This window comes from Chlamydotis macqueenii, chromosome 14 (assembly GCF_036417535.1).
Source record: "Chlamydotis macqueenii isolate bChlMac1 chromosome 14, bChlMac1.mat, whole genome shotgun sequence".
In the NCBI taxonomy this organism is placed as follows: domain Eukaryota; kingdom Metazoa; phylum Chordata; class Aves; order Otidiformes; family Otididae; genus Chlamydotis; species Chlamydotis macqueenii.
Genome location: NC_141569.1, coordinates 3,224,505 through 3,357,825, shown reverse-complemented (window position 1 = coordinate 3,357,825; position 133,321 = coordinate 3,224,505). Strand labels below are relative to the sequence as shown.

General features: G+C 56.7%; 13 protein-coding genes across 16 annotated transcripts; 7 read left to right on the top strand and 6 right to left on the bottom strand.

Moving 5' to 3' along the window:
- Positions 1-1,172: 1,172 nt before the first annotated feature.
- On the bottom strand, positions 1,173-30,747 carry UBE2D2 (ubiquitin conjugating enzyme E2 D2). Of its 2 annotated transcripts, XM_086758531.1 has the most exons (7): positions 30,235-30,747; positions 20,817-20,880; positions 15,945-15,976; positions 15,776-15,853; positions 15,582-15,687; positions 3,895-3,988; positions 1,173-2,049 (listed from the first exon to the last, which is right to left on the bottom strand). In XM_086758531.1, the coding sequence occupies exons 1-7, from the start codon at positions 30,256-30,258 to the stop codon at positions 2,004-2,006; spliced, it is 444 nt and encodes a 147-aa protein (XP_086614657.1). In that variant the 5' UTR covers positions 30,259-30,747; the 3' UTR covers positions 1,173-2,003. The 2 variants fall into 2 exon arrangements, with proteins under 2 accessions (XP_086614657.1, XP_086614658.1); XM_086758532.1 differs by lacking the exon at positions 15,945-15,976 and having other exon boundaries at positions 30,235-30,374.
- Positions 30,748-53,210: 22,463 nt separating this feature from the next.
- Positions 53,211-58,920, top strand: STING1 (stimulator of interferon response cGAMP interactor 1). The gene is made up of 7 exons (XM_086759002.1): positions 53,211-53,368; positions 53,702-53,946; positions 54,545-54,725; positions 55,633-55,741; positions 55,899-56,137; positions 57,752-57,938; positions 58,466-58,920. The coding sequence occupies exons 2-7, from the start codon at positions 53,702-53,704 to the stop codon at positions 58,651-58,653; spliced, it is 1,149 nt and encodes a 382-aa protein (XP_086615128.1). The 5' UTR covers positions 53,211-53,368; the 3' UTR covers positions 58,654-58,920.
- A 7,171-nt stretch (positions 58,921-66,091) lies between these two features.
- LOC147598960 (SLC35A4 upstream open reading frame protein) lies at positions 66,092-67,236 on the top strand. Its single transcript, XM_086759185.1, has 3 exons — positions 66,092-66,149; positions 66,261-66,359; positions 66,545-67,236. The coding sequence occupies exons 1-3, from the start codon at positions 66,135-66,137 to the stop codon at positions 66,740-66,742; spliced, it is 312 nt and encodes a 103-aa protein (XP_086615311.1). The 5' UTR covers positions 66,092-66,134; the 3' UTR covers positions 66,743-67,236.
- Positions 67,237-67,306: 70 nt separating this feature from the next.
- Positions 67,307-68,794, top strand: SLC35A4 (solute carrier family 35 member A4). Its single transcript, XM_010117318.2, has one exon. It carries the CDS (start codon positions 67,309-67,311, stop codon positions 68,254-68,256), a length of 948 nt encoding a protein of 315 aa, XP_010115620.2. The 5' UTR covers positions 67,307-67,308; the 3' UTR covers positions 68,257-68,794.
- A 6,555-nt stretch (positions 68,795-75,349) lies between these two features.
- Positions 75,350-78,712, bottom strand: CD14 (CD14 molecule). 2 transcript variants are annotated; one of them, XM_010119930.2, is made up of 2 exons: positions 78,548-78,712; positions 75,350-77,494 (listed from the first exon to the last, which is right to left on the bottom strand). In XM_010119930.2, the coding sequence occupies exon 2, from the start codon at positions 77,482-77,484 to the stop codon at positions 76,129-76,131; it is 1,356 nt and encodes a 451-aa protein (XP_010118232.2). In that variant the 5' UTR covers positions 77,485-77,494; positions 78,548-78,712; the 3' UTR covers positions 75,350-76,128. The 2 variants fall into 2 exon arrangements, with proteins under 2 accessions (XP_010118232.2, XP_086615115.1); XM_086758989.1 differs by lacking the exon at positions 78,548-78,712 and adding an exon at positions 78,422-78,522.
- A 1,623-nt stretch (positions 78,713-80,335) lies between these two features.
- TMCO6 (transmembrane and coiled-coil domains 6) lies at positions 80,336-86,316 on the top strand. Of its 2 annotated transcripts, none has more exons than XM_086758809.1 (12): positions 80,336-80,460; positions 80,987-81,111; positions 81,365-81,474; positions 81,581-81,764; positions 82,402-82,506; positions 83,167-83,252; positions 83,819-83,935; positions 84,491-84,602; positions 84,689-84,863; positions 85,009-85,103; positions 85,643-85,810; positions 85,916-86,316. In XM_086758809.1, the coding sequence occupies exons 1-12, from the start codon at positions 80,373-80,375 to the stop codon at positions 86,078-86,080; spliced, it is 1,530 nt and encodes a 509-aa protein (XP_086614935.1). In that variant the 5' UTR covers positions 80,336-80,372; the 3' UTR covers positions 86,081-86,316. The 2 variants fall into 2 exon arrangements, with proteins under 2 accessions (XP_086614935.1, XP_086614934.1); XM_086758808.1 differs by having other exon boundaries at positions 81,578-81,764.
- Positions 86,317-86,405: 89 nt separating this feature from the next.
- On the bottom strand, positions 86,406-87,729 carry NDUFA2 (NADH:ubiquinone oxidoreductase subunit A2). The gene is made up of 3 exons (XM_086758988.1): positions 87,579-87,729; positions 87,371-87,477; positions 86,406-86,603 (listed from the first exon to the last, which is right to left on the bottom strand). Exons 1-3 carry the CDS (start codon positions 87,683-87,685, stop codon positions 86,512-86,514), a joined length of 306 nt encoding a protein of 101 aa, XP_086615114.1. The 5' UTR covers positions 87,686-87,729; the 3' UTR covers positions 86,406-86,511.
- Positions 87,730-87,809: 80 nt separating this feature from the next.
- Positions 87,810-96,869, top strand: IK (IK cytokine). The gene is made up of 20 exons (XM_086758974.1): positions 87,810-87,873; positions 88,459-88,525; positions 88,752-88,844; positions 89,301-89,360; positions 90,639-90,806; positions 90,891-91,005; positions 91,211-91,281; positions 91,390-91,436; positions 91,691-91,854; positions 91,975-92,083; positions 92,494-92,533; positions 92,942-93,161; positions 93,514-93,532; positions 93,969-94,047; positions 94,328-94,408; positions 94,763-94,820; positions 95,244-95,332; positions 95,570-95,678; positions 96,311-96,345; positions 96,643-96,869. Exons 1-20 carry the CDS (start codon positions 87,858-87,860, stop codon positions 96,668-96,670), a joined length of 1,668 nt encoding a protein of 555 aa, XP_086615100.1. The 5' UTR covers positions 87,810-87,857; the 3' UTR covers positions 96,671-96,869.
- A 455-nt stretch (positions 96,870-97,324) lies between these two features.
- WDR55 (WD repeat domain 55) lies at positions 97,325-99,481 on the top strand. Its single transcript, XM_086758977.1, has 8 exons — positions 97,325-97,364; positions 97,666-97,808; positions 97,890-97,990; positions 98,060-98,147; positions 98,292-98,471; positions 98,579-98,678; positions 98,751-98,920; positions 99,010-99,481. Exons 1-8 carry the CDS (start codon positions 97,347-97,349, stop codon positions 99,323-99,325), a joined length of 1,116 nt encoding a protein of 371 aa, XP_086615103.1. The 5' UTR covers positions 97,325-97,346; the 3' UTR covers positions 99,326-99,481.
- Positions 99,482-101,098: 1,617 nt separating this feature from the next.
- Positions 101,099-103,880, bottom strand: DND1 (DND microRNA-mediated repression inhibitor 1). Its single transcript, XM_086759228.1, has 4 exons — positions 103,451-103,880; positions 102,902-103,363; positions 101,825-102,223; positions 101,099-101,605 (listed from the first exon to the last, which is right to left on the bottom strand). The coding sequence occupies exons 1-4, from the start codon at positions 103,878-103,880 to the stop codon at positions 101,586-101,588; spliced, it is 1,311 nt and encodes a 436-aa protein (XP_086615354.1). The 3' UTR covers positions 101,099-101,585.
- Positions 103,881-105,086: 1,206 nt separating this feature from the next.
- LOC104487496 (histidine--tRNA ligase, cytoplasmic) lies at positions 105,087-118,593 on the bottom strand. Its single transcript, XM_086758855.1, has 13 exons — positions 118,483-118,593; positions 117,564-117,653; positions 115,709-115,828; positions 115,433-115,528; positions 114,764-114,889; positions 112,583-112,690; positions 110,982-111,080; positions 108,902-108,995; positions 108,647-108,774; positions 108,299-108,541; positions 106,991-107,107; positions 106,533-106,679; positions 105,087-105,599 (listed from the first exon to the last, which is right to left on the bottom strand). Exons 1-13 carry the CDS (start codon positions 118,558-118,560, stop codon positions 105,540-105,542), a joined length of 1,506 nt encoding a protein of 501 aa, XP_086614981.1. The 5' UTR covers positions 118,561-118,593; the 3' UTR covers positions 105,087-105,539.
- A 270-nt stretch (positions 118,594-118,863) lies between these two features.
- On the bottom strand, positions 118,864-123,482 carry LOC104482858 (histidine--tRNA ligase, cytoplasmic-like). Its single transcript, XM_086759227.1, has 12 exons — positions 123,285-123,482; positions 123,074-123,193; positions 122,617-122,712; positions 122,354-122,479; positions 122,101-122,208; positions 121,868-121,966; positions 121,478-121,571; positions 121,223-121,350; positions 120,875-121,117; positions 120,033-120,149; positions 119,606-119,752; positions 118,864-119,359 (listed from the first exon to the last, which is right to left on the bottom strand). Exons 1-12 carry the CDS (start codon positions 123,480-123,482, stop codon positions 119,303-119,305), a joined length of 1,533 nt encoding a protein of 510 aa, XP_086615353.1. The 3' UTR covers positions 118,864-119,302.
- A 44-nt stretch (positions 123,483-123,526) lies between these two features.
- ZMAT2 (zinc finger matrin-type 2) lies at positions 123,527-132,751 on the top strand. The gene is made up of 6 exons (XM_086759074.1): positions 123,527-123,663; positions 126,435-126,528; positions 126,998-127,121; positions 128,200-128,273; positions 130,250-130,395; positions 131,917-132,751. Exons 1-6 carry the CDS (start codon positions 123,646-123,648, stop codon positions 132,058-132,060), a joined length of 600 nt encoding a protein of 199 aa, XP_086615200.1. The 5' UTR covers positions 123,527-123,645; the 3' UTR covers positions 132,061-132,751.
- The last annotated feature ends 570 nt before the right edge of the window (positions 132,752-133,321 follow it).

Genomic DNA, 133,321 nt, shown 5'->3' with positions numbered 1-133,321 from the left:
GCGATGCTGAAGCGAAAGGCCACCTACAGCTTTCTTGACCAGTAAAGACACCAGCACCTTGTGCCATAACGAGCGCCAGGAGTCCGAAATGACCCAACAGCCAGCTCACATTCCTGCACAGGGCCTCTCTCCCCCTCCCCGGCAGCTGTCACCCCTACACTCTCACTCAGCCAGGAAACACGGCCACTTGCTCTGCTTTTTCCAGTGAAGCTCTGCTCCACTGCTGTGGAGCCGCTTCCTCCGCACACAGCGGCGTCGCAGCGCTAGAGCGGCCATCTTCACGCCTGCCGCGGTGTGCACATATCCCGCGTTCTCCTACAGCTTGCTGTAAAGACTCCAAGAAACGCTGCTAACACTCCCATCCAGCGCTGCACACACGAGGACATGGAGAGAGGAGACAAGCGGAACAGATTTAGACCAAAAGCAGTGGACATTTATTCCTCATTTGTGCAAGAGTGTAAAGACGCATTTGAAAATGGACAGGACAGACCCCTGTGGCTGGAGAGCTGGAGGCTACAGCCTCTCCTTCCGTCGATGGCTTGGTTTACAATTCTACTAGGACGAGATAAACTGGCAGACTCACCTATTTCACACCAACGATGCTGGCAATACACTTGTATACAAAGGAAAGTTTCAAACTACATTTGTCACTAGATTCAAGTGAAGACTTTGTTCAAAAAAAGACACATACAAGTACAATTTAAAACTGTATGAACATTTGCAAATGTTTAGTGCAAAGTAATTATGTAAAAGCTACATTTTATGAAAGTTTGTGCTGATGTGTTTGGTAGGTTGATGTTTTTTTACCCTTTTACATCCATTATTTTAGTTACATAAGGTTTCACTTACCTACAGTACATATGCATTGTGTTAGGTCCCATGCAGGTGGGAATAATACCATCAGGCTCCGTACAACGTCACTCATTCTCGTTCAGTAAACTGCTTATTTGGTTTAACAGTCAAGTTCCCGGCACGCTCCACATCCTGATTTCGTGGAAGTGCTTATGCTTACGTCTGTCTTGTTCAGGTGCGCAGCCTGGTGTGATGCAAACCAAACAGCTTCACGACTTCCAAACGCAACCAGTTGTGAATGCAAAAGTTTTGGAGAATTCCACCGTTAGTTTTAGCCTGTAACAAACTGCTCTTAGAAGTAAAAGCCTATTCACACAAAGTTATATGTAATGACTGTAGTAATCAGTTTATTACACAGATTAATCATTCTTGAACGTACAAGCTCCAGGGGAGCAGTTGGGTCTTTAAATATACACAAGTTTTCTGTCAAATGGATTTTTACCCTTACATCCAGAAAGACCTAAGCAGTTAAAAAACCTAAGAAAAATAAGAGCTATTAGCTATGTATTAACTGAGAAACCACATACAAACCAAAAAAAGTATGAAGGAGGGGAGAGAGTTGAAACAAATCAACATCACTTGATGCACTAATAGCTCCAATCCATTTAAATGTCGACCGGTTAAACTCAGACCTTAAACACAGGATGTGGGTACAGTTTCTCCCATTGGTCAGAACATTTACCTAAGGTGTAGGTCCTTCAGAATAAAATGAATACAGAAACAGCTTCAAGTTCTTCACCTTGCTTTTCATAACTGTTATGAGTTTAAAAGGATTCCACTTAAAATCCTTCACGGATCGGCAACACTGCCCCTAGAAATACGAAATCCACCCTAAGGCTCCCATTCATGTTTTAGTACCCAATTTAAATCAACAAGGAATGCTTTTAGGCTCACAAAGTTATGACTGAAGAACCAGCTTTTCACACACACACTTCTCTGCTAGGAGTCAATGTTGGTACGGGGAAATACAGTATTTCTATTTTGTTGTTCCAAGTATGTACAACACGCAGCACTGCTGTATCAGGTAAACATGTGCACAGGGGAAGATGAGGCGTGGGCTCATAGAAAGCAGTCAAATGGAAATCAAAAGGACTTTCTCTTTCAGAGTTCCCCTATCTTTATTTGTAGAGGTTATCCAATAATTTCTTTAATTACATCGCATACTTCTGAGTCCATTCCCGAGCTATTCTGTTGTACCTGTATGTACAAAAAGAGGATTTACTCAACACAACATCCAAACAGTACTTCAGCTCCAGCAGTCTAGACTACACATGGCATGAACTTACATTCTCTATGAATTTGTAGCAAACAAGTGTTGGGAAGAGAGGGAAACAAGAAACCTCTCGGTACTTCATGGGAAAGAAATAACCAGCCATATTTGTAACAGGGATACAAGGGCTTTGCCACTCACGCCACAGAACAGAGCTAGCGCGGTCTGAGTATTTCCAGGAAGTCTTTACCTGCGCCTCCCCCAGCCCCCAACTGCTGCATCCCTGGGGAAACTATTACTGCAGGTTTAAAACTGGGCATTCTTGAAAAGACAGATTAATGTTTCCCTCCCACCTCATTATTCATCTTCCCTTCCAAAGCGGAGTCCCGTACCTGGTATCTACCAGGCTGCCAAACACTGACAGGCTTGTTTCATGCTACACATGGCATTTGGCTATTTCAACGGCTATCAGGACACAACAATTCGTCCACCAGAATTGTTCTGAAGGCACAATATGCTCCTTTTCCCAAGCAACTGTAGCTTCTGCACCCAAACCCCCTCTATAGCCAGAGCCACTGCTAGAGGAAGCTCAGGATACTTATGTAAAACAACGCAGTCTGTGGTAACAGTACTGATAAAAGCTCATTTCTGACAACAGAAGGCAAGTTGTTCTACAGAATTTCCAGAAAACTTGTAGCAAGAAGCTTCCTAGTTATGTACATCAGCTAGGCTCTTGCACTGGAATTCAGTCTGTAGACAACGCTCTTCAGCTTAAAGCATCTGACAATCCACTCGGGAAGGCGAGAGCATTTGTAACTTCACTGCTCTGAGACTACTCAAGAAGCAAGGGCAGTGATGTTTAAGCACAAAGTTTATTTCCCCATTTTTGGAAAAAATAGGAGAGAGTCTTGCATACGTTAAGAGCAGTCAGTCCCTGTTAGCTGCGTCTTGCAAGCCGTACTGCTGCTCTTGCAGCTCTCACTAAAAACAGGACGCATAAACTCCTCTAACACTGCTTCTCAAGTATGCAGTAGAGCAAGCAAGTTTGTGGATCATTTCCCTTCCTATCTTATTCTCATCAGATGACCATGTAGCTTCAGAAATTAACAGTACTGATCAGATCTGGAAGGGAACAGTGAGGTAGAAAAGTGTTTACAATGGTCGTTAAGCTGCTGCTTTTCAAGTGCTCATCAGTGACAGAGTTCTCTCCATTCTTGCTGTTCACTTCACAGAAGCTTAGAGTCCTCCCACCCCACCTCTACACCACTTGTCCTTCCCTTGTGTTGTCAAATTAAGGTGAAACAGGGTGGGTTTGTTATTTCTTTGCTTGCATGATTCCATCAGCAACAACTAGCCTGGAAATGTTCTCTCATTAGAGTAACTTGCTCTCCCTCTGGTGGTTATGGAGAATTAAAGCAGGCAGTGAAGGCTCTTAAAAGCCGGTCACATTCAACTTAAGAGCTCCACAGGAAACAGATTTGCACTGTTCACTTCACATTTTCATTAAATCAAGCAAATTTGTAATTAACAGCTCCACCACTAATGAAAAACCATTGTGTGGAATGAAAATGCAGTAATAAAACCAAAGCACAGGGCCTCTACACCCTCCACTTCGACTGGCACATACACCTTCTCCCACAGCAGCACAGTGCTGGCGAGAGCCGTCCTACAGAGCCCAGGGAAAGCAGCTAACAAGACCACAGTTAAGGTGAAAAATGCAAATCAAAGTTCACACTCTTCTCCAGGAAGCAGGTCCTTTCAGTTCCCCTTTACTAGATTTACTGGATTCTGCTCTGCGAGAATGTCACATGGGTTTTGGCTTCCATACTCACTTTTCTCTATCTGTTTTGTAGATCCGTGCAATCTCAGGCACTAAAGGATCATCTGGATTGGGATCACACAACAGAGAACAGATGGACAAAAGTACTAGGGAGAGAAAAAGAGATATTGAATTAGAGTAAGTGCAGCTGAAGGCACCTGCAGAAGTCAGCCCTCCCACTTTCCTCCCCTCCAGCCATTAGTGTTAGCATCATTTTTAAAAAATGCCAAGGAGCAGTAATCCCACACACTTCAGTCAAGTTATTTCAAACAAAAATGGAAAAAAACCTCACCACTACTGTGCAACTTTGCATGAACACAAGGTTTTAAATATCCCCTCCACAACTGGGAGCCTCCTGGAACAGGTGTAACTGATAGCAGCCTTAAAACACAAGGCAGGAACTGAAGCCATACCTGGAAGCCTTCTCAGAAAGCATGCCTGCCCCTGCACTCGAAACACAGCTTTACGCTACACCTGACAGCCTCACTGGTAATGACTTGACTAAATGAGAAGTCAAATGGCAAAGAGATCCAACTGAGATGGAGGAAGCACAGGCTGCTCACAGATCCTTAAGAAGTGTTATCCAATTATTTTCTGAGCATAAGGCAGGTTGAGATGGATTAGTCGTAGAACAGTATTCAAAATGAATCATGAAAGCATAGCTTACTGCACTCATACCAGCCACAAAGCCCTAACCTTAAAGTTTCGGTATAAATAAATACTGTATACATCCAGAAGCCACGTCCCGCTCAGCGTAGCGGCACTTTCATCCGTAGGAGGAGTCAGGACACTGCCTGCAAACCTACAAACAGCACGTGCACATTCCTGCATTCACACCAGAGTGGAAGAGACGAGAAGGCAGCAAGTTTAAGTGAAGCATATTGGGACAACACTACATGAGGCGTGTCAGGGACACCTTACCCACCCCCCCCCCCGCCTCCAAAGAAACACCAAACATCCCTTTGCCTTGCTCTCTCTCAGCCTGTTTTAATCAAACACTGCCACTGCGTACGTCCCCTCACCAACAGCAGCACAGCGGAGTTGTCACAGCGCATCCTCCAAGCAAGTTAGAGCTGACAGCAGTCAGAAGTTTGAAGGCACTGAACACAGATCTGTTCGAACCTCCGGTGGTTGCTACTTTGTTGTGGAGCAGGAGGCAGAGCTACCGTGCTGAAAGACATCAGCTGAAAAGTGACAGGGAACAGCCTGCACTTCACCACTCTGTTTGAAGGGTGCGGGGCAGAGGGGGGTGTTTTTTTAAGACAGTTTAAAACAGAGATCACAAAACAAAGAACAGTTAGATACAGCCAGAGAAAAAGGGGAGAACAGGTCTGATACTCAGAGAATCACAGAATCATTTCTGTTGGAAAGGACCCTTGAGACCACAGAGTCCAAGCATTAACCTAACGCTGCCAGGTCCACCACTAAACCACGTCCCTAAGCACCACATCCATGCGTCTTTTCAGTACCTCCAGGGATGGTGACTCCACCACTGCCCTGGGCAGCCTGTTCCAGTGCTTGACAACCCCTGCAGTGAAGAAGTTTTTTCTAATATCTAATCTAAATCTCCCCTGGTGCAACTTGAGGTCATTTCCTGCCATCCTATTGCTTGTTACTTGTGAGAAGAGATCAACACCCGCCTCACTACACGCTCCTTTCATTGTAGAGAGCAGTAAGGGGTCTTCTCAGCCTCCTCTTCTCCAGACTGAACAACCCCAGTTCCCTCAGCCACTCTTCACAGGACTCATGCTCCAGATCCTTCACCAGCTTCGTTGCCCAAAACTGAACACAGTATTTAGGGTGCAGCCTTAGCAGTACAGGGGGACAGTCACTTCCCTTGTCCTGCTGGCCATAGTATTTGTGACACAAGCCAGGATGCTGCTGGCCTTCTTGGCCAATATTCATGTAAACTGGAGAAGATTTTCAAAGCAGGACAGAAGTGAAAGCTTCGCTAGGTCTGAACTGAGCTACTTGCTCAGTGATGAGGACACCAAGAGCCCAGAAACCCAGTGAGTCCAGTTTTCCTACATAGTTCTGGAGATCACTAATGAATTACTCATTTCAAAAGTCAAAAGCTTCCAGAATAAGTTTAGTAATAAACTGCTCCTGATTTAGGTGAACCTATTTCTTGTTCTAGAATAAAGAATAACCTCTTCCTCTTTTGCTGATTTCCTACTGTACGCTTGTAAAAGAAATACAAGCTTAATTATTGCCCACCATCAACTGACACTCAGACCATTTATTCAGCTCCCTCTCAGAACACAGCTTCAGAGTGTGAAGGCTTTACTTTTGTGCTGGAGGTGCGCAGAAGCCACTAGTCCTGAACTGCTGTCCTTCGCAAGGGACACAGCGTGTTTAGTACACGTAGCACGTCCCATCAGCTTCAGCACTTTGGGTTTTTTCCCCCCACATACACTCAGTAAAACTCACATCAGAGTTCAGAAACAGGAATTCCTCCACCACCTTACACCCAGGTGCTGCAGGTCGGCTGAGACCCAAACCAGTCATTTTACCTGGTTATTTCCCTGTAGCTCACTTCTTTGTATTTGCCAGACTCCACTGCTCTGGTCACTGGCGTTCCTTCAGCCGGCAGGACGAGTACAACAGCTAACATCTGTCCCCTCCCTTTAACAGAAGCCACAGGAAATGCAATCAAAGTCTTCTGGTCAACTCTGGTAACTACTCCCTCAAGTTTTATCTTACCGCAGCCCTTTAACAACCAAGCACTCTCCTGAACAAGATGGTTCACCCTTCATCAGCAGAACCAAGCCGCAGGTCTCCCCAGTTGTCTCCAAACGCTTCGCCCAACCACTATAACGCCCCTTTCCCCAACACACATGGTCCTGGGTGCGAGTTCCTCCTTGCGCACCCATCAGCCTTGCATGCCCCCCATCACCACCTGCTCTAAGCACCAAAGGTGACCTTCAGCTGTTGCTCAGCACCCACACGGGAATAACCTGGGTGTTGCTGTGTATCCTTCAAAGCAACAGCAGTCTGACAGGCTGACGCTGCCCACAGCCAGTTTTGTCTAGCAAGATGCTACTCTGCCTTGAAGAGCACCTCCTTTCCTGAAAGGAAAGGCAGAGTTAACCCCTGTCTCAACCTAGGAGTTCCAGCTCCTGGTTTCCAGGCTATCAACACGAGCGTGTCATTGCTCCTGGCTGATCACTGAAGAAGTCCCACACCACTAACACTCTTCACTAAAATGGGCTGTGGTTTGTTAGAACTCAATCAGTAGCCAAGTGCTTCCTGCGATGAATTCCGGCAGTCTAGTCGCTTCAAAAAAGCACTTCTAGATTTTGTTCCTTAGCAGTTCACTTGTTTTATAAGCATCATCACTCCAAAAACCTTGAATAAAAACTAACACAATTATTTGGCTTCAAGCTGCACTGCCACATTCAGTTGCTTTATTTTTCCAAGTCTCCATTAATCAAAACCATTCTCCATTATGCTTACTCCTGCTGGTAGCTTCACGTCTTCCCCTTTTATCTGTACAACCTCAGCAAGGAAAACATTTTTAACTGAGTTATCTAAACTGGTTTGACTTTAACAGCCTGCTGCACCCCAGCTATCTGTCCAGTCACATGTTTTAGACCAGTCAGTGCAAGCAGCCTCCAGAGCACTGAGAAAAACCCCTTGGGAAAAGGAACCTGCTCAGAAAGTTTAAGGAGCCAAGTACAAGAGAAAAAGGAAGTAATCCTTAAAAGTATTAGTTTGGTACAGGAGTTCTTTGACACCAGAGTAACTAATTAGACCAACACTGTGGAAGAGAGAATCACCAGAGCACCTTCTTCTGCAACTAAGTAGTATTGCAATGAATTCCACAGCAAAGCCTTGACATTTACTAGTCAAACGGCTACAGGATTAGTAGGGGACAACTAAAAGATAGGTCACAAAAATCAAGTTTTGTAACCACAGAATCAGGTTGAGTAAGTACATGAGACAGGGAAATGGTGTTTTACACCTTGCCCTATGCATCCGGCCTGGCCACAGGCGAAACTGCTCAAGCGGCATCAGACAGCATCCCTTCGAGTCTTTCATGGAGAGAGATGCAGCAGTAGATGTGTGTACTCTTCAGAATTTAAGTTTGGATTTTTGTCAACAATAGCAAAATAGACAAGTTTTACTTTTACTTGATTCAAGTGATTCAAGTACAGAGTTATTTCTTATCTCTTCACTCTTAACTGCCAAAGCAGTCCAGTCTGAAGCAAAACATTAAGCAACTTAAAGCACTGCCAGTTAAAAGCTCTCTTTCATTCAAGAATGGGTTTTGCTTCAGCTTTGCTTTATTTCACCAACCATGCAGCCTAGCTAACCCCAGTACTTCAACTGCAATCCCCATCTAGCTACTGCAGACAGCGAAAACAAACTCATCCTTCAGCAGGCTTCCGACTGCTATGGACCAGCACGGACCAGGTACTTCAGAGCGACTGGAACTGGGAAAACCAAACCAATCAAGTAGAGAGACTGCTAACAAAGCGTTCCTAAAAATGTAACGGGCTTAGCTTCCCCACAGAGTAGCGATACGAATACGCTCTCGTCAAGCAGAATGATCACTCGACACTTAAGAATGCTCCAGCAACGTGCTCTGCGAGGCAAAATGAGGGCTACTAACGTAACGCAGCACAGCTCTAATCCCAGTCTCCACTGCAGCACTTCCCTTTCCAGAGCACGCACCACCGCAAAAGGAAAGGACAATCTTTCTCACAGCAGCCCCTCTGTGCAGAGAATCGTGCTGTTCACAGCTTGTCAGCAAGCTCGGCTACAGCTTATCGCTGCAAAATTGACTTCAACTTCCCAAGCTGCTGTGCTCCTGGATCACCAAGAGCAGTCTGCCACTTCTGATGAGCAGCTTCATCTCCCTCCTTCTGCACCCCTGACTGAAGGTGCGGGCGGATGCAAATCCAGTGTGTAAACTCCATGGCTGAGTTTCTTCTGCTAGGAAGCAGCTCAGCCACTTGCCAGGACAACTCATGAAGTCAGCTCTCCACAGACCCTTCCAGCACTAGCCACATGAGCAACACGGAGAACAATTTAAGCCGTCTGTCTACTGGAACATCTACTGGCCCACACAAATCTAAGAGGCACATCAAAGCTCCTGGAACTTAGGAGGTGAATGGACTCTTAAATGCCACGAGCCCTCAGCTCCAGGTGGAGGGAATAAGCTCCACAGCCAGCAGACAGACATCTTCCCTGGAGTGTCAGCCGGGGAAGGGAGTCAAAGGTGCCTAGCAATTTCTACACGGCAATTAGCTTCTGGTTGTCTGGGACATAACCAAGTGCATCACGCAGCTACGACACACCCTTGTATGTCCAGGGCATGCAGTTGCAGCTGAAAGCTCTGACTCTTTAGGAGTCAGAAGCAGTTCTGTACAAGTCAGCGTTTAACACACCTTTGCACACATTGTGTTGATGGTCAAGTCAACTAGGATAAGTTGATTTCTACAGAAGCTCCACAGTCCAGGTCATCACTGAAAAACTTTAAGCTTTCTAAGGCCATGACTTGGACCCAAAAGCTACACCTTCCAGTTCCTTTAGACACCAGCACTAGTTCCGCCCTGTCACCCAGTACTGAGACAGTGATCCCAGTTTATCAAGAAGTGCAGATGGTTTTGATGCAGAAGCCCAAGACATGACCTGTAAGGCACAGGCTTCCAAAAGACTGCCTAAAGGAGTGACGACCATCTCCACTTTCTCAGTGCAGAAGTAGTCTTCCAGATTCAAAACTCAAACCATTCACTTTGTTTGCAAAGTCTGAATGGGTCTAACAGCCATCACTTCCAGCTGCCCCTCAATACAGGGTACTAGTCACTATAGACACTACTATTTAAGTCCAGTTGGAATTGCAAACAAAAACAAAACTTGCTTCAGTAAAGCACTCATCCATGGGACACTTCAGGATAAGGAGAAGCAACTGAGGAGCAATGGAATCTCCAGCAGAATCACAGCAGGGAGATAAAAAACAAGCATCAGTTCTTCTAAGGTAATGAGCTACCCAGAAAAAACATCTTAACTGGTTGTGTTCTGATTCCACCGCTGTTTGGTGCGGCTACTGCCCAATCCAGAATTCATGTAGGAGTACAGGGTTTTCTTGGGCACCAAGCAGCTCAGATCAATGATACAAATCATGGGTGAAAGCCTTAGCTCTCTCCTTGAAGGCCCCTGCTATTTTAACTTTTATCTTAAAGGCAAAGAGCACATCACTCTAAATCAGTAGAATGAGTGGAACAGATAAGTTTCCTTTCAAAAAAAAAAAAGTTATTCCTGTATGCTCAACTCCTGCACAAGGCAAAAGGCCTCAGCAGACTCCAAGCCAAACTTCTCCCACCAAGCAAGCATAAAGCTTGCATTCTAAGCAAGCATAAAGCCTGCACCAACAAAATTTTTATTAAAGTAGCAACAGTCACTTTGTATGCCTGATTGTCAGGACAGCAGGACGATACTTACTCGGCTGCCTGTCCTATCTGAGGTCGCACAGCAATCTCAAGATCACACAATCAAAAAGCTTGTGCACTGACACGGAGCAGGCTGACAAACCAGGGAAGTACCAACTCCTGCACGCCACGCCAGCATCATGAGTTCACAGCAACAGAAACAGCCCATCCTGCCTGTTCTGCCCCAGGTGAGTCACAAATATTACCCCAGTAAGCTCTTCCATGGAGTTTGCAGTTTGTCATCCTCCTGCAGACCAGGCCACAGGCTCCAGACAGCGCTGGGCTTCTGGATCCAGCTCATCCAGCCAGGTTTCCGAATACAAAAGTAACAGTTTGTCAGCTCAGGTTTAGTGCAGCCTGGTACTCTGGGGATTACAAAACATCTTCAGTAGCATAAACTTGAGCTTTGGAGACGTACTGCTGCTGAGGAATTCTTAATTGCATTTCAGAGGCTCTATCCAGCTGCCCTACTTCTCACACCAGCCAGGGCTCCTCCTTCGCTAATCATCAGCCTGGCAGCCAAGGCCTCCACATCAAAGTCCAGTGCTGCTAGGTCACTGCTCCTCAAACCAGGACAAAAGCTGACTCCTGGAAGGGGCGTTCCCCTACATCAGCACTGGGTTTGAGTGTCAGGCCCCAGACCCTTGAAACTTGTCAGGCACGCAGTTTGGCGGCAGGAAGTTTCATCAGCACTGACAAACACTCAAACACAACTGAAAACACTGCTGTCCAACACGTTCAAGGGCTAACTACCAAGTAAGGGGCTTCTGACTGTGCAGGGGCAAGACGCATGGGAGTAAATCAAAGCAACTCCAGACTCTGCTCGAGTTAAATCCTATTTCTTAACCATAGCCCATTTCAAACTCTTGCAGCAGTCTTACCTAGTCTCACAGGAAGTGTACCTTTAAATCTGAGCAGTTTAAACTTCTTGCTTCAAAGCAACTTGAATTCCTGCTAAGTCAGCTCAACAATTTCTGGTGACAAGAGAAGAAAAGCTAAGTTTTGCCCAGTGTATCACAGACTGATTGAGGTTGGAAGGGACCTCCGGAGATCATTTTACCCAACCCTCCTGCTCAGGCAGGGACACCTAGACCCACTGTCCAGGCACCTTTTGAATATCTCTGAGAACAGAAACTCCCCAGCCTCCCTCAGCAACCTGTGCCAGAGCTCAGCATCCTCACAGTAAACAAGAAAACAAATCAAATTGTTTCCTGATGTTCACAGTGATCCTCCTGTGTTCCAGTTTGTACCCCAGCCTCTTGTCCTGTCACTGGGCACCACCAAGAAGGGTCTGGCTCTGTCTCCTCTGCACCCTCCCTTCAGGTATTTACACACACCGATGAGATCCCCAGAGCCTCCTCTCCTCTGGGCTCAGCAGTCCCAGCTCTCCCAGCCTGTCTCCTCATGAGAGATGCTCCAGTCCCTTCACCATGTTTGTGAGCCTCCACTGGACTCTCTCCATTATGTCCAGGTCTCTCCTGATCTGGGGAGCCCAGCACTGGACATAGTGCCGCTGGTAGAGCTCCCCCAGTGCTAGGCAGAGGGGAAGGATCACCTTCCTCAACCTACGGGCAACCCTCCCCCTAGTGCAGCCTATTTTGCAGCAAGGGCAACACCTGGGAAGATACACAAGTGGCCACATTAAAGTTGCAAAAGACTTGAAATGCAAGAACAGAAAGTTCCCCATGCAGCCCTCACTCAGCACACGTTTAGAGACAGATCCACGCTATGTGACAGTCACGTCCCCGCCATGTCATTTGGTTAAGCACTACAACAGGCTAATTAAAGCCAAGAGGAGCACCAGAAACCAATTTCCTGAGTTTGAAGACAGCAGTGAAGATCAAGCTCATTTAGGTGGCTCGGTGCTTCAGAGTTCCCACCCAGTAAGTCTTACTAAAGTGATTCCTGAACATCTGTAAGAGCAGCACCACAGAAAATTCACACTGCATGGAGCGCGGAAGAGTGAACAGCGTGAGCTGAACTTTGGACAAACGAGACTGAAGCTACTCGCTGCCGTTCAGCACGCAGGGCCCTCCAACGCACTTCATGTGAGCTCCATGGTTCGTGAGTTGTAACTCACAGCGGGGAGAAGTGGGACAGGACAGAGCAAGTTAGCCTGACCTCGACTGAAGGAGTACTTCAGTTTAGTATTAGCGCTTGCACATCCAGTTGCCAAATTCAAAAGAAAGTGGGGTTTTCCCAAAAATGGCCAAGAATAGCTATGATCATATTAAAACACTTTATTCTCTTGTTTAAGCCAACACGGTTTCTTATTTACACAGACTTTGAGATAACATTTTTAATTTAAGCCTACGCATTCAGCTTAAGCTTTGCAGTTTGAATTAACCACCAAGGTGTGTTAAGACTGTATTTTGAGATTATTATTATTGAGGCCCCACACTCAGGCCTTCCCCATCCTTCCCAGCAAAGAGGGCAGGAGCAGGCTCCCAAGCCAGGTACTTGAGTGATGTCTGGAGCAGCTGACCATCCTCCAGAGCACGAGGAGCCGAGACCCCCACCTTCACCACTTAACAGAGATGATTCAGTAGCACTGACATGATTTTCCAGTCTTCTCACCAGAACAGTGGGACTATAGATGAAGAGAAAGTCACTCCACACTCCTTTACCCTTCCGCTTGCAGCCGAGGGTGAAAGACACGTTCATGTGCTACACATTAATTGGAACACAGCATCCAGCCCACGTGAACTGCTGACAGCGCTGCCTACCAGACGCCTCGGGAAGAGGAAGCTGCGTATGATAAGCTGTTTCCCAGAAAAACCTATTTCTAACCTCCTCCGATTCCTCTGCCGGTACAGAAAGCACACTTTATAGTGGTGTCCCCGTTATCTGCTGACAGATTTTAAATTCAAACAGCTTGCTCCCAATAGCATCCCTTCTTAAAGGGTGGCACAATTCGGGAAACAGTAAGAAATCTACACTACAAACACCAAATTGCTGCTTTGGAAGGGGTGTAAGCTTCATGCTGAATAACTTAAGTCTTGTTATTCTCTTTTAATTACCTAACCCAACAGCTTTTCCTACTAGCACCACATTTATTCTTTGATAAGGCTAATCAAAGAGTTACTAGAGCGCTGAAATAGCCCCAAAGTCTACAAAGACACAGTTCTGAAGTGACTGAAAACAAGATTGCACCCTAAATGACTGAAGTGGCCTTTGTGGAATTTATTTACACTCATTCAAGATGGGAATGCTTAAGTATCAGCTCTTGCCTCTTATTAAGTTGAGGTCTGCTTTCTGACAAGACACCCCTGTTATTTCTGAGGGAAGTGTTCTGAATTCCTATGAAGTCACCCATAAGAATTTCTTTTACTGCCTTTAAATCCTTCATGAAAGGAACACCAAGGGAACTCAGACAAGATAGTTTTCTCACTGGTTACAGCTGTATGTGTTTGTGCTGTATGAAGGAGAGCTTCTGCATCAGTAATCAGCAATATCAAATCACCTAATTTCCGGGAGTGTACTTTAGGAGGGAGATGGGGCGACAGAAGGGTTCTACGTAGCACAGAACAGCCACACCGACCCCATAGATTACTGTAAGCCAGGAGGATGCAGTTGGAAGTTGCTAAGAAAAAAAACAGTTCAAGGCAGAGAACAGGAGGAGATGGAGATGTTACTTTGCAAACCAAATACAGTTGCAGTGTGCTTTTAAGTGTTAAGGTATATGAGTGACTAAAGCTGACAGCCATTGACAGGCAGTCCACTGACGCCCCTAACTAGCCTCTTAAACTCCTGCCCCACCTTTTCCCAACTGACCTAATTCCAGTCTCTCCTCTAGTATTTTCAAAGGTGTTCCCTACCAGCCCACTGCCTATACAGACATTTTAGCACAAATGAAAGATACCACGCCACATCACACGTTCTCCAGCTATGGCATCCTAACCAGTTATACAGCAATTCAGGGAAAACAAATAGCTCTCAGTACTCAGCACTAACTTAGTGCTTCCAGCAGTAGCCGGCCCTTGACTCAAGGGACTTGTAAAGAAAGCTGCGTCAACCTGACAATCACTTTCCCTTGACTGATACCATTTCTACAGCTCTTTCAACTCACAGTGAAGACTTTCAGCTTCACGCACTAGCAGCTTCACTTCTGTCAAGAGGAGTCAAGATATTGTTTTGCCTTTTCATCTGTTTCCACAAACGTGGAAGCCTTTAGCTGGACAGAGATGGTAGGAACTTTTGTGACCTCAGTCAAAAGGGAGCCAGCCATGATGTGCAAGGAAGGGGTACCAGGAGTCACCTGTCTGAATGCAAAATAAAGTGCCTGGGAACATCACAGGTAGTTGGAAGGAAACAGGCAACAGAACAGCCTCTCGGAGCTGGGACACATGAAGGATACTGTAATTAAACACGATATCTGCAGCATTTAATTACAAAAACAGTGCAAAGATACAAAAATGGAATGGTCAGGACATGCTCCATGCACAGACGAGACCAAAAATGTTCTCCATCGCCATGGCTACCTCTACAAGCCACAGATCTACACTTCCAGTAGTCAGAAATATCAGTAAAATTTAATTGCGGGTCTTCTTGCAAGGTGTTTAAAACCTGTTTGCATTACATAATATGAATAGTGCTCTACCAGGCAACGGACATTCCAGGGCCTCACAAGCTTACACAGTGCACAAGGACCAAGGTAATTTTTTTCAGCTAAAAAAAGCTAGTATAAGCTCCTTAAGTTTCACAACATGTTTTAGTAGTCCATGTCATTGTAAGTTTTGTTAAAAAAAATTACCAGAGTTCTGATGTTCCCTTGAAAAAGGGACTTTTTTTTTTTTTAAGATGATGAAGAATCAAAGTGGGTTTAGCTTTTTTTTTAAAAAGTCACAGGTGTTCCCTGACTTATTTTACTTAGTATGCATTTTGAATATTGAAGTCTTCCATTGTCATGAGCTAGGTTTAATTTTGGGTTTGGGTTGTTTGTTTGTGGGGGTTTTTTTGACTTTGTGTTTGCTTGGGGTTTTTTAAGTGTTTAGACTCAGAGATGAGGTGGCAAGACTAAGTCCTTAGTGCAGTAAGACTTATCTGATCCACTGGCAAAGCTGAACAGGCTCCCTACAGTCACAGGGGAACTGGATGTCCAGCACATCCTGCGCTCAGGAATTGTCTGCAAGCTAGACGGAGAGTCACAAGACTGAAGCAGAGACCGCAGGAATGGCTGACAGCAAGAAGGCAGCAGCTTTTACATCCTAAATCCCACTCAGTAATTCATTTCAGCAGAGTAAGAGCAAAGGAGCGTTGGAGGTACCTTTTGAAATAGTTAGTGCTGGGGACCACTGTGATCGTAGAATATCAAGACAAATGCTGCCATTACTGTTAATATTTGGATGATAGATTCTTGTTGTAAATGCAACCTGCAGAAGAAGGAAAATTTCAGTGTAGGCTCAGAAATGTACATCACACCATAAGGTAATGAACAGATTGATGGTACAGGGCACTCACCTTAGGCGGTTTGAAGGGATAATCTGTTGGGAAGTGAATTGTCAAGAAAAATACTCCACCTTGATAGGGACTGTCGTTCTGTTAATGAAAAAGAATCATTGCAGTTCCATGAGTTATTACAAGAAGACTGCTCATAAAAAGCTATGAACATCAATTCTCTCATACTTACTGGTCCCATTATTGTAGCTTGCCAATGGAACACTGAAAAAGAAAAAGACTTACTTCAGTTTGGAGAAGCTCAAGTGATGAACCACTTACTTCCAGACAAAGCAGCACAGAAAAGTCTATTTTAAAAACAAAGCCTTCTGAAAGGCTGCAGGGAAGCAAGCCAAAGAATTAAACAGAGACAGAGCAAAGTACTCAGCACTCCACATTCACTCCATCCACATTGGTCCACGCTTCGGGATTGCTGTGATACCACACGTGTTGTGCCCCACAAAAAAATCCCTTCACAATAAAAAAATCCAGACAGTTAGTGTCAACGTTTCAGACCCGATAGATCCGCGAGTTCAACCTTAGTGTTTCCAACGAAGCACCTGAATCAAAGCCCAGTTTCTAACGACTGCGCTGCCCTCAGAGCGAGCTACAGCAAATGTACAGCATGAACCTCACACCCAGGGATCTCTGCTACACAGATCCTTGATTACAGGGAGGGTAAGCCTCAGCTTCCTACACACCGTACATAAAGAGTAACCTAAGCCAGCGTTACCTTGACTGAATGTTTTGTCTTCACAGCGGCCTCAAGATTTCATTAAAGCAGCAGAAAGCAATACCAGTCTTAAGAGAATGCAGGACTGACAGCCTGCTCGATCCTTGGGCCAGGACGTGCCAGTACACACTTCCAGTTAAATGGAGACACATTAGGACGTTCTCAGGACTCCTGCGTTCTCCAAAGGCTCCAACGCTAGCTTGTGCGAAGAGCACCAGCTTCAGTTACCTGTGAAACAGTACGGTGGGAAGTTTCCCTCTGCATGGATGTCAGCTACATCGCCCCTGCAGAACTGGGGAGCTGTAGACAAGAGTCCAGTTGTTGCAAGGTAAGTCTTCAAGATGCAGAAGTTGAAGCCACCTGCAGCTACGTACTTAACTTGCAACTGGCACCTACAGCTTTCAAGACTCCCTGTAATTTTGGCCCAGAGTGCCACTACTTGTTCTAATCCAGCATGAGCAGTTTTTAATTACACGCGGTACAGGCATTACAACCGGGAATGATCTCATACAAGGAAGGGAGACAGTGGGAACAGCCCTGCCGAGGCAAGGGGAGAAGAGCGGTCAGAGCAGCAGGTTTGTTACAAAGGCGATTACAGCTGGTAACACCGCCTGAAACTCCAGGCTCAGCGTAAAGACAGAAGCCCACATGTTCACACGTAGTGTTCATCCATTTCAAGAGGTTCACACAGCTTCACAGGAAGTCTGTGTGACCTGCAGCAGGACAGCAAAAAACCCAGGACAAGAGGACAAAGAGGTGGCAGAAACCCAGCCACGAAGAGCACAGCTAACCACAGAAAAACCACCGAGAGCTTCAGAAGCATCAGTAACGCTGGTAAGACTCACTGACTGCGCTGGAACACGCCGACAGCACCGGACCTTAACCTGCACACCTCTGCCCGCTGAACAGAGAAGGAACTGTTGTCTTAAACTCAACAACAAAACAAAGAAACACTTTCACTGTGAATCTTAACATTTTACAAGCTCAAAGGGTGATTTGGTTGGTTTTTTTTTTTGGTTAGGGTTTTGTTTTTTTTTTTTTTTTAAACGAACTTCCACCCCAAACTCAAGGAAAGCTCTTGTTTAACCCAAGCTTTAGATTCTCACAACATCCAGGACAAGTTTGAGGAACTAGAAGATGGCTTTGTCATGCAGAGCTTATTTCAATTGATTCTTTCCTTTGAAATCAGCCATTCAAAAAGTTATTTACAAAGTAAGGGGGTAGCTAAGCACACATACGCGTTTGGAAGTGAACTATGCCACTGCACAGCACTGTGGAAGCATACTGGTGTAATCCAGTCCCAAGCATGTTTCCAAAATAAAGGCGAGATGTGGCTGGAAGAGGGCTAAAACTACACTACCAAGAGAAAGAAAATCCTGTCCCTACAGTTAACAAGGCAGAAACAGCTCTTCACTTTCCAAATTTTATGAACCACAGGGACAAGAAGCTTGTAACTGGGGACAGTTTACACCATCGGGAATAGCCACAAGATATCACTTTGCAAGCACAGCATGTCCTGACTCCGAGAAACGTCATCCTGGCAAGGCAGTGTGGTCTCTGACAAGTGCGCTGCTCAGCCACGCAGCCGAGCTCATGAGAGTAGGGGATCTTCAAGTAGTGAAGCCCTCCAACTATGTGTGAAGAACTCTAAGCTTAGGCTTGTTTTCTAAAAGGAAAAAATTAGCTGCCAGGATCTTTCTGAATCATTTCTGGACTATTCAAAGTGCTGAAGTGTACAGAAACTAATACATTCCTGTAGAAATCTAGGACTAGATTTAAAAAAGCACCTGAAACCTGAGAATGAAAATACTGAGACTGGTGGAGGTGTTGCAGTTCAGCAGTGCCTTCAAAAAAGTGAAAGCTGCATCTGCTTTTGAGGGTTTTCAGCAGTAGTGTCAGACTTCTAGTTAACTCTACAACTTATTTCTGCTTTCAAAATAGTATTTCAAAGAAGCTTGTAGTTTCATGGAAGAGAAATTACTACGATGTAGAGACAGTCTGAGGCTTTTCTTCCCTTTAATTACCATGTGTGATTTGTGCCATGATAAACTGCTTCATAGTTTCCAGAGCCTGTCAAAGGTGATGGGGAAGGTCTGGTGGAGGAGGTGGTAACGAAAGTTGGTGAATCCTTAGAATAGAAAGTTACTGTGGAATACAGAAGGCTTTAAAGCAACATGCAGTTCTCCTCGTGCCACCTTTCTGAAAGACTCTCACTATTGAGTGACACTTTGGGTGTATGTAAGGGGACAGCAGTGGCAGCAACAGAAAGGTGCCTCCTCCGAGATCCCTGTGCTCTGGGTGTGCCTCACTTTTTTGAAGGCACTGCTGAACTGCAACACCTCCACCAGTTTCAGTATTTTCATTCTCAGGTTTCAGGTGCTTTTTTTTAATCTAGTCCTAGATTTCTACAGGAATGTATTAGTTTCTGTACACTTCAGCACTTTGAATAGTCCAGAAATGATTCAGAAAGATCCTGGCAGCTAATTTTTTCCTTTTAGAAAACAAGCCTAAGCTTAGAGTTCTTCACACGTAGTTGGAGGGCTTCCCTACTTAAGCATCCCCTACTCTCATGAGCTCGGCTGCGTGGCTGAGCAGCACGCTTGTCAGAGACCACACTGCGCAGTGGGTTCAGCGCAGGCTGTTTAATGGCATCCCAGTCAGAGCTTCCAAGTGCCCTTACACAGCCTTTTCTACACAGCAGAGCTGCTACAGGAGCATAAACACACTCTCACCTCAGGCATTTTAAGCCCGAGATGCCAACGCATTTGAAGCGAGCCCATGGTGAAGCTATAAAGCAAAGGTGAACTTACAAGTGCTCCTGTCCCATTGCAAACACCCTACTGATCTTGCTCACCTAAGTGATGATCAAGAGTTGAATGCCACTACAAAAAAAAAAGTAGCTCACCATAAAGTGTGAAATCCTAGTTAACATGGAGAAGACTGTACAGCTTGCAAAACCACTGAGGTTTAAAGGCCTCTCACAGAAAATCACCATTACACATGGGGCAACAATTAAGTTGCCTTATTCACAGCTGGTCAAAGCAGACTGGGGAACATTACCTAGAGCTGAGATAGTGCTGTTTATATGGATGCTGCTTTAAGGCACACGCTGTATCTTCCTCTCCAGGCAAAAAATACATGTACTAGATGACAGTAGAACTTCTTACTATAAAATTATCTTAGACTAAAAGTTTCAGGGTAGGACTATAAAGAATAACTGCTTTTTGTCTGTGCTTTAACACACCCCCTTGAACTTTGAAAAAGGGCAGAACAGCTACTCCCAATCGCACACCAGGTGAACAACTCTGCACAGGAAACACAACCAGCTGATGTGCAGGCCAAGCAGCTTCCCCTAGGCTGTCCTCTATACAAAACGTGGCAGGGGCAACCAATTTGAGTACAATTTTAAATATAACAGTACCATGTGATTCAACGATGGCCCACCTGTACTTCCTATCTCATACCTAAGCAGCTGTGTCCAAACTGAGAGACAAGTTAGTCACAACAGCAAGATCCACACATTCTGATTTTGCTTACTGAGAATGCCACAAGTGATATTCCAAATGAGCAAAATCCTGCCTAAAATACAGAGCCAAGCCCGTTCTTCAGCTCTTATGCTCTGGTGTGCTCTATAATACAACAGCACAAAATAGATTAAAGAACAACCAATGTTTCCAGTGTTCCTATAACCCATTTGATAATACTATTAAATTTTCCTAAAAAAAAAAAAACAAACAAAAAAGAACACTACTTTTGATTCAAGCTTTAATTTACCAACTGGTTTTCCTTCCATTCACATTTTAACCTCTTATCCCCAAGGACTACACGTAGCCCCCTTACAAACTGCAGTGTTAACCAACTCCTGTGTCAAACACTGGTAACTCCGACCTTGCTGTACCAGCACCTGGGATTAGGAGCAGATTGTTTTATTTACCTGCACAGCACCACATGACTGCACCACACGTAGTTCAGATATCAAAGCAGTTCAGAAAGCTGTATGAAGCTGCTTGCCGGTTCGGCCACAGAGCTACTGAAGTTTACTGACTTCGTGCCCCGTGAGAACGCCAGAACAGCTCTTTGAAAGGTGTAACTTGAGCCATCTCCAGCGCACAGTCACCCAATCAATACAACAGGAGGACTGAGATCTCCAGCGGTACATAAGGAAGGTATTAAGGAACACAGAGGGGCAGCAAATGTAAGATTAGTAAGTGCAGTAGTACGTAGTACTCTAATCAAAAGTAACAGAAAGGTTCTTGCTAAGGAACTGGACGTCCTAATTTAGAAGGAAAAAAGTTAGAGACTGCAAGCATTTGCCGATAGCAGCATACTTACTGTCATCACCAACAGGCCCTGCTGAACACTGTGCTGGAGGGTCACGTGCCAGGTCATTCAACTCCTAGAAAACAGGAACAGTTTTTCATTTCATTTCAAATCCAATCATGTTATTGGTAAAAAAAGCTGCGAGGAGCACTTTAGCTATCGTTTTTGCTCAAACGCAGTGCTCACATCAGTGAGTTTTCTGAAACCACAAGAATGGCAACACCACAAAACTAACAGCCAGGAGCCCAGAAAGCAGAGTTGCATCTTAAACCCAGGTAACACAATTGGCGCGCACAGCAGTTACTTTTCTGTATTGCCAGAACCTACTAAGTCAGCAATCCTCATCAAGTCATAGGGTCTGTCGGGTTTGCCTTCACTGATAATACAGTTTAAGAAATCCCAAGCAGTACTGGGGTATTATACACCCACCACCTCCAGGTCACAGAGATAAGATGGCCCCAACCCAACCACTCGCAGCGTCAGCCTTATTTTACCCTCTGTACCCCAGCAGCTCCCAGGCTGCTCCAGCTACACTGATCTAGTTTATCATCTCAAGCCGGCAGCAGCCTTTTTGCAGTACATAAGGCTTCATGACCTGTGGTCGTTTCATCTCCAGATGCATGCACCAGTGAATACAGGTGGTTAAAGGGAATAAAACACAAGGCCTTCTCTACCTACAGAGCTGCTAGCCCCTGAATGGAAACACTCAAGTTTTCAAGTACCTGCATCAGTCACATTTTCCTCTGAAGAAATCCTATTATGAGTCTCAATTGTTCTGATTGAATGGGTTGAGTGATTCAGAATCCTTCTCAACTACAGAGTTTCAATTTGAAACAGAATTTCAGCCCAGATAAGAAAAAAAAAAAAAAAAAAAAGAGTCCACACTGTCACCAGTAACTCACATTAGCAATTTGCTCAGGAAGTGGACATTTAGTGGGAAGTGCAAATAGAGTAAAACTTTTTCTGCTATTTCTGGCTCAGCCACTGACCTGCTTTGCATGACAGGCCCAAACATACCAACTCTTCTCTGTGCTACCTTGGTCTAGGAAGCTAAACATAAACACCAGACAACCAGCACAAAGACAACTAAACCTAGCTGCGCTGCACGCAACAGCTTTTCACCTCACAGCCTGCAAGGGTTGCCAGCAACAGTCCACAGGGAGTTTCAGATACCAGACTTATCTGAAGCTTTTGATAGACAAAACATTTAAGAACAATGATCAAGACAAGCTGACTGCAGGAATGGAAAAAGTTTGTCGCTTAATGGCCTTCTGTTATTTACAGGCAGTATTTAAGCTCTTCGAACAGAAGATCTCTGGGAGCTCCAGCTCCCACTTTCCACGAATCGAGAGGCCATGCCAACCAAACTCTATCCTGTTACAACAGGAGAATGCTGCCATACACTGAACAAGTGAATGTGGGGATTTTTCCCTGAGTACGCAGTCCCCCAGAAGTCTTGCAGAGGAGATGCAAAGCATCACATACCCTGACTACTGTAAAGTGTACACAAGTTTGGTTTTGCTCTCAGCAGCTCCCAGCTTTTTAAAAGCCCAGCTGAAAGCCCCCTGACTTGACACCAGACTACAGAAGCTTTTCCAGTGCTCCTACTGAGGAGCTTCCTACAGTGCTGACCCAGGCAAACCTTGCTCCCACACTTGGCAGTTCAGCATGGACCTGGACAGGAGTAGGTGGTGAGCATGCAGCACCTGCTGAAGAGCACCTCCAGACACCCTCTGAAGGAGAGAAGTCTTTCAGAGTTGTCAGTTAAGCGTGTCAATTCAGAGTAGCCAACTTCAGCCACGTGAGGGTTCCCCCTTCACCTCTCGGTTGCAAGTATCAGCCAGCAGGAGGATCAGTAACGCGCTCAGTCCGCAGCAGCACACCTCACACCACTGCTGTACACCTCACTGCTTTACCTCCAGAACATTCAACACATTGAGCATCAGCCTGAGCAACGGAACACTGCTCCACCCGAGAGAAATGCATGTACTGTGAAAGTTTCCAGAGCGATGGCCTGAAAAATAGAGTAGCAGTGTGCTCTGCTTCAGCATCAGTACGCCAAGAGACACCCTGTGCAATCAGCAAAGGAACAGGCAGTTGCTTACACACAGCCTCACAGGCGCCTGAAGGCCACATGCCTTCGTGCTCAGTCTGCTCATGGTACACAGAGTGAAGTGAGTCCCCACATGCACAAATTTAAGAGTACAGGCATGAAAACTTACAAACAGGAATACACCTATTACTTTTAAGTGTATAGAGTACGGTCCACTTCCAAATGCCACTGGACTCTAATCTTCTGGAAAAGACAATTTAATGTTACAGTACTCAAAATCCCAAACATATCTTTAAAAATATACACCACACCTAAGCCTCTCTTCCTTACCATCTCTCACTCCCTTCACTCCTGTTTTATGCATAAACACAAAACACCACCACTAGACTCAGGAGTACAGCTGTAAGAACCCATATTTTCCACGTAAGACCACAACCTACTACAGATTGCGTTTAAGAGCCTAGCACACACCTGCCCTACTATAAAGGGGAAATAGGTACAAAACGGGCTCAGCTTGAGCACGTGTTCTGCCAGCTAGTAGAATACACAGCTCCAAACCTGTCCCAACATTCACTCTACGTCCTGCCGCTCAAAAGCGCCGCTTCAAACCGGATGAAACACCAGACCTTCAGCAATACCACGAGGTAAGTCTCACAACAGGCACAGAGACAACACCGAAGTTCGGCTAACAACAGCCCTGCTTCCCATCAGACTTCAGTTCCAGCTAGAAGGACTACTTTGGTTTTCTGAAGCCATGTACAGTATCTCACTGGAAAGAGATGACTTACAACAAACACTCATACCACTTGTCCCAGCAATGCAGCTCTCACCTAAGGCAGCATCTCAGGTTTTGCTCTACAAATTCACAGACTGAAGTTATCACAGATCAAAAGACCCATGCAAAAAGCCATGTGTAAGCTTCTTGCACTTGGTAAAGTTCAACAACAACTCTCAACCCAAGCTCCTGCGATACAAATCCTCCCAGTTTTTGTAAAACAGCTCAGGTAACAACGAGGATGTTTAACCTCCACCAGACACCCCGGAGCACAGCCACTGGCTGCAGGACACCACCAGTTGCCTCTGCACACCAGAGGGGCTAACACATCACCGGATTTCCTGGTGGGCACAGATGATCTCTTCAAGCTGCCAGCATGCTCACAGGATTCCCACTACTCACTTGTCAGACCTGCAGAGCCAAGTTTAAAACCAGGAATGGTAGCTGCATTTATCCAGGTACAAATGGAGAGGAGCTGCTTCCAGACATCATTGAGGGAGACCAAGAATCAGTTGGCTTGTAACTCAGAACAGACTCTGGAGTTCACATAAAACTGGAACTCACAAGACATGGATGATTCAATTCCAGTTCAGTATCACCCACAAACCAGCTGTACCTGCACATCTCAAACCCTAAGCTGCAAGGCCTGCTGTACCTCCCTGCAACCTGGGAAGGCCTGCTAGTCATTGATCAAGCCTGGTCTTGACAATGCTGATTTTAAAATCAAAACCTGAAGAAAGCTGTAGCTAGTTACCATTTGAGACAGCTTCTGATCCTTAAGCACATGGAGAAGGTTTTTGCCTTAGGAACTTAAAAGTTGAGACTGAAGCAGCCTTTGGATGAAGTTCCAGTTCGAGTTATTCGGCTCCCAGGAGGCTGCCTCACCACGAGCTGGCTGCAGCTGGAAAGCCAGCCTACAGAACTGACCCTTTCAACCATCTCCGGGGCTGTGCCCGCTGCTGCGGATCACGCCATCAGCCTGGTCCCTCTCACAGTGAAAAGCATTTATTAGTGTCTCAGCAAAAATGGGAAAGTGGGAGCATGGCGCAAAGCAAGGCAAGGTTCAAGGTGTCCCACCCAAAGGCCAAATGGAATCAAACTACCACCATTACATCCAGGAACTAGATGCCATAAAGCTACAAAACTCACACAGGAAACTGACATTTAGGCTCCAAAAGCAGATTTAATTGTGCCAAGTTCCCAACAAAACAACCCCCTACTTCAGGGTTCCATGAAAGCATTTTAAGGACCCCTACCTGTGCTTCCCAAGTCAGGAAAGGCATTCAGCTGCCAGCGAGGCCTCGGGGCACGCAGGAAAGCCAGTGCCACAACCCTCACCCAGACTCAGGCCACCCTCCTCCCGTCAGCCCGCTTCCCGGCAGCCAGCACGCTGCATTTAGAATGCATCTTCATCAAGCAGTTCACAAACTGCACAAGAACTTTTTAAAGCACTATCAAACACAATTGTTTTAAATCTTAAAGTTTAACCCTGCACATGTTTCAAGTTATAATTAACTGTAAACTCCAAAGACACTTGTTAGAGAAGTTCAACTTACTCCTAGACAGCAATTCCCTCCCCAGTCTAACACGTGCATGGTAAAGAGTGCTCTGGCTAGATGATGAGACTAGTTCTAAGGATTAAGTCAATGCTAATACAGCCTTCAGCAAGAATAACCAACATAACCGGCACCTCATGAAGCCAACCCAGCGAGTGCAAAGCCAGCATCCCTGGCAGTCAATCCCAGCTTGGCACACAGCAGAGCTCCCCAATACGCTCCAACACCCTGGACGTATGCCTCCAAACAGCCAAAGGTTATCCAAAGCCCTTTGAGCTTGGACTCCATGGTCTCTCCTCCCTGCTCCGGTTTGAGCTGTCTTCAAGCCGTCATTTACTCAGAGGCCACATCACCAGCTTCACTATAAGCTTAACTTTTGCTTCAGGTTGCCGCCTTAAGTGAAACAAGCTTTTAATCTGACTTCAGCAAGTTCATTTGCCTGAAGCCCCTAAACCCTTCTGTGACAGGTAGTCTAGGGCTGTATTACAAAATCACAACTTCTCTAACCAAAAAGGAACTTCCAGCCGCTTCACCACGAATTGTTAGCGGCGTTCAACAGAGCAGCGCCAAGCAATGTGGCTCCAGGGCCAAAGTCACACGGACAGCACCCCGCCTTACCTCGCAGCAGGACTACCCCGCAGGCAAGCAGCTGCCCGCGCGGGTCCGATGCGGATGTCAGGCTGGGCAAGAGCCTGCCGCACCTTCCACCTTTACCCGCTGCCAAAAGTACTGTGTGGGGTGAGGTGGAAGAGCCTACACTCACCACGTGTCTCACACTGCTCCGCGCTCTGCCTGCCGAGCCGTACCTCTGTACAAGGCAGCGCTCACATGCGCACACCAAGGTCAGATCACCAGTCCCCTACACCATCCAGATGCTCTCCTGGTCTACAGGACTTCTGTGATTCCAGAGTATCTAAGGCTACCACCCCTATTAACAGAAGCATTTTAATCTTCAGAAAGATTTTAATCCTTTCCTTTTGACAGAATCTGCTTTTTCAGAGCTTGCAATGCCACAGATCCACAGACCAACTTCTTCCAAGACTCTGCAAAAGTCAGAAGGCAAGCAGTTCAGTGAGTAGCAGAAGAGGCAGGCTGCGTGAAAACCAGGAGTCAGCAAGGTACATGTTATAAACAAGCTCTGATGCAATTGTCACCTCTCTCTTTTTTTTTTTTTTAAAAAGCCTGAACAGCAAGACAACAACTTCCTCCTTGTGCGGAATCCGAGTATCAAAAAGCCCAGCTAGCTAACAGAAGCTTAACCAGTATTCTCTGTAGTAGTGACACCAGATATTTAACACAAGCGGGCCACAAACGCAGCGAGAGGCCGTAATGGAAGACCTGAGTTGCTCCCAGCGGCTGCTGTAAAGCAGCACTGGTAGCACAGAAATAACACGTGTGCTCAGCACAGGTAGCCTGCACACAGCTCTGAACGTTAACACTGTTCAGCCAGCCAAGCAATCCAACACGCCCTGCCCGCAGGTAGCGTTCGCTTTGGCAGAAGGGACGCCTAAGCATCTCAGGGGGTCAAGCAGCTCTGGAATACACGCAAGCCCATCATCTCCCACAGCTGAACAGGGACATCACTATGGAAGGGACAGTCCAGTTCTGCAAAGCATTGCCTGGTTTTCGGGCCTGTACCTTACAAGCAGTAACAAGCCACCATTCCTCTGCTATTAAAGAAACGTTTTGTTTCAGCAGGGCTGAAGCACAGCTTCCAGTTTCCTCTTCCGCCTCACTGCAGGGTCCATCAAGCGGTTCATACGGGGGAACCCACAGAAGTCACTGAGCTAGCCTTTTACTCGCTCTCCTGCTCAAAGAGCTCCAAATAGTGCCCGAGTAATTCAGTTATAGGTAACGCATTTCCTAAAGATCAGCAACACAGATGGGGATGCAGCTGAATCCAAAGTGCTTTGGCTTAAACCTTAAAATGAAACCGTTCGTTATGGCCCTCCAGCATCACTCCCATCCTACCCCTGGATCTCTTCACATGGCACTCCTTATGAAATATATCCATGATAAAACAGGTCACTGTTATAAGAGTAACAACAAAATTGTTCTACTTCGTTGTTATCCCCACACTTCACGGGGACTCTGGCGGCTGGTATCATTGCCTACATCCCAGATGTTTCTCACAGGAAAAGAATTCCAAGTTTTAGACCTGTGAGTCAGTAAGCACCTAGGCAAGAATTAAGAACACCACTGCCTGAAAGGCCGTGGTGAATAATACAAGCAGCAATCTGATAGCCGGTCTCAAGTCCGAGCTCTTTCGGAGCACCTGCTTGAAGAACAGCTGCTGCTGCTTCGTGCAGACACATTATCCCAGCTCGAGTCTCTGGACAGCCCCAAGAGCAACCGTGCCACCAGAGACACGCCGGGACAGAGCGCCCAGGTTCTCACACCACCTCACGCACCAGCGACAACACTACTTACCCTTCACCTTCTGCCCTCTTCCAGCCCAGAGGGGTTCAACGCGCAAGAGGCCATTTCAGGTAACATTGTTGACACTGTATCAAAAGTTTACTCTTGGGATTTTCTGCTTGTTTTCAGGTTCTCATCCCTAGATTATCCAAGGACACAAAAGTTTTGGAGAAAACCTCACAGTCTGCAGTGGAGCACAGAAGTCAAACGGGAGCCAGTGGCAAGATTGAGACCTGAAGACTGATAATACCCTCAAAAAAATGCCTAAGCAGCAGCTTTCCTTCCCATCGCTTCTCTGTCCTCAAGTCTGCTGGGATTATTTCTACTTGATCCACATTCTGCAGGCTTTTGTTCTTGCCTCAAGGTGCAGCAGCAAAGGTTGGAAACTTGCTGTTCCCCTTGTTATCCTGACATAAGATACCGCTGCTTTTTCCAGAGACCAGAACAAAAACAAGACGATGATACAAACACTCCACAGTGTTTAAAATAGCTGGAGTGTATACAACCAGTGATTATTACTTAAGTGAGACAACTAAGTGAGTAACTCAAATTAAGAGTGCTCCTTCCCAGTCTGCAGCCTAACTCCCCTGTAACTTTTAAAGCATCCCGACTGCTAGAACAGGCGGTTTTATTTCCCTTCACGTGCTTTGTTTGTTGGAAGCGTTACCTACAGCTCCATCACCTCTCAACAGCCACCACACCTGCTCCACTGAAACACTTGGTACTTTGCAGAGCTCAGTACACACCACTGCTCCGGCAACGCTCTCGCTGCTTCCCAAGGCTTTAAAGACTCTTGTAACCTTACACACTCCCCCATTATCCCGCAGGATTCTTTATCTTTGAAAAGCAGCCTGAAGAATCAGTCCATGAGCACTCAGTGTTAACAAAGGCTTCACACATTCAGCTTCTCCCCTGCTAAAAAACACAGGCTAGAAACAGAAGCGCTCAGAGAGCGCTGAATTCTGAACCTCAGCACGCGCTATACTACAACAAAGTGGCTTTCCCCGCTTTCCAGGTTACCGGACAGAAAATATACCCCCTCGCCAAAGGCCTCGCACTACCTGCCTGTCCCTCCCGCTCCCAGCAGCCCCATTTATCCCATTCGGCGTGCAGCGCTGTGCCTCCCTGGTCTATCGCAACAGCAGGCACGCGACCCGTTCCCAAGGAGGAAGCGCTCTTTCAAAACACCTGCGAGCCCACAAAGGCGCTGTGAAACAGCCTTCGCTCTGTGCTGAGGATCGCTGAGCGAGTGACAGGATGCTGCAGACAAGCGATGCTCAGCCGGAGCACAATTTCCTTACGTAACCCGCTGCCGTACACGTATCTGGAAGTTTCAATACACTACAGTTATCCTCAAAATCCTTCCCTCTTGAGCTCTGCCTATCCCACGAACATACGTAAGCCTTCAAGCTCTCTTCAATTTTCTTCTCCAGCTTAGCTTTAATTTGATCAGTATGACACACGAAGCTTCACAAAAACTTCAAGATAACCTACAATCAAAGCAAAGACGTTAACGCACAATCCAAATCTGACACTACATATGTAACAAAACAGAGCCAGCAAGCTGACCTTAAATACTAGGTAGTGGGTTCACATCTGGTTCTAGACAAAAAATGGGACTGACAGAGTAATCGAGACCAGAAATGGTATGGGTGGGCTGGCTTCTACACCTGAGCCTTGCATGGAGGCTCCACATTCTGCAGGGAAACGGGTGTAAATTCCCTGCCTTATCACCGAGGTAACAAAAGCGTGCTTCAATAATCCTCTCTTGTTTTTTATTTTTCCCCTGGCAAAAGGTACTACGATGGTCAAGCGGAGCACGGTTTTAAGCCCGCAGCGGGTTCAGCAGCGGCGTTTTTCTGAAAGGCCAGGGCACCGGGCGCGCTCCGGGAGCAGGCCCCTCGCCGGCCTTTCCCCACGGGATGACTCAGGCCGGCTCCATCCGAGCCGCGAACCGCCCTGCCCGGAGCGGCTCAACGCGACGGGCTTACCGCGCTGAGCGCCTCGGCAGCCGGCACCGCCGCTCCCGGAGGAAGGACGGGAGCCCTCCAGCGCCCGGCTCCCCGGCGCGCCACGGGAAAGCTTCCAGGGCGGCCTCCCCTCGGCAGCCTCCCCGACAGCGGCGGGGCTCCCCGCTGCCCCCACCGGTCCCGTTCCCCCCACCCCCGCCAAGGCCCGGCCCTGCCCCCCCGCCGGCGCCCCCTCGCGGCCCCAGGGCCCCCGGGCTCCGCGGGCCACGTTGCTCCGGAGGGGCCCGGCCGCCGCGACCACCGCCGGCCCCGCTGCCGGGTAACAGCGCTCGGGGCCCGGCCACGGCCCCCGCCCCCACCCCCGCGGTGCCCGGGCCTTCCCCGGGGACACAAACAAAGCGGCCCGCACCGCCGAGCCGGCCGAACTCCTCCCCCGCTCCCTCCTCCCCGGGCCCGGCTGCCGCCTCTCCCCGACGGCCGGCCCGCCCGTTCCCCCCGCCCCGCACCCCACCAAGGCCGGCACCCGCGGGACCCCGCGCCGCCGGGGCAGGGCCCGGCCCTTCCCTCCCTCCCTCCCCGCCGGGCCCGGGGCGGCGGCGGCCGCCCGCGCTGCGTACGGCGTGCGCGGGGCCGGGGCGGGCGCGGGCCCTGCCCTTACCTTGTGGATTCTCTTCAGCGCCATTGTGTGCGCGAGGCGGCGAGGAGGGGCGGGCGGGCAGGGAGGGGGCGGCCCGCGGGGGACTATTTTCTGAGGGGGAGGGGAGGGGGGGGAAGGGGAAGGAGGCGCGCGGAGGTGGCGGCGGCGGGGGGAAGGAGGAGGGGAAGGGGGGAGGGGAAGGAGAGAGAGGCGGGGGGAGGGAGGGGGGCCCCCCCGGGCGGCGGCGGCGGGCGGGGGCCGGCGGGCCTGGCGCGCTGCTGCCCTGGCGGCGCCGCGGCGCTGGAGCTCGGTGCCGCTTCCGCAGCTCCTACCGCATCCCTCCGCCGCCGCTTTATGCGCTGGCGCCTCCTCGCCGGCCCTTCCGCGTATCACTCCGCCGCGGCACCCCCCCCACACCTCCCCGATCCGCCGCCCCCCGTCCTCCTCTCCGCCACCGGGATGGCGAGCGGTTGGCGGGGCGGCGGGGGCCGCGGGAGGGCCGGGCGAGAGAGAGGGGGAGAGAGAAGGGAGGAGCGGGGGGCGGCGGGGACTATTTGTCCCCCGGCCGCCGTGCAGAACTCTCCAGAAGGGGGAGGGGGAGAGCGCGGAAGGATACGGCAGAGGGAAGCGCGTGACGGAATAGTCTCGCGAGAAGGCGGGACGGGAAGAAGTCCCGGCCGCGCCGCCGCTGTGGGGGCCGATGAGGGCCTGGGGCGGCCTGGCCTGGGCCTGGGCCTGGGCCTGGGCCTTAGGCTGGGCCTGGGGCGGTGCGGGCACCCCCGGCGGGACCCCCCGCCCAGGCAGCCCGGTGGGGATCGGCCGCCCTGCTCCGCGGGGTGGTGGCCGGCCCCAGGTGCCCGGACTGAGGCCGCGGAAGGCCCGAGGCCCCTTCCCGGAAAGGCCCGTGGTGTGGCCTCCCCGCCGAGGCGGCGGGAGCGGCGAAGGCCCGCCGGGAGCGCGCTGAAGCAGCGCTAAGAGCCGTGCTGGTCGCACCTTGGAGCTGGCAGGGGTGGAGTGTGGCTCGGCATCCCCTCCCCGTGGGCAGTGCCGTGGCGCTGGCACGCGGTCCTTCGTCTTTAGGCCGGGGGGGACACACAGACAGAGTACACCAAGTAGGGCACAGCGTGGCTGCGTAATAAAGGTTTGACCCACCAAACAGGTTTTCATTTATATAGCAAAGTATCGCAAATACCGGGCTTGCCGAGCACACCAAAAGCACAGTGTTGAGTGAAGAGCACGAGGCAAGCGACTGAGGGCTGGAGGACTCGGTACCCAGCCGGCCAGCGGCACCACAGGTGGAAGCCAAGGCTGCCCAGCAGTGACAGCATCTGTAGCCCCGGTGGCCAGGGATGGAAGGAAAATTCATTTCCATCCAGCATCCCCATGGAGAACACTGATATGGGCAGAAATAACCATTGTTCTCAGATGGCTGTGCAGCTTGTGTCAAGAGAAGTTTATCAAATAATCCTTCTGATGGCCACCGACCAGCTGAAGCGAACCTCTGAGCCCCATCACCACAACTGGTTTGTGTAACAGCACAAAGCATGAATGGGCAGTTGCCGTAACCAGCCAGCTCGAACAAAAGGGTGACTTCCCTTCGGGTCTGAGCCATCAGAAAGTGAGCGAAGGAGGCTGGGAACGGGACACTGCTTGCGACAAGGGCTTTGCGCACATGTTCAAAGAGGGTACCTCTGCAGGGGAGTTCAGCCTACAGCCAAACTGCCCGCATGTGGGACATCTTGTAACAGTACGATGTTTTAAAATCTAAATCAGATTGGAGTATTTTCTGTTGGTCCTGCTTCTCTTCCCGTTGCCGGCTCTGGATCACGAATTGGGACTGGACGCTTGCCCCTCCACCTTTGGCTTGTGGTGGCCGGTGCGTTGTGCGGTCTGGACCCTTCCAAGCTGTCATTCCTGCTACCGAGTCGAGTAAGAGAAATGCCAAGAGCATTTTTAATCAGGGTTGAAAATCATAAGACTTTCCAGGAAGGCATCAGTTCTTGTTTCTCTACAGGAAAGCCTGGCTTCCTATGGATTTCTCTCTTGCGTAACTAACGTTTTTAGTGAATTATACTACAATTTTCTGTTATTTCCTGTCTTCTTCTCATATAGTACTGCAAGAGGGTTGTTTTCCACTGTTCTTGTCAATCCCACAGCTCCTGTGCGTCTCTTGGCAGAGAGGGATGAAAGGCTTAAACAGGAGACTTCAGAATTAAGTGAAATACTCCACTCCAAGCGGCCAGAAGCAGCTCTGGGCTTGGAGCTCGGCTCCAAAACTTCCCCTGGGGGTCAGACTGTCCCTCTGCCAGCTGGTCCCTATAGCCAGCAGAGCTACCCGCAGGATTAGTTTGCTTGCTGCTTTTGAGCGGGCAAGATTTGAAAACCCTGCACTTGCTTCTGATGTCGTGCTGGCGACGACGAACGCATGCCTGCCTGCTCCTTCCTCCTGCCTGCATGGCTGCTGCTCGCCGTGCCCGGGAGGAGGTGAGGATCTCCAGCAGCGCTCGCCCCAGCCTCTCAGGAGCCTGGGGACCGCTGCCTCTCGGCAACAGCTGCGGTTTCTTCTCTTCCTGACTTTGCTGCCAGCCTTTCTGCAAAATTCAAGATTTCTTTTCTGGTGGCTTTAGCATAGGGTGTGTTTTGAATTAATTTCTCTTTCCTCCTCCACTTCTGGTATGGAGAAAATAATTCAAAGCCTCATAAAAATGGTTTTCTGGGGTTATTTTTTTCCAATTACTTTGGTTGCTTTTTGTGGCTTCTTGCCCTTTTCCCGCTTTTCTGTCGCCTTTTGGGTTGCTGGACTCCCCTCGAGTGCAGAAGAGCAGACAGCCCCGTGCCAGCTCACTGCTCTGCCACCCCAGCACAAGGGAGCCTGCTGTCCTTCCTTGCCACACCAGTCTCCACCAGCACGGGGAGCTGGACGCACTCGTACTGATCCCAAGTAGTCCTGGCCCTTAAGGCTCCCCCCAGTCCTGGGGCAGAGGCAGAACTGCTTCTGTTCCAACGTTTTCTGCTTTCCTCTCTTTTTGCCCGGCCAACGTCTGATCCCAGTCAGGAGGTCTGATCCCGCTTACTGGAAGCGACATCCCAAATTCCTCTATACCAGGAGATGCTCCCTTGGTCTCCGAGAGCAGTGCAGCCGCGATGGCTTTGCCCCTCGCCCAAACCTGGCCCACCTCTCGACAGGGCACACATCCTGTGTGGAGCTGCAGTCATACCAGTGGCTCTGGGGCACAAAAGGCCTCCCTCTCCTCGGGCACCTTTCCTCGGGCACCTCTCCAGAAGCAACCTTCTCACGCTTCCGGGGCAGTTCTCAAAATCACTCCAAGTCACAGCCTCAAAGGACTTCATTCTCAGAGGTCTGCACATCAGCCAAGACTAAGGAAATCTTTTCCCAGTATTTTCAGGAAAAGTGTTGGATTTTGTCCCCAAATTGGAAAATTATTTTTGGCTTACAGTAGCAACAGAAACAGTCTGGATTGCTACTTCTTCCTTGTCAAGTTTTGAAAAGTCCTCTCTGAGTAGTAAAGCATTGTAAAACTCAATCCCAGGAATAAACAATTTTGAAAATAAAAAGAGAGGAAAACAGTTTTGTTGTGGTTTTAGTAGCAGGATACCTGTGATCTGCTGTTCCTTACCAGGTGGATGTGAACTTCTCTAAGAGATAAGAAATGGAAGCAGAAAAGTCATTTTTGTCGTTGTTATTCATGAGTTCCAGCCCCTTAGAATCGCTGAGAGGCAAATCTGAGTTGCAGCTTCTGAGATTTGGCCCGTAGCTGTAAATGGATAGATGTTAGCGCGGTGGAGGCGCAGGGCATTGAAGACTGGGACATGTCTTGGCCAGAAGGTATTTTCCTCAGGATTCACAGTGAGATCTTTGTCTGATGTGGCAGTAGATCACACGCTTCCCACTGGAGCTCAGTTGTGTCTCGAAGTGCCATGGGATGCAAGAAAGATCAGGCACGGACAAACATCAACCAAAGATCGCAGGGAGCAGAGCCAGGGAATGCCTGGCCCTGCTGAGCTGGGGGTCAGGATTTCTCCTCCTGGCTTCTCACCGCCTCGCGCTACGCTTGTAATGTCCTTTGCATTCTCTTCCCTTTGGTTTCTCTCTTTGCTGAGGTTTCTTGTTTACATTTCCCCTCCACGGCCCTGTCTGCAGCACTTTCTCACTGCTGTCTCTTGGTTTCTACTCTCTTGTTAGCACTTTCTTACCCCAGCTGCTGCCTTTCTCCTTTGCTCCTCTTCCACCCCACCTGTGACTTTTGGAGGTGTCCTCCTGCAGGTTTCAGTCTCTTCCTGCTCCTGCCCAAACATGAAGACAGTGGGATTGACCCATACACGCTTTTCTGTATCCCATATGAGATCGTATCCCGGTCCTCTTCTCCAGAAGGAAGAGTTCTGCTCACCAGCACGAGAGAAGATGCTTTGGGCTGCATCTCCTCTTGAAATTGATGGCTGTTCCCCATCCATAGCAGTCCCTGCTCCAGAGAAAGTGTTCCTGGTTAGGCAAGTGCTCCCCACGCCAGTTGCTGCTGGACCCTCGCACAGCACCCTGTCACAGCATTTTAGATGTTCCACCTGCAGCTTTCTGCCTTCTCTCTGCCAGGGAGAGAGCTGGTCCTGCAGACCCGAGGCGCTGTGGGGTCTCTTGTCCCAAGGGCACAGCTGTGCTCTTAGCTTCTGTTCCAAAGAGAAGGACTGAGTGATCTGCTGTCTGTGCCTGCCAACATCATCCCGTGCCACCATCATCCCATCATCCCGGGGAGACCTTAGAGTGGCCTTCCAGTACCTCAAGGGGGCTACAGGAAAGATGGGGAGAGGCTGTTCAGTAGGGCCTGTTGTGACAGGACGAGGGGTAATGGTTTTAAAGTAGAGGGAGGCAGATTTAGATCAGATATTAGGAAGAAATTTTTTACACAGAGGGTGGTAGAACACTGGAACAGGTGGTAGAACACTGGAACACCACCAGAGAGGTGGTGGATGCCCCATCCCTGGAAACGTTCCAGGCCAGGTTGGCCGGGGCTCTGAGCAACCTGATGTGGTCGGAGATGTCCCTGCTCCTGGCAGGGGGGTTGGACTGGATGGACTTTAAAGGCCCCTTCCAACCCAAACCATCCTGTGATTTTATGGTTCTAAAATTGCAGAGCATCACTAGAGGAGTTAGCTGAGCCCTGCCTTTTCCTCAGGTGACTCCTGCCTCTTCGTGCCTTTCCTTCACCATCCTCCTCTGATCAGCTCTGCTCAGCAGGGTCAGGCTGCGGTGCTGTATTAGGGGAAAAAGCTAGACATGCTTAGGCAGAGGCACAAAAGAGGCACCTCAGACCCCACCTGCAGCGCTGCATCCAGTTCTGGAGCCCCCAGCATCAGAAGGACGTGGAGCTGTTGGAGAGGGTCCAGAGGAGGCCACGCAGATGCTGAGAGGGCTGGAGCAGCTCTGCTGTGAGGCCAGGCTGAGAGAGCTGGGGCTGTTCAGCCTGGAGAAGAGGAGGCACCGGGGAGACCTGAGAGCGGCTCCCAGTGCCCAAAGGGGGCTGCAGGGAAGGTGGGGAGGGACTTTTGACAAAGGCATGTAGGGATGGGACAAGTGGTAATGGCTTTAGACTGAAAGAGGGCAGATTTAGATGAGATATAAGGAAGAAATTCTTCACTATGAGGGTGGTGAGGCACAGGTTGTCCAGAGAGGTGGTGGATGCCCCATCCCTGGGAGTGTTCAAGGCCAGGCTGTACGGGGCTCTGAGCAACCTGATCTGGTGGAAGGGGTCCCTGCCCGCGGCAGAGGTGTTGGAACTGGGTGATCTTTAAGGTCCCTTCCAGCTCAAACTGTTCTATGAGTCTATGATAAAAATTCAAGGGAGTACAAACTTCCCAGACTAAATCTGATTTTTCTAGGCTTTGGTAACCAGTTAGGCCTTTGTTAGAAGGTGAAAAAAGATCACTCTAAGGAAGGTAAGACACAACTGGAAAATGAAAAAAACACACTTTACCAATGTGGGGCAGACGCCACACAAGTGGGCAAGCTCCAAAAGAAGAAACCTCCCAGAAAAATGGACCTGAAGGTGTGGAGAAAGTGGAGTGAAGGGCTGGGGAGAAGCCGGCCCTGCCTCTGCCCCGTGCAAACAGCAAAGGGCCTGCCTCCCTTTCTGCAGCCAAGAACTGAGGAGAATTGCTTGTCTCCATAGCTAAAACCTTTGTGTCTGTTAAAAAACAGATGTGGAGGCCACTTTTTCCCCTTGCTGGTCGGTGTTTCCTCCGGGAGCAGCTGAAGCCCTGCCTGCTGTCCTGTGGGCAGAAGAGCTGGTGTAGTGCAGGCTGTTCTCAGCCCTGGCAGCGCCGCTCCTGTCCCAAGGCGCTCTGCTCAGCAGTGCCACCCGAATGTACAATGTCACACAAATTCTGCCCTCTGTTACACCTTGCAGAGTCATTTCCCAGTGGGACAGTGAGCTGAGGTCCGGTCGGGTTCATAGTTATCCACAGAAGCAGGAAGCGTGGCAATCCAGCGCAGAAGCTTGCAGATCCTGAGGTGAGCTGTCCAGGCTAGCAGTGAAATCCTTTCCATCTCAGAGGGGATTCTTCGGCACCTCAGTTCAAAGTATTCCTAAAAAAACCCTTCTGACTGAACTTACATCAGTTTCCTGCATGTCGCATGGAGACTCCCACCACGTAAAACACGCCTTTTCACTCTCCTGCTGCAAATCCTAGGCTTGGCTGTGCTCAGGTGCCAGAGCAACCTGTAAGTCAGCCATAGCATTGTTCCTCCATTGTCCTCTCCATCAAGGGACCAGACAGGTCAGTATCCACAGCAACAGTTATCAAGGAGCTAATTCTGGGGGTTTTCAGCCCAGGTCAAGAGCTCTAGAAATGCTCTTTTTCATCCTGGTCCAATCCTGCAGAGTACGTGTCCGTGACTGTGTGTCAGTGAACGTGGGAGATCACAACCAGGAAGAAAATACATGGAATCATTCTCATATTGGTTTTGAAATCCGCAGGTGAGTCTTACTATGAAATGATTGGACTCCTTTCATGATTATCCCTCAAGTCAAAACTGAAAATAGAAGCTTGGCAGCAGTCAGGGAGCCCTGAGTTTATGATGGTATAGGGCAGGAAGGAGAAACTGGCCACCAGAGCCCAACAGATGTGCCCTCCATCACCCACCGAGGCGACACAGCAGCAAGGTCTCTGCTAATCTGTCCTGTGGCACCAGCTATCCCAGCCTTGAACCTGACCAAAAGATTGCCAAGCGTAGCAATGTGGAAGATAGGATTTCTCGTCACATGTCATTATAAATTCTTCTAGTCAAGCATCCTGCTGCAGAACAACCTGGGATCTTAAACTTCAGAGAAAGACAAAGAATAAATTGAAGCCACAGAGCAAAATCCATGAGTTACCACCACCATCTTGTCCACAAGAAAATTTCCAGCAGGCAAAGTGTTGCTGCAGGTTGGAGATATCATAACTGTAAATCTGACGCTTTCACCGTTGTCACAGAGGAGGCACGGTGCCCATCTCTGGCTCCCTCAGGACTGGATATCCTGGACCTGTTGTAACAAGCTTCTAGCATGACATAACCCTTCTGCCTGTGTCTTATTATGCATTGTAGTCTCTGCCGTTGGAGGCAGAAGAAACAAATTCACAAGTGGCTTTAGATGATCTAACTACAAAGTGTTGCCGAAAGAAGCAGTCCTGCCCTGCGCCGCGAGCAAGTGGCTAGCTGTTCTCCGACATGGAGTTGTGCGTAAGTTGGATCACCTGATCCAAAAGTAATTTCTGCCTTCACCGAGCGTTATTTGGCATCTAGAGCTGAGCTGATCTGGTTCTCTTTAAAATCATTCATGCCAACAGAAGGAAACAGGTTGGAGGAAATCCCCCAGAAGAGGACAAAATCACTGGCAGCATTGCCTGAAAATTCATGCAACGCAAAGAGGAGCACTGAGGAACTTCCTCAGTTGCATTTCGGGTTGCTTGGAGGTGTCCCAAGAGGGTTTCCATCAGCAGTCACCAGCAAAGTCTGGTTTGTGAAAGCAAAGCCAGCAGCTGAGCCCCAGCGTTCCCCAGTGCTGAGCCCACCTCCTCTGCCTGCAGCACGCACACATGCACCCGGGACTGTTCCCGGAGCCGAGCTGTGCTCCTCCTCACCAGCTCTGCCAGGTCTGTTGACTTCTCCTTGAGGTATGAGTTCTTCCTTCCTCTCTCATTGCCCCCCGTTAGCTTTTGTTGTGCCTTGTTCCATGCTTGCTGTGCCTTGTTCCATGCTCTCGGTCTCTGTTTGTGCCTTCTTAGCCCCTCACCTCACTGTCACCCGCCCCCCTGAAGCTGCCCAGCAGCAGGAGGCTCTGCTGGGCTTGCAGAGCATCTCCTCCCCACCTTCTCACTCCTCTTTGCCTGCCTGGGTGACAGGTGCCCAAAGCAGCTGCTAGAGCTGCTCACACAGATCCAGCAATTTCTCTGCTGCTGAGGTGGGTAGAGATGTGCAGAGGGGCTGGATCAGCAGAGGGACCCCAGCAGCAGAAGTCCAGCAGTGGCCAAAAAGGTTGGAGGGTCTTAACAAACCCCACGGCATCACGTGTGCCCGCTCCAAAGTGACTGGCCATTTCCAGAGTCCTTTGCCATTCATCCTGTTGTCCATTCATCCTTGCTGAATGAATCAAATCCAGGATTGTCACAAATTTAAAACCTAACAGAAGTGACTTTTAAAGTGACTTGCTCTTGTTCAATTAAGTGTGTTTAAAGCTAGGTTAGTCCCAACAAACTGTGAAAACTTTTATTCTTTAAATAAAGCAAAGGTTGGGGGGGTTGGTTTTTTATTTTTAAATTAATGGATTTTTCTACAAGAAGCAAAGGCATTGATGGGAATTTCAATGTAAAAAGATCCAACCCTGAAAAAGGATTGCCAGGTTTCAAAGACTGAAAAAGCTTATCCGGCTGTTTTGCTGACATGGTTTTCTTTTTTGATATTTAGCACCCCATCTCCTCTCAGACTCTGATTTTTATGTTGTAGGCGTTAGCTGGTTTTGGTGCAGACATGGATGTAGCTCAGAGCACAGCCTCACAAACGGCTGTGAGCACGACGGGCGCAGTGGGGACCTGCCACTGCCACCAGGTGGGATGCAGGAGACAAACTTGAATGCCAGGATTTCGCTTGACCAAGATGGTCCAAAACTTCACCATCACTGAAGATCAGACTCATCCTTTCCTTGAGGCGCATGTTTCTGGAGCAGACGATTGCAGTCTTGCAGGAGGCTGAGGGATTGGCATCACAGGCAGAAAATAAAAGAAGAGGGGTAGACCCAGATCTTTTAGCTCAGTCCCAGGCTGGGAAGGTCCTGAGCTCAGCCAGCATTGCAGAGCTCTCCGTGGGATATTGAGGACAACGACAGGGCGGTCATGGGATGGTTAAACAAAGAGAAACAACAGGCGCTTTTCGGGCAGAACCCCAGGCAGTGCTGACAGCTATCGGCAGGCCCTGAATTGCTCACTCTCATGTTCCCAGCTCAATAAAAACTTCCTGGGCAGTTTGGGCTTCTATGGGCATTTGAGTGAGCATCCCAGCCACCCTAGTCAGCCCGCTTGTACCTCCATCATCTGCTGTAGTAAATCAGAGACTTCCATCTCTGGGTCTACCTGTCTGCGCTCCGGGGACAGGCTCCTATAAATAGGAGGCCCGTGAGAGGGCCAGTAAATCTCCCTTGGATGCGTGTCTTGACCAAGATGGCAACAATAAATTTCCTGTAAGTTGTTGAGAGAGGAGGAACAAGGAAAGAAACAGGATATTCACGCACGTCATTACACCTGCTTGCAAGGAAGAAGAAAGCCTGGCACCCCCCTCTGGCAGTCAGGTTCTGGCTCCATCTCCCACCCAGCCATTGCTCCCTGCTCTGACCCCTGGGGCTGCCCCGCTCAGCCCCACTGCGTGCCCACTGCCCTCCCAGTGCCTCCCAGGCCGGCTGTGCTGGAGGTCCCCACTCACCCCTGCACCTCCTCACCCCCGGACAGCATCTCCCCGCCGTGGCTGCTTCCTGCTTGGGAGCTCGCAGAGGAGATCCCCGGGAGCTGCAAGCACAGTTCCCAAGCTGCTCCCTGCCACTTTCAGTTCCCCAGAGAACTTATTTCAGAGACAATCTCCCTCTGTACCACACGCTCACCTTCTCCTTTTTGATCCCCTTTCATCCTCCTTGGCTGTATGAATGCAGTCTTCTAGGGTCAGCTGCCAGCTCTTCTGTGCCGTTACAGCACTGCCCCAGGGGATCTGGCCGTGGCTGGGGCTTCTGTGCCACCCCGTTGCTCAGTACAATCCCAGAAAAGCTGCAAGCCTGCTGCTGCAGAGGAAGGGGGAACACCGTCACTGGAAACCGTGTTCAGGTGAGGACCACGGTTTTGCTCGCAGTCTCACACCCAGGTCAGAAGTTGCTCTGTGGTCTCCTGTGGTCACAGGGATCCTGTCTGCAAAGACTGTCCCGTCTCTTGCTGCAGAGGTGGGGGTCAGGGTGCATTAGGACAAGAGCAGCTTTCCAGAGGTCCCTGGGACTGCAGCACCGACCAGCCCCTCACTGACAGCAAGCTTTGGGTGGCTCCATCTCCAGAGCCAGCGTTGCCTGACCTGCAGGCTGGAAGACAGCTGTAAAAAAAACCCACAAAAGCGACCCAAAGGCACACACATCCACAGCCATCGATCCTGTTGCAGTTTCACTTGTTCTCAGCTCAGCCCGGCTGGGTCCCCGGGGAACACGTGGTGGGAGGCCAGAGGAGACACAGACAGCCACTTCCCGGTCTGCAGTCTCAGTGCCAGGGTGACTGGTGACAAAGGGCAGGAGAGTACGTGACTGGTGGAGGACAGAGAGCAAGATCACGTGTGTATGTGACGGGAGCCCCACAGGGATTTGTTCTGAGACCTGGGCAGCTTAACACACGTGTTCTGGAAGAGTCAGACCTGGAAGGGACCTGGAGGAGCTACTCAGATCATTTTGACCCCAGCACAGGCAGGTAGAAAACAGCTGCTTTTTGAAGAGCAACTGAGTATCAGAGATGCTGCAGCCTGGGAAAGAGATGGCTGAGGTCTGAAGCTGGCGGTGGTCTGGGGAGGAGGAAAGGGCTGATTGTTCACTGCACAAGAACAGTGGCACCCCAAACAGCGCTGGCCCGTAACAGCTTCAAAACAAGCAAAATGACTTCTCCACCCAACGTGTAACTGGGGCCTCAATGCCACAGGATACTGCGGGTGCTGAGAGCTTACAGGGGTTCAAAAGAAGACTGTGCAAATCACAGACTGGGCCACTAATGTTTACTAACAGATAAATCTCTCTTAGGCAGGAAGTTCTGGGCCACAAAGGAAGGAAGAATCTTCACGGCTAAGGGGCATGCAGCACTCAGAGCCACCCCATGACCCGGGGATGCAGTGATGGTCCGTGCCGCTAAACTCAGCATTGCGGAGGGGTCACAGCCTGGGTTCGGGACAAGGCAAAGGCTCTCCCAAGCTGGGCATGTCCCTGGAAAGGCATCCCATCTCCAGGTGGGCTCTGTGAGTGAAGACCAGGACCCTGCATGATCTGGAGACGGAGGGGGCAATTACCAAATCCCTTGTCCAGGACACATCCCTGGTTCCCCCGACTGCCACCCCTTTAGTCCCGCAGCAAAACTGCTTTGCTGAGTGAGAGACAACGCGTGCTTGGGAGCCGGAGGAAGCAGCTCAAGCAGCTCACCTGCTTCTGCAAGATTTTACCCAGCACACGATGGCTCCTCACAGCATCAGAGAGAGCGATCCAGTTCACACAGCCCAGTGCCACGCAGAATATTGCAGGGAACTTTATTTTTGCTGGGGTGGGCAGTAAAGCAAGCCCTGTCGGTGTGCAGGACCTCTGAGGGGACACTGGTGGTGCAGCTGCAGTGCTGAAAACACCAACTGCAGCACTTTTTAGCCAAGGCACCAAAACCACTTTTAACACCAGCCTGGCATCCAAACCCCGTCCCCACCGGTGTAAAGCCGTCACAGGGCTGAAGCCAGCAGCTCCCCTGGCTTTTCCAGGGCAACAGCACACGAAGCAAAAGAAAAAAGGAGCGAGCGCTGCGGCAGTGCCCGTCTTGCAGCAGCAGCCAGCTCTGTTACACCAGGAGCAGTCCCTTACCTGGGAGATGCCAGGGAAGGCGCCGCGTTCCTGGCCTGGCTTTTGGCCGGGGACGTGCCACATGCAGCCAGCACCGGCTCCTAACCGCCCTCAGCCGCATGGGGCCAGCAGCCAGGCCCAACTCCTGCGTTAATCTGCCTAAGGCACCTCATACCGAGCGGCCAGGGGGTCTCCAGAGGTGGGGGAGACTTCACGCAAATTCACAGCATCTGGCTGCCTGCAAGGCATGTCACCTCCTACCGCTGCAAAATGTTTATAGTCTTTTTCCTGGTTATTACAAACTCTCTGGCATTTCACCAAAATCCTTCCCTGTCCAAACCAAGTCCTGTCTACAGCTGTCCACTCTGCCCATGGGCACTGGGATCTCAGGAGAGGCTGATCCCTTCTCCAGCCCCAACCAGTACACCAAGGCCCTTCTGGAAACCAGCCTGTGTCACGTCATGGGCCAGCTCAGCTCTTCCGGATGCTCCCAAGGGTGCGAGCTGTCACGCTCTACATTAAGGAGAACATTGAATGTCTAGAAGTCAGCTACAGCGATTGTGGAAGCCCTATTAAATGCCTCTGGGTCACGATCAGAGGGGCTGTCTCCAAGGGGGATCTCGCAGTAGGCGTCTGCTGCCGACCTCCGAATCAGAACGATAAGGCCAACGAAGGATTATCTGGGTCACTTGAGCAAGCTTTGGGTCAACAGGATGTGGTTCTTACGGGTGACTCCAACTGCCCAGGCGTTTGTTGGAAGAGCAGTACAGCAGCTCACATGTCATCCATCAGGTTCCTAGAATGCATAGAAGACTGCTTCCTCATACAACTGTCAGATGTGCCAACCAGACGTTTCCAGCACTGCTGGACTCGCTACCCACAAACCAAGAAAACCTGCGTTGTAACACCTCGGTGTGTGGGGTTCTGTGTAGCGAGGGGCATTGCAGTGGTGGCTTCTGCAAGGAGCTGCTAGAAGTTTTCCCTTTGTCCTGTGGAGCCTGTCGGCTCTAGGGCGGACCCGCCACTGGCCAGGGCCAAGCCAACCAGTGACAGTGGTAACACCTGTGTGATAACGTATTTAAGAAGGGGGAAAAAAAACCTCAGAAGTGTGGGCAGAGAGGAGGAGGCATGGGCCTTTCAGGTCTTGCCCTCCAGCCTCCTGCTGACTGCACCTGGCTCGGTCTGGCCCAGCCAAGAGAAGAGAAGAGAAGAGAAGGGAAGAGAAGAGAGGAGATGTGAGAGAACCTGAGAGGTGTCTGCCTGCCTGTTGTGAAGGATTTCTGGTGAGAGGAACGGCTGCAGACGCCAAGGTCAGTGAAGAAGGAGGGGGAGGAGTAATGCTGCTCCTGGCCAGAATTCCCCTGCAGCCTGTGGTGATGGCCATGGTGAAGCCGGCTGTGCCCCTGCAGCCCGGGGAGGCCACAGAGGAGCAGAGATCCCCCTGCAGCCCGTGGAGGACCCCATGCCGGAGCAGGTGGAGGCCTGAAGGAGGCTGTGGCCCGTGGAGGGCCCGCTGGGGCAGCCGTTCTGGAGGGAATGCACCCTGTGGAAGAGATGACCCACGCCGGAGCAGTTTCATGAAGGACTGTGGCCCATGGGAGGGACCCCACGCTGGAGCAGGGGAGGAATGTGAGGAGTTCTTCCCCCAAGGAGAAAGGAGCGGCAGAAAATAATGTGTGATGAACTGACCGTAACCCCCATTCCCTCTTCCCTCTGTGCCGCTTGAGAGGGAGGAGGTTAGAGATAGTTGGAAATTAAATTAGGCCCAGGAAGAGTGGAGAGGTGGGGGGAAGGTGTTCTTAAGATCTGTTTTTTCCTCTCATTATCCTACTTTGGTTCTGTTGTTAATTAATCAAATTAGTTTTCCCCAAGTCAAATCTGTTTTGCCTGTGACAGTGACCTGAATGATCTCTCCCTGTCCTTATCTCAACCCTCGAGCCTTTTGTTATATTTTCTCTCCCCTATTCCCTTGAGGGATCAGGAAGGTGAGTGAGCGACTGCGCAGTGCTTGGTCCCACTGGATCTAAACTACAACACCTGGTTAGTGATAGCCGTGGCTGCAGCGATCACACTGTTGTGGAGTTTGGGATCCTGCTGCACATGCTGAAGGTTAGTACTAAGACAGGTTTTAGATTTTAGAAAACTTCAACTGAGCTCAGAGCTCAGTTGGGAGGGATTCCACGGGAAGCCTCCGTGGAGAATATAGGAGCTAGCGAGTGCTGGCAGTTTTTCAAGAATGCTCTCCTGGAAGCACAAAAACTGTTCACCCCTTTAAAGGTAAGGAAAACAGGTGGAGCAAAAGATTCCCTTGGCTTAACTGCAAGCTTCTGAGTCTGCTCAAAACCAAAAGAGAAGCGTACCAGAGATGGAAAAGCATGTGAATACCCATTGAGAACTTCAAGGGCATTGCCAAGGTGTGCAGAGAGGCAGTTAGAAAAGCAAAAACTCAGCTCAAACTGAAATCAGCCAGAGATGTCAAAAACTACAAGAAAGGGTTCTTCAGAAACAGAGCAGAAACAGAGGAAAATATTGGCCCACTGCTAACAGAGGAGGTGAATTAGTCACCAACAATGCTGAAAATGCAGAAGTTCTCAACACTTGCCCCACCTCTGTCTTTACCAGCACTGTTGGGCCCCAGGCCTTGGGAACAGAAATCCAGGTTGATGCAAACACAAGCCCACCATCAGTGAAGGAAGAGTTGGTATGTGAACTACTACAGGAGCTTGAGCCCTACAAATCGGTGGGCCCTGACGATATCCACCTGAGGGAGTTGAGAGAGCTGGCCGACATTGTTGCGAAGCTGCTCTCCATAATCTTTGAAAGTGGAGATCAGGGGATGTCCCAGAAGACTGGAAGAAGGCTAATGCCACCCCTTCTTGTGGTTTAACTGCGGTCAGCAATCGAGTACCATGCAGCTGCTCACTCACTCTCCCCCTCCCAGTGGGATGTGGAAGAGAATTGGGGAGAAAGGAAAACTCATGGGTTGAGATGAAGACAGTTTACTAGGACAGTAAAAGAATGTTGCAAATCTGTTATGGATACCAGCTCGCTGCTAGGAAACCCCCTACCTTTCCATCTTGATCTGGGTATCGAGGACTTTAACCAGTAGAATTATAATCAATGATATTACCAATGATTGATAATAGGAAAATACTTAATCAATATGGTTCTGGAATATAAATAGAGGGTGATTCTTGTTAACCATGGAGCTATAGTCACATGGGTTAAATTTTATATGAAATATCCTTACCTTAGAAATTAGCCTAGCGTGTCGGGGGGCAGTTTGGGGAGTGGTAGAACGAGGCACCAGCTATGCACCTTGGGCTCTGAGCCATCACTTTCAAGCCAAAAGATTCAAGGGCAAGATGACCTTGTTCTCAGGACCATCTATGGAGATTTCAAGGAGGGGTTCGACCAACGAATTTGAGGAAGGGGCATCCTAACGACTCCCGAGACCACCAGAAGACCCCCGACTCAAATGACTGAGCATGCGCAAATGGGAGGAGACATATTATAATGACTTCTCGGAAAATTGATGTTTATGCATAACATTTCTCATAAATCTAATGAATATGTACATCAAATGTGTATTTAACTGCGCTGTTGGATCAAACAGGTGCGCATGCTGGGTGGAGTGATCCCCCGTGCGCCCAGCGCTGCAATAAAGAAGTGCCTGCTTCTTAACTTCTCATTGCTGTTAAGGAGTTTTATTCCGGATTTCGGTAACAGAAAGATGATAATAATAATTCAATATAGGGATAATAAGATATACCAAACGAACGATGCACAATTTCTCACTGCCCAATGACCCAATGAACAATACAGCCAGTCCCATCTACAAGAATGGCTTAAAGGAGGAGCCAGGAAATTATAGGCCTATCAGTCTTACTTCAGTGCTTGGGAAAGTTATGGAACGAATCCTCCTGGGGGCTATCGCAAGTCAAATGAAGCACATGACTGGGAAAAGCCAGCGTGGATTCACCAAGGGCAAATCTTGCTTGACAAACCTGATCACCTTCCATGACAAAGTAACCTGCTCAGTTGATGTGGGGCGAGCGGTGGACATTGTCTACCTGGGTTTCTCCAAGGCTGTCGATATGGTTTCCCACAGCCTCCTCCTAGAGAAACGGATGTGTTACAGTCTAGACAAGTGGCCTGGGTGCGGAACTGTCAGGCTGCATGCAGAGGGTGGTGGTAAACAGCTCCATTTCAAACCAGCAACCTGTCACAAGTGAGGTCTCCCGGGGATGGAGATTGGGCTGTTTGGGGTTATGACTAAAGAGTCATAAGTCATCTGGGTGATGGGATCAGGTGTATCCTGACGAAGTCTGCCGATGACACCAAACTGAGTGGGGAAGTGGACGCTTCAGAAGGGAGAGCCACCCTGCAGGAAGACCTGCAGCCCAAGGTAGGCTGGAAAGGTGGGCTAACAGCAACCTTATGAAGTTCAACAAAGACAAATGTAAGGTCTTGCACCTGGGAAAACATCATCCAGGAGTGCAGCACAGGCTGGGGTCTACCCTGCTGGGGAGCAGCTCTGTGGAAAGGGATCTGGGGGTGCTGGTGGACAACAGGCTCAGTATGAGTGCACAGTGCGCTGCTGCGGCAAAGAAAGCCAACAGGATGCTGGGCTGCATCAACAGGGGCATCGCCAGCAGAGATAAAGAATTCATTACCCCACTCTACTCCACGCTGGTCAGGCCACACCTGGGATACTGTGTTCAGTTTTGGTCCCCACTATGCCAAAAAGATGTGGACAGGCTGACGAGGGTCCAGTGAAGGACCACAACGATGATCAAAGGTCTGGTAAGCCTGCTGTGTGAGGGAACGGGGTTTGTTCAGCCTGGAGAAAAGAAGGCTTAGGGGAGACCTTATCACCATGTTCCTCCCTTTTTACAGGGAGTCCCATGGAAAAGACGAGGAGTGATGGGTACAAGTTACTCCCGGGGAGATTCCAATTGGAGGAAATTTTTCACAATGAGAAGAATCAGCCATTGGAATAATCTCCCCAGGGAGTGGTGGATTCCCCAACATTGGACATTGTTAAGATTTGGCTGGACAGGGTGCTGGGCCATCTTGACTAGACCATGCTTTTCAAAGAATCATAGAATGGTTAGAGTTGGAAGGGACCTTCAAAGGTCATCTAGTCCAACCCCCCTGCAAGGAGCAGGGACATCTCCAACCAGATCAGGTTGCTCAGAGCCTCATCCAGCCTGGCCTTGAACGTTTCCAGGGATGGGGCTTCCACCACCTTTCTGGGCAACCTGTTCCAGTGTTCTACAACCCTCACTGTAAAAAAACTTTTTCCTAATTTCTAATCTAAATCTACCCCCCACTATTTTAAAACCATTACTCCTTGTCCTATTGCAACAGGCCCTACTAAACAGCCTCTCCCCATCTTTCTTGTAGGCCCCCTTGAGGTACTGGAAGACCGCTATCAGGTCTCCCCAGAGCCTCCTCTTCTCCAGGCTGAACAGCCCCAACTCTCTCAGCCTGGCCTCATAAGAGAGGTGCTCCAGCCCTTTGATCATCTTCGTGGCCTCCTCTGGACCTTCTCCAACTGGTCCATGTCCTTCTTGTGTTGGGGGCTCCAGAACTGGACACAGTGCTGCAGGTGGGGTCTCACCAGGGCAGAGTAGAGGGGCAGAATCACCTCCCTCGACCTGCTGGCCACGCTTCTCTTGATGCAGCCCAGGATGCAGTTGGCCTTCTGGGCTGCAAGGGCGCATTGCCTGCTCATGTTGAGCTTCTTGTCCACCAAGTCCTTCTCCTCAGGGCTGCTCTCAATCCATTCTCCACCCAGCCTGTATTTGTGCCTGGGATTGCCATGACCCAGGTGCAGGACCTTGCACTTGACCTGGTTGAAGTTCATGAGGTTGGCACGGGCCCACCTCTCCAGCCTGTCAAGGTCCCTCTGGATGGCATCCCTCCCTTCCAGCGTGTTGACGGCACCACACAGCTCGGTCTCTTTGGCGAACTTGGTGAGGGTGCACTCTATCCCACTGTCCATGTCGCCGACAAAGATGTTGAACAGGGCCAGGCCCAACATGGACCCCTGAGGGACACCACTCGTGACCGGTCTCCACATGGACATTGAGCCGTTGACCACCACTATCTGAGTGCGGCCATCCTGCCAACTCCTTATCCACCGACTGGTCCGTCCATCAAACCCACGTCTCTCTAGTTTAGAGAGAAGGATGTCGTGCGGGACAGTGTCAAGAGCTTTGCACAAGTCCAGGTAGATGATGTCTGTTGCTCGTCCCTTGGCCACTGACGCTGTCACCCCGTCATAGAAGGCCAACAAGTTGGTCAGGCACGATCTGCCCTTGGTGAAGCCATGTTGGCTGTCACCAACCACCTCCTTGCTCTCCATGTGCCTTAGCATGGTTTCCAGGAGAATCTGCTCCATGACCTTGCCAGGCACAGAGGTGAGGCTGACCGGCCTGTAGTTGCCCAGGTCTTCCTTATACCCCTTTTTAAAAATTGGGGTTATGTTCCCTCTCTTCCAGTCATCGGGGACCTCACCAGACCGCCACAATTTCTCAAATACGACGGCCAGTGGCTTGGCAACTTCATCTGCCAGTTTCCTCAGGACCCGCGGATGGATCTCATCAGGTCCCATGGACTTGTGCACCTCTAAGTTCCTCAGATGATCCCGAACCTGCTCTTTGAGTACAGTGGGCAGTTCTTCATCCTCGCAGTCCCTGCTTGCGCCTTCCACAGCTTGGGTGGTGAGACAAGGCAAAAAAGTCATTGAGTACCTCAGCCTTCTCCATGTCCTGGGTAACCAGGACACCAGTTCCCTTCTGGAGGGGGCCTACATTTACCCTGGACTTTCTTTTGTCCCCTACATACCTATAGAAGCTCTTCTTGTTGAATTTTATATCCCTGGCCAGATTCAGTTCTGCCAGGGCTTTGGCCTTCCTCACCTGATCCCTGGCCACTCGCACAGCCTCTTTGTAGACCTCCCAGGCTACCTGTCTCCGTTTCCACCCTCTATAGGCCTCCTTCTTTACTTTCAGTTGGTCCAGGAGCTCCTTGCTCATCCACGCTGGCCTCCTGGCCTTTTTGCCCGACTTGTTTTTCATCGGGATGCACCTCTGCTGAGCTTGGAGGAGGTGCTCCTTGAATGTGGACCAACTTTCCTGGGCCTCTCTTCCCTCCAGGGCTGCCTCCCATGGCACTGGGCCCATCAGGTCCCTGAAAAGGCCGAAGTCCGCCTTCCTGAAGTCTAGGGCAGAGAGCTTGCCATGTAGTTTCCTTGCTGCCCCGTGGATCTTGAACTCCACCATCTCATGGTCGCTGCAGCCAAGGCTGTCCTTTAGTTTCACATCCCCCACCAGCCCCTCCCCGTTGTGAGCACAAGGTCGCGCATGGCACCCCTTCTTGTCAGCTCCTCTATCGCCTGCAGTTGTCGTCCACGCATTCCAGGAACCTCCTGGACTGCCTGTGCCCTGCCGCGTTGTCTCTCCAACAGATGTCAGGGTGGTTGAAGTCCCCCCTGAGGACCAGGGCCTGTGACCGTGAGGCTGCTCCTGTCTGGCTATAGAGCACTTCATCTGCTCTGTCCTCCTGGCCAGGCGGCCTGTAACAGACCCCCACCGTAACGTCACCTGTCCGTCCCCGTCCTCTGATCTTGACCCATAAGCTCTCTGTCAGCTCCTCCTCCATCCCCAGGCGGAGCTCCACACACTCCAGCCGGTTGCTGACATAGAGAGCGACACCCCCTCCTCGTCTCCCCTTCCTGTCCTTTCTAAAAAGCCTGTACCCCTCCATGTTGACGCTCCAGTCGTACGAGTCGTCTTTTGCCAAGAAAGGTTGGACCAGATGATCCTTGAGGTCCCTTCCAAGCTGATTTTCTATAATCTATATGATTCTACGATTCTCTGCCTTCAAGCACCTTTGCAGGCCCAGCAGACAGCCTGGTTCATGCTGCATCTGGACAGTGATTAAACCATGGGTGGTTTGGACAACCAGGTTGGACCACAAGCTCCTACACCTCTGCCTAGGTGCTCAGAGGGATGTCGTGGGGTCCTCCGAGTGCCGGGAAAGGTAAGGCAGGGCAGGCTGAGAACAGGCACCCAGGTAACACCCAGCCGCAGAGCTGCCCTGGCCCTGGCCCGTCTCCACTCATGGCAGCACAGCAGACCAGGGACATCTCCAACGCCATAATGAGGTGGGTTTGCTGTGATTTGTCTGCCTCAAGAGTGTCCCAAGGATGTGTTGCTGGGATGCTGCTCCAGATGCAGGGGTGGGGAAGGCGAGGATGCCCCGTGCATCCAGTAAGCACCAGCTGATGCGGGTGCTGCTCTGTGGTCAGGAAAAGGCCAGGGCACATGGTGCGTGAGGAGTTTACGCTGCCTGGCACACTGGTGGGTTAAAAACCTCCGTAGCTGAATGAGAAACTGCTGATCTCAGTGGGGTCTGCAGTGTAGCTGGTTTTATAGATTGCTTTACAGAGAGCTGATTTCTTTGCTCACCACTTCTCAGACAAAGGTGTCAGCACAAGCCTGGTTGGAAGTGCCACAGCACTGGTCTGGGGAGGTCGCTGCATGGGTTTTCTTATGCATCTAAAATCTTTTGGCGTCACGCATGACATCTTGTTCCCTCCCCTTGAGGGAATAACAGCAAGCAGGGAAAAAGGGAATTTCAGTCAAGACACAACCTGGAAATGCAAGCTGGCAGCTAGACCAAAGGCCAGGGCGGGCAGAGCGGCAGCTTTGGTGCTCCTGCTCCTTGCTGGCTGTGCAGAGGTGCTGGGCGGCACTGGGCTCTCCATTCCCAGGCAAGCTCAGATGTCACAGGGGTCCAGCCGCCGCTGGAGACGTTCAAATCTCATTCCTGGAGTTTAGGCTCGGCTCTTGGACTGGGCACCACAGCTCTGCACCACCAGCACCGTCCCACCCTGGAAGGGCTGAGGGGTGGCTGGAGGACCGTTCAAGAGTGAAGCGTGTGGAGGTGACGCGATGTGTCCACGCATGGGAGCTCTCATTTTGTCCCCGTCTGCTGCTGGCCTGCAAGCTGCCGGTGCAATTCCCCTTTGCTGTGACCCTCACCTCCCTCCAGCCCTGTCACCTGCCTCTACAGGCTCTGGCAGACAAAGTGGCTCTGCTGCTTTTTTAATTGCAATTAGCACCCTGGCAACAGCTACACACCAGGCGAGGGAGGGAGAGGCTGGCGCAGAGCAGAAGTGAAAGAGAGACAAAGTACGATGGCTGTTAGCGTGCTGAAGGGAGAACTGAAAGTGAGAGGCCGGGCTTCACGGTCGGGAGAGCCACCCGCTGCCCGGGGACCCGCGCGAAGAGGACGGGGGAGCTGAGCAGCCTCCGGCGCCGCGCTGCGAGAGCCAGCTGGAGCTGGTCAGAGAAGCCCAGCTGGCAGGGACAACCCAGCGCAGGATGGGAAAGTGATTCGCTTGAGCCTTTAGCCAGTCTGTGTGCCGAAGAAGCAAACAACGCGCAGGCTGTGTGCACAAGCCCTGCCCGGGCTAGGAGCGCAGGTGAGCCCTGTGAAGCAGGTTTGCTGCGGTTCCTCAGGTACCACCAGAACAGACTCCTGACGCAAGTAGAGCACTGCCAGTCTCTCTGGGCTTCTATTCCTTCCTCCCACCCTTTGGGTTTGCAAACGCTTGAATTACATCTGACCTGTGGGCATGTCTGAATCAAGGCCCTTGTGCTGTGTGTCCGCTGCAGCCTGCGGAGACCCCCGGCAAACCTGTGGGGACTGCAAGGGTCCCTTGGCAGCTGCCTGCATCCACGGGGATTCCTGAGCAGAAAGCACTTGGCCCCAAAGCATGTTCTGGACCCACCCCCTTACCCAGCCACCATCTACCCAGTTTGGCTACGCAGAGGCTGCGGGAGACCGTGCTGAAGGCTTTGCTGAGGTGAAGGTTCTCCCCTCATCCACACAGCCAGCCATCTCATCTCACAAGGCGCTCAGAGGGCGCGATGTGCCCTCTGTAAATCCCTGCTGGTCGTTCCCTTCCTGTCCTTCAGGTGTGTGGCAGTGACTGCTGGGAGGATTTGCTCCATCACTTTCCCAGGGACAGAGGTGACATTGGACAGGCTGTAGTTCACCAAACTCTCCTTGCCCTGATCAAAGTTGTGTGTGATGTTTGCCTTTTTCCACTCACCAGGAACCTCCCAACTGCTACGATCTTCCAAAGAGCTCAGACACGAGCCTTTCCGGAGCATCAGCCAGCTCCCTCAGCACCTTTGAGTGCATCCCACCAGGTCCTATGGACTTGTGTATCTGTGTCCCAAGTCAATCTTCCTCTAGGACAGGAATGCTGCTACACTGCTGCTAGGACCAGGAGCCTGGGAGGCCTGAGGGCAAACCTCAGCGATAACAACTGGGTCAAAGGCGGCCTTGAGTACCTCGGCTGCTCTGGGTCTGTGCTCAGTAGGTCCAGGGACCTGAGAAGCTTGAGGGCCTGCCTGCAGGAAGGCCCTGTCCATGTCACCAGTGCCCGCAGGTGCACTGCCTCTGAGCCAGCATCTCCTGGAGCTGTGTGGGGCGGGGAGGACCCAGGGTGCTGTGAGTCACTCTCTTTCCTAGAAGGAATTTGCTTCTGTTTCACCCCTGGAAACCTGCTGCACTTAATAAATTCAGTCTTTGAAATCTGCTGCACTTTTCAATCTCAATAAATTCAGGTTTCCTTCCTCATTCCAGCTCGGCCCAGCCCTGTTATGACGTGACAGATATGTCGAGGCTTTCCAGAGACAGAAACTCACGGATGTGGAAACCCGAGACATCCTGCTAGCGCTGCCCAGTGATGGGATTTCCCGTGGGCTGGGAGACCTCACAGGTGCCCTGCGTGGGAGGGCTCTGGTGCTGTCTGCAAGCTGCTGCAGCCACGACAGCTCCTTTCATTTTCACTTTTCTCAGCACTGGGAACCGTGCAGCTCCATCCGTGGCACCAGAAGAAGCCTGTGCAGAGGCTCCCGGTGTCTGTCCGCAGCAGCAGCCTCCGAAAAGAGCTGCAGCTTCCCAGGCTGGAGAACAGAGCCCGTTAACCGCAGAGCAGGAAACCCAGGCAGCGTCGGGTCTCTGCTCAGGTGAGTGTGGCAAGGGGAGTGACGGCCCCGTGGCTGTGGAGCAGGGAGGGCTGGCATAGGGTCAGCATCGATTTGGGAGTGGGATGGCCACCCAGGCTCTGTCTTGCTGGGCCCATTTGGCTCAGGGGACAGCCCCAAGGTGGCCTGGGCAGCACATGAGGGAACCTCTCCAGAAGCAGCTGCGTTTCAGCAAAGGAAGGGACAGCTCTGTGGTGTGCTTTGGGGAGCTCAGTGGGCACTGGATGTGCATGTGTCCCCCCTTCTCCGCTCCCCACCGCGCTGCTGCGGGCGCTGGCGACACCAGCTGCTGCTGATCCCGACTCTCTGCTGCAGATGTCTCAGGAATCACAGTGGCCGAGCTACCCCACCGCCTTGCTCATCCCCAAGGCCCGGGGACGGCGAGCGCAGTGTGCTGTGTACCTGCTCCTGGCTCTCTGCGCCGCAGCATTGTACCTCACCGGGCAGCCCCTCATGCCCACTGCTCGCAGCCTCACCTCCCATTTCACAGCCCTGCAGATCGGGGCGCTGCTCAAGGGCGCCTGCTACCTGGCCGAGGAGATCTTCCACCTCCAGTCCAGGTGAGTCATGGGGGGAGGCTGTGTCCCAGCCTTCTGGGGCCACCCTGGGCACAAGGGCAGAGCAGTCCCTGGGTGTGGGGAGGGATCTGCTCCTTGTTTCTACCCCCACATGTGCCCTTCATGGCAATGGTCTTCTGTGCCCCGGCAGCACACCGGTCTCCATCAGCCTTGTGTCATTCTCAGCTCCTCATCCTCTCCTCTCCCTTCTCCTGCCTGCCCAGCTCCCCAGTATCTCTACGGGCTTCTCCCTCTCCTCTCTGAGGGAGCTCCCTAATGTGCTTTTCACCTGGGGACCACATCTCAGCCCCAGCCTTCCCCCGCCACCCACTGCCAGAGGGCACGGGGCTGCTGGAGGTCATCTCCTCTTGCTGTCCGGGGCAACACTCCCCTCTGAGACCCACGGGTGCTGCAAGAGGTCCAAGCTCTCTCCCGGCTGGGGGCACCCGGGGCGCGCTGAGCAGGGTCCCATGCTGCTCTAGGAGCTCAGCAGCACCGGCAGGGAGATGGGACCATCCCCTGGCCAGTGCCCCGTGGGGTGCAGATGGGGATGGCGGGTGGGCGGCCGCCAGCCTGTCTCCTGTCTCCCTCTCCCACCCAGGCACCACGGCAGCTTCTGGAGGGCCCTGAGCGCCTGCCTCCCCGTGCGCTGGCACGTGTCCACACTGCTCATCTGTGGCTCGGCCTACGTGGCTCTTCTCGACAGAGATGGGCAGCCGCTCAGCCTCCAGCTCGGCCTGGCCAGCCTGTGCCAGCTCCTCATCCTCGCTCTGGGGCTCCACGTAAGGCTCCAACACGTCTAACCTGGCCTGGCATACTGGGGAGCGCAGCAGCAGTGGCGAGGGCACGTGGCCCAGCTCTGTGCAGCCCCTGCACGTACAGCCCACCCGCGTGCAGCCCCGCAGCGAGAGAAACGCTCTCATTAGCTCAGCCCCGAAGAGCTGATCGCCTCGGCTGCACGCTGCCACATGCGCTAGCAGGAGGGCCAGGCTGCCTTTTAATGAGCACAGCCACCCCTGGGCGCTGGCAGCAGCGCTGCCGCAGCCCGAGCCCCGCTGACACAAAAAAGGGGTATTTTTAAATCTGTCAGTCAAGATGGGGCTTGAGGGGAAGGGGCAGCCTCTGTGGTCTCCAAAGGGTTAATTATCAGGCGTGCTGCGGGCGGCAGAGCCAAGCTCCAGGTACCTATGCAGCACTGGGAAGCCTCTGGAAGGGCAGAGGGGTCATGCAGTCTACAGAAAGGTGCTGTGGGGAGCTTTTGGAGCCATGAGGCACCTGTGGGGACTGAACACCCATTTCCATCCAAATGAACACGCAGAGCTGGCAGGGCCCACCGGTAGCCCTGGAAATCCCACCACCAGTCACTGCGTTGTCTCCTCCCGCGTGCTGGAAGCACTTGGCAGGTGCACAAGTTGCACTGGGACACGCGATCGCAACGGAGGGTGCAGCCAGGACAGCGCCCGGCTCACCCCAGCATCAACTTCCTTGTCTGCAGGGGCTGTGCCAGCCATGGAGGGCTCTTGGCCCCGCTGCCCAGCATGGCTGCGGAAGGGGGCAACAGGGCTGCTCACCCGGCAGATCTCTCTGGAGAGGGCAGCTGCCTCCAGTCCCTGTAGGGAACTGATGGCTGCAGAAGAGCCCGGGTAGCTGTTTTCATCACCACTGGTCTGTCTTTCCTTCCCTCCACAGAAGCCCTCAGCAGTGGAGATGTCCGAAATGTCCGAGAAGTCCAAGCAGAATGTCGCCTATGGGCTTGCCTGGTCTTATTACGTTGGGTACCTAAAATTAGTCCTGCCACGTACGTAGTTGCTTCCCTGCATTACCATGTCTACGGACAGAAACAGCTCCTAATAACAATGCTCCCACTTTTACAGCGTTAGTGGGGAAATTGGGAGCAAGGTAGAAAGCAGCTGCACTCATGCGAAGCACATCTGCCCGATGTTCTCTTCCATCAGGGCTGAAAAAGTTGATGGAGGAATTCAGCCAAGCAAACCCCAACGTGCTGGCGTGCAGGGAGACCTGGAAGCTCCACATCTTGGTCCCTCTGAGCTGTGACATCTATGATGACCTGGAGAAAGCTGACAGCAATATCCAGTACCTGACGGACCTCGCTGAAACCACCCTGACCCGAGCTGGCATCAAAAAAAGGGTCTACAAACACAGCCTCTACACAATCAGGGATAAAGATGACAAGGTATTACTGAGCGCAGCGTCGGGACAGCAGGCAGCGTGCATCAGCCCAAAGGTCTTCCTGGCCTCAGGTCCCAGCCTAGAACTGGCTGTAAGGCCAAGACAGTGATCCCGCTCCTGTTAGATACTCCCAGCTTTCAGCAGTTTTCTGTGAGATGGAGAGGTCCCATCCGTGCTGGCCATCTACACCCCTTCCTCCTGGCTGCCTCCATCCCAGCCCTTGCAGGGATGTTGAGCTCACATAATCCCTCCTGGAGTTGATTTAAGTCCAGAAAATGGCAGAAAACTGAGCAGAAAAAAAAAAAGCAGATCTGAGGTCCAGAGCATCACTTCCCACAGGACAAATGAGCATTTCCTTTTGTTGTGGAGAGATGCTTGAAAACGTCTGTGTGAGTCATTATATAACTGGACCCTCTCCCCTTCCCCTAGGCACCTCTGCTCCGGGCTGACGAGCCCTAAACCCCTTCGTCTCACATTGCGTTCATCCCCTTCCACATCTCCAGGCAGGTGGGCCTCTGCCCCTGCACCCCTGGAGAAGGGAACACCCTGGTTCTGCTGACACGGCCGTGGACGGAGGCGTCAGCAGAGTGATGTTCCTCACCTGGGTCTCCCTAATTTGCCCTTTGATGGTGGCTGAGCAGGGAGCTGCTGCTTTTAAAGCCCTGCCTGCAGGGACTCCAGAGCCTCTTCCCTGGCCCTGCTCCCGGGGAAGTACAGCGAGCGTCAGGTTTTTCCTGCCACAACGCACGCACTGATGCTGTGGTTCATCTGCCCATCTCCTGCTGAGTCACTCAGCACCAAGTGAGCTCCAGCAGCTCTGTAGCCTGGACCTGTCCTGGCCCGCAGCGTGTTGTCAGTAAAATCTGTCCCTCAGCTTGCTGCCCCGTCACTGGTCAATACGTGCACGGCAGCGATGCTAGCTCCCACTCCACCACCTGCACCAGGTCACTGCGCTGACTGCCCTCCAGGGCTGGCAGCTCTTGCTGCTACTTTGCATTTGCCCAGAGATCCCATCCCTTTTCCTTCCAATGCACTTTGTTAAACTTTCCAGTTTGCCCAGTATAAGACTTACTGGTAACCCTGCTCCTCCTTGGAATTTTTATGGCTTTAACAAATCCCTCCTCAATTGTTTGATCAGCCTCCTTCTAACTGCCAGCATTTATCCTCTTCTCCGTTCTCCTGCTCTCCGTGAGGATGCTCAGACTTCCCCTTCTCTAGCAGAAAAGCCACCAAGAAGGTGTGACCAGACACGGGCAAGGGACGCCTCCACGGAGGACCAAACTCCGTAGGGAAAATCACTCCCCAGTGAGTGCTCCCAAAACCAGTGGGGCCCCAGAGGAGGGAGGCAGCTCCCCAAGCCCACCCAGTGCACCGGGCATGGCTGTACCAGCCGCCCTGCCAGGCCAGGGGCTCTTTTCCCACTCAACGCAGCGCGGGGCGACACTGAGGCCAGAATCAGTGTTCCTGTCCCAGGGTCCAGCACACAGCACGGGTGCCGGGCAGGCCACGGCGCTGCCGAGGTGTCTCGAGGGCTCTGTCCAGCGCCAGGGCCCCCTGGCATCCCTTTGCCAGGCACCTGGTCCTCCTGCCCCCACGTCGTCTTCTCCCGTCCCTGCAGCTCTGGCACTGCGCCGTGGAGTACGCCACCCCGCTGCAGTCCCTCTATGCCATGTCCCAGGATGAGTGCGCTGCCTTCAGCCGGGAAGACCGCCTGGAGCAGGCCAAGCTTTTCTACAGGACCTTGGAGGAGATCCTGCAAGGTTCCAAGGAGTGCGCGGGTACCTACCGGCTCATTGCGTATGAGGGTGAGTGAGGGCAGGGCAGGGGTGCCCAGCACGGTGGCTCTGCTCTCCCAGCCCCTCGAGTGCCCTCAGACCAGGGCACACACGGGGAAGCTGGCAGGGTCCATGCAGCTCCTTCCCATTCCAGATGGGAAGGAGTGGGGCTTTCCCTTCTTCCCTTTTTCCTTTCATTTCCCTTCTCCTCACCTCCGCCAGAGCAGGACGGCTTGAAAACAGCCTTCTGCTTCTTGCTTAAATGAATCTTGATGCTTTTCAGAGGAAAGTCGGTGCTTTCGCTGACGGGGAGAAGCATTTCTATCCAGCGAGGTACTTCCCATCACAATGAGCGCTACTGGGAACCCAGCACGTGGTGCTTGTATTTTAGTCTCCCTTCCTGCACTCTGTGGTCCATTTTTTCTTCTGATGTGCAGAAAAGGGGAAGAGCTGCAGTTTGGCTTCTCAGGAAATTCCACGTATTTTGGGGCATCTCCCAGAGACTCTCCTCCCTGCCCAGACCAGTGAAGGTGGATTTTCTCTTCCTTCTGTTACAGAGTCGGGAGAAGCAGACACCCACTTCTTGTCCAGAGAGATCCTCGGGCACCTCTGGAAGCAGTGCCACGAGGAGTACACGGTGCACGAGGGGAACCAGCTGCACGCCCCGTCCCTGACCTCAACAGAGCTCAATCTCCAGATAAGCCAGTCAGACCTGCCGCAGCCACTGCGCAGTGACTGCTTCTAAAGCACCAGTGCTGCCCAGCCCCGCAGCCCTGCCATGGGGCTCCAGCCCCCTTCCCCAAGCCCCTTCCCCCTGCAGCAAGCGCCACCCATGGCAGCGATCCCCAGCCTTCTGCAGAACTGTCCACCAAAACCTCCTGTGCGTCCTGTTTACTGGGAACAGCTGACTCAAACCAGTCTCATGACATATTTCCCATTTTCTTTGTTATGTATATTTCATACACATATCCATGCATGTTGTTTGGTTGTTTTTTTTTTTTTAATCTGCTTTCATTTGTATCACATAAAGCATTTTCCTCTGCAGTAAATTGCATTGTCCTGACCCTTGGGCACAAAGTGCCCTTGGACATCCTGCGGTGTTGGACGGGGCTTTGGACATCCCAGCCACCATCCCTGTAAATGACAGTAGTGGCAGGCGCCATCATTCAGCTCAGTGCTAAATAATTTCAAGAACAACTGTTGGTAATTAAAAGATTCCCCGTGCCATCCAGATTCCTGGCTTCCTGCTTCTTTAAATGGCAAAAAAAAAAAAAAGTGTTGGATTGGATCATAAGCAGAGAAATTTCCATGCTGTTTTTTCTCCATTGCTTTAGAGAATCAGGAGTGGTCTCATCCCTCTGTTGGCAAATGTTTGCTTGGTGCAGGAGGATCTCTGGAAATGGGCACTGGTCTGTCCTTGCTGTTTGACCACAGCAAACCTTTGTGTCCTGATTTTGGCTAGGATGGAGCTAATTTTTTTCTCAGTAGCCATCGTGTTTGGATTTAGTATGGGATTTGGTATGTGAAGAATGTTGGTAACACACTGATGTTATCAGTTGTTGCTGAAGAGACCAAGGACACGTTCGCTAATTTGCAGATGCAGGAAGCTGGGAGGGATACAGCCAGAATAATTGACCCAAACTGGCCACAGAGAGTATTCCACGCCATAAACGTCACGCTCAGTATGTAAGTAGGGGTTGGCCGGGGGCAGCTCATGCTCACTCTTGCTGCTTTGCTTCTGCTCAGTTTCATTGCCATGATCGCTGCTCGGGACAGGCTGTATCAGTCATCAGGACATTGGGCGGTGAGAAATTGTGCATTGTTCATTCTGTATATTTCAGTATCCCTACATTCTGTTATTATTGTCATCTCCCTTTGCTATCCTAGCAAACTGTCTTCATTCTCAACCCATGAGTTTTCCTTTCTCCCTGATTCTCTCCCCAATCCCACTAGGGAGGGGGAGCGAGCAGCTGCGTGGTATTTGACTGCTGACTGGGGTTAAACTATGACACCTGGCCACCCCCCTGGGCTGTGGTTCACATAAAAGATAGTGTACTGCCATCTTTATCGCCGTTGCCTGCTTGTTTGAAATGTCCAGTTTCCACTTGGAATGTCACGACTGAACGTACCAATAAATGGGAGCCGTGTGCCTCTTTCGCTAATCCCCTCAAACGGGAGGTGGTGCAGGGCTGCAGTTCAACCGGCACTACACAGGACCTGCATTTAAAGAAAGAAACTGCTGCTCTTGTGGCAGATGCTTGCAGGAAGCAGCATCAGAGCCACAGATGGCGTGGGAGTGACGGCATCCAGTCTGTTCTGGAGATGGCCCCCTGCTCTGGGATGCTCTCTGTGAGAGACACAATGTTTTGGGAACAGGAAGTATCACCCATTTTCTTGCTGGTTTACAATGGATGTTGGCACCTCAATCTTCTGCTTCAGTGCTGCATGGCAAGAAAACTTTAAAAAGATACCTTGTGTTGCTCAGCAATAAGATGTGGCCCTTACTGCAAAGTGGTTCCTTCAATCTGGTGATTCTTCTTGGCTGGCTTCAGCAGTGACTTTAAAAAAGTCCTCCTGAACATGTCTAGACGTCCATTTCTCGGATTCCAGGATCACTTAGGCTTTGGTGGTACTTTGCTCTTTGCCATGGAGAAACGACACTTTTTGTCTCCAGATTCAAGCCTTTGCACAGTTTCTCTAGCCCCAAGACTGTGCATAAGTCACTGCTTTGCTCAAAATCAGAAAAACTTCCTGAGTCATTTACCTTTGTTCAGTTTGTGGTGGGAACTGGAGCTGACCAAGTGCTGTACAAAATGCTTACGTACTCACTTAGCATTATCAGCAGCTTAAGGAAAGATGTGTAACTTAAAAGAAAAAAGCGAAAAGGTGCAGCGGTCCTTGCTCTTGGCCATTCTCTCACTTACTTCAGTGTGAGTCTGAGCAGTTGATCTGGATGCTGGTTTTCTCCCTCTCGTTCCTGCTGTCTGTGCTTGTGGGACCTTGTCCCTGCAAAGGCTGGAAAGAGAGTATGCTTATAACGCTGGTGGTTAGCGACCGGATCACAGAAAATGTCTTTAGAGTTCTCATTTTTGCTTACATTCCTGGAAACTACTGTCTGCTGAAGTCTTATGCCAAGTATACACCTTGGCTCTAAGGTTTCTTTCTAATGGAAGAGCCAGCATCAATTTTGACTCTTTAAAAATTGTATGCAGTGGTTTGAATACAAATGCTAGCACTAACAAAACATCTTCCAGAAGACACCCACATCTGACTCACTGTAAGGCCATCTGAGGGGCACGAAGCGTTCTCAACTTCATTTGTGCCCCCACCCCTCCACCCCCGAGAGCTACAGACCAATCCTGACACCTGAGCCCTGCAGCCTTTGGGCAGAAACTTTCTGATTGTTTGGAAAGGTCAAACTGTGGAGCCTTGCAAATACAGGATGCCTCTGCATCTGGGGCAGGAGGGGAGAAGAAGCCAAAGGTAGCTGTTTGTGAAGCTTGACAATAGGTAAAAGGATTCACCAAGACTTACTTTTCCATGTCTTTAAATTTACATCCATGTAATTCCTGAAGAGCGGGTCAGTTTGGTTGGTAACTGCGCGGGTCAGAGCAAAGAACACCTTGTGAACGACGACACTTTATCACCTGCTCGTGCAGCGGTGGTCACTTCACAAGGCTGAAATAAAAGAAGTTATTGGCAAACAGGCGTGCATGCCAGCCAGGGAGGGCCGTGCGCCTCGATGGAGATCTGCGGAAAAGTGCTCGTGAGGCTGGCGACAGGCACACCTCTCATGAGCAAACAGCTGCAGGAGGTGAGCAGCAGTGACTGTCCAACAGTGCTATGCTGCCCTCCAGTGCTGCTTTTTAGCAACACCCAAATTTTCCAAGTCAGCCTGCAGTAAATTGCACTTTTCAAGTTTTGTGGTTGTGCTCCAAGAAATGCCGTTGCAATCGTACCGATTTATTTTTTTTTACCTTTCACGGAGTAAAAATCCTGCTTGAGATGCGGGCTCGTTTGGAGCAGCTGAGGAAAACAGCAGGGTCACCATGCTCACGCCTGCCTGCGGTTAAAGTTTGGCATCCTGCAAAGCAAGGAAAACAGCAGCTCAGCGCTTTGGCCGTCGGTTGGACTCTCGCATCTCTTGGACTTAAACTGGCTATTAATTATCAATATCAATTATTAATTATCAATTAACTGCCTCTGCTCCATGGTGCACCTGCTACTGACTCCACAGTGCCTTTCATCTCCTCCTCCCAGTGGCTCACTGGGAGCAGTACAACATGTACTGGGGTGGGCAGAAACCAGAGCGCCAGCAGCCTGGCAGTGCAGGAGCCTTCACGGGGCTGTCTCGACGCTCTTGCACACTGCTCGGTTTAGTAAATTCACACCTTTAAATCCTTGAGCCTTAAATGCTGGTGTGGCATCCACGGGTGTAACACATCACAAAACCCAACACCCCAGTTTTTAATTGTTAGCCAAGTCCCTGAAACGCACACTTCTCGTGGTTCCCCAGTCCTGCCCGCAGTTCCCTAGTGCCCAATTCCCCAGCGGAAAGCGCTGCAGCTCGTGTTTTGCCGGCCCCTTCAATGGAGGTGTCAGACGGAGTACGGTCCTCACCACGACCGTGCGGTACTTGGGTCTTACAGAAAAGCACACAAAGAAATGGAAAAACAACTTAAGGTCCCAGTAGGGAAGAAGGGTTATTTCTGAGTGCCAGTCTGTGGTCACAGGTGGCGCAGGGGGCCCACACAGTCCCTTCTTGTGCCCAGCTCTTTGCTCAGCCAAGCCTCTTGTCACCAAAGACAGAGCTGTGTTGTGGTTCAGCCCTGGTCACCACGCAGCTTCTCGCTCACCCTCCCCACTGGGATGGGGGAGAGAACTGGGAAGAAAGGAAAACTCGTGGATTGAAATGAAGATAGTTTACTAGAATGGCAAAGGAAAATTACAATAATAACAGAATATGAGGATATTAATACACACAAAATGAACAACGCACGATTTCTCACCACCCGATGTCCCAGTGACTGACACAGCCTGCCCTGAGCAGCGATCACGGAAACGAAACCGAGCAGCAAGGAAAGGAGTGAAAGGGAGCCAGCAAGGTACAGGGAACGCCGCCAGCGCGTGACAGCGAGAGACAAGATGGGAAAAAACTGATGGCCCCCACCATGGGCAACCCCCACTTATATATTGACGTTCATGGCATGGAACACTCTCTTTGGCCAGTTTGGGTCAGTTATTCTGTCTGTCTTTCTCCCAGCTTCCCGCATCTGCACGTTAGCGAGACTTGGAAAGCCCAAGGCGTCCTTGCTCTCATTAACAACTCCTATCATCAGTTTATCAACATTCTTCACATCCCAAATCCAAAACACACCGGCTACTGAGAGGAAAATTAACTCCATCCCTGCCAAAACCAGGGCAACTGCCAGCTCTAGCCTTCAGATAGTAACTTCAAGGTGTTAGGTTTAGGATGTCATTTTTGTTCTTTCCTCATCAGTTTTGTTCTGGCACTGGTGCTGCGGTCTGCAGCAAGGGCAGGGCCAAGCCAGGGCAGCCTGCTGCTCCCGTCACAGCTGAGCATCCCCCCAGGCCCGGCTGGTACGGCACAAAGCTGCTCAGGGCAGGCGCGCCCTGGCCAGCCGTGGCAGACGGGCACGCAGAGAGGACGCCCTGAGTCAGCTCTGTCCCCTGCAAAACAGCTGCTCTGACCACCCAGGAAAGGGCCCACACCCTGCCCATGAAAGGGAGAGGAGGAGGGGTTAATTCTTGTCTCTTTTTCCTGCTCTTGGTACCGCCCCTGGGCTGGGCACAGCCTCCTGAGGCTAGAGGCTGGTATCCCTGCCCTGAAATCAGCAGCAGGAGAGCCCGGGGGACTGCCTCACCTCTGCCACTGGGAAAGGACGGCTCGGTACTACGGCCTGGGGCCAGGGGGAGGGCGGGAGGGATCCTGAGCCACAGGACCAGGCGCCACAGTTGGGACCAAACACCGACACCAGCCACAGGAGCAGACCCTGTGAGCCAGGCCCACCCCAGCGCCCCAAGGCCAGGAGAGCAGGTGCAGAGGTGGGACCAGACACAGACTCAAGCCCTTAATATTTTGGTAGGGATCCCTGCACGGGAAACCGCCGCTACCTTTGCTCTAGGCTGCAGCTGCACACGTTCACTCCCACACACAGCTTCTCACTAACGCGTTCAGACAGCCATCCCTGCGCGCTGGGGCTCAGTTCCCCCCCAGGTACCAGGGAAAGCACACCCTCCGCCGAGGGCTGCCCCGTCTCCTGCGTGGGCTGTGGGGACAGCGCGCTCTTCCTGGCTAGCACTGTGAGGTGCTTCCACGAGAAGACCACTAAGCATTCGCTATTAACAGGCTCAAGCTGGTACCAGCCGCAGATAACCAGGCCCACAGCACAGTCACGGACTCAGGGGGGTCACTCACATCTGTTCAGGCACCAACAGCCGGCAGCTGACCCCGGCTGCTCCCCAGAGTGAAGCTCCTGGGGGAGCCCACCAGGAAGGGGCTCACCACGCCTCTCAGAGGGGCTCTTCCCCCATCAGGTGCCTGTATAAAACCCTGTCGTGTGCAACGGGCCCATCCCCAGTTACATGACCCCCAGCCAGAAGCCGTGCGGCGCCCTTCCCTCACCAGCTCCTGTGGACTCAGAACTGCCAGCCTGCAGCCTCTCATCAGTTCCACCTTCAGCCACAGCTGCGTAAAGCTTGTCACCCAGCTAGCTCTGAGCTACACAAGGCACAACGCCCCGAGGTACCGCGCACAGGGGCAGAGGAGGACTGGGGCTTCTATCACCTCCCTCTTCAGTTCAAGCGGCGGGAGCAAGAGGAAGGCAGCTGGGCCCAGCCTGCTCCTGTCCCTGTCACTGCGTGGCAGATGTGACGTTCCCACAGCACTCTCCACTTGCCAGAACCGTCCATGTGGGGCTGGCAGAACGCTGCTCCCACACCGTGCTGCAGCTTCTCCTCCACCAGCAGGCCACAAACCAAAGGCAGCAGCGTGCTGGCATCACCTCTTCCTTCCTCCCCAGGCCTCCTGCTCATCTGCTGCTGCTCCCTCCCCAGAGCCGAACACACAAACACGCCAGTGTCCAGGGCTCAGCCTAGCATCTGCCTTGGGCAGCACAGCTGCTGCAATAAAATTAAAAACATAAAACTTAGATTAATGGCCAAGCTAACTGCTGCTATAGGTACCCCTTCTACACCCCTATCCTTAACGGTTTGAAGCCAGAAAAATGTTAAAGATCCGTAATTCAAACGATGTGCCTGTCTGACCTGTCTAGAAGCAAGAAGCATAAAATGCTAGCTCCATCAAAAACCTGTGAAGAACTGCCTAGGTTTGCCAGACTACTGAAGGAACTGGGGCAAAGGCAATTCCGGCACAGGTTACCATGACCACTGCCCCACGAAGCCTCCACCCGAATTGTACCACTGACTCAAAAGGCGTTGACAAGTTAACAGCACTGAACACTGAATCAATTTACATGCCAGGCAAAGAGACTCTGACCAATCAGTTAATAAAATAACAATGCATATGTGTTAGAAAGTTGGCTATGTTAATGTTTTGTGTAGAAACAAGAGACAATTTGAAGCTTTAAGGCGGGACAGGCACCCATACCTGCACCCGTGTGCAATAAAAGGCAACACCTCCACTCTGGGTTTGGATGGCTCTTTGCACACCAGGTGACGGACCCAAGCTTTGGGATAACGCAGGGGCCGTTCCCTGCCCTGGCCCTGCAAGCTGCCCGGGAGACGTCCCCCTCTGCAACAGAAGCAGCCAAAGGGACCCCTGAGGACACGGGCCCACGCGTGCACCCACCCTGTGCTGAAGGCCCCGCAGCTGCCCCGGCCCACCGAGGCCCTTCCCCCCCACCAGCTCCTCCCTGAGCCCCCAGCCTCGGGGCCCTGCGCCGGGCCAGCAGCAGCCAGAGCTGCCCGCCCCAGGGCCCGGGAAGGCGGCTGGGCGCACGGGTGCTCTGAGGAGCGGCCCGTGAGCTCCCGCAGGACCGGTACCGGAGCTCCGCGCCCGCACCCGGAGCGGGGCCGGCCCTCAGGACGCAGACAGCGCCCGCCCCATCATGGCGACGCCCCGCCCCGCCCCTCCTCAAGATGGCGGAAAAGGCGGGGGGGGGGGTGCGTAGGCATCACGTGCCTCCCCGCGGCCCAATCAGCGGCGGGCGCGGCGCCTGCGCGGCGGGCAGCGCGTGCGCTAAGATGGCGGACGATAAGGTGAGCGGGGCGGCGCGGCGGGCAGGGCCGGGCCGGGGCTGAGGGGAGCCGGGCGGGTTCCCCGCTCCCGCTCCCCGCCGGGTGCCAGCCTTGCGTGTCTGTCCCCCCCAGGACCCGCTGCCCAAGCTGAAGGACCTCGCCTTCCTGAAGGACCAGCTGGAGAGCCTGCAGCGCCGGGTGGAGGACGAGGTGCACGCCGGCGTGGGGCAGGTAACGCGCTTCCCCCGCCGCTGCCGTGGCCCGTGTGCCGCGGGGCGGGCCCGCCGTCCGTCCTGAGGCGGCTTGGTTAAAAAAAAAAAAAAAAAAAATTAAAATTTCCCCGGGGAACGACCCCGGTCTGCGCTCCCGTGCGAGCCCGCCTGCCCGGAGGCCTGACCCTCGGCTCCTCTCCGCAGGATGGCTCGCTGCTGGCCTCGCCCTTCCTCAAAGGCTTCCTGGCGGGCTACCTGGTAGCCAAACTCCGCTTCTCGGCCGTCCTGGGCTTCCTGGCTGGGACCTGCACGGGGATTTACGCTGCTCAGAACTACGCCGTCCCCAACGTTGAGAAGACAGTCCGGGACTATTTCAGCTCACTGAAGAAAGGTCGGGACTAGCGAGGAGCCCTTTGCCGGCGGTGGCTGTACTCTCTAGTTAGCAGGTGCAGAAGATTCCTAGGGTTTTCAAAGGCATGTCACCTACACTGCTCTTTTCTACTGGAAAAGGGCTTTGCACCACGTCATTGCAAGACATCGTGGGTCTGGTTATGGGGTATTTATTAGAGTGTCGTGACAGCGATGGTTGCTCTGCTAATCCACTGTAGCTTAGATGCATCAGCAGCCAACGGTTTGCTAGCTGCCTTTCCCCCTCACCTCTCCGCATGCCCCTGCGGACGGAAAGGCTGCCAGGGACACGTCCTCATGCTCACCACCCATACGCCCTTTCGCCGAGCGCACGCTTTGCCTTAGGCACATGCTTTGTGTGGCCTCCTGAGGAGGCTTGTAGTTCTCTTCCCAACGAAAGGCAAAACCATTCTCACCCACTGCGTCAGAAATGTAGCATCCTGTTTGAATCAGGCTCATTAAACCATGGTATTTGATCTTTTCTTGAATGTTCTAGGGTGCGAGTCTGTCTGGCCTGTCTGCACTGATAGCAGCTCGCCCTCGCTGGCTACCGCCTGAAAATGGTGATGTTTGGTAACGCTGCTGGCCCTGCAAACCGGATGCTCCGGAGGGGGCTGTGGGGGCTGATGCTGATCTTGTCCGTAGCCATATATGGCTCTCACGCTCCCCTCCTGACGCTGTGCAAGGTGGACGGGATGATCCCCTTCAGCTCCGCGTCTGTCGTGGTTCTTGTCGAGCTGACAAAACTGCTGTTCTCCCTTCTGTTCCTGCTGACCTGGAACCGGGAGCTGCTGAGGGTCGCTGTGTCGTGGCGCCACGTTGCCCCCTTCGCGCTCTCCGCCCTGCTCTATGCTGCCAACAACAACCTGGTAGTTCACATGCAGCTCTTCATGGATCCCAGCACCTACCAGGTCCTGAGTAACTTGAAAATCGTCAGCACCGCGCTGCTCTACAGCCTCTTCCTGCGCCAAAGACTCAGCGCGCGCAAGTGGCTGGCTCTCTTCCTGCTGGTGGCCGCCGGGGTGAGCTACAGCTGCGGCGGCCTGCAGGACCCTGGCAGCCCCTCCGAGATGCGGCTGCACGTCACGCCGGTGGGCTTGTTGCTGCTCTCGGTGTACTGCCTGATATCGGGCTTGTCTGCTGTCTACACGGAAGCCATCCTGAAAAGCCAGGCGCTGCCTCTCAGCCTTCAGAACCTCTTCCTGTACTTCTTTGGGGTGCTGCTCAACTTGCTGGGCTACCTGTGGAGCCGCGCCGAGGGTGGTTTCCTGGAGGGCTTTTCCTCCTGGGTGCTGGTGATCGTGGTCAGCCAGGCCCTGAACGGCCTGATCATGTCCGTGGTCATGAAGCACAGCAGCAACATCACCAGGCTCTTCGTCATCTCCTGCTCTATCCTGGTCAACGCCCTCCTGTCCGTCAGCCTCTTCGACCTGCAGCTCACCCTCCTCTTCTTCGTTGCGGTCTCCTGCATCGGCCTCGCTGTTCACTTGTACTACGGGGTCAGGTAGCCGCTGCCTTCGCGCCCTGTGTGCACCAGCGCAGGAAGGAGTCATTCCTCAGGAGCCTTTCGTGCTTGGCTGGGGCTGGCGCGAGGAGCGCGGCGGTGCTCTGCCCGTCGCCCTGGTGTCTGCGGGGAGTCCTTGCTGTGCCTGTGGCCACTCCCGCGGCGGCGGGCTCTGTGCTGCACGACGGCCGCCAGGCCAGTCTGACACTTTCCACCCCTGTGGATGGTCCTTCCCTACGGCAGGGGGAGAGCCTCGCGCCGCACCCAGGGGCATCTCTCCCACCTCTCCCTGTGGTTTTGCAGCTGCCTCTTGCCCCAGCCCCTGGCTGAAGGGCTGCTCTCTCTGCGCCCCTCCCCAGTGATGGTGTCGCCGCTCCATGCAGAGCGGATGGGGAACGGGGGGATGCGGGAACCGCTTCCCCTGCTCCCCAAAGGGGGACAGGACCCAAATTTGTGCCGGTGCTGTGGCTAGTGAGTTCCTGGCAAGCAGGAGTCACCGCTGGCTCTCTGGCCGGGGTTATTAAAGCTGCGGTTTAACAGCCTGTGTTTGTCCTCCCTGCAGGAAGGCGTCTGTGTCGCTTGGCCGAGGTTTGGGGGCCAGGGCCGCGTCCGAGCCTGACCGCGCTCATCGCTGAAGGGGCACGTGCTTTATTCCACGGGCAGCAGCTCGGGGACCACCAGCCCTCCCACCGTGCCCACTCTGCTCCTGGTGCAGGGCTGTGCCCGAGCCCGTGCTCCTGCAGGCAGGTGCCCAGAGTAAGATTCTCCCTCTGGGGGCAGAGGCGTGGAGCGCTCCCCCTCTTCTACCAGCAAGCACCTTCCCCAGGGCCGGGTTTTCGCGGGGAGCAGCTCTCAGCAGCCCAGGCAGGCAGGACGGGAGGCGAGGCCTTGCCCCACGTAACTGTTCTACCTGGGGCTGGCCAGGCCCCTGCCATCGGGGCTGGTGGCTCGCTCCAGGGAGGGGGAGCTGAGGTGGCGGGGGTCCGCAGCCACCCCTGCCTGCCAGGGCGCCTGTCCCTGCTGCCCTGGGATGCTGGCTCTGGGCGTCTGAGTGCTGGCGTCGGCCGAGCCCAGCCGTCGGGCTTCCCGCAGCTGCTGGTTGCGCGCGGCGAGCTCCACCGCGTCCTGGAGCACTTCCTGCAGCAGCACCCGGTGCCGGCGCTCCAGGGCCTCCCGCTGCTCCTCTGCCAGCCGCCGCTGGTCCCGCAGCACCTGCGGGGACGCCTGGGCTGCCTGGCATGGCCCCGCAGCCTGGAGGTGCGTGCCGGCCCCCCCAGCCCACCTGCAGCAGGCGCTGCCTGCCCGCCTGCCTCTCCTGCCGGTGGCTCTGCAGCAGGGCTTCCAGGTCCCACTCCGCCGCCTCCCGCTCCCTCCGCGCTGCCTCCAGGCTCAGGCCCAGCCTGGCCGCCTCCTGTTGCCAGCGAGCTGTGTCCCACTGCAGGGACAGGGAGGAGAACGGGGCAGCGTGTCTCGGCTCCCTGGGGCTGCCCCGCGCCAGCAGAGCGGAGCCTGGAGCCCACGGTGATGGGCTCTCTTCCCACACCTACCTCCGTGTTCGCCTCCTCGCCTGGCGCTGCCCCATTCCCGAGCTCCTGCTGGAGGAGCAGGCAGTGCCGAGAGTGCAGCCGCTGCCTCTGCGCCTTGGCCAGGGCGTACTGGACCTCCAGGGACGGGCACGGCTGGTGCTGGCTCCCTGCCTGGCAGAGAGCAGAGCCGGCTCTGCCGCCTGGGGACCCCGTGCTGCGGGCCCCGGGCCTTCCCGCTGCCCGGGAGCAGCAAGGAGGGACCTGGGGGGGGGTCCCGCTCACCGTGTCACTCCCGATCAGCGGCCGTGGCTGTGGCGCTTCGCTCAGAGAGAGCTCCTCCAGTGAGCCCTGTCCTGCGCTCCCGGGGGCTCCGCTGTCCCCTGTCTGGCAGCTCCCGCTGGCACCCGCTCCTGCATGGGGACAGGGAAGGAGAACGAGCCTGCCGTGGTGAGGCTGAAGAGCGCAGTTTAAACGAACAGCTGAGGCCGTTCCCCTCTTCCAGCCCCCGAGCGGCGCCGTTTCTCACCCCGTGAAGCGATGCTCCGTGCCCACATCTCTGCCACCCAGGCATGGGGCGCGTGCCTGTCCCCACCCTCCAGACCTGCTGGCTCCAGGCTGGCACCGGCATCTGTTTGGGTCCCAGGCTGCTGGCCGGGCGCTGTATTCCCTGCGGAGACCCAGTCCTGTGGGAGCAGGAGGAGACTTAGGGGACACAGCCAGGATTCAGGGCTTCTCCTGAGCCCGGGTTGTCCCTGGATGCAGCGGCCGTGGCCCCACCTGTGCCCACCTTGGTGCTGGGCCAGCACATCTGGCTTGTCCTGAGCACCTCGCCCGCTGCCTGCTGCTTCTCCCACCTTTGGCTCTTCAGCACCTGGGAAAAGGGTTGGGGGGGGTCTGGGCTGGGGTGCTGGAGACCTCAAGACGTGGCCCAGCTCCGGGGACCCACCCTGCCATCTCGCCCCCTCCAGGCACGCACACCCCAGGCCCTGCCCTCCGTGCTGGACGAGGGTCTTGACACCAGGATGGAGCCCAGGCCTCATCTGACCCACGGGGACGGGCGCCATCCTGGTCCTGCCTGGTGGCCAGGGCTGCCTCCCCACCTGCAGCTCCCGCAGGGCTCTCCGCAGCCGCGCCACAGCCGTCTTCTGCTCGGGGATGCCCGCTCCGGCCAGCAGCTCCGCCCGCAGCCCTCGGATCTCCCCTCGCCGCGCCGCGAGCTCTTGCGCGGGGTCCCAGAGCGTGGCCGAGATCGTCTTGGCCAGCCCCTTCACCCGCTCGGCCAGCGCCAGGGCCGCCCGGATCTCCTCTGCGGAGGTGTCTGGGAGAGCAGCACGCCCTGGGCGGGGGCCGCGGGGGTCCACCCGCACCGGGACATCCCGGTGGCCACGGCATCGGGGACGAGCGGAGCCAGCGTCTGGCTTCCAGTGACTGCGGGTGTCCCCGGGCAGCAGCCGGGCACCAAGTGCTGGGCATGAGGCGGGATGGGGGGAAGAGCTCAGAGAAGGGGCACCCCGAAACGGCGTCCCAGTGCCGGGGGCTACCTGGCAGCGTCACGCAGAGAAGCAGGAACGTCAGGCTGTTCCCCTCCAGCAGCCGCTCCATGATCCAGGGCAGGCAGCTGGCGTCAGGCGGGGGGTGGCTGGTGGCCGGTGCCCTGCGTGTGGGGCGAGAGGCACCCCCGGGAGAGGGATGGGGCTGGGACCCACTCACCAGGCAGGCTGAGCCCCGGCCCACAGGAGCCCAAGGGTGGGCTGGCCACGCTGGGAGCAAATCCGTGTCCCCGGGGGGTGGTGGCACGCCCTGACCCCACAGCAGGCACTGCGGGGGTGCCAGAGAGGGGACGCGGCTCAGCCCCAGCGCAGAGCCACAGCTCCGCTACGTACGGCGTGGGGCAGGGCCCCGTGGCAGCGGGGGACGCCAGGATCCTGAGGGCCGAGCGCTGGCGCCTGCCGCCCTCCAGCTCCCGCTCCACCGTGAGAGTGAAGAGGCTGCCGGCACTACGGAGAGGCCAGCGCGGGAGTGGGGCTGGAGCCAGCCCCGGCACCCCGTGGCCCAGTCCTTCCCGATCCTGCGGGATATCTGCCAAATTCCTCACCCCTGCGTGGCCAAGCACCCGTCTGCGGAGGGCTGCTGTGCACACCCCTGGAACAGTGCCGAGATGGCACCCAGCCCCTCGGCGCAGACGCTGATGGCAGCCTGGGCATCCAGCACGGCGATTTCCGTTGCGTCCTCCACCATCCTGGAAGCAGAGGGAGACAAGAACGAGCAAGGAGGGCCACGTCCGCTCACCCCCTGCACGCCCGGGCTCCCCGAGGGGAGCACCGTGATCCCTGACCAGCCACGCGCTCCGTGTTGGGGTCCCAGCCCCCCAGCAGTGCCTGCCCGACCACGGGGCACCAGGTACCTACAGGCCCAGGGGTGCGACATCCATCGCTTGCAGGGCCCGACCGTCAGGACGGAGCAGGTCCCAGGCTTTGTCGTGCGCGCAGACCTGGAATGGGGCTGCATTAGGCGGGGGATGGAAAGAGGGGCTGCTGGCGCCCCGCGCTCCCCGAGACCCCAGGTTGCCTGCGGCCGTGCGCAGGTAAGGGCTGAGAAGGGAGAGGTTTGGGGGTCACTCCCAGGTTTTCCAGCCGCAGGGAAGGGCAGAGCCCGGGAACGCCCCAGCCCCGTGTAGAGCTTGGCAGGTCCCCGGCAGCCGCCCGGAGCCAAAGGGCAGGGCCTGGCCTGGTGGCGGGAGCTGGCACCGCTCCCGTGCCAGCCAAGGACGCGCTGGAGGGGCCTTCAGGCCTCAGGGGGGGCAGGAAAACCCAGCCACGCCATGGGCAGGAAGGTGTTAGAGGGCTCCCCCGTTCCCACCGTGCTGCTGGGGCCTGGGAGACGCCCGCAGGCAGCCCGGCCCTCCTGTGCCTGGGAAGTCCTGCAAACTGCTGAGAAAACTTGAGATTGGAAGGTCTCCAGCCCCCGGTCGCGCTCTGGCACAGGGAACCGGGCGCCAGCACCAGGGCAATATGTGTCCTTCGGTGCAGTGGGTTCCGGCCGGTGGCGCGGGGGAATGGGACCCCCACCCCAGAGCATCCTGGCCGGCCCAGCTCCTGCCCTACCTGGACCAGGCTGACAGTTTGCCGGCTCTGTGCGTGCCCCCCCAAGGCCTCCAGTTCTTGGAAGACTGCGTCAATCACCTGGGGACAAGCTGGTCAAGCCATGGCTGGGTCTCTCGCTGTCACCTCTCTGCCGCCACGCGCCGTGCCCTCACCTGCCAGGCTATGCTCTGGAAGGGCAGCTGGGTCCCAGCGCCACGGGGGTCCCACAGCAGCAGGGACACGCTGTAGCCAAGGGGAACCAGGGCCAGCTGCGGTCTTGCCAACTCCAGGACCTTCTCCTGGTAGGAGAGACGGAGCCAGCGGAGCAGGGATGGCGCGGCGCAGCACGGACAGCGTAGTGCAGATGGCCCAGCGTTGGCGTGGAGGGGACAGTGCGTCATGAGTGGTGTGGCACGGGTAGCATGGCACAGGTGGCCCAGTATGGATGGCACGGTGTCAGGGAAACAGGGAAATGGTGAGAAACACCAGCAGAGCCACACGCAGGAGCAAGCCCCAGCACTGCCTGCACCACCTGAGGAGCTGGCAGCGGTGGCCGGTGCCTTCGGGACCACAGCTGGGTGCCCCGTGTCCCTGGCTCAGCCGGCTGGGGACAGGGGTGCAGAAGAAGGACCTGGTGCCCCAATACCTGTCCTGCATCCAAGTGGAAAACGCCATCAACAGTCAAGCAGCTGTCCTGGCATGAGGGAGGGAGGGTGATAATGTTCAGCTTTTCATCCCAGTATGACCAGTGCAGGGTAAAGAAGGGACTGGGCACATTGGGATGGCGAGGATGACATGGAGAGCCTGGCACAGGCAGGGTGGGGGGAGACCCCCTCCCTTGCCCTGCTATCCCCAGGAACCCCCCACAAGAGCGGGGCCATGAGGGGTGTAGGGCAGGGTCAACCCAAAACCTCAGCACCCGTCTGCGTCCCGAGCGTGACAGGTGGCTGGAACAGGGTCCCTGCTCCTGCCAGTTCCCTGGGGACCCTCGTCCCCTTGGTGCCCGTGTCCCTGCCCCTCTCACCTGGAGCTCCTTCCCAGCGAAGAGAAGCTGCAGGGGGTCTTCGCTGCTGGCCGCGCAGCTTTCCCCCGGCCCTGAGAACACAGAGCGTGGGGTGGTGCAGGGGGTCGTCCCCAACCGCCCCACCTCTGTCCCCCCCACAGGCTGAGGCCGGGTTCCAGGGCGTCACATTGTCCCCGAGCCCTCCCCGCTGTGACCATGGTGGTGGGGAGGACGCCCCCTCCCCATTACCGCCACCCAGGCAGCCCCACCAGCAGTCCCAGTGCCACCACGGCTGTGGCTGCCGCCCTCGCCTGGTTCCCTGGCGCGGGGGTTCAGGCTGAAGGCGCTGGGACGCTGCAGGAGCCCCCAGCCCCAGCCCCACCTGCTGCCTGGTGGAGTCCCACGGCTGCTCGTACGGAGACGTCGTGCTTGGCCTGCCGGGACACAGGGCAGAGAGGGGGTGAGATGGGTCCTGTCCCGTGCACCCAGAACCTGCCAGGAGCTGGATGAGCCCCCGGGGAGCGGGGCACCGCCTGGCCATGTTCCACCGAAGGCAGGGGACAGGTCCCTCAAACCGCCCCACCATGTCCCCCGCGATGGCACTCACCGCTCCAGTGTCCATGGCCTCGAGCTGCTGTTTCGGACAGGGCGAGGGATGGGGTTACACGGGGAGATCGCGTTCCCCTGCATTATTTACGGGTGCGGGCAGCGCCCGGCAGGGACTGAGCCCAGCCTGGAGGCACCAAGCCCAGCCCAGAGGCACCACGTGCCGGAGGCTGAGCCCCATGGGGCAAGGAGTCCGCAGGGCCACGGGAGGCAAGGGGTGCCTGGAGCCACTCAAGCCATCGGCGTGCTCCTGCGCCAACTTTGCAAGCTGGAAACAGGAGGTGAGGGACCTTGGGCTGTCATGAAGGTTTTCTCGACACAGGATGCAACCACAAACCACAGAATCGCATTTATTGGAGACCAGTCACACCCAGAAAGCACAAAAGGAAATGGTGAAGCTCAGCTTCTGTGTGGCCTGTGGGATCACACTGTGGGAGCAGGAGAGAGGTCCAAGGACAGCGCCTGCCCCTCGCATCTGGACAGGACCAGGCACAACAGGGAGATGCACACGCATCCCTCCGTCTGCCACCATTCTCCCTGTACAATCAGATTCCAACGCTGCTCCTGCCTCCCTGGGCCCCTCCCTGCCCAAATATCTTCAGGCGTGAGGGTGATGCTGGGCTGGACATGAGCCACCACCGCACACGGAGCAAGCAGCGCCTGGGAGCATCGGGAGCAGAGCAAGGGGTGTGGTTGTGCCTCACGAGGGTGCAGGGCTTGGCCAGAGGAGTGCTGCTTGCCTACACCCAGCCCCCTTCTCCCACGTCCCCATCTTCCACGCTGTGCCTTCCCCAGCCGCCCAGCGCGATCCTCCCTTTAACCCTTCCCCTACGCGTTGCCCCGGTCTCCCTCAGCCACAAACCCAGAACGATCCCGTAGTCAATTTGCTCTTTTTTATTCCTGAATAACCCAGAATAAACCCATTTTTTTTTCAGTTAAAAAGTTTGTGGTTGAACCTCTTTGAGGTCACTTGAGGGGCTTGTCCACCAGTGCCCTGCAAGCTCAGGTTGGTCGCTGTCTGTTACCTCCTGCTCACCAGCATTTGTGTCTAGAGGCATTTAACTCATTAATTTTCCTGTCTTTTCTGGGTTTTTCTCTTACACTGAACAGCAGTGAAGCAGACATCCTCACAAAGCGGACATCCCCCCAGCCACGGCGCAGCCAGAGTCCCAGGAGAGGAGAGGTGGAGGATCAGCGGAGCGGCCGCGGAGGCTGCAGGGCCGACTGAGTTGGGGGTCACAGGGGGAGGGGGGGGGCTCTGGGAGGGGATCCCCACACCCCCGCGAGGCTTGGGGCACCTCAACGCTGCTGCAGTGGTGGAGACAGGATGGAGCTGCACTCCAGGTGATATCACAGGGCACACGTCCGGGACCTGGGGAGTCAGAGTTGGCCATAGGGAAACCTCCCGGGGAGGTGCAGCCCGCGGACAAGCGGCTTCACTTGGAGGGTTTCCCTAAAACTTGGATAGGCAAAACCGCAGCCACCGTGGGATCATGCTGGGGACAGTCCTGCTCCAGACAGGAGCCTGGGCTGGGGACACCGAGACCCCTCACCAGCAGCCGGGATCCTGTGAGCCTTCCCACATCGCTCCTGGCCCTGCAGCCCCGGGGGCCGAGCCCCGGCGGGGAAGCACCGGTGGGAACGCCGACACATGCCCCTCATGCCCTGCGGCAGGGCCGGACCAGACCGGGCCTGGATCTGGCCAGGCAGACAGCGCCGGCCACACCGAGCAGGACCAGGCCGACACAGACAGGGGCAATCACGGCAGCAGGACGGCACTGCAGCACCGAGAGCGGCACATCCTTCACCCGCCGGCCCTGGTAGTGAGGCGGCGACTCACACGTGTAGTCCTGCGGCCAGCCCTGCCCGAGGTGCCCCGCGCTCGCCAGCGCCTGCAGCCCCCCGGCCCCAGAGCACGAGCAGTCGTAGGGGTTGCCAGCCGCAGCCACATCCCGCAGGCGCCGCAGCAGCTTCACCTCGTCCCATGGCAGCTCTGTGATGGAGTTGTTGTCTAGGTGGAGGGTGTCCAGCATGGGGTAACTGGTGACGGAGGGGACAGCCTGCAGCATGTTCTGGTTCAGGAAGAGCTTCTTCAGGGAGCCGAGGGAGATGTCTACAGCACGGAGGCGGTTGCAGCTCACGTCCAGCACTTCCAGGTTGGGAGGCAGAGGTGCGAGGACTTTATCCAAGCCAGTGTCAGACAAGTTAAAAATTCGGAGGGACACTGGCCACTGGCAGGAGGAGAACGGCTTTGCCCTGAGCTTGTTCTGGCTGAGATCTAGATGCTGGAGCTCACGCAGCGGCTGCACGCTTTCGCACACGCTGTGGTAGGATGTCAGGCTGTTGTGCCGCAGACTCAGCACCTGGAGGTGGGGGAAAGCCCCCTCGCAGAAGGCGCCCATCAAGCTCTGCTCCCCAAGGCTGTTTCGTGCCACGTCCAGGGAGCGCAGGGCTCCGAACACCATCCCGACGCCACAGGGCAGGCTGGTGACGTGGGAGCCAGTGACAGCCAGCTCCTCCAGCACCTTGAGCCAGCTGCTCAGCTTGGAGAGGTCCTGCTCACGGCCCGTCAGCGGGGCGGACGTCACGTTGTGGAAGCGCAGGGACAATACGGGCAAGTCCTTGCCAGCCATTTCATCCCAGTCGCCTCTGCCCTGGAAAACGCAGTTCTCAAACACCAGCTCCTGCACCTGAGTGTAGGAGAAGAACTTCAGGACTCGGGCGAGGAGTATCTCAGGCACCAGGAGATCACCAAAAATTATTTTCCTGATGACGAGGGAGCCCAGCATTTCAATGGCGGAGGGGTCCAGGTCGCTGATGGGGAAGGCTATGTACCTCTCCAGCTCTCCTCCCCGAAACTCCACGACAGAGGCTGGGAGGCACTGGATGATGCTGCTTAGGCTCTCCTGGGACAGATTGTAGCACACACAGTGCTCCTCAGTGCGATTGAAGAAACAGCTGCGTTGTGCCTCCACCAGCCCCAGACCCAGGAGGAGGAGAACAGCCGCATTCATGGCGAACAACCTGGAAACGAGGAGAGCAACACTGAAAGGCAGCGCTTGTGGCAGCTGAGGGGCCCACTGGGATCCAGCCCACAGGAAGGCTGCCTTGGGCAGGTTCGGCCCTGGAGAGCCGCCCCTCGGGACACAGCGCTGCCCTCATCGCTCCTGCCCGACGGCCCGTCGCCTGGGTCCAGCATGCCCATCAGCCTGGTTACTCAGCCGTGACTCAGGGCAAAACTCAAATCACCAGCGAAACACCCAGGAACGACACCTGTGCCACCCGCTCGCCGCGGGGACTCAGTGGCGCCGGTCTCACCCCACTCCACAAGCAGGGTTTCAGCAAGGCAGAGCGGCTCCTCCCGAGGAAGCAGGTGCCGGGCTTTGCGCTTCCCTGCCTGGGCCGCCATGCTGCAGAGATTCCCATAGCTAAGCAAAGAGGAAATCCTACAGATCCGGAGAAACTAGAAACGCTGAGTTAGGGAGAGTGAAGCTAGATACAACAGCCTGACCGCAGGACGGGAGAGTCACCGCTCTGTGTGTTTCTCTGCATGGTGCACTCTGATCTGGGGCAGGAAATTGCAACAGAGAGCTTCATATTTTCCTTTTTTCTCATCCAGCAATGTGATTTATGACCAGCTGCCGAGGGGATGGTAGAAAATAATTTCTGTGGGTCTGCACGCATTCCTGTCAGCGCCAAGTATCACTGCGCTGGCCAGCTGACCAGAGAGTCTTATCAACAGACTGCAAAAAAGCAGCAAGCCAAGATTAAAGGCTCCTAAGAATGTGCTGACCCAGCTCTGTCCGAGCACTCAGAGGCGGTGAGGAGTCTCTGGGGGTCTCCAGTCCAACCTCCCGCTCCCAGCAGGTCTGTTGCCAGCACTGGCCCTGATCAGCCACAGCTTTTTTCTGGCCAAGTCTCAAAATCCTCTGAGGACGGAGCTCTCCCTACCTCTCCGTGCCGTCGCGGGGCTGTGCCACCCTCCTGGGGAGATGCTCTCCTCCAGCACTTGTGCGAAGTCCCCCTCGCTGTCGGGGAGAAAGCGCGGAGCGGGAGTGCGTTTGTCCAGTGACTCACCGGCCAGCTCACACCGAAAAGTTTCCTTGCCCCACCGCTGCTTCCTCTAGCTGCTGCCAAACCCAGGGTGTAAGTGCCAGAGGCTCCGCAAGAGCTCAGCTCCCTCCTGCGCCCTGCCTCTGCAGGTGCCTTCTGGCTGCCGTCGGCCCTTCTGCAGCCCGTCCTGTCTGCACGTAGACCTGCGCGATCAGGGCTGGCGGGGACCTGAGGGCAGGTTCCCAGGCGCAGCCCTTGCTCCCGCTTGTGCGACTTCCTGAGCAGCACGAGGCCACGGGAAGCAACGCACTATGCAGAAAACGCCCAGGCCACTTCTGCTTTGCTCCCCTGCAGCGAGGGGCTCTGGGCAGCTGCGAGCTGGGCTGTTGGTGTAGGTGGCAATGCTGCTCGCTTTCCTAGGAAGGATCGGGGAAGAGAGTGCGGCAAAGGCACCCCAAACGTAGCCTCAGGACAGCCCAAACACACCATTGCTCCCAGATGCTCTGCGCTTGCTGTGCCGCTGCAGGAGGCGATGCAGAAGGGTACGGGACTGTCACACCCGGCATCCAGACCATCGCCGGATGCCTGTGTCCCACGAAGGACGGGGACGGGACAAATTCCCATCCACTGCGCACGCAGCCCAGTGCTGTGAAGGGTGCTTCTTCAGCCAAGGTTGCCTTCCTCGGCAAGGAACTCGCATCACTCGCCGCGTGCTCCCTCAGCAGCTCGTGGCTGTTAACGCTCCCCATCAGCAAGCAGAGACCACCAGGCATTTGGAAAAATCCGTCAGGGATTTTTTCTTCCCCAGGGATTTCTCTGCCTATCTTGGATTTCAGGGTTTCAGAAAGGCAACCAAACCACACGGCTAGAAGGTGCAATCCCCGTTTGTTGTTAACGCAAGCACCGCAGAGACACTATCAGCATGACAACGCCAGGACAGCCTGTCCCACACGCCCTGGCACTCTGCTGCTGGCTGGCCGAAGGGAAGGCCTCCTTTTGGTCATTATATCTACTGCAGCTCTACTCTTGCTCCTGGCATCTGAGGCAGAGCTCTGCAATTCCTTGCGCAGAGGGGTTCAGCAATTCCATTGTTCCTCTCCAGTCTCAGGTGACGTGAAACCGCTCCTGTGTGCATGCTTTCTCACTTCTCCCTGCTGCTCCAAGTGAAGTCAGCAGCTCTGACTGGGCCTGGTACCTTCTAGGTGCCCATCTCTGTCCACCACCTGCAAATGCCCACAAATGGGATTTTTTTGGGGCGGGGAGGAAATGAGCTCTTCTACCTCCCCAGTGACCAGCCCACTTCAAAGACACGTGGTTTTGGAGCTGTCTTTTGGGTGATGACTTTCTTGTTCTGGTCGTCACCGTGGAAGGTCCCAGCACCCCGACACCGGTTGTCTCACGCTTCTGGCGAGTCCCTGGGCTTTTTTGGGCTTCAGCAAACCCTGCGGGGACGGAGACCTCGCCTGAGCCCGGAGGCTGGCTGGCCTCAGCCCTGCAAGGCCGGAGTTCACCCTCGTGTCCTCGTTTCCCCGCGGGGGCCCTGCACCCCGAACCCAGAGCCCGTGCCGTGACCGCACCGAGAGGGCCACCACGGCTCCCCGCGACCGGGCCACACAGCCGGGCCGGCCAAGCTCCCTGCCGGGCCGCAGCAGCGGGATGGCGGCCTCGGTCTCCGGACGGCCCCGCGGGGCACGGCAGGGCCCCGACCCCCCTTCCCGGGGCCGCCCGCTGATCAGGCGGTGGCAACGACGGCGAGGCCCCGCCCCGGGCCCGGCCTCCTCCCCGCGGCCCGCCCCGCCGCGGCCTTGCGTGCCCGCCCCGGCCCGGCCCCCGCCTCCTCCCGGCCGCCATGTGGGGCCGGCGGCGGCGCGGGGCCGGGGCCGGCGGCGGCGGCGGCGCGGAGGAGCTGCGGGCCCGGCGGCGGGAGCGAGAGGCAGGTCCGGCCCGGGGGGGCCGGGATTGTGGGACCCCCGTGGGTGGCGGGGCCGCTGCTGGGAGCCCCCACGGCCGCCAGCGCTGCCCCACAGCGGGACCCAAGCGGAGCCCGGCCCCCCGCGCATCCCGAGGGTGGACGGGATGGTTGGCATCTGCGGGCTCGCTGCCCGCTCGGGGAAGCCTTTTACAGCCTTTTTTTTTTTTTTAATCCACGTGGTTTCTCTGCCTCGATGCCCCAGTTGCCTGCGGTTTGGGTTTTCCAAGGTCTCGCCTACGTAAATCCAGCCCTGGGGCCCTCCCGGCGCCGTGCTCCTCGCACCTCCGCTGTGCCCTCGCGCGTCGAGGCGTGCCCGGCCTCGCGGTCCTCGCGCGCGAGGTCTGAACGCGGTCGCTGCCTCGTGCCTCCCTCCCTGGCTCGCGCGAGGAGGAACTGGCAGCTTCTCCCCGTTAGGAGGAAGGAGGCTCTTTGGTGGGGCGGAAAAGCGTCCTGACCTGGGCGGGTGGTGACGAGGACCGATTCCATCGCAGCTCTCAGGAAAGCCCGGCGGCAGGAGCAGCTGGTCAGCAAGCGGCTTCTGCGGGAGGACACGGCGGCAGAGCAGGGGGGACAGGATGGAGCGGAGGTCGTGGTGGACCCTCTCTCAGAGGATGAGGTGAAGAGCATGACGTTCTCCGTGGTGATGGGGGTCACTGGGGTCCTCTCCACCCTCTAGGCATGTGGAGGAGCCTGGGCAGAGGTGGGTTTGGGAGTGTTTTCCCTGTCACTGCCAGACACAGTGATAAGCAGTAAGGTTCTTTGTGACCATCTAAACTTGCGCCCTAGGTTTCTTTTTCTCCAGGATTAACGGGATGAAATCTTAACCCTGGCACTGCTAGAAATTCACCCATCTTTTAATTTTCGGACAGCTTCTTGAGCTGCTCAGAGGCGTGCAGAGGGGTTCAGAGGACAGGAGAAGATCGCTGAGCTGCCTCCGCTGGGCTCTGCAGAACAAGGAGACTCAGCAGAAGTTTGTCAGGTCAGCCCTGCTCTGGCACCGCGTGGCCCAGTGTCCCAGTCCGTGTGTAGGTGAGCTGGCGTGTGGCCGAGGGTGGGAGGTGACAGCACCCTTTGGGTTCCAGCAGGCTGGAGGGCAGCATCCGGACACTCGTCGGGCTCTTCACCAGCAGCCTGGCTGACATGCAGATGGAGGCAGCCCGCTGTCTCCACGAGCTCTCCCACTCCAGCGACCCTGCTGTGGCTGAGGCGTGCCTGCCAGCGACCTCCTATCTCCTCACCTACCTCTCGGGACACAGCGTGGAGTTCACGGTAAGATCCCTGCCTGCGCTTGCGGGGCTCTGGCACCGGATAATCCTTTGGTCGCGGTTGGGCCAGCCTTAGCCTAACGTGGCTCACATAGGAGTGCTGGTGGGAAGGGGCCCTCTGGAAGCCTCCAGTCCAGCCTTCCCCTTGGAGCAGTTTGATCCGGGCGAAGGAGCAAACAGCTGGAGTAGCTCCGGGATGCCCCTGTGTTTTGGCAGTGGTGGGGCAGCGCCTTGCGCAGGGAGAACGGGCAGGGTCGGCGCTAAGGGACAAGAGGGGGAGCCGCCCCGAGGTGATGATCACGTTTTAATGCAGTGCAGGGGCAGTCTCCAGGGTAATTCTGTGCAATTAGAGGGGTCTCAGGGAAGTGGCATAGCAATAATTAGAAGCCTGAAAAACCTCCAAAATAGAAGTTATCAGATCCCAGCCTGAGCCAGATAGAAAAAGGATCAATGGAAGCGATACAGCTGAGAACAGGGTAGCTGGAGGGTCCAGCAGTGTCCACCTGTGTTCACCCCTTCTGCCCCGCGCAGGGGAAGCGTGTGCCCTGGTCCCGGGGCGCAGGGACCGAGAGGCCTCGCTGGCCGGCCAAGGCGCGCGGGGAGCGCGGAGGAGGTGACCTGCTTTCCCGGGCGTGTTTCAGGAGCTGTGTTTGTACACGCTGGGGAACCTGGTAGTGGAAAGCGAAGCTGTGAGGAAGCAGCTTCTGCCTCAGGGCATCATTCCAGTGCTGGCGTCCTGCATCCAGGTGGGTGAAACAGCTCAGCCGCCCTCTTCCCCTGCCTCAGCGAGATACCTTACGCCCTTTAGAGGCTGGCTGGCAGCGCTGAGTTACCAGTTACCAGCCCTCCTTCCAGCTGTGGCCACGGGCAGAGACCCCTCTGCAGAGGGCTGTTCCCTTGTGAGTGAGAGTCTCTCATGGGCTTCCCTACACTCCATTTTGGGGGCTCAGGTCACCACCTTGTGCTCTTCTCCAGCTGAAGCTCTCACATCCATAACTGGTTTGCCAATAAACAGTCTGTAGCACGGGGAGCTGCAGGCCTCTCCCCTCTGCTCGGCTTGCGTCCGGCAGGCACCCGAGGCCGACGCAGTGAGTGGGGCTGTCGTTTGTAGATCTGAGTGCTCAAAGCAGCCCTGCTGCTGTGTTTGGGCTCCTGAAGCCCTACGGCCGCAGCCCGTATGAGTCCAGGGAGAGGGGACAGCTCAGCTTTGGTGTGGCCACAGCTTGCTCTGTCACTCCTGGTTCGCTGCTGTGCCCGCTCTTCTCCGGGCACACAGAGACTGCGCCGCGCAGCCGCTTGGTTTGGTGTTACAGAGAGGTTTCGCCCTTTCACCAGCACCGCGGCCGGCACCGCGGGGTCTCCCGGGCTCTGTCACGCGGGATTAGCTCTGTGCTGTTTGATTGCAGTCCCCACACGAGGCTGTGCTGGAAGGTCTGGGCTACGTCCTCTCGCAGCTCCTCCAGGCCAAGGAAGCCCCCACGGACATCATACCGTGAGTCCGAGCTTCGTGACCCCGCGTCAGGATGGGCCCTGGGGCCCGCCGTGGTATTTGCGTGCCAGGGACAACACCGCCTTTCCCATCTCAGTGATATTAACAGTTCCGAGCAGAATCCTACCGGAGCTGTGGAGGTTTTGCTGCAGATCAGGGCGCGGGGCTTGACTCGTCCCTCAGCCTCATCCGAGCAGACAGCTCTGGTATTTCGGTAAAGGACAGGCTGGAGCAGGGTAGGCTCGCAGGGAAATTCTGGCCGTGTGCCTTCTGCGAAGGAAAAGATCGGCTTGACAGCCCCCAGTGCCAAAACCGTGGCCCCAGCCAGGATGTCCCGAGTGCCCCCGGCCCTACCGCAGACGGGGAGAGCTTGTGCTGGGCCTCAGCAGTGCCCGAGGCCGCAGCCCGGAGGGCAGGGTCTCTACGGGTCTGGTTTTGGAGCATGTGGCCCCCAGAACGGGGCAGAGCAGCTCCCTGCTCGGCGCCCGGGGCTGGTGTCTCCCCGTCAGTTGCCGGTCCTGCTCGTGCTCTGGCCTGCGCTTTCGCTAACTCTGCTGTTCTGACCCCAGCGCGGTGCTGGGCTCCGTTCTCCCCCAGCACATGCTTCGACTGGTTTGCTCTGGCCTCAAGGCTGGGATGGGAGCTGCCGTGGAGTTTGCGTGGTGTCTGCATTACATCGCCTGCAGGTAAACACGCTTTCCTCCTCATTTTGAGTTCCCTGGGGGCAGCCAAGAGGCACGGAGGCTCAGGGTCCTGCGAGGGGGCCTGGATTGCCTCCCCTTGCCCCTTTCCCTGGAAAAAAGCCATTTCCCTGCCGCCCTGGGCATTCCCGCTCTCTTGTCTGAGCACACACGTGCTGTTTGCAGGATCAGCGAGTTCCTTTACAGGGTGGTAACAGGTGATAAACCTGAGGCAGCTGTTCCTAGTCCCCTGAAATACCCTAAATCGCCTCCCCGTGTCCAGAGTTGTCCCCCGCGCTCCCTGAATCCTCGTGCTGGCCCAGCGTCAGCTGGCTGCTCAAAGAAGGGTCGGGCTGCTGTTGCCAGACCCACGCAGATAATTCCAGCGGGTCTGTTTTCCACGAGCTTTAAAACTTTCTCTTGAGCCTAGAAACAAGCTGCTACTCAAATACGAAACAAGCCCTGCGGTGGTTCAGGAGAGCGCTCTCCCTTTGGCGAGGGCTGCGGCCGTTTTCCCTCGCGGAGCGCCGGGAGCAACCACGCTGTCCCTTCCCTCCGCAGCCACACGGCCAGCGCAGCACTGCTGGCGCTGGGGGCCCTGCCTGCCCTCGCCTCTCTCTTGCGCGACCTGGCTTCTGAAACCAGCCAGGATGCTCCCGAGGGCCTGGAGCTGGTAAGCCGCAGCGGGGTGCCAGCCGTTCTCGGCACTGCTGGGGCACGCGAGCCGGCTGCAGGGCTTTGTGTTTTCTGCCGTCACAGCTCGTCTGCCCCGTGCTGCGGTGTCTCAGCAACCTGCTCGCGGAGGAGACAGGCTGCGAAGCCCAGGTCCGGGACGAGCGCCTGCTCATCGCCCTCTTCCTCCTCCTGCAGCGCCTCCTCCAGCCATACCCCTCCATTGTGCAGGAGGGTCTCTGGCTGCTGAACAACCTCACGGGTGGGTGTCCCGCAGGGCTGTCAGCGGAGCCAGTGCTGCTGCCGGGACCTGCCTTGATTGCCAGTGGGCTCATGGCGTCTCATCTAGAGAGACCTCCCTCAGAAACCGCGGTTTTACTGACGCGCTCCTTCTCTGCCCACCATAGCAGACGAGCCCTTCTTCTGCTCCGCCCTGCTCTCCCTGGGCTTGCTCCCGGCCCTGCTGCAGCTCCTGCCGTGCTCCCAGACGGCCAGTGTGTTGGTGAGACCTTGCCTCGTGCCCTAGGTCTGCGGGGAAGCGCTGGGCTCCTGGGAACGTGAACCCTGCATGCACAGCGCTCAGGCTGGAGGTTGGCGTGGGGTCTTGTGGTGTGAGAGTCACCGTCCACCTCCCCTGAAGCCACTACGGCTGTGTTTACCCTCGACGCAGCCTTGTCCTGGCAGAAGAGGGGTCCCAAGGCAGATGTTGACTTGGGGCCAGGCCTGCCAGCACCTGGGGTGGGCCCAGGGGGCTGCTGCCACCCTCTTCTGGAAGACCCTACAGCTTTAGAGGGTCCTGGGGGGAACCAAGGGGTGGGTGGTACAGCTGCGTCTGCTTGCCGCGGGGATGAACAGTGCCTTGGGGTGGCAGAAGGCTTTTCAAGAGCGTTCAAAATCCAGCTGGTGGGTGGGCACGTGGCTCTGGGGAAGCACCTGGCAAGGAGGACAGGGGGAGTTATTTGCAGCCCCCTAAGCCCGTCAGGACCCTGCCCACTAACGACGCGTTTGTTGCTCGCTCCCGCTCACGGCTCCTCCGCCCAGGTCCTGACAGTTCTGTGCAATATCGCGGAGAAGGGGCCAGCCTACTGCCAGCAGCTGCACCGCCAGCCCGCCCTGCCGCTGCTGCTGCCCGCCCTCGCGCTGCCCGACCCCCAAGCCGTGGGGCAGTGCCTCGAGCTGCTGCACCTCCTCTTCCTGCACTGTCCGGAGGTAAGAGCAGGGGCCCTGCCCCGGAACCGGGCTGTAAGCGGTGCTCTGGGCAGACAGGATCAGCTACAGCAGCCAGGCAGCTCTCACCCCTCTCTCCTCGCGCAGGCTGCTGCCGACTTCGTCAGGCAGAGCGGGCAGCGGGCGCTTGAGCAGCACCAGAGCACCCCGGCGCTCCAGGAGCGGGCGCAAGCACTGCTGGACATGGTCAGGCAGGCCCTGGGAGCCTCCAACTTCAGTCCCGGCCACACCTCGTTGCCTGCCTTCTCCTAGGCCACGCCGCCTCCCTTCCCTCCCCCTGCGCTCCGGGGAGGCGTAAGCCATCTGTTCCCCCTGCGCCCTGCTTGCCCAAGGGCTGCGCAGGGGTGTAACCGCTGTAAGCGCCGGCACTGGCTGCGCGGGGACGCTGCTCCTCAGCAAGACACGGCCATTTCCGTCCTTGTGGCTACCGGCGGGCTGCCCCGCGCCTCCCCAGGGGCAGAGCTGAGCCGCCAGCCGGGCGGACGGGCTCTCCGTGCCGAGGAGCTGCTGTATGAACACAGCTGGATCGGCCGTTCCCCCAGCATCGTCCTCTGGCTTTAAACCCAGCACACGCAGCCCAGGGTAAGCACGTTGCGTTTATGTGAGCGATAAGTTAAATATAAACATTTTACATTAAAGATCACCAGTCACATCTTCAGCACACGCGTGTTTATTGTCTGCCCTCACACCTTGCTTTTCACAAGGTTCTCCAGGGCCTTGGCCACCTCGTCCACGGTCAGGTTGTTCAGCGGCACGCTCTTCTCCTTGCCAAACTCTGCGGGAAAGACAGCGGGTGAGAGAGGGGGCAGGTGCCTCCGTCCTTTTTTTTCGTGCAACGGCAACGCAAAGCCCTGCTTTAGGTTTCCCAGCTGAAACACTTGCTGTTCCCACAGCAGCCCCTACCAGGGGTGCGTTTCCCTGCAAGTCACACGCAGGCAAGGGATAGGCACTACCCCAGCTGGCTCTGCTGGCCCATGGGAAACTCAGGCTTAAAGAGTCATTGCGTCTCTTTGAAAGAAAGTTTCTGGATTATTTTTGTCCAGCCTGCTTTAAGAAAAAAAAAAAAAAACAAAGCCTTTATAGAGGAGCTTTTCTGCTCCCTCCTTGGCATTTAATAGAATCCCAGAAGGCTTTGGGTGGGAAGGGGCTGTTAAAGCCCACCCAGCCCAACCCCCTGCCAGGAGCAGGGACATCTCCAACCAGATCAGGTTGCTCACAGCCCCGGCCAACCTGGCCTGGAAGGTTTCCAGGGATGGGGCACCCACCGCCTCTCTGGGCAGCCTGGCCAAAACAGAGTTTTCTGGAGGGGAGTTCTGCAGGGGTGGGAGCTCCCAGCCACAAGCTGGCAAACCACCCCCTGCGCCCCCGGTCCCACCGGGTCCCACCGCAGCGACACCCCGCTCTGACGTCGATCCCCGCGGGCAGCCGCTCGTCCCCCTCACCAACGGCCCCGGCCCCGCTCGCCGCCGCGGACGGCGGGGCTCTGCCGCTGGCGTCCGGCCGCGCTGGGCCGGCGGCTCCCGGCGGGCGCCCCCCACGTACCGTACCGCGCCCACAGCCGGGGCTGCACGCCGGAGCACTCGCGGATCAGGATGGGGAGGTCGGGATTGGCCTTCTTCAGGGGCACGTAGTGCTGCTCCACGAACTCCCTGCGGGGCGAAGGCGGAACGGCGGGGCCCGTGGCCGGCTGCCGGAGGCCTCGCTCCCCCCGCGGCCCCCACCCTGCCCGGCGGCCCCCGGCCCCGCTCACCTGACGCCGCGGCTGCCGGCCGAGCGCTGGCAGAGGTGGACGCGCAGCTCCCGCAGGCCGCGGCCCAGCCCGCCCCCGATGCCCCTCACCACCGCGGCAGCCGCCATCTTCTCTCCGCTCCGCACAACAACACGGAGGCGTGGCTTCAGCCCCCGCCAATCGCGGCGCCCGCCGGCCAGCGGCTGACCAATACGAGCGGGGGGAAGGGAGAGTGGGCGGGCTGAGCGCGGGGGGTGCCGGGAAGGGGAGCGGCGGAGCTGGGCTGCGGAGCGGGGCGCGATGCCGGAACGCGACAGTGAGTGGGGCGGGGGGGGCACCGGACACCCCGGGACACCCCGGGACACCCCGGGACACCCGGCCATCGGGCGGGCGGTGCCGCGGCGCCCGGCGGAGTTGGGGGGCGGGCGGGCGGGGCGCGGGGGTGGGCCCAGCCTGGCCTAGGGGCGCGGGGCTGCGGTGGCGGGGGGAGCACCGCGGGGCGGTGCGGGCACCCCCGGCCCGGCGAGAGGAGCCGCGCTCGCTGGAGGGAGGTGACAGCCCTGGGGGAGCCTCCCGGGCTGGGGGAGGAGCGAGGAGAGGCTTGGGAGGGGTGTGGGGAGAAACCTGGGGGTGTTTGGGGGGGATTCGGGGTGCGGGGCGCGAGGACACCCACCGGGAGGGCAGGGTCACTCGGGGGGGGGGGGGGGGCAGCGACACCGGGACCCGCTGCGTCCCACGCGCCCTGGTGACAGCACCCCGGGGTGTCGGCGCCCGGCCTTGGCGGGGCGGGGGGGTGGGTGAAGGCTGCCCCCCTCCCCGTTCCCGCGCGGGGGTCGCGGTGGCTGGGGGGGTGAAGCCGTGCAGGGGGACTCTGAGCGCTCTGTTCCCTCCTGTCCCCCAGATGAACCGTTCTCCAACCCTCTGGCCCCCGACGGCCACGATGTGGACAATTCGCACTCCTTCCACCAGTGAGTAGGGTACTGGGGTGGGACTGGGCTGGGACTGGGGGACCCAGGACCCCATCGAGAGAGCGGGGGTGATGGGTGCAGTGCAGCCTTCGGGCTCCCTCCTCAGGCACCCCGTGTCCAGCTCCGTGGCACAGGACGTGCTGGCAAACCCCCTGCCTCCTCGGAGCCGTCGGGCTGCCGGAGCTCGCGGGGAGGTGACGCTTTCTGTTTCCCCTCGCCCTCGCAGGTCCAAGCTGACCAATGAAGACTTCAGGAAGCTTCTCATGACCCCGCGGGCTGCGCCCACATCCGCGCCGCCGTCCAAGTCTCGCCACCATGAGTGAGTAGCGCTCCGTTTCGCAGGGCTGTGGGGCAAAGCCTGGCTGCGTTCCCTCTGGGGCGCCGTTCCTGCCCGGCCCTCTCGCCCTCTGCTCTGCCGTGGGGTATTTATTCGCTTTTGCTAACGAGCGTGCAGACCGGGCCTGAGGAGCAGACCTCGGCCTTGCTTTGTGCCCGGGTCCGTGTGAGCTGTACGTGTGTGTGTTAACTGGGGAAACGAGTGGGTCAGGGCTGTTTTAAACAACAGAGCGGGTCTTGTGTGGCTTTGTGCAGGAGGTAGGTTTAGGTTTTGTTCTGTGAAAACCAGTGCGGACAGAGTGGATCTGGGGAGGAGCGGGGCTGTGCTGTTCCCCTCTCCGAGCGTCGCGGTGCCCTGCTCTGTCTGGGGCTGTTCTGTCCGGCCGCCTGTGCCTGTGGGGCTCTGCGAACTGCAGCGTGCTTTCCTGCCCTTTTCCAGGATGCCCCGGGAGTACAACGAAGATGAAGATCCAGCTGCTCGCAGAAGGAAGAAAAAAAGGTAAGTGGGGGGAAAGCGGTGCCTCAGGACTTGTCTTTGTACTCATGTCCCTCCCATGGAAGTGCCCTGGGTTGTTCTGGGGCTTTGGAGCCTTGCAGAGCGAGAAGAGCTCAGAGGGAGTGAGTGCTACGGCTTATGGGAGGGCGGCAGCAGGATGGGGGTGAGGCTTCACCGCTGGCAGAGGCGGGAGGGGCTCTGCAGGTGGCTGGCAGCGCAGGGCAGTGGTGGGACGTCTGCTCTGGCGAGTGTCTTTTGGGGCACGCAGAGTCAGGGAGGGCCCTTGCGCCGAGTCACAGGATTCAGACTGTGAATCTTGCTTTCTAAACTCCTTCCCAGGAAGGAGCCCAGGATCCCCTGGATCCAGAGTTAGCCCTGATGGCAACGGAGAGTTCGGGCCTTCAGTTCTGTCACAGTCGGTCTATTACAGCTCGAGCTGGGCCCCTCCCACGAGGCACCCAGAACAAAGGAGCCCTGGGCAGTTCTACCCTGCGCAATCTCCAGTCCGCACCCCCTGTGCCTTCTTCACGTACTCTGCGCACGACAGTTGGTCCAGTGCTCTTTCAGGGCTGGGGTCTTCTCGCCCCTCATCGGCTCCCCTCGCTGTCTCTAGGCAGACCCTCTCCTTCTCCTCAATGTTTGCAACTGCTCATTAGTTTCCTTATTTTCTGCCTTGGACCGGCCCCTAAGGCCCCTCCGTAGAAGTTACCAAGGTCTTGTTTGTTATCTGCTGCCTGGTTTGAAGGTCTCTTTTCCTTTGAGTTGTGGGTTTGGTTCCCCTTATCTTGCAGATGAGGATGTCCTGAGCTCCGTTGTTACCTGCTCTGCACAGCTGTCTGTGCTGACGACCAGGGCTCGTTTAAAGTTCACTTATGCCGAGTGTTAAACCAGGCCTACTCGTGCTAAGCTATAAGCAAGCTACAGTTCTAGCGCACTTGGTTCTAATTTGGCTTAGCTCTAAGCAATCACACAATCGGTTCTAACATTCTGTAAGTAAACGAACTTTAATCCCTCTCACACATCTGGGCAGCAGGGCTGCACTCGACCTTTTATTTTTGGAACGAAAGAGCTCCTCTTTGGAGAACCTTGCTACAGCGTTTTCATCTTCTCTGGTGTCCTCCAGGCACCTTGTGTCCCACGGTGCTTTAGTACAGTTTTTGGGGACCTTTTTGGGGTCGGGAGCAGAATGGGCACGTGTGGGGCCTCGGGGACTGTTACCTGACCGGCACATGCACAGCGTGACCGTGTTTCTCTAACGCCGAGCTGTTTTTCCAACCCCAGCTATTACGCCAAGCTGCGCCAGCAGGAGATAGAGCGCGAGAGGGAGTTGGCTGAGAAGTACAGGGATCGAGCCAAGGAGAGGAGGGATGGCGTGAACAAGGACTACGAGGAAACCGAGCTGATCAGCACAACTGCCAACTACAGAGCCGTGGGGCCGACGGCAGAGGCGTACGTGTTCCTGCGGCATGGCCTTCTCTTGCTGGCCTGCTCCAGAGGGGCTGTCTCGTGACTGGCTCCGTTTTTGTCACACAGGGATAAATCGGCTGCGGAGAAGAGGAGACAGTTGATCCAGGAGTCCAAGTTCTTGGGTGGTGACATGGAGCACACTCACTTGGTGAAGGGTCTGGACTTTGCGCTGTTGCAGAAGGTGAGCACAGATGTCACCACGCTGCTCTTCTGCCCTGTCTGCTCACACAGGGTGGGCAGAGGGTAGGAGTTGCCACTTACGGGCGCTTCGATCTTGTCAGTGTGGATTTCTCTTTCTGGGGAGCTGGTGGAAGTGGGCTTACTGGTTCTGGTGGGCAGCAGTGGCATGAGCTGGCCTGTAATGCACGGATTTACTCTGTGGCCAGGTCCGAGCTGAGATTGCCAGCAAGGAGAAGGAAGAAGAAGAAATGATGGAGAAGCCCCAGAAAGAAACTAAGTGAGTGGCTGAGGATTTTGCACTCTTGAGTGCAGCCACCTCCCAGAGAGGAGGATGCAGAGGAGGCACTTAGCGTGATACTTCTGTTTCTTTCCTGTTTCTGCTCAGGAAAGATGAAGATCCTGAGAACAAAATTGAATTTAAGACCCGGCTGGGTAAGACTGCGTGGACATGGCTGTTCCCCACCTTGTGTTGTGCCGTGAATGTGGGAGAGATCCTGGAGGAATGAAAGCCTTTAGTCATTGGAATGGGAGAGTCTGAGGTGTAGACATCCTGAATTTGAGGGCTGGAGGAAGCATGTCTCTTGGGAAGCGATTTTGACGTTTCTGATACAATAAATATGCTTCACTATGAGCTTGCCCATTGCTCTCGTAAGAGCAGCTCTCCCACGCGTTCCGCTCCCCTCCAGGTCGCAACATCTACCGCATCCTGTTCAAGAGCAAGGCCTACGAGCGGAACGAGCTGTTCCTGCCGGGGAGGATGGCCTACGTGGTGGATCTGGACGATGAGTACGCCGACACCGACATCCCGACGACGCTGATCCGCAGCAAGGCTGATTGCCCCACCATGGAGGTACCCAGCAGACGACCGGGGCGCCTGACCGCGTTCGTCTAAACTGGCCAAAGCAGGTCCTGCCAGGAGGGTTTTCTCTGACGAGGGCGTCAGCCGCTTCCTCAAGACTTTCTCTTTCAGGCGCAAACCACGCTGACCACCAACGACATCGTCATCAGCAAGCTAACGCAGATCCTCTCCTACCTCCGGCAAGGGACCCGCAACAAGAAGCTCAAGAAGAAAGACAAAGGTAGGAGCTGAAGTGAATCGAGTAGAAGGACTTAGTGCTGGCAGCACGTCCCGAGAGGAGGAGATGTGTTTGGTTTTCTGCGTTCCTCTGCGCCCTGAGGCTTGGCAGAGGACAGCGATCTCCTGTAGCTCCCTGAGCACGCATCCGGAAGGCAGGCTGCTCTGTGAGGGTGGCTCGTGCTGCTCTGCTCTTCTTGGTTAAGGCCCAGTTCCCTGGGGAAGTGTCCCGTGTTGGGGAGGGACATTGTGGCTTCTGGAGGGGGCTAGATAGGATGTGATAACTGAAGAGGAAGTTGGGAGGGCACCCTCTGGGTCACCGCTTTTGGTGCTTGGGAGCCAGAGGGGGGCCAGGGAAACTGTGCAGGTGGCGGGGTGGGTGATGTGCCTCTCCTTGCTCTTGTGTCCTTGCAGGGAAGCTGGATGAGAAGAAGCCCCCGGAAGCGGATATGAAGTAAGTGCCTCCCTGCCCGCAGGCTGTAGGGTCACAGCACTCTACCTTAAGGAATGTCTTTTTTGTCCCGCTGGCTTTGGAGAGGGCTGGGTTCCGTGCTTCTGGAGCGAGCTGCCTGTGGACCTGTGGTTTGTAGGACGAGGCTGGAAGCAAGCTCTGGTTTTTATTTCAAGCTCAAGGCAGGCAAGGGCCAACTGTTGTCCAGGTCTACCAGAAGCAGGTCCAGGCAGCAGAAGAGAGCAAAAATGCGGTGATGCCTCCGACAGATGTCGAAGCCATTTCTAGTGGGCATCCTTAGCTCTCGGCGTTGGTGCTGCGTGCTCCTTTGTTAGGTTCCAGCTCAAAGGAAGGCGGCTGTGGCCCCTTGTCTTGCACCACCGGTAACTGCAGGCTCTTTTCTGCTTCTAGCATCTTTGAAGACATCGGGGATTATGTGCCCTCCACTGCGAAGGTGCCACGGGAGAAGGAGCGGGAGAGGTACCGTGAGAGAGAGCGCGACAGGGACCGGGAGCGCGACAGGGACCGAGAACGCGACAGGGACCGGGAGCGCGACAGGGACAGAGACCGTGAGCGGGAGGAGGAGAAGAAGAGGCACAGCTACTTTGAGAAGCCCAAGGCTGATGATGAGGTGAGCCTCTCGTGAAGTCAGGACTGTGCCACCTGGTCTCTGCCTTTGGGGAGGGCGGCTGTGGGGTTGGGTTGGTCACCCTGATGCCTTTGAGTGTCTCTGGTCGTGCTCCCGCATGTGCCAGCGCTCAGCTCTTGCTGAGCTCTGTCTCTCCAGCCGGCGGCTGGTGGGTGGCTGGGTGCTTGTCCTCTCCTTCAGTAAGAAAGGCAGGACTAGCACAAGCCGGTAGCTTTTACGGCTCAGCTCTGTGCTTGCCACAAACAGTCTTAAAGTGAAGCTGCAAGTCATGCAGCGCTGTCACCTGCCTGCTTTCTGCGCTCCTAGGTGACATGGTATCTCTCCTTCTTTGCAGCCCGCAGACGTCGACAAAGGTGAGTCAGGTGGTGTGGACATTGGAGCGAGGCCGTACGGGTTGCAGACTGCAGAGCTGTGTGGCGCGCTGGCCTGCGGGAGCTCCCTGCTCACCCAGAGGCTGCTGTGACGGAGGGAATTGCCCGCTGTAGGGGTTTTGGGGTGAAGAGGCTGGTGTGTGCGCAGATCCTCCCCTGGCAGCAGACCAGCTCAGACAGCCTTATGCTGGCTGTCAGCTGAGGAGGATTCAGGGTCTCCTAGGACCAGCCTGCCCCTCTCTGTGCTTGAACTGGTTTGTTGCTCCTCGATGTTCTCCTGGCTCCTCTTCTGCCTCACATGCACCCTGTCCTTCTGCCGATGAGTTGGTCGTGCAGAAGGGGGCTGTGCCCAGCCCCGTGTGTGTTGCGGTGAGCTGTTCCTCCCCCAAAACTCAGCCTGTTGCTCTCTCTGCCCCAGGACCCGGCTCAGCCAAGGAGCTCATCAAGTCCATCAACGAGAAATTTGCTGGGGCCGCCGGCTGGGAAGGAGCAGAGCCATATCCTTTACTGACTGCGCTAGCCTGGCCCACTGCGGGGCCGGGCTCCCCTAGCAGGCAGGCCTTGCCCCGATCCGGCTGCGTGGCTGTCCTTCCTCCCTTGGGAAGGCTCTTCCTCCCGTGGCGGAGAAATGCCGCCCAGACCTTGCTGCTCGTATGCTAAAAAAAGCTCTGCAGCCTCCGATTTGGTTGTGTCAGGGCAGGAGATGGCTCTTGGACTGGCCACGCTCAGCCTTGAGCTGCAGGGCTGCATGGTGTTGCGGTCCTTGACTGTTGTCACGTTGAAGAAGCCAGAAGACAAGCAGCAGCTGGGGGACTTCTTCGGCATGTCGAACAGCTACGCCGAGTGCTACCCTGCCACGTAAGGAGGCAGCAAGAAGCTGCAGGTTGGGAGCGGGGTGTGCCCAGGGGCTGCTGTTCTCTGGCAGCAGGAACTTGAACGTCAGCCCTGCTGCTCACTGGGAGGAGCGGGCTTGGCTTTGTCCGGGGTTGCGACCTGCTGTTAGAACGTTCCTAGAGTCCTTGGTCCTGGCAGGCCCGGCCTTTTCTTACCCGGTCTCTGCTGTAAACCGCTGCCTGCAGTCTGCCACCCCTCAGCGCCGGGGAGAGCCCGAGGTGGCTGAGCGTCCGCGGGGTTCCCTGGTTCTGCGTACGCATTGAGCTCTGCTGCGTGGACCCGCTCCAAACCCTTTCCTTACTTTTCTTTTCTTTGCAGAATGGATGCCATGGCTGTGGACAGCGATGAAGAGGTGGACTACAGCAAAATGGATCAGGTATGCCATCGCCAGCTTTTAGGACCGGCCAGTGAACTGGGCATCGGTGCAGGCTGAGAGGATCCCACCAGGGAGAATCAGGCTCGTGCGGAGGAGCTGAGTGCCTGGGAGCCGGGTGTGGGATGTTTGGGGGTCTGATCTGCGGTGTGTCTGGGTCTGGGTGGGATCTGTCCCAGGGAGCAAACGTGTGGCGCTCTGCCGCTTGACCAGGTGTTGGGGAGGTGTACTGGGCCATCTCGGCTTCCTCTTCCACACAGTCTCCTGTCTGGGGGCTTCTTGGGTAGGGAGATCTCGGAGGTGAGGCCAGACCGGGTGCTCAAGTCCGTTGAACTGGGGCCAATGGGAGACTGAGATCTTGCCCAAGCGCGCGGGGCTGTGCCAGCGTCGGCTAAGGAGCTGCTCTGAGTCCTTCTTCCGCTGCAGGGTAACAAGAAAGGACCTCTGGGGCGCTGGGACTTCGACACCCAGGAGGAGTACAGCGAGTACATGAACAACAAAGAGGCTCTGCCCAAGTGAGTGCTGCCCCTGAGAAGGGCTGAGGAAGGGTTCTGGAGCGGGCGGCCATGCTGGCCCAGCCCGGGTCCTGCAGGAGCTTAAATCGAGAAAGGGGGTTCCCCTGGGGAGGACCCGAGGAGGAGCTGTGGGTCCTGGACCTGGTAGCATCTCTCTGCTCTTGGTGTCACTCCTGAGGACCCCTGGCAGGCCGCAGATCCGCTGCGAGCGCTGAGTCTGTCTCGCTCCCTCCCCAGGGCGGCCTTCCAGTACGGGATCAAGATGTCCGAGGGACGCAAAACCCGCCGCTTCAAGGAGACGAATGACAAGGCAGAGCTGGACAGGCAGTGGAAGAAGATCAGCGCGGTGAGTGCCCGGTGCTGGGGTATCGTCCATTTAGGCCGTGAGCTGCCGGCGTAGCCCAGGAGAGCTCCCACCTAGTCCTGTGCCCCGTCCTAGTCACAGCTCGCTCTGATTCAGCCCAGCCCAGGCTGGGTCTGCTCCTTGTGAGAGCATCAGCCAAAAATTTGGGGCTTCAGGACTGCAGAGGCATCCGAAGCTGCTTTTGGAGCCGTTGCCCTGGGAGCCATCCTGATCGGGGGCTTTTTGCTCCGGGCTCTGCAGCGGATGGATGTGTCCAAACCCCCCAGCCCCGAGCCCTGCAAAGGGCCTTGGAGGGCAGCGGGCCTGTTCAGTGGCGCCCTGTTTGTAACCGGCAGAGCTGCGGGTTGTGCTGGCGGGTTGAGCTGGCCGTGAGCACCCCGACAGCACGGGCTGGGCTAGGGGAAGCGGGGGACAGATGGGCTTTGGTGGCCAAAATGGAGCAAAGGGGAATCAGGCCAAGCTTCTCCAGACCTTGGATGGCTTTGGCTCGCCTCAGCTTGCTCTGGCCTGGCTACAGCTGTCCTGGGGTGAATCTTGCACCCGGCAGCCCCTCTGCTGCGGCTGCGGGCAGCCAGCTACCCTGAGGGTGACGGGACTTTGTTCTTTCACTGCAGATCATCGAGAAGAGGAAGAAGTTGGAGGCGGACGGGTTAGTACGGTTGTCTCTGCTCTGGGCTGTCTCCTCCCAGCTCTCCGGGGGGCTGAGGGGGCAGAGCCCTCCCTCGGGGGGCGCGTTCGGCCCCTGCCCCACCCCAGAGCCACGCTGGGGCACTTCCTTGACTGGACAGTTCTGCCCCATCCAGCTGGGGGCCCCCAGGAGGTGTTGGGCCCCCCCTTGCTGTTCTGCGGGTGAAACTGGCCATCTCAGTGCCGAGCTCTGGAGGTGACGGGACGGAGCTGTCTGCCCTCCGTCCTCACCTCCGTCCTGCCCCGCTGTCTCTTCCAGGGTGGAGGTGAAGCGTCCCAAGTACTGACGGCTCCAGTACCTTCTCCAGCTCCGTCCCGGAGCTCACTGGATGCTCTCCTTGCCCCCCGCGCCATCCACTTTCTGCTCTGGGCCGGGCAGCGTGTGTCCCCCCAGCCTCGCGCTGTGCCGAGGCTCTGCGCTCCGCTCTTTGCCCTCCGTGATGTGTAAATGTTGTAGCTGTAATTAATAAAATCGCGTTAAATTTGTGTAAACCTCTGTTTGTGTGGGCAGAGGGAAGGGGGCTGGGCTCCTGCTGCTGCTCCCAGGCCCAGGGGAGGGGCTCATGGGGTGAGTCCTAGCTCAGGATGTTTATCGTGGGGGGGCAGGCAGTTCCGGATTATTTTGGGGGGGAAATAATCCCAGCTGAGCCAGCTGGGCCTCGGGGGCTGGGAAGAAATGGGAAGGGGGGGACAGCGCTGCCGTGACGAAAAAGAGCTGAAAAAAGGAAAAAAAAAAAGGAAGCGGGGACAAAAGCGAACCGAGGTGCCCGCAGGGTCGAACCCGTAACGGCGCGAGGTACAAGCACTGTAACGCCAACGGACCCGCCGGGTTATAACCGTCCCACGCGTGACGGGGCCGCCGCGCCGCACTGGGGCAGCGCGCGCTGCGCCGGGGGCGGGGCTGCGTGGTGGGGGCGGGGTTATGCAAATGAGCCCGGCGCCTGCGCCCAACCGAGCCCCGCCATGGCGGAGCCGGGGGAGGTGAGCACGCGTGGAGAGGGGCAGAGAGCACGCGTGGGGGGCAGCGAGCACGAGTTGGGGGGCCAGTGAACACGCGTGGACGGGGGCCGAGAGCACGCATGGAGGGGGGGCAGAGAGCACGCGTGGAGGGGGGCAGAGAACACGCGTGGGGGGCAGCGAGCACGCGTGGAGGGGGGCAGAGAGCACGAGTTGGGGGGCAGAGAGCACGCGTGGAGGGGGGCAGCGAGGACGTGGAGGGGGCAGCGAACACGCGTGGGAAGGGGCAGCGTGACCCCGGCCCCACGGCCCCGCTGTCCCCCAGGGCTGCGCGGAGGCGGGCGGGAGGGAGCCGCGGCTGCGGGACACCCCCCAGGACATTTGCTTCGAGGCGCCGGTCAACGCCATCGCCCTGCACCCGGCCTGCGCCTTGCTGGCGGCGGGGGACGTGGACGGCGACGTCTACTTGTGAGTGGGGCCGCGTGGGTCCCGCCCGTGGGCGCCGCTGGGCTGGGGGGCCCCGCTGAGCCCGAGCCTGGTGCCCGGCAGGTACTCGTATTCCTGCACCGAGGGGGAGAACCGGCAGCTCTGGTCTTCGGGGCATCACCTCCGGTCGTGCCGGGACGTGGCCTTCTCCCCGGACGGGCAGAGTGAGCGCGGGGGCACCGGGGGTGGGCGGGGGGCGGCCGGGGGCTGGGGCCGCTGACGCCGCTCTCCAGAGCTCTTCACCGTGTCCAAGGACAAGTCGATCCATGTCCTGACGGCGGAGGAGGGACGGCTGGAGACGCGCTTCCCCAAGGCCCACGGGTGGGTTTGCGCGGGCGGCTTGGCCCGGGTGGCCTCCCCTCCCCTCCTCGCCAGGGTCGCGCGGCTCTGGGCCGGGCGGGCGGAGGCCGGAGCGTCGTCCCCGGCGCTGGCAGCGTGAGCCATGACCGTGCCGGGTCTCTGCAGCTCGGCCCTCAACTGCGTGCTGCCCATCGACAACCACCTCTTCGCCACGGGCGACGACGGCGGGGGCCTGAAGGTGTGGGACCTGCGCAAGGGGGCCGCCATCTTGGAAGCCCGGCAGCAAGAGGAGTACATCAGCGCCATGGCCGTGGATGGTAACGGGAAGATCCTGCTGACCGCCAGGTACCGGGGGCTCCGTGGCGCCGGGGTCGGGCTCTCCCGCGCCCGCACAGGGGCCGGGGGAGGCGCCGCGTCCCACGCTCACCGCATGCCCCTTCCGCCTCCCGCAGCGGTGATGGCACCCTGGGCGTCTTCAACGTGAAGAGGCGGCGCTTCGAGCTGCTCTCGGAGCCGCAGAACGGGGACCTGACGTCCGTCACGCTGCTGAAGGTTGCTCCCGCGGAGCCCTCCCCCGCCTGCCGGGTTCCTCGCCCCCGCCTCACTCGCCCCCGTCTCCCCCAGAGGGGGAAGAAAGTGGCGTGCGGCTCCAGCGAAGGCACCGTCTACCTCTTCAACTGGGACGGCTTCGGGGCCGCCAGCGACCGCTTCGCGCTGAGGGCCGAGTCCGTGGACTGCATGGTCCCCGTCACGGAGAGCATCGTCTGCGTGGGCTCCCTGGACGGGGTCATCAGGTCGGGGCGGCGGGAGGGGGCGGTTTTTCGGGGAGGGCGGGGAGGCCGGGCCGGGCCGGCGGTGGACCACGGCCTCCCCGTGTCCGCAGGGCGGTGAACGTCCTGCCGAACCGGGTGCTGGGCTGCGTGGGGCAGCACCCGGGGGAGCCCATCGAGCAGCTGGCGCTGGCGCCGGGCGGGCAGCTGCTGGCCAGCTGCGCCCACGACCGGAAGGTGAAGTTCTGGGACGTGTCGGCGCTGGGGGGGCTGGTGGTGGACGACTACCGGCAGAAGAAGAAGAAGGGCGGCCCGCTGCGGGCGCTCAGCAGCAAGGCGGCCGGCAGCGGCCCGGATTTCTTCGCCGATCTGCGGGACGAGGCCGCGCCCGAGGCGGCGGCAGGGAGCGACAGCGACGGCAGCGACTGAGGGGCGGGACCGGCGGAGGCTCCTCCCCTCCCCTTGGAGGCGGGACTATTGGTGGCCGCCCCCCATGGGGGTGGGTGCGGGTTGCCTGGGCGGGCCGGGAGGCGCCATCCGGATTGGCTCCTGCGGCTGCCACTCAGATTGAGGTGCAGGCGAGTTCTTAAAGGGACAGGTGGTGTCGGGGTGGGGTGAGGGGTTGCCCCAGAGGGTGTCGGGGTGGGGGGTCGTTGCCCCGCGTGAGCCCCGCGTATGGGGAGGCCTGGGAGGGAGGAGCCCGGGGTGGCCGAGAGATGGGGGGCGGGGGGGGTGTCTCTGAGATGGGGGGCCTCGTGGGGGGTCCCTGGTAGGGGGGAGGGGGTCGTGACTGAGGGTCCCTGGTATGTGGGGGTCCGGGGATGGGGGGTGTGGGTCAGGGTCCGTGGTGGAGGGGTTGCGGGGGGGGGGGGGGGGGGGGTGGAAGTTCATGACTGAGGATCCCAGGTGGGTGGGGAGGTGGATGGTTTTGGGGGGGTGGGTGTGCAGAGATGGGGGGACATGGCTGGGGGTCCCTGGTGGGGCTGGGGCCCTTGGGGTGGACATGGTGTGGCTGTGGTCAAGGCTGGGGTTCGCTGGTGTACCTGGGGGTCCTGGGATGGGCGGCGGGGGGGGGGGGAGACGGGGTCCTGGGGTGTGTGGCCAAACGGGTCTGTCCCTTCCCCCTGCGCCTGCAGCCGGTTCGCCTTTGTTAAATTACCGCAGGGATCACGAATAAACCCGGTGCCTTTCCATTCCCCGTGCTTGGTGCCGATGGTTCGGCTGACCCCCCCCTTCCCGGGCACCCGCCAGGCGCTGGGGACGGCGCAGGGGCACCGTGACGTGCAGCCGGTGCTGGGGGGAGCCCGGGTTTTCCCCGCGCCCCTTGACCCTGAGACAGCCATGAGGATGCAGCGTATCTGTCCACGGTGGGTGCAGACGGGTGGGCTTCTCAGGGAGAAGGACCCCCATCGCTCTCTCCAGGATGCTCACTGAGGCCGGGCTCGTGCCTCCTTCCAGCCCACCCTGGCCGCTCTGGGAGCTGGGGTGCCCCTTCCTCCAGCCCTGCTCCGGGGCCAGCAGCACCCTCCAGGCCTTTGGGGGAGCCTCAAAATGCACCGGTAGCCCCCTTGGGGGGGCACGGAGTGGCCCATGGGAGGCCCAGAGGAGGGTGTCACAGGAAACGGCAGTTGGTGGATGCACAGAGCGAGCGGGAAAGGGTCCCAGAGCGCGTCAGGAGGGCTGCGCAGCCCTCCGGGGAGAATAAAAAGGCATTTAGAGGCACCTGGAGATGTCCAGAAGGAACAAAGAGGCCACCTAGGCGCTGCCAAAGGGAGCCAGAGGGTCCAGATGCGTGGCCGAAGGCACTGGTGGAGCTGGGAAGCAGAGATGGGCGCGCAAAGGGACCCAAAGCCCTGGGCCTGATGCTGTCAGAGGCCTTGGGGACACTTCCAAAGACAGTGGCTGGCCGGTGCTGAGGGCAGAATGGCCCGTGGGGACGCGTGGGGACCCTGGTGAGGACAGTTAAGGCCCTTGGAGGCCAACAGCAAGGCACCCGGGTCCTCTGTGCTGGAGAGGGGACCAGCAGAGTGGATCAGAAACCACTCGTAGGGCACGGGGCACACCAAAAGACGACGCGACATGGCCCCTGCTCTCCAGGCTACTTTAATAGCAAGGGAATGGGACGCGGCCGGACCTCCCGGCCCCGAGGAATCATTCATGGACAGCCGAGAACTGCTCGGCTGCTTCCCCGCGGCACAAACAGCCCTGCCCTCCCAGCGCCTGGACACAGCTCCCCTCCTCACGGAGCAGCCCCGCCAACCTGCGGGACGTCCCCCGTCCTCGCCGGAGGCCTTTCCTCGGGAACCAGGGGTGCAGGCAGAGGCCACGCGTGCGCCCGGGCCAGCCCCCAGGGTCCCCTCCGCCTCCGTCCCCGCATAGAGCTGCTGCTTCTCCCCAGGCCTGCATCGGGCCCCTCCGCCACGGCAGGGCAACACAACCAACTTAAAAGAAGCCAAACTGGGCAGGTAAACCAACATTCCCCAAAAAAAACAGAACCATCCCCAAAGGGCAGCCGGGGAGAGGGCGGCTGCCGCAGAGCAGGCCACAGCCCCCTCCTCCGGAGCCGGCTCTCCAAACAAACCCAAACAAACTGCAGGCAGACCCGGAACAGGAGCAGGTCCCCCCCGGGGCTTGCTCCCGCAGCCAGCGGCACGGAGGCTGGCGGCTCAGGTCCGGGCCGGACGGCTGCCTACGTCAGCTGGCCACCTGCTGCGGAGAGGAGAGCACGGGGCTGCGCGCGGCGCTGTGGGGAGCAGCACCCCAAACCCCCACCCCGCTGCGCCCTCCGCTTCCAACCAGCGATCCCGCCCAGAGCAACGGGGGTCCCGCCTGGGTCCCTCCCCGCAGCCCCGTGCTCCCAGGAGATGCTCAGGGACTTTGGGGAAAGCAGGGCGCCGGCGCCGGCACCAACGCCACGCGCGGACTCACCCAGCATCCGCAGAACCTGCAGCGCCATGGCCGCCTTTGCCTCCTCGTGCGCGCTCCGGCCGGGCCCTTTTGGCCGCACCCAGGTGAAGCCCCTGAAGGGCACGGGGCAGCCCGGGATCACCACCCGGCACCAGAACTGCAGCCACCCACCGGGGTTTTCCTGCACGCACTTGGTGAGGAACAGGGGGCGCCCCAGGTGCTGCCTCCGGCACATGGCGTTCAGCCGCTCCAGCGCGTCGCACGGCACCGCGGGCAGGAGCGGCGGCTTGGGCACCCCCGGGTGCTTGCCCCCTTGCGCCCGGCTGGACCACGGCTTCTCCTCGCACGGCTGCAGCTTCTGCTTCAGGTCGGGGTGCAGCCACTCCACCCTCGCCTCCGCCCTGCCGAGCCGCGTGTTCCCTAGGACAGACCGGGAGCGGCTGGCAGGAGACCCCCACGCACCGGCCCTCTGCTATCGCCCCACCCTGCCCCGTCCCGTGCAGTGACCCCCCCCACGGCCGGTTTGGCACTGACCCACAGCCCGGCAACAGCCCAGGATCTGCACCCCTGCCTCCGGGACCCCTCATGCAGCCACAGGTCAGCTGCCGCTCCGTCTCCTTTTGCTACTGGGGTGGGCGGAGGGCTGCACCGGGGGGGTTTAGGGGCAGCCTGCTTTTTGGGAGACATCAGAGCCATGCGCTTCTCAGCTGGGGCAGAAATGGGTGCATCAGGGTTTTGGGGGTTCCGCTTGGCTGCCTGGGAAATGTGTGCTATGGCAGTGTAGCGCCACCAGTGAGGGGTAGGGCAGCTCCATCAGGAGGGTTCCATAAATTGGTCAAAGCTCTGGGTGCCCCAGGCTGGTACTGGGGATGCTCCTGCTCCGAGCAGCTGCCCCAGACCCCCAGCAGCCCCCCTGCCCCACCACCATGGGCTCTGCGGGGGATCGTCCCCCCCAAGGAGAGGTGGCCGCCCATGGGATGCAAGGGAGAAAGCAAGGGGCGTCTCAAGGCTGAAGTCACCTCACCGCTGAGGCTGGAGGTGGATCCTCCTCAGAGACACCAGGAAGCCCAGCCCCAGCAGCACTGCGGCCCCACTCACCTTCCATCAGGGTTTTCTTGGCCATGGCGGCGGCCTGGTGCGAGCTGTACTTCAGCACAGCGAGCTGGGCCTGCTTCTGGCAGGGGCTGGCATAGAGGGCGACGCTCAGGACGCCCTCCGTCACGCGCCGCAGCGTGGCCTCCAGCTCCCGCCGGCTCACCGAGGCGGCCAGCCCGTCCACGCTCAGCTCGCACTTCTCCGTGCTCTTGCACACCACGATGGCGCAGCCCTCCCGCACCTGGAAGTTGTTGAAGGCAGCGATGGCCTCCCTGGCGCTGCGCCGGCTGCTGTACTTGGCGTAGGCGAAGCCTCGGTTGAGCCCGCTGAAGGTCATCATGAGGCGGAACTCGTAGAGCTTCCCCACGCTCTGGAAGAGCGGGATCAACGTGTTCTCGTACATGTCCTGCGGCAGCTTCCCGATGAACACCTCCGTGCCGGCAGGCGGGGGGCCGCCCACCCAGCCTGCAGACACACAGCGACACGGTGCATGCGGGTGAGACCCCACCTCGCCCCCGCCCCCCTCGGGCGCCCCACGCTCGTCTCGCCTACCTGGGGGGGGCCCGCCATACCGCCGCTGCCCGTTGACCTGCACCAGGTCGACGCCGGTCTCTTTGGCCCAGGCAAGCAGGGCCAGCTTATTGGCCTTGTTGATGCTGTTGGTCCACACCTGAGGAGGGAGATGATACTGGCGCTCGTCTGGGCAAAGAGCTACCAACCTCCCAACTGGGGGGATCCCAACCCCATGAAGCAACCAGCAAGGCCCAGCACCGACCAGCACGGGGAGAAGCACGCGCTGAACCCCTCGGCCCTCGGGAAACCTGAGGAGCTCCTCAATGCTGCCCACACCCTGCCCGCTCTCCAAGCCTGCTCCATCTGACAAGGTCCAGCAACTCCGGTGGAGCACAAGGAGGACAACAGTTCCTCTCCAGATGCCTGCAAGGGCTTCGAAAGCCGAGGTGCAGGGCTGGAGGTGACCCATCACGCCACGAGATCCCCGGTGGGCTAGGACCCCAAGGCAGCTGGCTCGCTCCTACTGGCATCTCCTCAGGCTTCCGAGGCCACCACGGAGGGTCTCCAGACACCACCCATGCAGCAACATCATCAGCCCTCAGCCCAGAGTCTCATTCGGGCCTCGGAAACCGCGCGCTGAGCAGGATGGACCCTGCCTCCGGCCAAAACACCGTTCGGCTGCACCCCATGCCCTGGTCCACGGCCAGGCGCATCCCCAGGCGGTGGCAGCGCTCTGCCTCGCCGGGGTCCCAGCTCCTGAAGGGCAGAAAGCGCTCCCGGCCCAACGCACGGGCCCGCGTAGGGGGCATCTCCGCTGAGCGGGCGCAGGAAGAGCCTCGCACCCCACGGCTCCACGCGGGGCTGGGTCCCAGCACAAGGCACCTCCGCGTCCCCCCGGTGCCGGAGGGGGGCGGTGGGCGAGGCTGGGCCCGATCCTTCCCAGCCCAGCCCGCGGCCCCCGCCGATGGAGCACTGAGGGGGCTCAGCACCACCCCCACGGGGCAGCGGGGCCGCCAGCCCCCGCTCAATGCGGGGGGAAGGAGCGGGACCGGGGCGGCCCCGGGGTGGGGATCTGCCACCGCCCGCCGGGCCAACGCGCCGGGACCCCGGGGACTCCCCGAGACCCCCCCCCCAACGGCCCGGGGAGCCGGGCCCCCGACAGCACCCACCTCCGTCGCCATCGCCGCCGCTGCTCCTCGCCCCCCGGGCCGGGCTCTGGAAGGTTCCAGCGCCGCCGCTCCGCCCCTCGCCCACCCCCGGGGCCGCTCCGCCCCGGACGGGGCAGTGGGGAACCGGCCCGCCCCGCCGTCGGGGGCCGCAGCGACCCCCCGCGGGCCTTTCCACGCGAGGAAAGCGTGGATTGAAAATACTCCCTGGGGTTAGGGCACGAAGTTGGGTGGGCAGCGAGGGGAGCTGGGGTCCGGGAAACCGGTTTCACCCGTGGCCGGAGCGCGGGGAGCCCACGGAGGAGGGAGCTGCTCGGGGGGGTCCAGCCCAGCTGGTGGGGGCTTTGCCCTGCGCAGGGGCTGGCAGCAGCGGGCAGATGCGGAGCAAGGAGAGAGCATCGCAGCTGGAAAAGCATCTGCTGTGACATTTAAAAGAACCCAACCCTCGCTCGGCGCGGCCGGTAGGCAAATCCCTGCCCCCAGCAGAAAGCACGGACAGGAGGCACAGAGAGGGAGCGACAGGTTTATTATGTTTCTGGGAGCAGCGCCTTTCCGTTTTGCTGGAGATAAGGTCACCCCCCTGCAGCCAGAGCAGGGGGACGGGCGCGAAGTTTATTCAACGTGACGGGAACAAGAAGCTGCAGCCAAGACCGCGGGGCCTGCTGACAGCACGGGGCTCCACGCGTCACCGCAGCCACGGCAGACGGGAAGCCAGTGGGTGCCAGAGCCACTTGCAAAAACATCTTTCCAGCGACAGACGTGAGGGCCAGGCCACGTCGCAGGAGTCGCTGCAGCCTCTCCGCTCCCGCCGGGAAAGGGAGGGCACAAGACAAGAATAAATACAGCTTTCTTTTTTACAGCCCCCTCGACCCCGCACCCGCTGCCACGTGGCCCGGCGAAGGCATTTACAGGAGATGCGTCAGCCAGAATCCAACAAACCAGCAGACGTGTCCAGAAGGGGTTTACGGCTGGCTCGTTCGCATCCTGATCTCCTCAACCAGGCTCTCCCTGCCAACGTTGACCTAGACAGGGGGAGCACAAAGTTGCTTCGATACAACGCAAGCAGCTTGACGTACGGTGACCTTCTCTGGTCCCAGAGGGCCGGCCCCCACCCCAGCCGCGGCCCCGTGTCCCGGGAGACCACACCAGGCTGCTGGGAGAGCATGAGCCATGCATGCTCTTCCCACTCTTTCCTACCGCTTCCACAGCCAAGACCAGTGCATGGATCAGCACTGGTCCCGCTCATTCTCAGAGGGCACCTCCAGGACCTTCAGCGACGGTCCCGTGCCCTGGACGGAAAGCACGAGCAGCCACGCAGCCCACCGAAACGCCCCTCCGTGTTCCTGAACTGAGGAATAGCTGGGAATTCAAGGAGGCCACATGATAGGAAACTCCAGAGCCGGAGATAATAGTGCCCCATGGCTCCAGGAAGCCGCCTGGGGCGAGGAACTGGAGCGTGAGGTGTTACAGAAGTCCCTGGAGAGACAACTGCTTGAAAAGATCTAGTGAGGAAGCCACCGTATAAAATCCTGAGAACCTGCTACAGGCGGCTTGCTGGCAAACCGACACCAGGGCACGTGCTCCACAGCAAGTCAAGAGGCAGTGAGGACACCTCACCTCACCCAGTCTCCAAAAGTGCAGCCACAAGGCCACCACCATCCATCCACGGCCCTCCCCTCCAGCCTGCCAGCCCTGGCTCTCCCTCCCTGCCTGCTGCGCATGGGGAGCCCCCCCTCGCCGTGCCTCCTGCGTCAGCAGCTTTGCTAAGCCCTGGAGGCTTTTCACGTCAGGAGGAAAGGGGAGATCACCCCTCTGATCTCCCCTTGAGGCGCCGCACTCAAAACGTGGGCTGGCAAAGCCACCTTGCTGCGTACAACGCAACGGCACCGCTGCAGAGCAGGGCACGGATGGGTCTGGAGCCGATCCCCCTCACGCCAAGCCACCACGGGCCTCACCTCCTCCCTGGTTGCCACCACCCGCAACTTGACGACTCCATCCTTCAGCTCCTGCTCGCCCACAATGGCAACGAGAGGGATGCCCGTGTCCTCGCAGTACTGCAGCTGATTGAGCAGCTTGGGGTTCTTCTTGTACAGCACTTCTGCCTGGAACAGAAACCAGAGCACACCACCGTGATCAGCACCGGCCTGTTTCTCCGCACCCCCTCAACCAGGCACTGCTGGCCAATCTAACTGCCATCTGGTGAGCGCAGGGGGGTTGGAACTGGATCGTCTTTAAAATCCCTCCCAACCCAACCCATTCTCTGATTCTAAGAGGCAGACTCCACCCAGGAAGGCAGTCTGCTGCCCACCCTCTCTCTCCAACTCCTTCCTCCCAAGGCAAAGCCGAATCTGGTCCATTCCTGGTGCAGAGAGTGGATCAGGCAGCTCCTGACTTTGCCATCGCCTGGTCATACCTTGATTCCAGCATCCCACAGCTCGGAGACAAGCTTCAGCCGCTCTTCAAGGAGTTTCTTCTGGGCAGAGGCCACCAGCACCTGTGTCTCCGTTGTCCTGATCTTCTCCTCGGAGGCCTAGAGAGGGGACAAGACTGAAAAGATGCCATGGACGTACAGAGATATCTGAGACCCTGTGAGCAGGACAGGTCACCACCCCAGGCCCATCAATTTAGCGGTGAAGAGGATCGGGCTCAGTGGGATCAACAGCATAAATCAGGAGATTCAGGGAGGCCTCACAGACTCCATCCTGGAGTAGAATCCCATCACCTGCGGTTGTTCCGTGATGGGAGCTTAACGCAGCCTCCCTCCTGCATGGCAGGTGTGAGCAGACTGCGGGATGTGCTGAGAACGGGCAACCTCCCTGCCACCTTCTGCCTTGGGACTGCTCCTCCACACCCACAGGGCGCCCAGAGATCTGCTCCGAGCAGCTCGGGAGCAGCAGCGGGACAGAAGCAGCCGCCTGCTCTGCAGCTGAGCTGGTAACTCAGGGTTAGATTAAAGCAGCCAGCCGAGATGCTCCAGCGGTCAGGAGCCATCTCCTCTCATGGCAGACGCTGGATACTCAAAGCGGCATTTTCCTGCCGCTGCTTTGGCTGAAGGGAGAAGCCTTTAAAGGTCACCTGCAGAGGAACAAACCTGGCCAGGACTGGAGCTGCTGGGGGAAGAATTCAATTTCCACTCAGAAATCCTGCTTGTGTCTGCCTGCCAAGGGAGAACTCCCCACAGCAGGCCTCTGGGGAGGGAAACACGCCGCAGGGTTTCAGGAGCCTATACAGACCAATTTAACATCCACTGACTGGGACAGAGGACAACACGTTGGTACAGCGACTGTGAGGAGAGGGAACAGGAAAAAGGTGTCTGGGCACCCCTAGAGACGCTGCGCTCCCTGCCCTGGGACATGCGACCCCCGGCTGGTCTCCGTAGTGCCCGGGACAGGACGGGTATGCGCGCGAGGCTGCGCTCTCCCTGCCAGCCTGGTACTGCTGAGGATTAAAGTGCCCCCCCCAGTGCAGCTGAACAGCCATGTGTGGGGAAGAGGCGTCTTGCCTGTGGGAGCCCCAGAGACCATCTCCAAAGCCAGAGAAAACTGGAGATCATCTCCTGGATCTGACTCCTGCTGCAGAGCACGTTAGAGGCCTGGCTGGCTTCTCCAGCAAAGACAGCAGCAAGGAAGACTCGCTTCAGCATGTCCTGGACTGGGGGACGTGGGGAAGGTGTGAATCCTTGCTCTTTCTCCATGTTTAGTTGAGCACCAAAGGCACCTACCTCCACTCTCTGCTCCAGGATGGAGAAGATGCGCTCGATCCCAATGCTGACCCCCACGCAGGGCACCTTCCGGCCCTTGGGATCAAACATCCCCACCAGCCCATCGTAGCGACCGCCTCCAGCCACGCTGCCAACGCTGACCGACTCCTCCACGTGGTCGTTCTCCTGCTGCAGCAGGACAGCCTCAAAGATCACCCCCGTGTAGTAGTCCAGGCCCCGCGCCAGGCTCAGGTCAAAGCTGATCTGCAGGACGCAAGGGAAGGCCAAGCCCCGTCACCGGCGCACGTGGGGGGCCCCGGCTGCCCGGCCACGACGGCGGCGCCCCCTCCTGCCGCTGCGCCCCCTCACCTTCCCCGTGATGCCAAACAGGGTCAGGTACTCAAACAGCAGCTTCATGTCCCCCAGCCCCTCCTTGGCCAGCTTGTTCTGGGACAGCTTTGGGTCCTGGAGGAGCTGCTCGATCAGGTCCAGGCCCCCTGTGGGAACGAGCCGTGCCTCAGCTCTGCCAGCGCAGCAGCACCCGCAACGACGGGCCCGGCACCCCGCCGTTGCCGGCCGTGCCCGCCCGGCCTGGCAGACCCCGCTGGACCCCGCAGCGCTCACCGTGGAGCTGGACGTACTCCCCGATGCGATCCGCGGCCTCGGGAGAGAGCCCCTTCTCTCCCACCATCTCGCTCCTCACTTCTTCCCACGGCATCTGCGAGGGGAGAGGAGAACATCAGCCACACTCCAAGGATGCGGACTCTCCTGGGGAAGGTCTCTGGTGGTCCTGCTCACCACAGATGAACAGACACAGCTGCCCTCAATGGATCTCTATGCAGCACAACGCCATCAGTGTCAGCGTGGTTAAGAGGGGCATAAGAGAAGCAGCAGATCAAATGCTCTCGGAGCGTGGTCGTGTGGTCAGAAGTCCACTTCCTGCAGCTCTGCACAGCCTGTTTGTACCCCAGCCCTGCAGCCAGCAAAGCCGCCCAAGAACTTGGAGCCCCAGAACAAACACTTTGGGTTTGATTCCTGGCCAGAATCGAACAGCAGCACCATAAAAGCACCGAGTTTGAGAGTTGTCTTGCTGCAGTGGTTTCCCTGGTGCTTACTCATAAACTTCAGTCACAAATGTGCTGCTGGTCACGCCCACCACCGGGGAAGGCGTGAGGAGCCGGCTGGGGGATGCAAAACCCAGTGTAAGCAGAACACACCGTGGGCTTCCCACTGACCAAGGGCTCAAAGAGAACCAGAGTCTTGCTCACATCCAGCCGCACCGAGATGAACCACAGCATTTCAGTACCAAGGAAACGATCTCATTCTAAAAAAGCCCCATTCTCCCTTCCTGTTGCTTTTCCATGTGTATACAGGGTTTCACAGGAAGGCTAGGAGCACTTCTTTACGCACTCAGCCCACAGTGTCCCCCACATGACTCTGAGCACACATGGAAACTTGCCTTCAAATTTTACTTTGGATCCTGAGCCAAGAAAACTGAATTTTCAGGTTGCACTTCACTTTAAGGTTCCTCTTCCTTAGCTGTTAGTGGAGGACTGTACGCACATTTATAGACTGATCTCCAGTATCTTTACATCTGATGAGGGCCTACAGTCACGACAATTAGCTGCAAACAAAAAGTTCTACTGACACTGGCACCTTTCCCTCCTCCCCAGGCCACACAAGGGCCCGAATCCCTCAGCGACCTTCACAACAGCCGCTGCTCTTGAGGCAGCTTGCTGAGCGCAAACCTGCGGGGACCTCCTCCCTGGTGTCTCACAGGAGCAGCTGCACAGAGGGATTATTTTCCAGGTCTGTGTTTCTGATCTCTCACTCCTTTTCACTCCAAATCCTTTTCTCTACTTCCAGGTAAAACACAGAAGCCTCGCGCTGTCTCCCTGCTGCTCCTCCCCACCTCCTGAGGGTCCCCCAGAGGCACGCGCTATCCAGCGGTGCCCTGACGATGCTGCAGCAGCCTGGCCAGCACCACGCACGTGCTACAGGCTCCGTGTCCTCGTGACGTGTGTCCTAAACATCACACTGCCGATGGATAGCACCAGCTCGCAGGACAGTGTTCACAAACAGAGACCTGGACAAGACAGCAACTCCAGCAGCCCACTCACCTGTGGATTCCCATTTAACTCGGCCCCGCGACCTGCCAGCTTTTACAGACTAGGATTACAGACCGTCACTTGTGATTGCTCCTGCGTTACCACAGGGATTTACCATTTGGGTCACCCTCACCTTGCAGCTGAGGTCTGAGTTTTTGGCAAAGATTGGACTAGATGGTATGTCAAGATCTGTTCCAGTCTGGGACGTTCTATGATTCTATGAACCTGATGAATTTGTAAAAGCTTTTCAACGCCTTGGCCCAGTCTGGGGGCAGGCTTTCATGATCCTAGTTCATAAGCAGCAGCACGTAAGGAGGCTAAATTTTGGGATGTCGAACCTCCCATGTGAAGAGCATTTTTCCCTCCCTCCTTTCCATCTGTCAGGACCTCGTGGGATACTGGAGAAGAGAGCACAGGATCCAGTTTTCCTGTGTGACTGCTCTGCCCCATGTGCCTCCCCTCCAGAGAACGGGGGGAACAAGAACAGCTCGATGTTTATCAGCATTTTCCAGCCAGTTCTCATGGGCCGTGGTGAGAACAGCCCAGAGGGACAGACTTGCTGCAACTCCAGCTGCAGTTGCAGCCTTATCCAGTACCTTATCCAGTTTGTCAACGCTGGAGCAGATCGTTCGGAACTTGCTGTCTGGGACACCGCAAACTGCAAACATCCCATCGAGGATGCGCCGGTCGTTGACCTGGGGGAGAGGGAGCAGGTCACTGGTTATGAACTCAAGCAGATGCTTCAGCTGTGTCCAGTTTCTCTCCTCTCAAGTTTTAAACATGGAAGAGAAACCAGCAGATGTCTGCCAAGATTCTTCGCTGCTTGCAATTTCTGTCTCTCCCCCAAGTCCTGGGGTGCTAAGCTGCCTCTCTGCCCAGAGCAGCCAATCAGCACAACTGACCCCTACCAAGCCCGGGCAGAGCTGTCGCATTCTCCTAGAGCCACAGACACCTCCACTCAACAGAGAACTAAAAACAACGGGGCTACGAGTCCTCTCACGGGGACACCTAAAACCAGCTCAGGAACAGGCTGCGGACTAGGAGATTAATTCATTGCGTTACCCTGCTCTCTCAGCGTAAGAGCAAAGGGACATCTGGTTACATTAAAACCTCACTAAGGATTTGTTTTTTGATAGTACAGTGAATTCCATAGTTTAATTACGCTCTGTAACAGCAGGTAATCGAGGATTACCTCAGCTGGATTCAGCTTTTCCATGGGTAGTAAGAACACCAGCAATTAAATGAGACAGAAACAAAGGCTACTCGGGAGTTTGCAATCCTCCAGCACCGACAAGAACCAGAGCGGCTCACGGAAGACAAGAATAACCGCAGGCAGGCTTCTCTGCTGTTCCCCACCGCAGGGGTGCCTGCTCATCTCGGAGGCACCCGGTTTCCCCGCTGCCAACACACACAGCAGCTGGACGGTCAGCTCCTCAGCTCATCTCAGACAGGTTCAAGGGCAGGCAACCACCCATCTCCCCCGTGAGGGCTGCACACAGGAGCGCAACCCCCGGCCCGCACGGCTCGTCTGCCCTGCGGAGCCCAGCAATGACCCAGCTCTGGGTCCCTCTCAGAGACCCCACCACCCCCCTGCACACCAGGCCCTCCTGCCCATCGCTCTGCACCTTCCCCGTCCTGCCTGACCTGCACACCCAGCACCACGTGCTGCCACACCAAGGCGGCAGGGTGTTTTGAAGCAAACAGCAAGCTCAGGCTACAGTAGGGCACGACTTTTCTTCTGCAAGAGGCCGCAGCCCCGGAAAGGACTTGGCGAGAAGGCAGGAGTCTGCAGACGACACAGCGCACACACCGAGCAGATGTCCCTGCTAAGGGGACATCGGGGGCTGGGACAAGGGCAGGGATCCTGGGCCAGAGACTGTGTTTCACCCTGGGCGGTGAGTACGGCAGTCACCTGGGTAGCTGGCTGCCGGACATTCTGCAGGGCACTGCGGTTAGCGCTCGCAAGAACTCTGCTAACGGCAGCCTCAGGAAGCCTTCTCGCATCCCCAGCTTAAGGCAAGCTGGAGCTGAGGCCCAGCCTTTTAGAACACACCCCACGAGGCGGCAGAGATGTGGGATGAACTTCTGCATCAGGCCTGAGCGGGCGTTGGAGTGGGAATAGGTGCTGCTGCATAAAACCACAGGAACAGCGACCACTGCTTCCCACCACGGCACAGAGAAACCCACCCAGTCTCACCTTAACGAGAAAGTCCCCGAGCTGCAGGTCACTCAGGATCTCGTGCACGATCTTCAGGCACTCAGCGTCAGGAATCATCGGGTCAAACTGGCCGGCGATGTCAAAATCCTGGGGCACAGGGAAAGGCAGTGAGTAATTCAGCGCTGCTGGAGTGGCTGCAGCAATACAGCTTCAGCTCTGCGGTGAACAGCAGTTTGTTTACAAAAAGCACCAGAAATGGGACCTAAGGGAGCACCAGCCCTCGCCGACAGGATCCAGAAGGGACAGGATGTGGGTTATGACCCCTTTTCATCGAAAGCAGCAGTGCTCTCACGTCCACTGCATTGCAAGGGGTTTGTACACTGTGCTGTGGCCAGTGCAGACAGTTTGTGAGAGGCCGTTCCGCTTCTCCCTGCTTTCTGCTTCCGGAGGTGTGACCTGCTCCCTGCCTCTGACACAGTTTACTGTGTGACACACTTTGAAACAGAGATTTTTGAAAAACAACAAAAGGAGACAGCAGAACGAGCATCAGCAGTAAATAAATAGAACAAAGGAACCGGGAAGGGGAGTAGGAAACTACTTATTATTTGGAATGACCTAAATGCCAATGTTTTGCCTTGATTCTTAGGATGTTCTTTTTTTAATAAACATGCCAATCAAGTTAATGATCAGGGGAGAAGACAAGAGAAGCGATCTCAACTGAGGCAAACCCAAAGTTTCAACTGCCAAGACAGAAAAGAGATCAGAACACCTGCATGGTCCCCAGCAGAGGTTATCAGATGAACTGGCACGTAGAACTAAAGCCCAGCAACAAGATGTTTTAATAAGCTGGTACCCCGTGACTGGAAAATACCAAAGAGAACAGCAATGTTCAGAGAGAAACAAAACCAAGAAGCAACAAGAGACCTCTTATTCAGCTCTCATTTAGGAATCTCCAAATGCAAAGTCTTCAATAAGATTTACAGTCCAAGAATAATTTTAATTAACTGGGTAAATTTCATGCCTTCACCAAGCTTCCCAAATAAATTGGGACAACAGAGGAGGAAAGAGATGAGGTCACATCAGTTAATCCTCGATCAGCTGAGCGCAAGAAGGGCTGATGCAATCCCCGTGGAAGTTGGGCAAGGTCTGGTACGGTCAGGAACGTGCTACCCCCGTATGTGGCACTGATGAAATCTCACTGCAAAAAACCAACCAAGGCCTGAGGGATTGCATTTAAGAAAAGACGCAGAAAAAGCTACGAGGCTGAGCAAAGCATCTCCGGGGAGAGAAGGTAACAGAGCTTGATTTCCATGACGTAAGGAGGGGAAGATTTCTCTAAACATTTCCTAAATGTTTAACCTGGGAAAGGGGAAGAATGACAGCTACCGTTTACAGAGCTGCACTGGCACGAGGAGAGGTAAACCATCAGACACAAGTGCAGCCTGGCTATTGGAAGACCATTTCCAGCTATCCTAGGAGTGAGATCTGGGAACAGCGCTCCAGATGAGTCAGCAGGCAAAGACCTCTAGTTGTCTGGAAATGGGAATTCACCAAACTGGAGCTGGAAGGTATGCAGAGGAGCTGATGATGAAGAGGGGATATTCTCAAACAGGAGTTTGTTTGCAATACAAGGCCCCAGGGACCATGTTAGTAGGGCGGAACAAAGCCATTCTTTGGAGCTACCACACTCGTCTGAGAAAGCCACAAAGGAAACGGCTTTCTTACCTGTTCTCCAATTTGGCCTCTGGGTTTTTCCCTTCCTTCAAAATAAACACTGACTAAGCAGAGGACAGAGCAGCACGTGCTACGGCTGACTCACTCGCCTGGTTCACGCGTCCTGCTAGCACAGCCAGGAGTTCAACCTTTGCCAGATTTGGGATCAGAAGCGAATTCTTCCTCCCCACCAGGCTGGCAAGCACGATGGGTCAGAGCAAGGAGCTGCCTTCCTCCACAGCGCAAAGAGGCGAGACACCTGGGGCACCCGGGGGTGGTGTTACAAAGTTCCCCAACACACCAGCACCCGGTGTCACAGCCACCACCCTCACCCTCCCGCTCTCAAGCTGGTTTCCATGCCCAGCTGAGGAGAAGATTGGTGGATCCTCCTGAGCTTCCCACTGCCACAGGGAAGGCCACTGCAGGGTAACACAGCCCTGCGTCCCCACAACTGCTGCCCAGCCCCCAGCCCCACTCAGCAGCGTCCCTGCCTGTGGCCGGACTCACACACTGGTAGAACTCCCTGTAGCGGCCCCGGGTCATGGCCGGGTTGTCGCGCCTGTAGACCTTCGCGATGTGGTAGCGCTTAATGTTGGTGATCTTGTTCATGGCCAAATAGCGAGCGAAGGGCACCTGAGACGGCAGGGTTAAGGACGGGAACGGGGAGGGACCACCCCCCCAGTTATCAGTCACAGGCAGCGCTGGGTCCTCACTATCTCCCCAACGCCCAGCGCAGCGCAGCGCACACCCGTGGGGCAAAGCAGCTGCTAAAGACAGCTGGGCTTGCCGCAGCGCCCCAAGGCCTCCGCAGCTCCCCAGACATGGCCCACGCATGCTGCCCTGCCGGCATTTTCCAGCACCACCTGAGGTCGATCTCAGGCTCTCGTGGGCAGCGTACCGCAGCCGAGTCCGGGTACCGTGCCGTAGGAGAAACCCCACTCAACACAGATCTTCCTTCCCTCCGCATACAAGTGCTACTTCACCAAGCAGAAACAACGTACCGAAAAGAACTGAGCTAATAACCACACCGCCTGCTCACCGCCTCCCCGTCAGCACAGGGTCAGAGCCAAGGAACCGTCCTCCCTCCTCCTCCTCCCTCGCCCTCCGGACAGCGCTGCCCCAAAAGGAGGGCAGCACAGGTGACAAGGCCCCTCAGCCCTGGCTGCGGCAGGATACGGTCAGGTCGTAGCGCAGGGACAGCAGCTCTCCTCCTTGATCTTTCAGATCGTAGATGAGCTTCGAGTCTTCTCCGTATTTCCCTGTCAGCGTCTCCTACAACAGAAGGACACAGGAACAAACAGCATCTTCAGTGACAGGGGATCAACCCCAGAGAACAGAGGAGAGAAAGGGAGGACACCTAGGAGGTGGAGGAAAACCCAGCCCTCAACACATCGCAAGCTTTCAACTGCAGGATCCTCATCAGCCCAGCCAGCTCGCCGTGTCCTCGCTCACCTTCAGCTCAAACACCGGCGTGTCTATGACTTCCGCCCCGTGGCGCTTGAAGCAGGTGACAATCGCGTTGAAGACCCTCTCACGGATGGCCATCTGCTTGGGGCTGTAGTCCCGCGTGCCCTGCGGGGAGAAAAGGAAAAGAAGAGCACAGGACACGTGAGGTTAGAGGCACGCAGCAGAGCCAGATGTGAGAGGTGATGCAAAGAAGCTCTCATCCCGCTAGCAAAGCCAGAGAGACCAGGTCCAGACACAAGGTTTCAGGAGAGGTGGTAAAAAGCAGCACCAAAGAATACTGGAAACATCAGGACGTGGCTCAGACACACCGTGGTCTGCAGAGCTAAAGCTGATTCCGGAGTGTCACCGTGCAGCAAACAAAGGAGCTACCATAGACTCAACACTCAGAGTTGAGAACTTCTGAGGATGGCAGTGCAGCTAGGATGCGTCCACAGCTCCGATCCAAATGTATCAGCCAGCCCCTGGCACAAGGAGCCACCCTGCGAGGTGTAATCAGAGGACAGGGATGTTTTGAAGCTGCAGAACAAGCAGCAGCTCTATAATTTCCACACACACACGGAGATAAATCACATTTTCAAAGTGTGATACCTGTGAAGTGCCCATCCATTCACTGGGACGGGCTCCCTTTTAATCTCCTCACTGAATTATTTTGATGACCACCTTTAGGCTCTCAGCAACACATAAATCACTCTAATTAACCAGACCTCCCACCTTCGTTTTCCGAGAACTGGCAGTCAGGCAGGAGGAAGCAGAGAGCAGGCACCTCCCACCTGCCGGCCGCACAGGGAAGAGCAGCTGTCAGCAGTACACTGGTGTGCGCTGGAGACGGCTGGAAACCCAGGCTGCGTGGCCCCGGCCACTCACAGAGCTGCAAACCCCTGTCTCCACATCTTTAAACAGTGAGAAACCTTTCCACTTTCCAGGTTTCCCACCACATTTACCCATTCCCATTACATTTACCAAAACATACGATAAAGGAAATGGAAAAGGAGACAGTTTTGAGACGTTTCCTAAGTCAGCAGCATTAGCGTAACCTGTTTTAATTGTGAGCAACATTCATAATTGTCTCCACACAGCAGCGTGGAAACAGAGTTGGTCTGTGGTCAGCTGCTGGTGACGAAACAAAAAATTTCAGCACAAATTGCATCACAGACACTATTCTCAGGGCCCTGGAGACTGAAAAGCTGCCCCTGAAGGAAGGGCCCTTCTGCAAGAGGACGCGGCAATGCCAGCAGCTGGCCAGACCCGCTCAGTAAACGGGACTCCCACACTTTGCAGATCCCCACAACGAACCTCGCGCCAGCAGAGCTGCACTTGGCAGCACGCCGTGCTCACCCAGCCGGCCAGTGCCCGCTCTGCCCAGTTCGACAGGGAACAGGACCAGCCTGAGGATCCCTGATCCACGAGAGCCGCCGTCTGCAGGCACCAGCGAGGTCAGTGCTAAAAAAGCTGAAGAGCCCTAACCCTGAGCTCCGCAGCACAACGAAGGCACGACCTTACTTCAAACAGCGCAGTCCAGGCAGCTGTGAGAGCTCTCATGCCGGGCGTTATCTATGGCAAAGCCTGGCCAAAAGGGAATTTAATTCCCTGCGCACACCAGCTCCCGGCTGGCTCGTCACAGGAGCACCAAGAAGTCTTTAAGGTATAGCGTACGTGGGTCAGATGCTGGCAGGGATGTTGTCACCCCTCTCTCCCCTGCTACTAAAAGCAAAAAGGGAAACAGAAGTGGAAACAGAGCCAGGTAAGTCCGTGCTGAGATTCTGCACACGCGGGCGCCTGCGTGTGCGTGCAGGGGAGCAGGCTGCGCGTACAGCGAGTGTGCGCTGGGGGAAGCGGTTACCTTTGGGGTCTTGAGCACAAACTTGTGTTTCCCCTCATCGCCCCCCAGCTGCGCCTTCATCTCCAGCAGCTTCGCCACTTCCTTCGCAATCTGGGGAGGGAACGCGGAGGAGCTGGGGGTAAGGCCACCCGCCAGCCCAGCCCACAGGCCCCCAGCACCCTCAGCGCTCCTAGCACGCCCAGGTTCCCCAGCCACAACACACCCACCGTTCCCAGTCTCCCACAGCAACCGGAGGGGCACTCCCTGCTCCTCTCCAGTACTCCCCACTTCTGCTACAAGCACCCCGGCCTCAGCACCCCCACCACTCTCTGACTCCCACAATCCTGTCCTCACACCTCCCATCCCACCAGCCTCCGCACCACCCCCAGCTCCTGCTACGTGCACCCCAGCACTGGCGGTCTCCAGCATCCTCCTCCCACTGCTAACACCCCCGAGCACCCAATCTGACACCAGTACCACCAGCTCCCACTCCCAATCTCCCCTGCACCCTCTCCCCAGGCACCTCAGCCCCTTCGCTCTCCAGCCCAGACCAGCACTTCCACCCTCCCCAGCACCCCTCTTCCCCACGCCTGCACTCCTAACCCAGCAACACCTACACCAGTACTCCCAGTTCCCCACAGCACCCTCCCCCTAAGCCCAGCAACCCCACCCACAGCTCAGCAGCCGTCTCTCCAGCTCAGCACCAGTACCCCCAGTTCCCTCCAAGTCCCTCTTCCCCATCCCAACACCCCCAGTGCCCCAGCCCCCTCTTCCCAGGCCAGCTGGGGCACTCCCAGTCACACCAGTCTCCCAGCCATACTGGTCCTCCCCCAGCATCCTATTCGCAGCCACCCCCGAGCTTCCGCCCCCCCCCCCCCGCCTCCCCAGCCCCGCCAACCCCTTTCCCAGCCCCGCGGGCGGGCGCTGGGCCCGGCCGCACCTCGTCGGGCTCGGCCTGATCCTGCTTCAGCCGCCGCACCGCCTCCGCCTGCGCCCGCACCGCCGCCTCGTCCGCCATGGCCGGCCCGCGCCTGCGCGCTGCGCCCGCACCGCGCCCGCGCCTGCGCCCTGCCGCAGGACCGCGACCGCGCCTGCGCGCTGCCGCTCCCGCGCGTTCCCGCAGCCGCGCCTGCGCACTGCCCGCCCCTCGCCTCAGCGCCGCCGTCGCGAAACCCAAATGAAGGCACAAGGGCGGGGCTCTGCGTTGCGGCAGGTTTTTATTTTATTTTATTTTTTTGTTAAATATATAAAAATAGAGAGTTCCTCCAGCCGCAGCCTGCCCGCGGCGGCCCCGCTGTGCCCCTCCCCGATGCGGGGCCCAGCTCCCCAGGCCTGCGCAGCCCCCATCCCCCGGGGCCCAGCGGCCCAGGGCCCCTCTCCCTCCGCCCCGGGCCTGCGAGCGCCCAACGCAGCCCAGACTTCCACCCCCGGAGCTCAGCCTGATCCCACCTGAGCCGCGCCACCTCCGTCAGTGCCCACGCCACCACGGCCGCCTGCAGCGGAGGGGAAGGGCTGCACGGTGACAGGTACGGCAGCGTCAGGAGCCCACAGGCCTGACGCGTCCTTCAGCGCGGTTAACCAGAAGGCCAACCCGGTGACTGTGCCATCCATAACATTTAAAACCCGCTTGCTGCTTTCCAAGCTGACACTGCCTTAGCCCAAGCAGAGGGTGGCCAGACTTCAGCGGGAAGCGAACACCTTGAGGGCACTGGCGGGTTCTGCGTTTACAGTTCAGTGAAACAGCTCTGGCCAGAAAAGTCCTAGGGCGCCAGTCGTCTTCTGATCTCAGCCACGAGCTTTTCTCTCGGGATATCAACCTACAAAGCAAAAGGAGAGGAGGAGGTAGCAGCACTGGAACCCTGAGCAGAGCGTGGTTCAGTCTGGCCCGAAGGATTTGCTGTGGATGCCAGCGCAGTTTGTGCTGGTTTTCTGGAGCAGTCACCCGACAGATCCGTGCTACAGCTCCCCAAAGGGCCAACATCACTGAGGGAAACCCAGAGCCTCTCAGTAACCGCTAGATTTTGGAAGCACTTTCGAAACCCAGTGTAAAAAGGCATTCGCACCTCCTCTCTTGTTGCGACATCTCGCAGCTTGACGACTCCATCTGTCAGCTCTTGCTCTCCTACGATGGCAGCAAGGGGGATCCCCGTGTCCTCGCAATACTGCAGCTGCTTCAGCAGTTTCGGATCCTTCTTGTACAGCATCTCTGCCTACGAGGGAGCAGAGAAGGTGAATGATCACACAAAATTCACTCTGATGAGTCTTGGAGCAAAACAGCCAGCACCAAAACCCCGCAGAAAACTCTGCCACATTATTCCTGCGGCAAGTGTTGCCTTTAGTGCTCTTCTCTTCCTTCTCTGCCTGCTAGACCTCAGACAGGCCCGGATCTTGAACAGAACACAACTAATGGAGTTGGTGTCATTGCGCTGCAGCTCCCTTCTGGCTCTCCCCCCTCACCCCTACCGGTGCCAAGCCCAGTTCCTTACTTACCTTGATCCCTGCGTCCCACAGCTCAGAGATGAGCTTCAATCTCGCGGTGAGTAAGTGTTTCTGCGGTGTAGCCACCAGCACTTCTGTCTCAGTCGCTCGGACCTTCTCCCCGGCGGCCTGCGGGGACAGGCGCGCTGGTGGGAGCGAGCGGCCGCGAGGGAACGCGCAGCTCATCTCGCCTTACTCAGCTCCCCGGAACAGGTACACTTAAAAGTCAACCAAAAAGAGGGCACAGAAAACACAGCCCGGGCACATGTAATGAGTTCCCCGGGGAACCTGCGCTCTGACACACTACTTCATTGTCTGCTGCTGTCCCTGTGGGGCCTTGGCCTGCCTCCCTCCCTCCCTCCTGCATGGGGCCCGGCCAGCTTTCCAACGCCTCCTTTGGTTCTTCAGGTACAGAGACACGGCCTCAGCCTCACTCGCTCCGAATCGCAAGCTCAGAACTGAATGCAGAGGGATGAATTTCCTCACAGGCTCTCCTGGCGTGCCCATCACAGAGCGAGTGCCACAGCTGCTACCAAATTCATCGCTTCACAGTCCCCAGGACAGAAAACTTCACAGGCAAGGGACAAGAGCAAAGTGACTGGGGCGCAAAGCTCAGAGCCAGGACCAGCGCTCGGGGTCCATCTCTAACGCTTCCTTGGTGTCTGGTACGAACGCTGCCCTCAGCCACCCACGCCTGCGTCCTGAGGGGCTGCAGAGCACGGCTCTGTCTGCTGTGCACAGACGGCCACACACGAGAGGAGCCACCCGCTCCCCCAGAATTATTTCCCCTCAAACACTGCAGCGCTCGGTAATAAACGACGGCTGGCTTCCTGGAGCCCTGCCGCAGCGCCTACCTTCGCTCTCTGCTCCAGGATGGAGAAGATGCGCTCGATCCCAATGCTGACCCCCACGCAGGGCACCTTCCGGCCCTTGGGATCAAACATCCCCACCAGCCCGTCGTAGCGACCGCCTCCAGCCACGCTGCCAACGCTGACCGACTCCTCCACGTGGTCGTTCTCCTGCTGCAGCAGGACAGCCTCAAAGATCACCCCCGTGTAGTAGTCCAGGCCCCGCGCCAGGCTCAGGTCAAAGCTGATCTGCAGGACGCAAGGGAAGGCCAAGCCCTGTCACCGGCGCACGTGGGCGGCCCCGGCTGCCTGGCCACGACGGCGGCGCCCCCTCCTGCCGCTGCGCCCCCTCACCTTCCCCGTGATGCCAAACAGGGTCAGGTACTCAAACAGCAGCTTCATGTCCCCCAGCCCCTCCTTGGCCAGCTTGTTCTGGGACAGCTTTGGGTCCTGGAGGAGCCGCTCGATCAGGTCCAGGCCCCCTGTGGGAACGAGCCGTGCCTCAGCTCTGCCAGCGCAGCAGCACCCGCAACGACGGGCCCGGCACCCCGCCATTGCCGGCCGTGCCTGCCCGGCCTGGCAGACCCCGCTGGACCCCGCAGCGCTCACCGTGGAGCTGGACGTACTCCCCGATGCGATCCGCGGCCTCGGGAGAGAGCCCCTTCTCTCCCACCATCTCGCTCCTCACTTCTTCCCACGGCATCTGCGAGGGGAGAGGAGAAGATCTGTTGCTGCGGGGCGTTCTCCTCGCCCCCGCTGTCCCCACCAGCCCACGGAGGACGACGGCAGCCAGCAATCCCACTAGTGATCCGCGTCTCCCCACAGGAATCGTGGGGGAGGAAACGCCAGGCTTTACTCTTAACCACCCGCAACGCTCCCCAAATCCTTTACGAGGAGCAGCGGCTTAGCTGCTCTGAACTCTGTGACGAGAACATCCACAGCTCTGCCCAGCCCGAGACACCCACCCAGCGACGGGCAGCGGCCTCCCTGTGAGCTCACCTTGTCCAGCTTGTCCACGGTCGAGCACACCGTTAGGAACTTGCTCTCCGGGACGCCGCAGACGGCGAACACACCGTTCAAAACGCGTCGGTCATTGACCTGGGGGTGGGAGAGGCACGCTTAGCTCAGGGGAGCTCCCCCCGCCGCCATTTCGTCTTGTCCCAGAGGCGTTTCCTTGCGCCTTTTCACCAGGGAAGGGAAGGGCTAAGAAAACCCCTCGGCTCCGATCCCACCTTAATGAGAAAGTCCCCGAGCTGCAGGGCGCTCAGGATCTCGTGCACGATCTTCAGGCACTCGGCGTCGGGAATCATGGGGTCGAACCGCCCGGCGATGTCAAAATCCTGCGGGCAGAAGCGGCGGCAGAGGCTCCTGGCGCGGCTCCGGCAGGCACGCCGCACGGCCCCGCGGCAGCGGGGGGCGATCCGGCCGGTAAACCCCAGGCCAGTGCCCCGCCCCAGCGCGCCCAGCGGCCACCGCAACACTCACGCACTGGTAGAACTCCCTGTAGCGGCCCCGCGTCGTGGCCGGGTTGTCGCGCCTGTAGACCTTCGCGACGTGGTAGCGCTTCATGTTGGTGATCTTGTTCATGGCCAAATAGCGAGCGAAGGGCACCTGGGCGCCCCAGGAGTTAAGGATGGGAACGGGGAGATCCCCTGAGCCGCACCCCGCTGGGACCCGCAGGTGGGGCGGGGGTGGCAGCACCCTCGCGCGTCCCCGTCCCCCTCCCCTCCGCGGGGCGCGCAGGATACGGTCAGGTCGTAGCGCAGGGCCAGCAGCTCCCCGCCCTGGTCCTGCAGCTCGTAGATGAGCTTGGCGTCCTCGCCGTACTTCCCCGTCAGCGTCTCCTGGAGAGGGGCGAGGGGGCTGGCGGCACAGGGCCCCCAAAACGGGGACAGAGCACGGAGCCTGGCCCCCCGCGAGCCCCACGAGTCGCGCGGAGACGGGGAGGGAGGGTGACAACTCACATCCCCCCTCTGACCTGGGGCAGAAGCGGGGTCTGCAGCCCTGTCCCCCCACACAAACGGGGCCCCAGAGGGACCGTCACGGCTGCCCCCCACCCCGCCGTGCCGCGCGCGGGGGGACCCCCCAGCCCTGCCCCCTCAGCCCCGGGGAAAGGGGCTGCCCCAGCCCCGCGCGGGGGGGCGGGGGGGGGGGGCAGAGAGCGGGGTCCCACGGAGCAGCGGGGGGCTCCCGCCGCCGCCTCACCCGCAGCTCCAGCACGGGGGTGTCGATGGCGGCCGCCCCGTGCCGCTTGAAGCAGGCCACCACGGCGGCGAGGAGCCGGTCGCGGAGCGCCGCCTGCGCCGGGGGGTGGTCGCGGGTGCCCTGGCCCGGGACGGAGAGCGGCCGTCAGCGGCGGGGCCGGGGGCAGCAAGGCCCGGTAAGCGCCGGCGCGGCTGCCGCTCCCCGCCGTTACCTTGGGGGTCTTCAGAGCCAGGCCCCGCCCGCCGCCGGCGCGGCCCGCCGCCGCCCGCGCCTGCCGGGACAGGAGGCCGCGGTCACCCACCGGCCCCGGCGGAGGGAGCAGCCGGGACCAGGACCGGGCGAGGCCCAGCCAGCCCCCGGCGGGGCGCGGCGGTCCGAGGCGGGGCCCCGCGGGCAGCAGGCGCAGCATGGCCGGTGCCGCGGAACCCGGAAGCGGGCGGGCCCCACGTGACCGCGCGGCGCTCTAGGCCAGGGCGGCGGGCGCTCGGTGGTGTTCCGGCGGGCTGCCTCGCTTTACGGCCGGGGCGCCACCGCGCGACAGTTCCCGTTCCCTCGTCGCTCGCACCCTCAACATGGCGTCGGGCAGCGGGGTAGGTGCTGGCGGCGGCGGGGCCGCGCCCGGCGCTGCCTCTTTTGCTCGGTAGGCCCTGGGCTGTCCCGGGGGCAGGGCCGCGGCGGCGGCGGCGGCGGCCGCTCTGGAGGGGCAGGAGGCGGGAAGGGCCGCCCCGCTGCGGCCAGGCCGCGCCCCGGGCCCGCTGGCTAGGCCGCGGGGTGAGGGACCCCTCGGGGCCGGGGGGGACGACACGTGGCGGGGGCGGGGGTGCCCGAGTGGGCCTGCGGGGAGGCCCCGGCCCTGCTTTTCGCACCGCTGTGTCCCTGTGTGTGTGGGCGGTGGGAGATTCGGGGCCCCTGAGAGGCCCCGATGCCTGCGTGGGTAGAAGGCGGGGTAGACCCCGCCCCGATCCTCCCTTCCCAGGGCCAGGCCTCCCCTGTTCTAGCCAGGGAGGAGATCCGAACCTGCCCCGGCCCCCGGTGTGGGGCTGCCCACCCGCCTTCGGCCCCCCGGGGCGGACCAGCCCGTCCCAGGAGCCTCCTGGGGCTCGGCCGTGGCGGGTGCAGGCAGCTCCCTCCTTCCGTTCCCCTCTTGTCCTGCCCCGTGGCTTCTCGGCTCCTCTGGGAAGGAGCTGCCTGTTTCCCGGCTGGCACTCACGCTGTGCTGCTGAAATTGCTGCTTGCTGCCATCACTGCCCTTTCCGTGACTGTGGCTCTGGAGCCTCCAGGAGCTCCCGCGTAACTTGACTGTTTTACTGGCGTTGCTCAGCTTTACCGTGCGTTCCTTAGGGCAGCGAGCTCTTTCTGCCTTTGCGGATCCCGTGGGATTTGGTGTTGGGAGCGCCGAGATCGGCTGAGCGAGGTGGATGCTGTTGGCGTAACCTGGCTGGGGAGCCGGGCGGGTTTGAGCACCTCCAGTGTCCCCGCGGACGGCTGTGGGCACCGCGGTGCTGTGCTGTGCTGTGCTGCTCTCTCGGCCAGTCTTTCCTCCCCTTGAAGCCGTTTGCTGAGGGCGGGGAGCAGATTGCCCGCCCCGGGGTGCGATGGGGGCTGTGTTTTATTCTCCGCTGCTGACGGTTGCGGTCGCATTGGATCACGCCAGGCCTGAGACTCCTGCATTGTTTTGTGGGCTCTGATGCTGATACTGGGCGGATCATTCGGTGCCCACCTCCAGAGGGAACAGGGGGCTGTAGGGCACTTCTGCTTTTTAGTTTTTGATGCTTATTTGGGAAATAGTCTCCCTCGTGCAAAGCAGTCCTGAGATAAAGATTTTGCGGCTTGCAGCCACCCCTGCCTCCATCAGACCTGTTAAGAAAAGTTCCTTTGGATAACGCCTAGGAAAGATCTTCTTTAATCTGAGTTTAATTTATTTTCCTGTGCCTGGACGAAGGAGATTGGTAAAGCATCTGCAAAAGACTCTCTCTCCCTTTTATTACCAGAGGAGAGCGAAGCAGCGAGTCAGCCGCCTGCTCCGCGGGCTCCCCCCAGCTCTGATTTGTGATAACGCGCTGGTGTGCGGGAGCCGCGGTTCTGGAAAACACCCCCAAACGTTAATTTACACTCCGTGATATTTTCTTTTCTTTTGCTCAGGGTGGTTAATAAAACCTGTTATGACACGCTTAAAGTGCTTAAGAAGCTCTGGGAATAAATGAGAATTTTCCTACGCCTCCCTAAGGCGTTTTCGCTCCTGTCAGTGGTTGTTCGTTCCATTTGAAGGATTGCCAGAGGAGAAAACATTAAATGACTGTGCTGCTGCTGTGGCTTCAAATGGGATTTATTTCCTTGGCCTTGTGATTGGATTCTGGATTTGGCTGAACGGAGGCGGCAGGAGGATGTGGGGGGGGTCCTTTTCTCCTGGAGGTGTTTTAAAATACATCCATCCTTTTTTTTTAATATGAAACTGAGAGCCTCTCGCTGCGGTGCCAAGTGAAGTGCGGTTTTCTGGCCATAGCAGAGTTACCTGCTCGAGAATGTCGAGAGGTGTGTGAGGTACCAGCCGTGGGCGTCACCAGGTGCACGCGGGGCGACGCTGGGCGGAGGCTGTGCTGGCTTGGCGAGAGGGGACCGGAACGGAAACGACTTGGCCAGTCGCTTCCACCCCCAGCGTTGGTGACCGGGTAAAAATCCTCCTGAAAGGAACAGTTTTTGTTTCTTCAGCGCCGGCGTCACCTGAATTCAGCTTCCCTTCCTGCACCCCATCTGTTGGTGCCAGCGCGGAGCGCTGTGGGGAGCTGTCGGGGCGCCAGCCGGCCCCAGAGGTGTTTCTTCCCTTCCCCGTGCGCCCGCACGGAGCCGCGGGAGCGGGGCAGCTTACCCTGCCTTTCAGGCAGGTTCTTCCCTCCACAGATGGGCGTTTCGGAGCTTTTTCTGGTTTTCTTGTACGCGTGTCTCACTTGAAAAACTCCTACTGGTTCCTCTGATTTCCTGGCAGGCGCGGCGCTTTGATCCCTGCGGTGCACAGACGTGCTGCGGATCTCAGGAGCAGGCATGCGCAGCCCTCCGCGCTCCTGCCTTTTAACCGCACACTTTATCGTGTCGCGTTGTACAGCTTCCTCATCTGATATTTGCAACCCTGGGTCTAACTGACTTTTGGAAGAAGCGTGTGTAACGTGCCAATGGCTGTGCTGTGTTTGCTTCAGCTACATCTTAATTCCTAGGTGCGAAAGCAGGCAACGTGGGGGTGTCACATAGTGCCCCTCGTTTACTGCTGTGGCCTCGCAGGCCGAGGAACCCCACCTCTTCCCCCAGTCTCCCCTCGGAGCTGGTCAAACTGCGTAACAAGCGTTGTAACACTTTGTTTCCTTCTCAGACCAAGAACTTGGATTTCCGCCGGAAGTGGGACAAAGATGAATATGAGAAACTCGCGGAGAAGCGGCTCACGGAAGAGAGAGAAAAGAAAGATGGTGCGTAGTGTACTGACTCCAGGCAAGCTCTGCTCGTTCGGCAGTGAGTCACCCAAACCCTTTGAGTCTGAGAGGGAGAGAGCAGCTAGAAGTGAAATCCCGGAGGGAAACGGCAGCGATTCGAGGCTGGCTTGCTCTGATCCTTTTTCCTCTGCATGCCACAGAATATGTATTTTTTGACAACAGTAATTAGTGAAAACCTTTGCCTCTGTCAGCCTGTTCTTTGGGGAGGGAGAGGAGCAATCAGCCCCTGGAAACAAGATCTCAGAGCGTGACCCATGTCAGAGCTGGAGATTCCTCGCAGATCTTCCTGGCTCTGATAGGAAATAGTGAGGAGGATTTAAAAAAAAATATGCAATTTCTGCATGAATTGGGTAGTTCCCAGGTGGCCGGTAGCCCCTGTTTGAAACCCAGCGTATCGAGCTTGACCTTTCCTGATAAGCGGCTTGGGTTTTTGCGTATGTTCTAGGCAAACCAGCGCAGCCCGTCAAAAGGGAACTTCTGCGGCACCGAGACTACAAAGTGGACCTGGAGTCGAAGCTGGGGAAAACCATCGTCATCACCAAAACTACCCCTCAGTCGGAGATGGGAGGGTAGGTCCTGGACTTTTTGTTGGACTCTCAGCGCCGTGAGCCCTTACGGTGTGCAGGGTGGGAGTTTCCACCTGTGCTCTGCGCATGGTGCGACAGTGCTGCACTGTGCTGCACCGAAACTGGGTCTTCTGGGGTGGTGATGCAGCAGGCTGAGCCCCGTTGGACGTCGTTACGTGATACCAGTGTTGCTTTGCCCACCTGTAGAAGCCAGCGAGGCCGATCTCTGCAGCCCGCTTGCAGTGAGACCCTCTCTGCTGCTGGTTTGAGTTTCTGATTCGGATGCACTGGGAATGGGAAAAACATCCAGATACCTGTCCTTGGGAATACTGTTTGGTCACTCTTTGTATGGATCGTGTTGGGCCAAAGGCTGAAAGGAGTCTTTGCTCACCCTAAGCCATCGAGAGCTTGAAAAGAGCGCACTGAGTTTGTGCCGTCGTAAGAGTAAGCCTGGTAGCGTCTCGCTCTCGTAGCCTAATAGAGAGATCTCCCAGCGCCGGGGAGATGCGCAGCCCTGCGCAGCACCCAGGGAGGGAAGTGCAGGCCCTGGCTGGGCGTTTGCAGCAGCTCTCAGGGTGAGCAGAAAGCACTGCTGTGCACAGCAGGGAGGTGCTCCTGTGAGGCTGTGAGGGCTTACCTTGCAGGCAGGCGAGAGCCTTCAGCATCCTGCAGCCCGGAACCTGGGCTGCACGGCCGGCCCCGCCTTGGAGGAGGGCAGGGGAGCGCTGCCGTCGCAGGGTCCGTCCCACTCTTTGTTGTGACTGGAGGGGGAAGGTGCTGAGGCTGACACGCTATAGATCAGCTCAGATTTGGCGTCTGTTGGCTCTCGGAGCTGTGTTGGCCTAAGGGCTGGTGCCTCCGGCGTTTCCCCAGGCAGATCTGCCAGTCTGTGGCGTGCCCTTGCACATTTCTTTTCACAGGGGCTCTCTGTCACGGAAGTAGCTCCCCTCTTGTCCTGGAGAAAGGAGCCGTGTCCCAGGTCACATACAGGTTTCACTTTTTAGGCGATCTCAAGTAGCTGTTCTGTGAGGCGAGGTTTGTCTCATGCTGTGGCATTAATGTTTCCTCTTTCTCCTGCCAGGTATTACTGCAACGTGTGCGACTGCGTGGTGAAAGACTCCATTAACTTCTTGGATCACATCAACGGCAAAAAGCGTAAGGATAGTTCTGCCCTGTTGGAGCGCTGGTTGAGTTGGGGGGCTGCCGCAATGCTCTGGGCTGTTCCCTCTGTGCACTGCCGGTGTCTGAGGGCTGAACGCTCACACCCGGGTCGAAGTGTGCTTTGGAGGTCAGGATGCGGGCAGTGTTTGCCCAGGAGAGCTGTGGAGGTGCTGCCTTTATCTCCTGGCACCTCCCTGGTGCTGGAGCATTTTCATGGAATGGTGCGCGTGGTTTGCTCTGGTTGGGTGGACTTGTTTTCCCCACTCCGAGTGTCGGGGCTGTGAGAAGCCCAGGGTCAGCAGATCCTGATGTCTCCTCTGAGAATCTGGAGAGAGGCACTTTTACAGCAGCAAAACTTTAAAGAAGTTCTAATGATGCAGTTCACTTTGACCAAGAGAAAAGAGTTCCCAGTTGATCAGTCTGTTCCCTTGCTGTGTTTAACTTGAAAAGAGAGCTGTACCCTCGTTGACCTGGCTCTCGTTCACTACTGTGGGCAGTGCTTCTTGACGTGTTCAGAGAGTGGGGAAAGCAAAGGAGCAGCAGGATGCAGTGACACACTCTTGGCATGTTGTTCCGCGCCTGGAGCTGATGTTGGCTCCCTCTGGAAGTCAACAAATGGCCCCTTCAGAAAAAGGCAGCGATGTATGCGCGCTCGGCTACTTGAACCTTTGGGAAATGGGGGTGCAGAAGAGAACCTGAGGGCCAGTTTTCTGTAGCTAGGAAAAGAAAACCGAACGCATTAAAGCCCTGTGCTTTGTTGTGAATGGGAGCAGGGCGCTGAAGCGCGTTGTTTGACGTATTGGGAGATTAGCAACAAGTCCATGTGAGAGAATCTGGAATCAACAATCCCGACGTGACTTTGTGCGTGGGCCTGAGGTGCAGGGTTGAGCTGGGGCTGGGAAGCGGCTGGTGCAGTGTAATTTACAGAGCAAGTTTGGGAGCTTTAGATGCAGTCCCTACCTGCTCGTTCTTGGCAGCCCTCCTCCTGGTTCCCGGTGCGTAGCTTGAGCTTCTGGGTGCCGCTGCACCTCTGCGACAAACCCGTGCGTGGCTGCTGGAGTCGACGGGCCGTTGGGATTGGCAGCGGGGGTTGGAGACCTTGCCGAGGGTGGCCCCTTTGCCCTGTGCTTACTCCTGAGTGGAAACTCGGAGACCTGCTCCAGGCAGCCACTGAATCAGAGGCCTGGCTTCACTGTTCATGTCTCTGCTTTAGCTGGGAATGCCCTGGGCAAGCAGGAACTCTTTCTGAGAGCCACTCATGTCTTCTCTAGTGTCCCCCACAGCTGAGAGATGCCAGCCTGCTGGTTTTATTCTGGCTCCCTTTCTAACGCTCCAACTCTTTTCCACTGGTCTAAAATTAAATGTGCTGAAGCACCAGAACACCAGCACGATGAGAAGCATCCCAATAGGGAACCTTAAAAGAACAGGCTGTGCCCTCCTCCTGGTGGATCATTGTGGTCCCTGCCTGGTTTAGGTTGTGGTGTTCCCCTAAAGCCCATCCCCTCTGCCGTAAATCCCGGTCCACGTAGGAATATGGGACCGGGTGAGGAGAGAAAGTGTGTGTCTCTCTGGGGGAGGAGGCGCTGCTGCCTCACGCTCCTTAAGCTGGCTCCGGCACGTCCGTGGTGAGACGTGGCGTGGAGAGGAGCCGCTGAAGGCCGGGCGGCTGTGCAGTGCTATGCCAGGCTCTGCCGCGCGGGAACACGGGAGACAGCGCTGCTCCTTGCGCGTTGATTGGTGGTGGTGTGCGAGTCAGTGCGCTCCGCTCAGGGTGGGGCTCTGAGCCTCCAGAGCGTACGGCCTGGTGCGCGAGCGCAGTCTGGCCCCGACTGCTTTGAGGGGACGCTGACAGGCAGGAGGAGGCTGCCCTGCGGCGGTATTTTAATCGCAGTCAGGGACAGAGACCGTGTGCAGAGCGTCGGAGGATGGGAACGTTGCTGAACCTGGCTGGCTCCGCTCCTCTTTTCTAGACCAGAGAAATCTGGGCATGTCCATGCGAGTGGAGCGCTCCACGCTGGACCAGGTGAAGAAACGCTTTGAGGTGAACAAGAAGAAGATGGAGGAGAAGCAGAAGGACTATGACTTTGAGGAGAGGATGAAGGAACTGCGCGAGGAGGTGAGTCTGGGCAGCGGCTGACAAAGCAAAGCCCCTCAGAAACGTGTTTTGTGAGGAAATCAGCCCTGGTCCATAATCCTCTTTCACAGAAGCCTTGTTCCTGGTAGCGTGGGCTTCGTTACTGCTATGAGTGGGTTTTGTTTCTCTGTTGTTTCCTTTTTGAAGTGTTCTGCTGCTGTCCGTGGAAACCCTTTTCCCCCTTTTTCGTTTGAGGATAACTTTTGATGTTTCAGGTTTCCACTGACAAAACCCTGACAATGCAGCCGTGTTTTGTCTCCCATTAGCTGTGGTTGAACTTGTGTGCTCTGCTAAGCAGATCTGTGTCTTTGTCCCGTATCTTCCATGGTTCTTAGGATTGCTGGGATCCTTCTCCAGGTGACACGTTGCTTCTGTGCGGCCTCCCCCAGTGTGGGAGGGCTCTGTGAGCGCTGTGCTGTGGTGTGAGGTGTGTGTGGGGGCAGTGAAAGACAGCAGATTCCTCTCAAACCTGGGCTTAGGGGTCAGCTCCCTGACACAAAGATCAAATTTAAAAACCTGACAGAATTCTGTTGGTTGAGGAGCTTCTGTGGATGCCTCTCCTCCATCAGCAGTCAGATAACACCACGTAACATCCAAATGTTAAAAATCGCTGCCCGTTTGAGTCTCCCCGCCGAAGCCCTGAGCTTTGCTTCACCGCAGGGGTGCTCGGCCAGGGCGCACACAGAGCAGCCCTGCGCCCCGCTCTCGAGCAGGCTTTGGTGCCGCTCAGCCTGTTCTGTCTGGGGGAGATGGGTGCCCCAGCGGTGCGGGGAGCGCTGTGAGTTGAAAAGCTGCTGCCGCTCAACGTATGGCAACAAAGACATCGGCAGCAACTTGTGGTGCAGCTTTCTGCAGGGCACGGCTGTGTTCGGCAGCTGTGTCGCAGCGGACGGCGATGGGAGTGGCAGGAGCAGTTGCCAACCTGGGAGCCCAAGCCGTGCTGTTGTGTCGCCTGGTACAAGCCTGGCGCTGTCCCAGGGCTTGTGCTCCTTGCAGAGCAAAACACTTTGATTAGAGCAGGGCAGGCTCTTGGGTGCCAAAAACCCCCAGAGCCGCTCGGAGCTTCGGCTTCTGTTCCAGCGAGCAGCTGTCAGCCTGCCAGGCTGAAACCAACAGGCAGCGACGTTCGGCGCTGCAGTCACCGGCACGGGGCATCGCGCGGGGGAAACGCCTCCTGCTTTAGAAACAGCTCCTTCTTGTTTCAGCATTGATTCCAGACAAAGCTTCTGCCGCTTGTTCGGAAGAAAGAGTTCCGTAATGCTTCCTTTTGGCTACGTCCTGTGTGCGTGACTCTTCTCAGGGAGGTGGGTGGGGTGGTCTGGAGACAGTGGGCAGCCTCCTCCTGGGAGGCTGCGGCCCGGGATTTCTCCTGGCTGTTTCATTTCCTCAGACACAGCTCGGGTGCTGTTGGTACGACATGGGTTAACTGGGCACTGGCGGTGTCTCAAAACCTTACTCAGCTCAGGAAGTTCAAATAATTCTCTGTCCTGTCCGTTGCTGCAGGAGGAGAAGGCCAAAGCCTACAAGAAGGAGAAGCAGAGAGAGAAGAAAAGGCGGGCGGAGGAGGATTTGACTTTTGAAGAGGATGAGGAAATGGCAGCTGTGATGGGTTTCTCTGGTTTCGGCTCAACCAAAAAGAATCACTGAGCAGCTCTGGACTCTCCTCTTTCTTGAAACAGATTGTTTTTACCCAGGGGACTCTGGATAATTCTTAAAAGACTTGATTGAGGACTTGTATGTAAATCTCCCGGTAGAAGTTGGCTAGAGGAGTCGAAAAGCGATTCTACGCTCTACCTGCGCTGCAGAACAAGCTCCGCCTGTCGTTAGCTTCCCGTCTCCTGTGTCCTAGATCCGGCTGCTCATCCCTGCTCTGTGGTCGCGTGCGTGCAGGAAAGCGTTCTGCTGGGTACGTTTTTGTGTCGATAAAGCGCGGCCGTTCTGTACAGATGGCCTGGGTCAGAATTGGTCTAGCTGTCAACCAGGCATCATTGTTGCAGGCCCTGATTGTTCCCGTTGTCAGGGACAACGCGGGGCGTGATTCCGTTTCCTCTGGGATCGTGGCAGTGAAGGAATCGTGCCGCAGCGAGGTGCTGAGCGGTACAACCTGCATCTCGATGGCTTGCGCTGAGCAGAGCTGGTGGCTGCATGGAGTCTGGGTCGCCGAAACCTTCCTGTGTATTTTATCCGCAAGGGACACTTCCCTGCTTTTTGTGTTTCGTCCCCTAACTTTGGTATCTTTAGGGCGGGGTATGAGTTCCTCCCTGTGCCCGGTCTCGGATAGAGGAATGAAAGAACGGTGTGTGCGATTTGCCGGAAATAAACGGATCGTTTTAATGGGCCCTTGGGTGGGAGTTTGATTCCTTCTTTGTTTTGAGAGCTGCTGCCATCTCCCAAGCTGCGCAGAGCTGGCGGTGGCCCTGGGGCCCTCGGCGGAGACAACGGCGACGCGCCTGCCCCCCCGCTCTCTTTGCGGGCTCCGCTGCCAGCTCCCCTGCGCGGGCAGTTGCTGTCATTTGTTGCTTTTTAAACTAATTCTGGAGATGGGTGCTAGACCCTGGTGGGAGGGCGGGGAGGGCTGGGTAATCCAAGAGCAGGCTGGGCTGCGTCCCAGGATTTACCAGCCTTGGCAAATTAAGGGCCATTTTTTGGCTGTCTGCTGGCTATCAGTGACATTTCACCTCTGCCCTCCCCTAAATCCACTTCACTGCTTTTGTTTACCTCAGTCAAAGCTTGTGTGACTCACTCCCGTCCACAGTTCGGATTTGTACTTTGCGTGGCGGGGTTTTCAGAGCTCGCTCTCGCTCTCCTCTCTCTTTTTATGTGCATCGATGAGATCCCTGCTCTTGCCCTTCTCTGTACTTGTGTGAAATTTCCGACCCGAGGAAGGCTGCGGTGTTTAGCCTGCTCT

Excerpts from the sequence above, each read along its gene's own strand:
- STING1 (XM_086759002.1), top strand. The coding sequence starts at position 53,702 with ATGTCTCAGGAATCACAGTGGCCGAGCTACCCCACCGCCTTGCTCATC. Across the intron at positions 53,947-54,544 it reads ATCTTCCACCTCCAGTCCAG|GCACCACGGCAGCTTCTGGA; the intron begins GTGAGTCATGGG and ends TCTCCCACCCAG. Across the intron at positions 56,138-57,751 it reads TCAGGGATAAAGATGACAAG|CTCTGGCACTGCGCCGTGGA; the intron begins GTATTACTGAGC and ends CCGTCCCTGCAG.
- CD14 (XM_010119930.2), bottom strand. The coding sequence starts at position 77,484 with ATGAATGCGGCTGTTCTCCTCCTCCTGGGTCTGGGGCTGGTGGAGGCA.
- UBE2D2 (XM_086758531.1), bottom strand. The coding sequence starts at position 30,258 with ATGGCGCTGAAGAGAATCCACAAG. Across the intron at positions 15,688-15,775 it reads ATCCCTTCAAACCGCCTAAG|GTTGCATTTACAACAAGAAT; the intron begins GTGAGTGCCCTG and ends CTTCTTCTGCAG. Across the intron at positions 3,989-15,581 it reads AGCACTAACTATTTCAAAAG|TACTTTTGTCCATCTGTTCT; the intron begins GTACCTCCAACG and ends TTCTCTCCCTAG.
- LOC104487496 (XM_086758855.1), bottom strand. The coding sequence starts at position 118,560 with ATGGCGGACGAGGCGGCGGTGCGGGCGCAGGCGGAGGCGGTGCGGCGG. Across the intron at positions 115,529-115,708 it reads CGCCGGTGTTTGAGCTGAAG|GAGACGCTGACAGGGAAATA; the intron begins GTGAGCGAGGAC and ends CTTCTGTTGTAG. Across the intron at positions 108,542-108,646 it reads TGTTTGGCATCACGGGGAAG|ATCAGCTTTGACCTGAGCCT; the intron begins GTGAGGGGGCGC and ends TGCGTCCTGCAG.
- ZMAT2 (XM_086759074.1), top strand. Across the intron at positions 126,529-126,997 it reads AGAGAGAGAAAAGAAAGATG|GCAAACCAGCGCAGCCCGTC; the intron begins GTGCGTAGTGTA and ends CGTATGTTCTAG. Across the intron at positions 127,122-128,199 it reads CCTCAGTCGGAGATGGGAGG|GTATTACTGCAACGTGTGCG; the intron begins GTAGGTCCTGGA and ends TTCTCCTGCCAG.
- TMCO6 (XM_086758808.1), top strand. The coding sequence starts at position 80,373 with ATGTGGGGCCGGCGGCGGCGCGGGGCCGGGGCCGGCGGCGGCGGCGGC. Across the intron at positions 80,461-80,986 it reads GCGGCGGGAGCGAGAGGCAG|CTCTCAGGAAAGCCCGGCGG; the intron begins GTCCGGCCCGGG and ends ATTCCATCGCAG. Across the intron at positions 84,864-85,008 it reads GCTGCTGAACAACCTCACGG|CAGACGAGCCCTTCTTCTGC; the intron begins GTGGGTGTCCCG and ends TGCCCACCATAG.
- WDR55 (XM_086758977.1), top strand. Across the intron at positions 97,991-98,059 it reads CTTCTCCCCGGACGGGCAGA|AGCTCTTCACCGTGTCCAAG; the intron begins GTGAGCGCGGGG and ends GCCGCTCTCCAG. Across the intron at positions 98,148-98,291 it reads CGCTTCCCCAAGGCCCACGG|CTCGGCCCTCAACTGCGTGC; the intron begins GTGGGTTTGCGC and ends GGGTCTCTGCAG.
- IK (XM_086758974.1), top strand. Across the intron at positions 91,006-91,210 it reads ACTTTGCGCTGTTGCAGAAG|GTCCGAGCTGAGATTGCCAG; the intron begins GTGAGCACAGAT and ends CTCTGTGGCCAG. Across the intron at positions 91,855-91,974 it reads CTGATTGCCCCACCATGGAG|GCGCAAACCACGCTGACCAC; the intron begins GTACCCAGCAGA and ends TTTCTCTTTCAG.
- DND1 (XM_086759228.1), bottom strand. The coding sequence starts at position 103,880 with ATGGGTCACCTCCAGCCCTGCACCTCGGCTTTCGAAGCCCTTGCAGGC. Across the intron at positions 103,364-103,450 it reads GTATGGCGGGCCCCCCCCAG|GCTGGGTGGGCGGCCCCCCG; the intron begins GTAGGCGAGACG and ends GTGTGTCTGCAG. Across the intron at positions 102,224-102,901 it reads CAAGAAAACCCTGATGGAAG|GGAACACGCGGCTCGGCAGG; the intron begins GTGAGTGGGGCC and ends GGTCTGTCCTAG.
- SLC35A4 (XM_010117318.2), top strand. The coding sequence starts at position 67,309 with ATGGTGATGTTTGGTAACGCTGCTGGCCCTGCAAACCGGATGCTCCGG.
- LOC104482858 (XM_086759227.1), bottom strand. The coding sequence starts at position 123,482 with ATGCTGCGCCTGCTGCCCGCGGGGCCCCGCCTCGGACCGCCGCGCCCC. Across the intron at positions 121,572-121,867 it reads CCGTGGACAAGCTGGACAAG|ATGCCGTGGGAAGAAGTGAG; the intron begins GTGAGCTCACAG and ends CTCCCCTCGCAG. Across the intron at positions 119,360-119,605 it reads ATGTCGCAACAAGAGAGGAG|GTTGATATCCCGAGAGAAAA; the intron begins GTGCGAATGCCT and ends TTTGCTTTGTAG.
- LOC147598960 (XM_086759185.1), top strand. Across the intron at positions 66,360-66,544 it reads TGCACGCCGGCGTGGGGCAG|GATGGCTCGCTGCTGGCCTC; the intron begins GTAACGCGCTTC and ends TCCTCTCCGCAG.
- NDUFA2 (XM_086758988.1), bottom strand. The coding sequence starts at position 87,685 with ATGGCGGCTGCCGCGGTGGTGAGGGGCATCGGGGGCGGGCTGGGCCGC. Across the intron at positions 87,478-87,578 it reads GCCGGCAGCCGCGGCGTCAG|GGAGTTCGTGGAGCAGCACT; the intron begins GTGAGCGGGGCC and ends TTCGCCCCGCAG. Across the intron at positions 86,604-87,370 it reads CCGGCTGTGGGCGCGGTACG|AGTTTGGCAAGGAGAAGAGC; the intron begins GTACGTGGGGGG and ends TCTTTCCCGCAG.